General features: G+C 43.3%; 2 protein-coding genes across 4 annotated transcripts; one reads left to right on the top strand and one right to left on the bottom strand.

The window, feature by feature from the left end:
* Positions 1–6,705: 6,705 nt before the first annotated feature.
* scara3 (scavenger receptor class A, member 3) lies at positions 6,706–60,704 on the bottom strand. 3 transcript variants are annotated; one of them, XM_068018583.1, is made up of 7 exons: positions 60,649–60,704; positions 55,403–55,502; positions 39,824–39,880; positions 30,536–30,685; positions 28,677–28,775; positions 20,844–21,890; positions 6,706–9,648 (listed from the first exon to the last, which is right to left on the bottom strand). In XM_068018583.1, exons 2-7 carry the CDS (start codon positions 55,407–55,409, stop codon positions 9,245–9,247), a joined length of 1,764 nt encoding a protein of 587 aa, XP_067874684.1. In that variant the 5' UTR covers positions 55,410–55,502; positions 60,649–60,704; the 3' UTR covers positions 6,706–9,244. The 3 variants fall into 3 exon arrangements, with proteins under 3 accessions (XP_067874684.1, XP_067874675.1, XP_067874690.1); XM_068018574.1 differs by lacking the exon at positions 60,649–60,704 and adding an exon at positions 55,693–55,921; XM_068018589.1 differs by lacking the exons at positions 39,824–39,880; positions 60,649–60,704 and adding an exon at positions 55,693–55,921.
* Positions 60,705–60,871: 167 nt separating this feature from the next.
* Positions 60,872–111,901, top strand: clu (clusterin). The gene is made up of 9 exons (XM_068025737.1): positions 60,872–61,003; positions 81,861–81,981; positions 84,858–85,006; positions 90,754–90,918; positions 96,808–97,195; positions 100,652–100,780; positions 104,509–104,729; positions 106,926–107,143; positions 111,708–111,901. The coding sequence occupies exons 2-9, from the start codon at positions 81,894–81,896 to the stop codon at positions 111,715–111,717; spliced, it is 1,368 nt and encodes a 455-aa protein (XP_067881838.1). The 5' UTR covers positions 60,872–61,003; positions 81,861–81,893; the 3' UTR covers positions 111,718–111,901.
* The last annotated feature ends 13,525 nt before the right edge of the window (positions 111,902–125,426 follow it).

The raw sequence follows: 125,426 nt of genomic DNA on the forward strand, positions 1-125,426 counted from the left end.
CTCTTCCGGCATTGGACCCGTTGACGCTGGATGGCCCCATGGCTACTCAAACCCTCTGCCATCTCCAGCCAGGCTGCCTTGTTCAGGCGGGAGGGCCTCTTCTTACCATCACTGGTAAAAAGGACCTCCCGCCTTGTCCGCACAGCCCAGAGGAGAGTGACCAGGGAGGCTTCGCTGAACATATGAACATAAGAATTAGGAGCAGGAGTAGGCCACACGGCTCCTCGACCATGCTACGCCATTCAATAAGTTCATGGCTGAACTGATTACTCCACATTAGCACCTACCCCCAATAACCTTTCACCCCTTTGTTTATCAAGAATCTGTATACCTCTGTCTTAAACATATTCAGACTCTGCTTCCACCTCCTTTTGAGGAAGAGAGTTCTAAAGACGAGGCTTCAGGGTGATTTGGACAAGTTGAGTGAGTGGGCTAATGCATGGCAGATGCAGTATAATGTGGATAAATGTGAGGTTATCCACTTTGGTAGCAAAAACAGGAAGGCAGATTATTACCTGAACAGCAATAAACTGAGAGAGGGGAATATGCAACGAGACCTGGGTGTTCTCGTACACCAGTCGTTGAAGGTAAACATGCAGGTGCAACAGGCGGTATAAAAGGCAAATGGTATGTTGGTCTTCATAGCGAGAGGATTCGAGTACAGGAGCAGGGATATCTTGCTGCAATTATACAGGGCCTTGGTGAGGCCACACCTGGAAAATTGTGTGCAGTTTTAATCTCCCGATCTGAGGAAGGATGTTCTTACTATAGAGGGAGTGCAGCAAAGGTTTACCAGACTGATTCCTGGATGGCAGGAGTGACGTATGAGGAGGAATTGAGTCAGTTAGGATTATATTTGCTGGCATTCAGAAGAGTGAGGGGGGATCTCATAGAAACCTATAAAGTTCTAACAAGACTTGACAGGGTAGATGCAGGAAGGATGTTCCCGATGGTGGGGGAGTCCAGAACCAGGGGTCATAGTCTAAGGATACGGGGTAAACCTTTCAGGACTGAGATGAGGAGAAATTTCTTCACCCAGAGAGTGGTGAGCCTGTGGAATTCGCTACCACAGAAAGCAGTTGAGGCCAAAACATTGTATGTTTTCAAGAAGGAGTTAGATATAGCTCTCGGGTCTAAAGGGATCAAAGGGTATGGGGAGAAAGCGGGAACAGGTTACTGAGTTGGATGATCAGCCATGATCACAATGAATGGCGGAGCAGGCTCGAAGGGCCGAATGGCCTACTCCTGCTCCTATTTTCTATGTTTCGATGGCTCATGACTCTCTGAGAGAATACATTTCTCCTCATCTCTGTCTTAAATGGGCAACCCCTTACTTTTAAACAGTGACCCCTGGTTCTAGATTCTCCCACAAGGGGAAACATCCTTTCCACATCCACCCTGTCAAGACCCCTCAGGATTTTATATGTTTCAATCAAGTAGCCTCCTAATTCCAGCAGATACAAGCCTAGCCTGTCCAATTTTTCCTCACAAGATAGCCCACCCATTCTAGGAATCAGTCTAGTAAACCTTCTCTGAACTACTTTCAACGCATTTACATCCTTCATTAAATTAGGAGACCAGTACTGTACATAGTACTCCAGATGTGGTCTCACTAATGCCCTGTATAGCTGAAGCATTATCTCTGCAATAAACGATAACATTCTTTTAGCTTTCCTAATTACAAGCTGTACCTGCATACTAACCTTTTGCGATTCATGCACTAGGACAGCCAGATCACTCTGCATCTCAGAGTTCCGCAATCTCTCAGCATTTAGATAATATGTTTCTTTGTTATTCTTCCTGCCAAAATGGACAACTTCGCATTTTCCCACATTATACTCCAACTGCCAGATGGTCGCCCACTCACTTAAGCTATCTAGCTCCCTTTTTAGCCTCCTTATGTCCTCTTCACAACTTACTTTCCTACCAATCTTTGTGTCATCAGCAAATTTAGCAACCACCTTCGGTCCCTTCATCTAAGTCATTTATATAAATTGTAAAAAGTTGAGGCCCCAGCACAGATCTCTGTGGCACACCACTCATTTCATCTTGCCTACCAGAAAATGACCCATTTATGCCTACTCTCGGTTTCCTGTTAGCTAGCCAATCTTCTATCCATGCCAATATGATACCCCCTATACCATCAGCTTTTATTTTTTGCAATAACCTTTGATGCGGCACCTTATCAAATGCCTTCTGGAAATCTAAGTACAATACATCCACTGGTTCTCCTTCATCCACAGCACATGTAACTCCCTCAAAGAACTCCAATAAATTGGTTAAACATGATTTCCCTTTCACAAAACCATGTTGACTCTGCCTGATTACCTTCAATTTTTCTAAGTGCTGTGCTATAATGTCTTTAATAATAGCTTCTAACATTTTTCTGAAGACAGATATTAAGCTAACTGGCCTGTAGTTTCCTGCTTTCTGTCTCCCTCCCTTTTTGAATAAAGGAGTTACATTCACTATTTTCCAATCCAGCGAAACCTTCCCCAAATCTAGGGAATTTTGGAAAATTAAAACAAACACATCAACTATCTCACTCACCACTTCTTTTAAGACCCTAGGATGAAGTCCATCAGGACCCGTGGACTTGTCAGCCCGCAGCTCCAACAATTTGTTCAGCACCACTTCCCTGGTGATTGTCATTTTCTTGAGCTCGTCCTTCCCTTTCATTCCCTGACTTACAGCTAATGCTGGGATGTTACTTGTATCCTCCATAGTGAAGACTAATACAAAATACCTGTTCAATTCATCTGCCATCTCCTTTTTATCCATTATTAATTCCCCAGACTCACTTTCTATAGGACCAATATTTACTTTGTAAACTCTTTTTTCTTTTTAAAATATCGATAGAAACTCTTACTATCTGTCTTTATATCTCTAGCTAGCTTTCTCTTGTACCCTAATTTTACCTTCCTTATCAATCTTTCAATCTTTGCTGTTTTTTATATTCTGTCCAATCTTCTGACCTGCCTAACATCTTTGTGCAATTGTAGGCTTTTTCTTTCAGTTTGATACTATCTTTAATTGTTTTAGTTAACCACGGATGGCAGGTTCCCCCCTTGGAATTTTTCTTTTTCATTGAAATGTATCTATTCTGTGTATTCTGAAATATCCCCTTAAATGTCTGCCACTGCATCTCTATTGACCTGTCCCTTAACCTAATTTGCCAGTTCACTTTAGCTAGCTCTGCTTTCATGCCCTGATAATTGCCCCTATTTAAGTTTAAAATACCGGTCTCGGATCCACTCTTCTCTCCCTCAAACTGAATGTAAAATTCAATCATATTATGATTGCTACTGCCTAGGGGTGCCTTAATTATGAGGTCATTAATTAATCCTATCTTGTTGCACAATACCAGGTTTAGTATAGCCTGCTCTCTGGTTGGCTCCAGAATGTATGTTCCAAGAAATTATCCCAAAAACATTCTATGTACTCCTCATCTAGGCTACCTCTGCCCATCTGATTTTTCTAGTCTATATGTAGGTTAAAATCCCCCATGATTATCACTATTCCTTTCTGACAAGCTGCCATTATTTCTTCCTTTATACCCCAACCTACAGTGTGGTTAAAATTAGGTGGCCTGTACACCACTCCCACAAGTGACTTCTTGCCTTTATGATTTCTCATCTCTAACCAAACTGCTTCTACATCCTGGTTTCCTGAACTTAGGTCAACCCTCTCTATTATGCGAATACCATCGTTAATTAACAGAGCCACCCCTCCACCTTTTCCTAGCTTCCTGTCCTCCCTAAATGCCATGTACCTTTCAATATTCAGGTCCCAATGCATGTCATCCTGCAGCCATGTCTCTGTAATGGCTATCAGATTGTACTTATTTATTTCTCTTTGCAGTCTCAGTTCATCTGTTTTGTTTCAAATGCTACGTGCATTCAGATAGAGAACCTTTCATTTTGTCCTTTTATTATTTTTGTAACGTCTAGCCTTGACTGCTGACTTACTCTTGGATTTGTACTCTCTATCCCTTCCTATCACGGTCTGTTTATGATTTCCCATATTAATACCTTTCTCTCTTGCTTGTCTGTACTCTTTGATTTACCACACCTTCCCAAATTTGATGCTTTGCGCCCATTATTTAGTTTAAAACCATCTCTACTTCCCTAATTATGTGGCTCACAGGAACATCAGACCCAGCATGGTTCAGGTGTAGACCATCCCAATGGTACAGCCCCATTTTCTCCAGTACGGGTGCCAGTGTCCCACGAACCAGAACCCACTTCTACCACACCAGTCTTTGAGCTATGCATTCACTTCTCTAATCTTATTTGCCGTATGCCAATTTGCACATTGCTCAGGTAATAATAGAGATTATTACCTTTGAGGTTCTGCTTCTTAATTTAGTGCCTAATTCCTCATACTGACTATGCAGAACCTCTTTCCTTGTCCTGCATTTGTCATTGGTACCTACATGACCACGATGACTGGATCATCCCCCTCCCACTGTAAGTTCCTCTCCAGCCCAAACCCTGACACCGGGCAGGCAACACAGCCGTCTGGACTCTCGCTGTTTGCTGCAGGGAACAGTGTCAATCTCCCTAACTATACTGTCCCCTACTACCACAGTGGCGCAGTGGTTAGCACTGCAGTCTCACAGTTCCAAGAACCCAGGTTCGATTCTGGGTACTGCCTGTGCGGAGTTTGCAAGTTCTCCCTGTGACCGCGTGGGTTTTCGCCAGGAGCTCTGGTTGCCTCCCACAGCCAAAGACTTGCAGGCTGATAGGTAAATTGGCCATTGTAAATTGCCCCTAGTGTAGGTAGATGATATGGGATTACTGCAGGGTTAGTATAAATGGGTGGTTGTTGGTCGGCACAGACTCGGTGAGCCGAAGGGCCTGTTTCAGTGCTGCATCTCTAAAAAAAAGAGGGTGGCACAGTGGTTAGCACCACAGCCTCACAGCTCCAGCGACCCGGGTTCAATTCTGGGTACTGCCTGTGTGGAGTTTGCAAGTTCTCCCTGTGTCTGCGTGGGTTTCCTCCGGGTGCTCCGGTTTCCTCCCACAGCCAAAAGACTTGCAGGTTGATAGGTAAATTGGCCACTATAAATTTCCCCTAGTATAGGCAGGTGGTAGGAGAATATAGGGACAGATGAGGATGTGATAGGAATATGGGATTAGTGTAGGATTAGTATAAATGGATGGTTAATGGTCGGCACAGACTCGGTGGGCCGAAGGGCCTGTTTAAGTGCTGCATCTCTAAATAAAAAAATAAAAATACATTCCTTTTTTTGTCCCTCCACTTGAATGGCTTCCTGTACCATGGTGCCATGGTCAGGTTGCTCATCCACCCTACAGCCCCCACTCTCATCCAAACAAGCTGAAAGAACCTCAAACCTGTTGAACAATCGCAAAGGCTAAGGCTCCTGCACTCCTACCCTCTGGGTCCCCTTACCTGCCTCAGCTGCAGCCACACTCTCCTGTGCCTGAGCAATGACCAAATCAGAAGACCCTATCTTTTTGCACTGAAGCCTCTCCCCGCTCTCCGCACTCTTTTTGAAGCGAACTGTGGGGCCACCCTCGAGTATCCCTCTGACATCCTCGACTTCTGTTGTGGTCCTTTAGATGCAAAGGTGACTCCACTGTGTAACTGCTCTGACTTCTGGCTGCAAGGTCTTGCACATGTTTGAAAACCAGTACAGGACCAGTGAAGAAATCTGTGCTGTTCTCATGGTTTTTCTACTATTACACATCGACACATATTCACAAATACTTTGCTTCTGCAGCAGCTGATCATAGTCATTGGTGTAATATTTCTAGTTGGCATTGTAGCTAGCATATGAACATATTTTCCTATTTTTTTTAACAAAGATTTAAATGCGGTTACATGTATTTTCACATAACAGATAGCAGAGAAATGAATACAGATTCCAAATGCATATTAGTCTGCAGCTTTTCACAGTCAGATGATTAGAAGCCCATAGTATGTAAATATTCTTCAATTATGGTTTTATTTCTGTTGTGCATTTACCTTTCATGTTACATATAAGTTTCACGTCCTGGAATGTGCAAAATTAAGATTATTCATCCAGGTGCAGCACACCTACAAGAAGCAATGTAACACTTGAGTGGAAGAAGATCACAACTTCACAGGACACTGGGACACAGCAGGGTAAGTATGTGACAGCAAAGCAGAAAGTGCTCAGCAGGTCCAGCAGCACCCGTGGAGAGAAAGGCAGGGCACTTTCAAGTCTGTGAACTTGGTCACAGACCAGAAAGTTAACTCTGCCTCTCTCTCCACAGATTCTGCCTGACCTGCTGAGTTTCTCCAGCACTTTCTGCTTTGCTGCCAGACTGACAGCAGCCCCACTCTTCAACAGTGAGGTCTTTCTTTGACGGCTATCAGGAAGCAGGTGCTGGGGTGCTTTAAATAGGGCCCCAGCACCTGCTGCACAGCTGTCAAAAGTTTCCTCACTGCGCCGAATGTCCCGCCTCTCCCCACGTAATATTCGGGGGGGGGGGGGGGGGGGGGCGGTGGCACGTCGCAGTGATACTAATGAGCCCCGCGCATAATATCGCAGGGGCTCGGCGGCGGCCGCTGAATGCAGGCACACCACCGAGCTCAAAGTGCGCCGCCGCAGAGCGCAACACGTGGATAAAATTCAGGCCATTATCTTCTAGATTGATGAAATATTTGACAGTTGTATAGAATTGTGTTCTAAATTTATTAAGCCAGGACCTCAGATGCCTGGTTATATTTCAAAGTTACAATGCTTACATAGGTTGGATGACATTTATAATAGCATGCAAACCAGCTGCAGTTTTAACATAAGTAACAAAAAAAATCAGGAAACCAGTTCATTTTCCTCATTTATAATAAAACAATACTCCATTTTGTTAAAAATATTTCAGATTGTAATATTCAGATATTAAAAATAGTTTAAACCTTAAAATTGCTTTATGTATCATAGATTTTACTGAAAGGAGCAAAAAATACTAAGTACCTGCCCTGGATAAAAATCCTTAAATATGAACATGCGCGGTTTTGGTAGAGTTCATTTGAATACAGGATACGATATGTTAAGAGCATTATAATGCAAAAAAGAAATTAATCAGCTAATTAACTGACACACTAGCAACCAATAATGTATATTACATTTGACATAAAATGTACCTTTGTGGTGAAAGATGACTATTTCTCAGCCTGCAATTTCACATATACCTTATAGTTACAACACTAAACTGGACAGAAGTTAATTAAAATGTAATTCTCATCATATTGCATATTTGTAAAAAGGTCCATCACAGTTATTATCTTTTTATGTTTCAAAAGAAAATGAGAATTTAATGAATGTATGCAAATTAATAATGTTTCACTTGTTCTTTGGTCCTTACTATCACTTGAAATGTTATAAATGTGAAGATTAACTATGAGAGATTTCTTAGGTATCACTTTCTTACGTTTCTGCTTGAATATCTGGAAATTTCAACAAATAAGGAAACAAATGTTGATATCTATTCTGAATGCATCAAGTCTTTTAAGTTAATGCAAAACCTTTTTTCCTAATAAGCTGGTATGATGTCAGTTTTAGGGCCTTTATGATTGCTCTGTACATGAAGACATCATAATATATTCATCTCTGATTTATATTTTCTTTTCTTGCTTGAGGTCTGGGAGTTGGATTTTTACACTCCTGGGCAAATCCTGGCTGTTACCAAAGTCAAAATCCTGTGAAATTTTAACTTCATTTTGCTATAACAAATAGCAACATGACTTCCATCAGTATTAATTACAGAAACACACAGAGGGCTACAGTCGCAGAAAATGTTTGATTTCTCAATAGAAACATAATATATTTATATAAGTATAGCTTGATATCAGGCAGTAAACAGTTTTACTTCTCACAGCCCTGTTGTCACCAGGTTGAGGTATAGTGGAGGCCTGTACTCCAATCTGCGCAGCTTATTCAGTTGGTGTACTAATAAGAGTACATCCATGGAGAAAATAACACTTTATATATATGGTGAGTCCTGCCCAACCAGAGTTGTTTTAGATAGACAGACCACTCAGCAGCATAGGTATCAAAGCTGTGAAGAACACCAGCAAGTTTCGTGAACTTTGGCGTATATTCACAAAGCTTTGACTCTTTAATTTTCCTATAAATTTTATAATTAATGGTTGGGCTTTTTTTTTCAGCAGAAACTTCAGAGCAAGCCATTCACCCAAAAAAGTGTAGAAAAGCTAATTTTAAGGAATTTGCAAACACTTTGTAAGTAAGAAAATTAATAGGTTCAAAAGTAGCTGAAAGTAAAATAAACAAATGTTTAAATTGTTATGGCCTTTTGGCAAAAAATCAAGTTGTTTATGGCTTTACCTCAAAGTTTAAAATCTTGCACTTTAGTCAGTGTTTAGAGTTGAATAAACCAGTGAATAATGAATGATCTTTAAATGATGTGATCTTGATCATATTGTCATATTGACAAAAATGGGATATAAATTCATTGGTAATAGTTTCTAGCACAGAGGCAGCTTACTTTTTGGTGTCAGTCAACCAGTGACCACTGATCCAGAGTGAAGCAGGCTCAGCTCTTGTACCACTCTGTGATACTGAATTCAGCAGAAGGGGGCTGAAACAGGCATGAAGCCCCTCACTTACATTATATCTGTTTTAGGTTGCCTGTTTTAGGGATGCCTGAAAAGTCGCAAAACCCAATATCCAGTCGAATGTCTTTCAGGCGCCTCTGTATGCAAGACGCCAATCCTTGAAATTGGTATTGTTGCACCTGTTTTATGTCCTCTTCTCCTGAAGGCAGTGACACACAGTGGGGTGCAGCTCTATGGATCTCACAACCCTCGGATACCTCACCCAAGTGCCCTTTCTTCACATCATATCTCATTTTTGAAAAATTAGAAGACTGTTAAAACAGAACATTGGGATGCTGAGACATTTGGTTGTGAACTTGATGGGTCAAACTGCAGGAACAATTAGCCTTTTACTAGTCAACAGATATTACATTTGAGCACTGTCATAGCAGTTACTATGCATGCCACATTTCATCAATGATTATTTAAACTTGGTGGTAACTAATTGCATGTGATCAGGGTATCACCTGACAATGATGGTGACTATATCAGTTTGAATGAAACTATTTCACGATTTCCTCAGAAAGTTAAACACAAATCACTTCTGATTAAAAATGAAATATGGCAGATTTTCCTTGTGATACCACGAGAAATAATTACATAATAAAAATTTAAACAGGTAAAAAAAAAGTGCTTTGGTTCATGGGCCTGGTGGTCCTTGAGATCCTGGGGGGCCCGTTTTCCCCATTTCTCCCTTAGGTCCCTGTGGGCCTGGAATTCCAGGATCTCCTTTAATTCCTGATTGTCCTTTGGGCCCAGGTGGTCCTGGCTTTCCTTGTGGTCCTTTGTCGCCCTTAGTGCCAACTTCTCCTCGCAAACCATACCTCCCTAAATTACCTTTATTTCCTTTAGAACCAGGTCCCCCTACTGGACCCTTTGAACCTTTTTCTCCACGAGCACCAGGAGGTCCATTCAAACCTCGTGCACCAGATTTTCCTGCGGGTCCTGGATCACCTGTGTCACCCCTTAATCCAACAGGTCCAATACTTCCTTTTATCCCGGCTTCTCCTTTGTTTCCTTTTGGTCCTGGCAGACCTGGCAAACCTATAGTAAAAAATGACAATTATGAATAGATTTTAGTAACTTAAATCTGAAAGGTTAATCATTTTGACAAAATGACTCCATGCGTATCTCCATAGTTGCTGCAGCTTTATATTGATTCATATTTAAGCCAATATAAAAGTGAAGTACAGTGCTTCATTTCTTCCTTGCTCATGATTTAGTGGCCAGAATTTTACCAGCCCCTTGGCAACGGGCTGGGAGGTGGGAAGGCTGGCAAAATGGCACAGAAAGGTGTAGGTAAGTTGGGGGGGGGGGGGTGGTGGAGAACATGCCCAATGTCTTCCCACCGGAATGCCATTTTGCCAGCAGCGGGAAAGCTGGTAGACGTGCCACCCACTAGGAGCCAAATTGAGCCACTTAAGTAGCCAATTAAGGGCCTCCTCCCACCTCTGCAGGTATTTTGCCAGTGTCGGGGGGCCCTCTGCTGTGTGGGAAGACCATCCAGTGAAACATGGCGACCTTCCAGCAGGTTCCAGAGGAGTGGCCCTCCTTTTTGGGCACTCCATGACCCACAGTGGGGCCCCCAGCTTGGCCCCGGTAATGGCCACCCCTGCCCACACCCAATCCCCTGGGCCTGCCTGCTTGGCACCAGCATCTCCAGACCCCACTTACCACTCTTTGAGGGTGCACGGCCATCGATGTGCCCTCATCCTGCAGGTGTAGTCTCAGCACTGGCCACTACTAGTTGTGGCGCTGCTGAGGTTGCTGGTCCTCTGACTGGGCCGACAGCTGTTGCGAGTGGGGCAGCCTTTCCTAATGGGAATGGTAGCCCTGGCGGTGGCCACTTATTTGTGCCCATAATTATTCTGAAAATGCCCATAATTATTCTGAAAAGAGAAACCCCCAATTTTGTGTAATTGTTATCAAGTGGATTTTGTCACACTGACTGATCATTCTACAAGGCTGGGAACTTGACTCTTGCAAATCTATATATACATAATTGGAATATTTTCTATAAACTTATTATTTCAGGTATATAGGATCTAGCTTTGAAATTCCATAGAAGTTTTACTATTCTGCCCTCACCAATAACTTGAAACCCTGTGGAAATTCAGGGCCTCTATTTATATTGATAATTGGTCAGGTTACCTACAAATCATTTTTCACCCAACAAAATTGGTTTGTGGGTGATATCATTATATGCAGACGAGTCATATTATCATACACAGGTGACTCCAGTGCTTTTGCATTTTATGGTTGCTGCAACAAAAGAACTTATATTTAAAATAAGTACCTTTCACATCATCAAGACATCCCAAAGAGTTTTGCAGTGAATGAATTACTGTTTGAACTGTTGTTGCTTTGGCAAATTGCACTCAGCCAGGTCCTACAAACAGCAATTGAGGTAACTGGCCAGATAATCTGTTTTGTGGTATTCTGTGAGGGAGGAATGTTGGCCAGAAGTCAGAAGTCCCTGTTATTTTTTAAACAGTGCCATGGGATATTCTATGTTCACTTGAACAAGCAGAGGGAACTTCGGGTTAACATCTCATCTGAAAAACAGCATCTCTGACAATGCAGCAGTCCTACAATACTGAGGTGTCAGCCTAGGTCATGTGCTCAAGTCCTGAAGTGGAGCCTCAATCCATAATCTCACAGACTGCTTCTGTCATGGGTAGTGTTTAATCTGAATGCAAAACAGTAAACATCATCCCTATCTGAAAGAAGAGATTAAATCAGATGCTATAACTACACTATTAATCATTTGGATGGTTATTGAAATCTTAAAGAATAAAAAGTTTCTGCAACATCTCAGTTCTAATAACCAGACATCTGGTCATCGATTTGGCTTCAGAGCAACTCAAGTCTCAACCCAAATGTCTCGAAATTGAATAAATTTATAGCAATAGCTTTTCATAATTCTAAAGCCTTTAATAGGTCATGACATCATCCTTTCACTGAGAAGCTAGTGTTTTGTGGCTGTTACAGCCAGCTGCTGTATTGGATTAATGGCTTCCTTACAGAATAATGTTAAGAAATCAATAGCCTTTTGCAATACCTTTTAAGTAAGTTTAATAACACACAGTTCACAATCTTCACAATCTATAATGATCTTCTCATTATATAAGTATAACTAATTTGCACTGTAATGACTGCAGCATTTTGTTCAAGTACTTCTTAAATTAGCAAATGGCTATAGTTCAAAATAATTTAGACTCAGTTTACAGTAATTTCAAGGTTTGCTTGAGGTTCTTGTCTCCTTTTCCGTAATGTAGTCGGTCATTTCCCTTTGCCTTCCTAAACAAATAGTAGATTTTGGCATTGCTGGCAGTGAGTCAGAGGGTTTGTGATCATATAACAATAGGGATGCTTACGGCATGTAGGGAATAACATTTGGGCCACTAATTTGCAATAGCGAAGTCCTATTAGGAATCCTGGATTAGATTAGATTAGATTAGAGATACAGCACTGAAACAGGCCCTTCGGCCCACCGAGTCTGTGCCGAACATCAGCCACCCATTTATACTAATCCTACACTAATCCCATATTCCTACCAAACATCCCCACCTGTTCCTATATTTCCCTACCACCTACCTATACTAGTGACAATTTATAATGGCCAATTTACCTATCAACCTGCCAGTCTTTTGGCTTGTGGGAGGAAACCGGAGCACCCGGAGAAAACCCACGCAGACACAGGGAGAACTTGCAAACTCCACACAGGCAGTACCAGGAATCGAACCCGGGTCCCTGGAGCTGTGAGGCTGCGGTGCTAACCACTGCGCCACTGTGCCGCCCGATAGCACCTGGAGTTAGCACAAATCCTTGTCTCTGCACCTGGGATGTGCCAACGCCACATGCCTATGGGAGTGGAATTTCAGCCACATTTGAATAATTTTTACAACTTTAAAAAACTTTGTGCGCAAGCTCCCAGTGCCATTTGATCAGGCCAGCTGGTTTTGGCTGCACTGAGCCTAGAAGGCCTCAGGCCTCCATAGGCTGAAGCACATTGGGTGGCTCCCATTGTATTATCACTACTTCAGCACTAGGCTGATACTACAGTCAGTACAATGGTTATTCTTGAACTTGCCCATATATTTTCTAAGTGCTTTTGCACAGAAAACTTAATACTTGCTAAAGCCTACAGGAGTAAAGAAAGGGGTAAGTAAAAAAGGAAATGAGGAAAGCAAAGAGAGGACATGAAAAAATATTGGCAGATAAAATCAAGGAAAACCCAAAGATCTTTTATCAGTACATTAAGAGCAACAGGATAACTAAGGAATTGGGTGCGCCTATCAGAGATGTACAAGATTACGTATGCATGGATGCAGAAGATGTGGGCAGGGTTCTTAATGAGTACTTTGTTTCAGTCTTCGCAAAGGAGAGGGATGACGCAGATATTGTAGTTAAAGAGGAGTGTGAAATATTAGATACGATAAGCATAATGAGAGACGACGTACTAGAGGGTCTGACATCCTTGAAAGTGGATAAATCACCAACGTCAGATGGATTGTAACCCAGGCTGTTAAAGGAAGCCAGGGAGAAAACAGCAGATGCTCTGAGGATCATTTTCAAATCCTCAATAGATACAGGTAAGGCACCAGAAGATTGGAGGTTTGCAAACGTTGTACCATTGTTTTAAAAGGGTGCGAGGGATAGACCAAAAAATTATAGGCCGGTAAGTCTGACCTCGGTGGTGGGCAAATTATGATTTTGATTTTTTTGATTTAGAGTTTATTATTAGAATTATGAGGGAAATGGTAAACTGTCACTTAGAAAGACACGGACTAATCAGGGATAGTCAGCATGGATTTGTTAAGGGAAGGTCTTACCAACTTAATTGAATTTTTTGAGGCAGTAACAAGGAGGATTGATGAGGGTAATGCAGTGGATGTTGTCTACATGGATTTGAGTAAGGCATTTGACAAGGTCCCACATGGCAGACTGGTCAGAAAAGAAAAAGCCCATGGGATACAGGGGAATGTGGTGAGTTGGATCCAAAATTGGCTCAGTGACAGGAAACACAGGGTAATGGTCGAGGGATGTTTTTGTGAATGGAAAGTGGTTTCCAGTGGCGTTCCACATGGCTCACTGTTGGGTCCCCTTGCTGTTTGTGGTATATATTAATGATTTGGACTTAAATGTAGGAGGCATGATTGGGAAATTTGCAGATGACGCAAACTATTGGCTGTGTTGTTGATAGTGCAGAGGATAGCTATAGACTCCATGATGATATCAATGGTTTGGTTGAGTGGGCAGAAAAGCGACAAATGGAATTCAATGCGGAGAATTGTGAGGTAATGAATTTGGGGACGGCAAACAAAGCAAGGGAATACACCATAAAAGGGAGGATATTGAGGGGGATAAAAGGAGTGAGAGACCTTGGAGTGCATGTCCACAGGTCCATGAAGGTGGCAGAACGGGTAAATAAAGTGGTGAAGAAAGCATATGGAATGCTTTCCTTTACTGGCCAAGGTATAGAATCCAAAACCAGTGATGTAATGCTCGAACTGTATAAAACGCTGGTTAGGCCACAGCTGGAGTATTGCGTACAGTTCTGGTCACCACATTACAGGAAGTACATAATTGCTCTGCAGAGTACAGAGGAGATTTACAAGAATGTTCTTGGACTGCATGGATTGCAGCTGTTCAAGAAGGCAGCTCACCACCACATTCTCAAGGGCAATTAGGGATGGGCAATAAATGCTGGCCTAACCAACAACGCCCATATCACTGAATCACAGAATCATTTCAGTGCAGAAAGAGGCCATTCTGCCCATCATGTCCCAACCAGCTCTCTGAAAGAGCAACTCCCTCAGTTCCATTCCCCTGCCTTCTTCTCATAACCCTGAACATTCTTCCTTTTCATATAATTGTCTAATTCCCTTTTGAATGCTTCAATTGAACCTGCCTCCACCACGTTCTCAGGCAGTGCATTCCAGACCTTAAACACTTACTGCGTGAAATTTTTTTTCCTCATGTCACTTTTGATTCTCTTACCAAATACTTTAAATCTGTGCCCTCTCGTTCTTGATCCTTTCACAAGCAGTAACAATTTCTCTCTATCTACTCTGTCCAGACCCCTCATGATTTTGAATACTTCTATCAAATTAGCTCTCAGCCTTCTTTTCTCCAAGGAGAACAGTCCTAACTTCTCTAATCTATCTTCATAACTGAAATTCCTCACCCCGGAACCATTCTCGTGAATCTTTTCTGTACTCTCTCCAATGCCCTCATGTCATATCCCATAAACAAATAAAAAAAATGTTGCCAGGGCTTGAAAATTGTACCTATGAGGAAAGATATGATAGGCTAGGGTTCTTTTCCTCAGAATAGAGGAGGCTGACGGGTGACTTAATTGAGGTATACAAAATTATGAGGGGCCTAGATAGAGTAGACAGGAAGGACCTGTTTCCCTTAGCAGAGAGGTCAATTACCATGGGGCACAGATTTAAGGTAGAAGGATTAGAGGGGACATAAGGAGAAACCTTTTCATCCGGAAGGTGGGTGTCAGGAATACACTGCCCGGATTGGTGGTGGAGACAGAAACCCTCAACTCATCTAAAAGGTACCTGGACATGCACCTGAAGTGCTGTAACCTGCACAGCTACGGATCTGGTTCTGGAAGGTGGTATTAGTTTGGGTGGCTAGTTTTTTCAGCCAGCGCAGACTCAATGGGTTGAATGGCCTCTTTCTGAGCCATAACTTTTCTATGGTTCTATGAAATTTCTTATTAGCCACTCATCTAAAAAGTGCAACAGCCTCTACAGGAGATCTGAGACCTGTGTGAACATAAAATGCAACTGTGTGTCTCCTTAACTATGTCTGAACCAGGAAGTATCAGTTAAAATAGTGAATTCAGTGACAAATCAGGTCCAGAAAGTGAAATAAAGAGAGGGGAAAAAAGATAGAACTAAGACAGAGATAAGAGACAGAAATGTTTTTAATATATATTTTAAAATCTCCCACAATAATTAAAATTTGAAGGAATGAGGAATGAGACATGTAAAAGTTATTTTTCATTGCCATAGAGTTTGTTTTGCAGTAATTAAGATCTATCTCATCATTAAAAGGGTACTTAGGCTAGAATGGACAAACGTAACTTGTTTTTCTGGTGAGTTTACTTTGTATATAACAGGTTAAGTACAGCAACCACACTGTTCTATGTATTTCAATGCTATGTCTCTCAGCGAGATTTCAGTATCGCACAGCTTCTGGAGGAACAGGGCATCTCGGACAGCAACTTCCTGCTTTCCGTGTTTAGCTGTGCATGTGAAGTCACTGGAAGTTGCTGTTCAATTTACTGTTTACCAACAGTGAGCACTGTCAGCCTCGCTGTTATTTCTACCTCAAAATCCAGCCCAAAGTCTTTCAGCTTCATGAGTTTATCCGTCGTGGTGTAGCTCATGGAATCCTGCAAATTGGAGATCTTGGGCATGATTTTGGTTATGATGGAGGCCCTGCCCACCGGCTGAAAAGTCGGGCGGGCCCGCCTCCACCAGACCTGGAAGCCACGCAGCAATTTAAAAGTGTTTAATTGGCCTCGGTCAGGACTTTCGCCCCTCTGAGGCAGGAAGTTCCACCTCCAAGAGCTGCCAGCCAATCAGAGGACCAGCAACTCTTCAGTCTTAGCAGCGCCACTGGGAGCGGTGGCCACTGCTGGGACTGCACCCAGCCAGAACCAGCAACATGGAGCAGATCCCAGAATGGAGGCCTGTGTGTGGGGCCTTGCTGGGGACAATCAGCTGGGCCCTGGTGAGGTGGGTGGGGGGGTGGTGGGTCGATCGAGAGGGCAGGTGGAGATGGTCCAGTGGGGGCGACTTGTGCTGCTGGGGGTTCCCTCCGTGGGACACAAAGTGCCCGATCAGGATGGCCCCCCCCCCCCACCCCCATCAGCCCAGACCCCAGAATGGAGGCCTGTGTGTGGGGCCTTGCTGGGGACAATCAGCTGGGCCCTGGTGAGGTGGGTGGGGGGGTGGTGGGTCGATCGAGAGGGCAGGTGGAGATGGTCCAGTAGGGGCGACTTGTGCTGCTGAGGGTTCCCTCCGTGGGACACAAAGTGCCCGATCAGGATGGCCCCCCCCCCACCCCCATCAGCCCACAAGATATTACTGGGTGGCTTCCTCAGCTGGCAAAGTGCCCGGCCACGTAATTGGCCACATTAATTGGCAATTTAAAGGCTTCAATTGGCCTGGGGCAGGCGGGCTGTTTTCCATCTCCCCTGCCACTGGTAAAATGGGTGGCACAGTGGTTAGCACTGCAGCCTCACAGCTCCAGCAACCCGGGTTCAGTGCTGGGTACTGCCTGTGCAGAATTTGCAAGTTCTCCCTGTGACTGCGTGGGTTTCCGCCGGGTGCTCCAGTTTCCTCCCACAGCCAAAGACTTGCAGGTTGATAGGTAAATTGGCCACTGTAAATTACCCCTAGTATAGGTAGGTGGTAGGAGAATGGTGGGGGTGTGGTAGGGAATATGGGATTAATGTAGGATTAGTATAAATGGGTGGTTGTTGCTTGGCACAGACTTGGTGGGCCGAAGGGCCTGTTTCAGTGCTGCATCTCTTAAAAAAAATAGCAGCAGGGGCAGACAGGTGACAGGAACGGCACCCACTGCCTCCCACCCGATTTTGTGACCCCCCTCCCACCCCCCTACCTGCAGCCCACTCCCAGAAGGGGCATAAAATTCCGGCCCTTGTTTCTGGGAGGAAGAAAAGGAGGAGGAGGAACAACAACAACTTGGCTCATGTTTAAATTAAACTGGGGAACTGCATTCACAATCCAGCTTGAAACCCAAGTTCTTTTTAAGTTATGTTCCCAATTCAAAAGAACTATATGAATCAGATATTTCAAAATGAAGTGATCCACGCTAATATAATGCAATGTAAGAGCTAACTGCTGAAGTAGAACTTTGTAAATTACAGTAGTGCTAAGCGCCTGCTAAGCCTTTCTGAGATGTCCTTGACCACAGAGTTTGCTCAGGTGATGACGCCTTGAAATCTTCAGTCACACCCCAGATCAAAGAAAGGTTATTAGCTCCCACAGAGAAACTGACATAAGTCTGGTATTTTGAAATTAAGTGGAGGAGCAAGAGAACAGAATCTATTTTAAATTTAGTTTGCAAACATCTTTTATAATTACACACAAACTTAAAAAGGACAAAATTCTCATAGGGATATCAATGGATGAGGTGGAGTAATGAATCTGCACCCTTCATTTGTTTGAATTTTTTTTTTTAATTACTGATTTCTGTGTGGTCCTAAATATAATAATTCTTACTCCCACTTATGCTTCAAGTGTAGTGCATGTGCCTATCTGTGTGTTGCGATGCCCCTGCTGGTCAGCTTCAATTGTCTGACTTCTATTTCCTTTGTACTGTGTATTCTTTGCTTAATCTTGCACATTGCCTAAAGAGCAGATCGCCTTGCTCTTCACTGACCCCAGCAGTGGACAAGAGCAGTATCAGTCTCGCCTCTGAGTCAGAAGGTTGTAGTTTCAACCCCATTGGAGAGACTTGGGCACATAATCTAGACTGACGTTTCTGTGCCGTACTGAGGGAGTACTGTCTTTCAGATGAGATGTTAAACTGAAGCCTCGTCTGCCCGCTAAGTTGGACATAAAAAATACCATAATACTATTCAAAGGATAGCAGGGAAGGTCCATTGGTGGCCCAGTACAACTTTTATCCCTCAACCAACATCAATAAAACACATGATCTGGTCATTTGTTGTTTTAAGGGACCTTTCTGCGTGCTATATTTCCCACATTACAACAATGCCTACACTTCAAAAGTACCTAATTGGCTGTAAAACACTTTGACATGTCCTGAGGTCACGAAAGGCACTTAATAAATATGTCTTTCTTTATCCAAAGTGCTTCTCCTGTCCAGCTCCAGGATCACCGTAAATTCCTGCTCCAGACTATTTACATGAATCACGCCATCTCTGATGCAGGCTGAATCCATCTAAGGTCACTCCCATAAAATTTCAGTGCTATAATTATTTTCAGCTGCCTTAAGGGTAGGGAGGGTGGCAACTGAGGGATTTAAAAAAATTTTCCCCCTTGATGTCACTGGTTGCAGCCAATTGCCAATGCTGCTCCCTCCTGCTCCCGCTACCCTCCCTCCCTCACCTATCACCACCACCACCACCACCACCACCAAACCTCGTGGGCACCCAAGATGTTCCCACGTGTGACCCCACTCTGATGACGATTATATTAGGTTATCAATGCCTGTTCCACTGAATGCATACCAGTGGAGCAAAGACAAGAATTTTTGTCCCTGATGTGGCTGTGATAATAAGAGTCTAAACTGTTACAACAATAGTGGATTTGGTGCAGTACCATTGAAGTTGGCAGTTGCTTAATCTGCTGCTTGCTTCAAAATAAAGTTCCATTATTTGACTTAATGTTTCAAAGGCATGACCTTCATATAGATTAGGGTTCCCTTCTGAAACTTCATAAATAACACTATTGTAAAGTTTGCAGTAGCCTTGTGCTTTGCTAGTATCTTGGACTCTATCAGCTAACTTGTTTAAAAGTCGGAATCTGTTGTTCAGAAATTCCTGTTGACAGTACTCCTCATTTCCTTTACTTGCTTTGTGTGCTCTTCATGTATAGACTTCCAACAGATTAATTGTGAAAAGAGTGGTACAATTGCACAGATGCTGCCAGACCTGCTGAGTGGTTCCAGCATTTCTTGTTTTTATATTGGTACAATTCTAAATGTGCACTGACAATATTGTGGAGTATTTTGCTCAAACCTATGTAAATATATAGACATATTAAAAGGACAGCCATGGGAATCTGTATTTGGGAAGTCAGTATTCAAAGATTTTTTTTTGAATTACATTGACATCATGCACCACGTAGGGATAAAGATAAACAAGCTGGTTGTAAGCACATTTGACAGAAATTATAATCCATTAATGAGGAAGAGATCTGCACTTAGTGGCGATCTGCTATTTGCAGACTTGCAAGTATACAAGTTTGTATATTGCTAAATTATCAACTGAAAAATGAAAAATTATAAGCATGTTCTTTCCAATAATTTTTGTTATGTACATCCGCACAGCTACTCATAAATTAAGGATACCAAGTGTTAAAAACAGATACATAGTAGAGCAATGAATGTAAATAGATGTGTTATAAATCTGTGACACAGACTGGAGAAATTAGGTTTGTAAATATCTGTTAAAGATTTATTTTAGCACTGCAATGCAAGTAAAATGAATATCATAAATCAGTACTGCAATACCTTCTAAATATAAACTTTAACCTTGGCATTTAAAGTGCGTGAGGGTGTATTTAGGTGGTATGAACAATATTTCAGAAATATTCCTGTGATATGTTTGATTATTTATAAGCCAAAATGAGGGAAAGGGGAGGTATGGGCAGACCATCTCTTGTGTAAGCAAACCTACCTCCCATCCCACTTTCATCCTCTTCTTCCTCCTCCTCCAAACAGCACAAAAAGTGTAATACAACCACAGCAACAACAACAACAATCATTTATATGGCATTTGTAACACAGTTGAATGTCTAACGGCACTTCACAGGATGTCTTAAATGAGAGAGAGAATGTGGGAGAGAGAGAAAACGAGGGGTGTAGAGAAGCAGGGAGGTTTAGGGAGGGAATTCCAGAGCTTAAGTAGCTGAAGGCACAACCACCAATGGTGAAGTGATTAAAATCTGGAATGTGCAAGAGGCCAGACTACGCAGAATTTTGATCATCAATATATCTTGGGGCAATAAGGGTCAACATTCCTCCAAAAATTAAAACGCAAAAGATTCAACTCTCACAAGCTCATCTTTCAAGTCTACTTTCACATAATTTCTGAATCAGCATTGACTTACATTAGATATTGACTGTCTGTCAACCCAGAACATAACTGACCCTGATCACCCATGTTATATGGTCAATTTGAGTGCATAGCACATTCCTGTGAAAAGATTGGGAACTTGTTCCTGCAATGATTTCTATCTTGTTACCATGGCCTATGGATGAAGCTTTCACATAGTTTGTATGAGAGCATTTAAGGCCAGCCTGCAAGGCCATCAGAAGATGATATTCAATGCACAAGCGGGAAGAAATCTAATGAGTGCAACTGCTACTCAATTTCTGGCCCCCAATTACCCATTCCACTCTGGCATCACCAGCTATAATGACTGGAAACATAACCTAACAATCACAATGCATTATTCTGATATTTCTATAAAATAAAGAAAATAAAAGTTGCTCACCTCTTAAAATTGTAAAGTTTTTGATTGCCTCTCCATGTTGTGCATCAATAATTTTCATTTCTTCCATTATAATGGCAAGTTTGCTTATTTCTCCATTCAGTGTTGTAGTTAAGAGATTGTAACGTTGCCTTAACATATCAGTGGTGCTCTGAATAATGCTCAGAGAATTGTTGAGATAATAAAGTTCTTCTGAATGTGATCCAAGCCCACTTGAACAAGATGTCCTCACATCGCTGATATATTTTATCATACTGTGCACATGGTTGTTTGTGGCATTGATGTTGGCCAGTATGGTGTTAATTTCAGTTTCATGAGAAACCATTCGCCCCATGATGGTTTCAAACCTTTCAGCCGTCCTATTTTCATAATATTTTGCATGATAAAGAATGTCCTGAATATTTTCTTCATGGTCGTCAAGGAAGATGGATATATTTTCGAACTGCTCATGCACAGCCAGTAGTTGCAAGCTTAAGTCATGCATGATCTCAGCATTCTGAGAGACACTCTGGAGAGTAGTGGCCAGAGTACTCTGAATACCCTTCACCACGTCATTCATCTTGCTCACTGAAGCCCTTAAAACTCCAAACACTTTTGTAGAGTTCTGCCAGTCTGTCACTATCTTCTGTAATATTAAAGTTTCCTCATCAGTTTTTCTTTGAATTTCTTCAAGCCATAAAGTATTCTGATTGGTGGTGAAGTTAATGTGTTGTACACTAATCCTTATTTTGTACTGGTCCTGGGCCAGTCTCCTCATAAACCCATCGTGTTCCTTTACAAGTGCTTGCAAGCCATTTACTTGCATTGAAACACTTTCCACCGTTCGGTTGATCTGTTCAATGGACATTGAATAATGGGTAATCTCCTTATTGATTTTTCTGTTGTCAGATGAAAGTGTTAGATGATTTTGGACTGTCTCATCCAGCTTAGGCTCTTGTGCTAAAAGTAGCTGCTGAATCTGTTCAAACTCTTTCTGCAAGTCAATGATCTCTTGCACAAACTGGGAAACTTCATGGCATGAAGAGCAATTTTTGCTTATGGATTTTTGATCTGAGGGAGTGGGGAAGGATGAGGATAAAAAAAATTATTTTGGTTTACTCTGTTCTCTTTGTGTTTCCTTTATTGAATTTGTCCTTCTGGTTGCCTGCTTCCCATAATGCTTGTAATGCATAAGATTATTTGTGTCCTCATAGAAAAGTAAAGATGAAATCAAAATCTTACAAATACCTAAAGACTCTTATGATGAAGTCACTTTATAATGAAATAAAAGTGTCTGCCACTTCCAGGGACCTGAAAATTGGTGGTAGGTACAAAAATAGTAAATATATAAATATACAAATTCTTGTCCTGATACTAACTAAAAGACCTGCATTTATATAGCACCTTTCAAGACCACCAGATATCCCACAGTACTTTACAGCCAATGAAGTACTTCTGAAGTGTGGTCGCTTTTGTAATGTAGGAACCACAGCACACAGCAAGCTCCCACAAACAACAATGTTATAACGACTAGATAATAACCTGCTGTCGTTATGTTGATTGAGAGAAAATAATGGCCAGAACACCAGGGATGACACCCTGCTTCTCTTTGAAATAGTGCCACAGGATCTTTTATGTTCACCTGACAGAGTGGGCAGAACGTCAGTTCAACATCTCATCTGAAAGACATTACCTCCAACAGTGCAGCACTTCCTCAGTACTGCAATGGAACAACAACCTACATTATTCCACTCAAGTGCTAGAGTGGGACTTGAATCCACAATCTTCTGGCTCAGAGGCAAAAGTGCTGCTAACTGAGCCACAGCTGACACATTCTGCTAGCATTGGAGTTGTTGATTGTCATTGGATTAGTACTCCAGCTGCCTGAACGATTGATTCAACAAATGTGAATTCAAATTCCACCACAGCAGTTTAAGAATTTGAAAAACAGCCATCAGTTAAAGTGACCATGAATATGTCGGATTGTGTGAAAGCCCAATTGGTTTTCATTTCAGGAAGGAAATCTACTGTACTTATCCGGTCTGTGGTTCCACTCCCACAACAATGTGGCTGAACAAGCCACTGAGTTATATCAAAACTGCTACCAGCAGTTCAAGAAGGTGACCCATCACCACCTTGTTAGGGCAACCAGAGATCGGAACACAAGATCAGATAACAAAAAAATTCTGATAAGCTATCAGGGGATCACTAACCAACGTGTCTTCATACATTTCACCTTCTCTCCTATCTTCTTCAATGTGATGGAATACGCTGTGGGTCTAGATCCTCAGATTCTCAAATATTTGTGTCTTTGAGTTGCCATATTGAGGCATCTGTCCATGCAATTGTAGGGCAGAACTTAATGCAGCTGTTTAAGGCAGGCATGGTGGCGTAGGGGGACAGGGAATCGTATCAGAGTCGTCCACCCGGAAATCCAATGTCATGACATCAATTCTGTATTTTGTCAGCAGTGGAAAAGCACCATAGCAGCATTGATGCCCTGATGCGATGGGAAGCAGTTTTAAATTGCTGAACTGCTCTTTTAAATGCCTCTTGATTTTGTGAATGACGAGCAGTACTCACGTGACTTTGGGCTCATGACCGTTACAACTTGGCAGCACTGAGGAAAGAGGCCACAACGGGCAGCAGTCCTGAGTTTTGATGCATAGGGGAAGAGGGGGGGGTTCAGAGGCCATTGTCGGACTGTGTCACTATGGGCTCTGCAAGTGGGTGTGGGGTCTTGGATTCTCTGAAAGGGTGTTCGGGGTCTCTGCAATGATTCACTGTAGGTGTGTGGGGGGTGGGGGGGGGGTGTATTGGGATACCAAACAGCTATGTGATATGGTTGTTTGGTTACACTGCTGGAACAGAGGGTGGGCCATTAGCAAGGTTGGGCTCTGAGGTCCATCAGGGACTCCGAGGAGACAATTGTCAAAAGCTCAGTTGCCAAGGCAGGGTCGTCTCTGCATCGACAGTGATCTGCAAGCCCACTGGTCACCTGGCATAGTTCAATACTCCAGTTGAGGCTGAACCAGTGTTTTATAAAGATTCACCATAACTTCCTTGCCTCCACTTACAAAGCTGAGGATCTTGTTTGCCTTATTAACTGCTTTCTCAACCTGCCTGCCACCTTTAAACGATTTGTGCACATTTCCCCACAGGTCCCTCTGCTCCTGCACCTCCTTTAGAATTGTATTCTTTATTTCATATTGCCTGTCCTCATTCTACCTACCAAAATGTATCACTTTATACTTTAAGCATTAAATTTCATCTGCCACATGTCTGCCCATTCCACCAACCTGTCTATGCCTTCTTGAAGTTGATAACATCTTCCTCACAGTTCACAATACTTCCAAGTTTTATGTCATCCACAAATTTTGAAATTGTGCCCTGTGCACCCAAGTCTAGGTCATGAATCTCTATCAAAAAAAGTATTGGTCCTAACCGATCCCTGGGGAACACCACTATATATTCTGTCCTGCAGTCCGAGAAACAGCCGTTCACCACTACTCTCTGTTTCCTGTCAATCAGTCAACTTCGTATCCATACTGCCACTGTTCCTTTTATTCCATAGGTTTCAACTCTGCTGATTAGCCTGTTATGTGGCACTTTATTAAGTGCCTTTTGGAAGTCCAGGTACAGCACATCAACTGCATTACCCTCATCAATCCTGTCTGCGATCTCATCAAAGAAAACAATCAAATTAGTTAAACATGATTTGCCCTTAACAAATCTGTGCTGGCTTTCCTTAATTAATCCACATTTGTCCAAGTGACTATTAATTTTGTTCCGGATTATCGTTTCTAAAAGCTTTCCCATCAGCGAGGTTAAACTGATTGGTCTGTAGTTGCTGGGTTTATCCTTCCACACTTTTTTGAACAAGGGTGTAACATTGCAATTCTCCAGTCCTCTGGCAACACACCTGTATCCAAGGAAGACTGGAAGATTTTGGCCAGTTCCTCTGTAATTTCCACCCTTACTTTTCCTCGGTATCCCTGAATGCATCTAATCCAGTCCTGGTGGCTTATCAACTTTAAGTACAGCCACCCTTTCCTCTTCATCAATACCTCCTCTTCATCAATTTTTAGCCCATCCAATATCTCAACTACCTCTTCTTTCACCATAATTTAGGCAGTATCTTCTTCATTGTAAAGACAGATGCAAAGTCTCATTTAGTACCTCAGCCAAGCCCTCTGCCTCCATGCATAGATCCCCTTTTGATCCCTAATCAGCCCCAGTCCTCCTTTTACCATCCTTTTACTATTTATATGCCTACAGAAGTCTTGTGGATTCCCTTTTATGTTGGCTGCCAGTCTCTTCTCATACCCTTTTTGCTTCTCTTATTTCTCTTTTCATTTCCCCTCTAAACGTTTTATATTTAGCCTCATTCTCACTTGCATTATCAATCTGATACTGTTATGCTTTTTCTGCTTCACATTTCTCTTTCATCATCCAGGGAGCTCTGCATTTGTTTCTCCTATCTTTCCCCATCGTGGGAATGTACTTCAACTGTACCTGAACAATTTCTTCTTTTAAAGGCAGCCCATTGTACAATTACGGTTTTGCCTGCCAATCCTTGATTCCAATTTACCTGGGCCAGATCTGTTCTCACCCCATTGAAATTGGCCCTCCCTCAATTGAATATTTTTACTCTGGATTACTCCTTGTTCTTTTCCATAGCTAATATAACCCTTATGATACTATGATCACTGTCTGCTAAATGTTCCCGTACTGACACTTGATCAAAAGCAAAAAATAAAATGTCATTGATATGCCTATATTATATGGTATTTGTACATGGCTTGCTTTTTTTAACATAGTTACAGATCTGAGAAATGTCCTTGGAGAAATATTTTAGCATAAAGCTGTTTAATCAGACTCATTAAAATCAGTCAATACAAAAGCAAAATACCGTAGATGTTGGAAATCTGAAATAAAAACAGATAATACTGTAAATACTCAGCAGATTAGAAAGCATCTGTAGAGAGAGAAACAGAGTCAACAGGCAGAATTTTCTCAGGTCTTTGGAGGCAGGTCTGGGGGCGAGCAAGGTGTGGGAGTGTGGAAGTCCCAGAAATAGACACCAGATCCTGCACTTTCCGGCTTTCCCCGGCGTGGGATTGAAGGTGAGCAGGGAATCATCTTGGATCTGTCGGGTAAGTAATTAAGAGATTAAAAGGTTGAGGTTGTTAAGGAGGCAATTAAGAGCTGTTTTAACCCGGATTTCCCAGCCAAGTGATCTGTGTACTGACCTGTCAGTAACTCGCCAGAGTAATCGAGGCGAGTGCACAGCGGGAACACCTACTTCAGCGAAACTGACAAACTGGGAAAGCTTTGATCACTTACACGAAAGAACTCCAGCCATGGCCATTGAGAGTCTACTGGTCAAAGCACTTCTCTCAGAGTGCTTTCACTGCTCGACTGGTGATTGCCAATTTCTTAGAAGGCACTTCAGCTATCTAGCACTTTACTCACCTTCAGCTGCACTTCCCTGCTGCCAGCCTTCAACATTTGCAGCTCCACCTTCCAAGCTTGCTGAGGGTCAAGAGCAGAGGCCACACCACCAACAACCTCTCCAGCAGCAGCAGGAGCATTACCAGCAGCAGTACCAGCTGTCTTCTCCTCAGCCAAATGCCCTTCAACAGGGCAGATGGGATAGACAGCGAGATCCCACTGGAAGGCGAGACCCCCAGCTGTGAGGTCCCTGGAAAGAATGGAATGAGTGGAGCTGCAAAGTGTGTTGACCTGAGGTGTGCTGTGCAGGAGAATGCTGAGAAAGTCAGACCATGGGGCTTGTCATCTGAAAGTGTTACTCCATCATGATCAATGGATGTTTTTGCAAATGGAAAGTGGTTTCCAGTGGCGTTCCACAGGGTTCACTGTTGGGTCCCTTGCTGTTTGTGGTATATATTAATTATTTGAACTTAAATGTGGGAGGCATGGTTGGAAAATTTGCTGATGACACAAATATTGGCCATGTAGTTGATAGTGAAGAGGATAGCTATAGACTCCAGAATGATATCAATGGTTTGGTTCAGTTGGCGGAGAAGTGGCAAATGGAATTCAATCCGGAGAAGTGTGACGTAATGCATTTGGGGAGGGCAAACAAAGCAAGGAAATACACCATAAAAGGGATGATATTGAGAGGGATAGAAGAAATGAGAGACCTTGGCGTGCATGTCCACAGGTCCCTGAAGGTGGCAGGACAGATATATAGAGTGGTGAAGAAGGCATATGGAATGCTTTCCTTTATTGGCCGAGGTATAGAATACAAAACCAGTGATGAAATGCTGCAGCTGTCTAAAACATTGGTTAGGCCACAGCTGGAGTATTGAGTACAGTTCTGGTCATCACATTACAAGAAGTACATAATTGCTCTGGAGAGAGTACAGAGGAGATTTACAAGAATGTTGCCAGGGCTTGAAAGATGCAACTGTGAAGAAAGATTGGATTGACTAGGGTTCTTTTCCTTAGAACAGAGGAGGCTGAGGGGTGATTTATTTGAGGCGTACAAAATTATGAGAGGCCTAGATAGAGTAGAAATGAGGGAACTGTTTCCCCTAGCAGAGAGGTCAATTACCGGGGGCACAGATTTAAGGTGAGTGGCAGAAGGATTAGAGAGGACATGAGGACCAACCTTTTCACCCAGAGGGTGGTGGGTCTCTGGAATTCACTGCCTGGATCAGTGGTGGAGGCAGAAACCCTGAACTCTTTTAAAAGGTACCTGGACATATGCCTGAAGTGCTGTAACCTGCAAAGCTACAGACCAGGTGCTGGAAGGTGGGATTAGATTGGGTGGCTAATTTATTTGGTCGGTGCAGGCACGATGGGTTGAATGGCTTCCTTCTGTGCCGTAACTTTTCTACGATTCTATGATTCATTCACTGTCATGTCATCCTGAGGTCCTGGATCCTCTTGGTGCACTGACTCCACGTTGGAGGGAGCACACTCCTGTTGCTGACTTCCTCGGGCATTTCCCTCCATGCCTGCTTGGTTGGACAGGTGCCCTCTTATTCCTGTCATTGGGAGAGTTGGATTCCAGACTGGAAAATGGTTCCAGCAAGGACTAAGGTGAAAAGATTGTGCCCAATGTTTTAGGTCAATGACCTTTTGCCAGAATTGGAAAAACTTAAGAGATATACCAGATGTTAAGCAAGTACAGAGGCAGAGAAAGAGAGGAGGGGAGGAAAGAAAAAATGGGATGGTTTGTGATACGGTGGAAGGCAGGAGAGATTAAATGACAAAAGGAATGATGGTGCAAGGCAAAAGGAAATCATTTAGATGTTTTTCACTGGTATTTCAATTCTCCCCCACCATTTAGTTGACATTATGATTGCAGACACTAATTTCCTCAAAGTCTGCAATTTTAGTTAGGCTGAAGGGTTGATTTGTGACATCACAGCAACTATCAGAATGTTTCTTGTCTCCTGATGCCAACATAGCCACTTGTTATCTCAATCTCACACAGTGGTAATTTTAATATGACTACAGATCCTCTTTGGTCCATTGCATCTTTATCTGTGATTCTTGTCAGACCTGCTGCTCCATATCTCTCTGAACTTTCATACTTTCATTCATGATCTCTGAGGCTGTGAAACATTGACCAAGCTGGGTTTCAATAATTTTCTCTGTTTTTCTTGTGCTCCAGTAAGAGAAGGAAAGTGAATATTATTAGGAAGCAGGATTATTCCAGCACCCACTCAGTAAGTGAAAGCATCCTTAGAACTATCTAATCAACTAAGGACTTAACAGCTTTTGTCTTTATTTTCCTATGGGACATGTCTAGTGACAACTCCTATTGTGACAAACTGGAAATCAGGAGTAAGCCTGCTGCAGAATATAAACAGCATTACTCACCTAGATCTTTAATGTTCATCTGAACAGAGCTAATCTTTGTTTCATAGAATGATTGGGCCACGTTGATATCTTCAGTTATGGAGTCAACCTTTCTGAACACTGTAATAATGCAAGATTCAGTTACTAGTCCAACAGTCACACACAAAATGAAGAACTCAGTATTTAATTGGTTAATAATGCTCAGTGATCAGTTGTGTTTATGGTTGAATTATAATGGTTTAAACAAAAAGATATTCCAGTCCCCTTCTCAGTAGGTGAAGGAACCATGAGGGGTAGTGCTGAGGCACACCAGTCAAGATGGTCCAAAGCTGAATTAAGTTATCTCAGCCATACAGACAGTGATCACAATTTCCCCAGACTGGGAAAGGGAACAGATCAGCTTATGTACTGATATTAGAGATCTGTACAGAGTAATAAACTGAATGAAGTTCCTTTTTCTGGTTATTATATGGCTCAATAATAGTTAAATGGACCTGCATCTCTAGCATAGTCAACAATATTTAAAATAGGAACAAGTAACTGTGCCCAAAGATTACAGACCTATTTCAAAATTCAGATCCTCATTACTTCATGGCACATTAGAAGGGTTATGTTGTTATGTTATGTGACCTTGTTAATTGTGCCAAATGGGAGTTAATTTTTTTTATTCGTTCATGGGATGTGAGCAAGGCCAGTATTTATTGCCCATCTCTAATTGCTGTAAAGAAGATGGTGGTGAGCCGCCTTCTTTAACTGCTACAGTACATGTGGGGTAGATACACCCACAGTGCAGTTAGGGAGGGAGTTCCAGGATTTTGATCCAGCGACAGTGAAGGAACTGCGATATAGTTCCAGGTCAGAGTGTTGTGGAAGGGAATTAACAAAATATCTGGCTTCTATTTGCCACTGTAAATGGTGTGACTTTACAAATTCCACTCTTCAGAATCTCAACTTCACACATGCACAATTTACAAATGTTTTCCCCAAAACTTCTCCCATCAACTGAGAACTGATGAAAGCAGGACTGCTCTTGGTTCAGGGTAGCATGGAGATGATCAAGCTCAGGCTACCAGTGTAAGTTTTTCTTTTTAGCAACTTTCACCTTTCTGGCACAACTGCTCCATGCTGTAAATGGGTGTTGTAGTTTTAGAATTCTATTTTTTCACTTTGACTTTTGTCCATCTCCTCCTGCATGGATCCAGATTGCTATGATGAGGGGATTTCATTATCTGATAATCCCTCCAATTATGAATGATGTATGGGAACAAAAGAATTTGGAATGCAAGAAAAATTATATTAAACTTGTATAGAACTTCTGCTAGACCACAATTGGACTACTGTGAACAGCTCTTTTCTCCACATTATAAAAAGGTAGAGAGGCACTCGAGAAGGTGCAAAAAAAGATTTACTAGAAAGATACCAAAACTGAGAGGTTATACCTATCAGAAAAGTTATATCTATCTAGAAAGGAGAAGACTGAAGGATGATCTGATAGACGTCTTCAAGATTATGAAAGAGTTTGATAGGATAGATGTAGAGAAATTTCCACTTGGGGGCAAGACCATAACAAAGGGCCATAAATATAAGGTAGTCACTAATAAATCCAATGGAGATTTCAGAAGAAACTTTTTTAACCCGGAGAGTGGTTAGAATGAGGAATTTGCTACCACAGGGAGTAGTTGAGGCAACTAGCATAGACACATTCAAGGGGGAGCTAGTTAAGCACATGAGGGGAAAAATAAATAGGATATGTTGATGGGGTTAAAAGAGGGGTGGAAGGAGGTTCATGTGGAGTATAAATACCATCTGTTAGGGTGAATGACTGGTTTCTGTGCTGCAAATATTTTGTTACTGAATATAAAATAACAGAACTACCTTACCTACAGACGCCAGCACAGCAACAGCTATGATGAGACAACTGAAGAATATGTACAGCACTTTCACAGCCAGACTCAATGACCACGCAGTTTGGCATCTGCAACAGGCGGGCCTTGAAGTCCTCTCTGCTTCATTTGAAAACAAAATTATGTCTGCAAGTTAAGGTGAAAAAGATTTCTATGTATTAAAATTACATCATTGTATTTATTATATGCACGATTTGTAAAAATTTGCATAAAATTGTCTACTGATTAAAACTTGAATGACCAATTATACTTCTGTTGCAAGTTGGAGAATCTTTATCTGCAAAAGTGATTTTCCAATCTCTTGTTTTGATGGAGAAGAAGCAGAGGTTTTTAATGACACAGCTGAAGAATGGATTATGTTCCATCCAGTGTTAGCATCAAGGATTCTCAAGTCAGTGTGAAGAGTCTTAGGTGAAATACATTTGCACAGTCCCAGCCCACAACTGCTGGCACAGAACAAAACTACTCCAGGTCACGTATAATATAAATTATAAATTGCACAGCCCAGCTAATCTTTCCAAACAAAGTGGTAGATTTTGAGGCAGAAATAGGGCACAGTACCATAAAAATGGTGGAAATGACTTATCATCCCATCCTGACGTTGCTGCCACAATATTCGGTTGGGTTTACCACTTGGCAGCTGGAGAACCCAACTGTATCAGGCAGTAGGCTCATTTAAAAGGCAATCAGGGCCCTATGCTGTACATATGTGCACAAATTAGCTTTGAATGTATTTAAAATGTACTTAATTGGCTGTACAATGCTTGGGGTCATCCTGAAATCATGAGAGGCACTATATAAATGCACATTCATTTTTTATTATGATATATGAACATATTGAAGTTGTTAAAACATAATAAAACAGTAGTGTTAGAATTATGCAAAGATGGCAGAAATGTGCATTGACTTAATGTTTTCTATTGCACCAACTTGAAATATTTTGAATTTAACAAGCCCATTTAGTATATAATGGTGATATTTAAGGAAGTTCTGCAAGGCAATTTTGGCTTCATAGGTATACATATTCTGACAAACATTTATATTTGCTAATATCAGAAATACTTATCCAACATTGCAGATAATGTGGGAATTCCACTAACCATCTATCTAACTGCAAAAAAGACCATAGAAAGAACATAGATGTGTGTTTACATAATGCACCAATTACTATCCCTGGAAGTATTACAAGTGCACTTCTTTTAACTCACTAGGCTGTATTTTCCCAGGGCCTGTGGAATTCCAACATTGAGACTAGATGAGGGTCTGAAGCCCTCACTTGCTGGCAGCGAGACTGGCTCAGAAATCTTCTGGGTGGTGGCCTCCTAATTGACCACCTCTGCGCTGGCTGTCCTGGTGGGTTCCCAACACTGCAGGCCCAATCAGCAGGCTGGCAACTATGGAGCCTCAGCAGCCCCAGCAGGAGAAGTGGGCACTGCTGAGGCAGGTCAGAGACCTGGCCAACACAAAAGTGCTGCACTGAAGACTCCCGAAGCTGGTAAAGACATCAGAATGGAGGGGAAACCCCTCCGCAGGATCGGACGCGACAATGATTGTGGCCTTTCACCCACACAGCTACATCACTGGGGCATGGAGCCTCTGGCTCTGCTGGTCCCCTGGCCTGCCACAGGGAGGCCACCTCCAATGAACTGGCGGCCTCCCCACGCGGTGGTGGTGGGTGGCTCTGCCAGTGAGTAAGTTCCAGTGATGCCACAAAATTGCCCCGAAATGGGGCCTTAACCATGCTAATTGGCTACCCACCTGTGTAGAGCGGGCAACCGATCCTGTTACCAGCCTGCCCCTGGGAAATTCCGCTAGAGGCTGGAATGTGTCCAAGAGCCATCTTGATGTGGCTTCCCTATATTTTCCCCATTCCCCCATCTCCAACCCCCATCTCTACAGGGCCAGGAAAATCCAGCCCAGCATCATTTTTAAACTTTTCAGCAGTATTTACTTTTATTTGCCTGTTTCCTTTGCACTTTTTCTTTATTGACACATCTAACATGGACCAAATATACACATAGCTCAGGTGATTGCACCATAACCTTTGTATAACATGTCAGTACTGGCCCATCTCCAGTTCACTCTGGCTATTTTTCCCTTCAAGAAGCTCGTAAAGATTTGCTCATTGCACTTCCTTTTCTAAAGAAAAGAACTTACATTTATACTGCACTCTCGTGTTCTGAGGATGTCCCAAAGTATTTCACAGCAATGAAGTACAGTCACTGTTATAATGTGGGGAAGCATTGCAGCCAATTTGCACATGGAAGGTCCACAATCAGCAACGAGATTATGCACTCAAGTTGTTGAGTAGGGCTTAAACCTACAACCTCCAGTCTTCGAAGTTTCCACAGTGGGATGTGAGGGGCTGCAGTGAGATGAACTCTCCCAAGGACAGGAGGAAGAGGGCAACTTCTCCAACCAAACAGGGGTGGAGGGAAGTGGCCGAGGAAGTCAGCAGCAGAGGTGTGCTCCCTCCAACCTGGAGACAGTGCATCATGAGGATCCCAGACCTCAGGTGAGCATGACAGGTGAGCGGCATAACACTTTCAGATGCCAAGCCCCACAATCTGACTTGTCCAGCATTTTCCTGCACAGCACTCCTTAGAACAATACACCTTGCAGCTCTACTCATTCCTTTCTCTCCAGGCATCTCACATCCCCATCTGAGCAGCCAACACTCACACATACCCGCAGCCTATTGCTCTCTCGCACCCATGCCTCACAGCCACCCTTCACAAATGAGGTCCTTCCCTTCTATCCATACAAGCCATTATGAACACTCACACCTCTCTGCTTTCTCTCTGTGCAGAAGAAAGAACACATCTTTGCGAGAGACAGAGACCCGGGGAAGGGGGGGGGCCTTCCAGTGACAGGCACCTTGTCAGCCATTGTTCACCTGCTCCACTGGGAAGCAGGTCTTGTTCCAGGAGGCTGCAGATATCTCCAGCAACCTGCCATGAAAGCCCCTGCCTCCTGAGGCACTGGTGCTCAGACATGTCTAGGGAGCTGATCCTCTGCCGGTAGACCCTGTGTTGGTGGTCTTGCCTCCTTCCAGCTGGATCTCGGTGTCCATCCCTGTGGAGGGGCATGGAGCTGAGGAGAAGACAGCTGGTGTTGCTGCTGGTGTTGCTCCTGCTGCTGCTGGAGCAGTTGGCGGTGGTGTGGCCTCTGTTCTTGACCCTCAGCAGAGGTGGAAAGTTGAGCTGCAGAAGCTGCTCCCATGCTGTGTTGAAAGCTGGCAACAGGGAAGGGCAGCTGAGGGTGAGCGAAGTGCTAGACAGAGTGAAGTACCTTCTGAGAAGTTGGCAATCACCTGTCAAGCAGTGAAAGCATTGTCTGAGAGAAGTGCTTGAAACAACAGTCTCTCAATGGCCATGGCTGGAGCACTTCAGTGTAACTGATCAAAAGTATCTGTCTTCCAGCTTGTCAGGTTCACTGAAGAAGCTCTCCCTGCTGTGCACTGACAGGTTGGGAAACAGGTGCCTTGGCTATTAAATCCAGAATCGAGGATTAAAACAGTACTTAATGATCTGTTTCATTAATTTAATTACGTACCCGACAGCTACATGGTGGTTCCCCATTGCTTTCAATCCAGTCTTGGTGAAGATCGGAAGAGGGCAGGATGAAGTCGGGATCCCAACCCGATGTCACTCTTAGGGGATTTAACTCCTCACACGCACCCAAACCCACCTCCCCTTGTCTTGAAAATTCCACCCCACTTTTCTATTACTTAAATGTACATTTGTCACCTTGCTTTTCTCACAAACAACATCTACAACAAATACATACTCAGTCTAAATGCTCAAGTGCTAATTTACACAATGGACAGAGGTTTACATGGACTTCAGGGACGGGGACGGAGGCAATGGGGGACATTAAATCGGGACAGGAGATGTTGGACAGGAAGTTCAACGTTGTGACATCCCACCCCAATTTCATGGCTGGCGGCAAACATGAAGGGCAGAGAGCAGACATCGACACGAAGGGCAGATAATTAAGGTAGTTAAGAGGCCTATTGAGAGTGATTTTATTCTTAGTTTTAAATTTTATTAACGGTGCTCAGGAATCATAGGACTTTAGAGCCTCACCTGGTTGAGGGAGATGACATGGAGGCGGGAGCTCATTGCTGGCAGCAAGAGGAGGCCAATGAGAGAGGCAGCATCGACTGCCAGGCAGGGTGGAGAATTGAGGGCATCAGGCATTGAGGAGTGGGGGTAAAGGTACCAACATTGGTGTCATACGGGGGGGACAACGGGCAAGTGCCACCTCGTCAGAGATGAAAATTTGAAGGGAACCAGGGGGAGGGCTGTTGGCATTAAAGGCCTTGAACTTGGGGAGAGGCCACCATCATCTAGGCTTTGGGGACCACATTGATGAGGATGTGCAGCAGAGCAGGATGGAGGTCCAGGCATCAGCAGCGGCACCACAACGACCTGTGAGCCTACAGGATGGTCAACAAAGGCCTCCAAATGGTGGAGAGGGGTGCAAAGGGGAAAGTCAACAGCCTGCCCCACACAGAAGAAGCTGCCCTCAAGAAAGGGTCTTCTGCTCACGACTGAACTACTTGCAGACGTCCAAAAGGCAGTGCCAATGAAGACTCCGCCTCTCCAAGGAGGTAGTCACTGACCTATGCGCTATGATGCAGGACGTGCTGTGCCCCAGAGGACTTGGTGGAAAGTCAATGTAGTGACGCTGAAGATCACTGTGGCACTGAATTTCTATGCCTTTGGATCATTCCAGGAATCCACTGGGGACATGTGTGGGATCTCACAGTCAGCAGCACATCGGTGCCCCTTTCAGGAGGTTGGAGATGATGTGCGCTTCCATACAGATCCCAGCTCTCAAGCTGAGCGGGCTATTGTGTTCGGGCCATCGCTGGATTCCCCCAGGTGCAGGCAGTTATGGACTACACGGGTGTTGCCATTAGGGCACCTGCACACCAGCCAATGGCCTTCATCAACAAGAAAGGCTTCCACTCCCTCAATGTACAACATGTCTGCGACCACTGTAAATGGATCTTGTAGGTCTGTGCCCATTTCCTGGGAAGTTGCCATGATGCTTATATTTTGAGGCAGTGCCAGGTGCCAGAGATTTTCCGGCCTCCTGCGTACCTTCAGGGATGGATCCTTGGAGACAAGGGCTACCCATTGAGGACATGGCTACTGACAGAGGAACCCCTGCAGACGCAGAGGAGAGTTACAACACTTGACACGGGACAACGTGAGTGACCATTGAGTAGGCCATTGGTCTACTCAAGTTGAGATTCAGGTGACTAGATCAGTCCAGTGGAGCCCTTCAGTACGCCCTGGTGAGGGTCTCATGTATCGTGGTGGTCAGCTGTGCACTGCACAACCGATCGCTACAGAGCAGGGAAGTGTTGAACAATGAGCAAAGCAAAGAGTGTGCTGCCTCTTTGGCTGAGGATGCAGAGGATGAAGCTGGCCAAGCCACGCCAGATGAAGAACCCCAGGAACAACGGGAGAGACGCCATGAGATACGTGCAAGAGAGGCTCACAATGCCCTTACAATTCGCGTTTCCTTTGATGCTTACTGCCAGCTATAGATTGAGCAATAAAGACTTATCTTTAGGCAGTCCTATTGTCACCTTCCTTCCTTCAGGAAGCATTCGATCAGCGCTCAGGTGCACTGAACTCAACTGGCAAGGCTTCAAACTTGACCCCTCACCTCAAGCCCCTTGACAGTCCTTTAAGTATGGCGCCAGCACCTACCGCCGTGTCAGCTGACACCGACATCTTTGCCTCCGCACCTCCACCGTCTATCGTACTGGACAGCCCCCGTGCCTCATTCACCTTAATTGGCCGGCCGCCGCTTGATTGTGTGCAGCCGGCTGCTCATGGTCCTGACAGAAGCCACACCTGCTTCCGGACCCACGTCAGGACCTGCAGCTTCAACATAAAATCCAGCCCAATATGTCTCCTCATGTGCATGCTCCCCAGTGGCAGGATTCCAGACACATGGAAGATTCATTTACTCCATAATGGAGCAACTTGCTGCTGTTAGCAACAATCACTGCTTAAAAGACCTGGTGTTTAGGCTCTGGGCCTTAGGTTTAAATCTGGCCTAGGCTGATAGGATGACATATAATTAGCTACTTCCTATCACTGATTGCACTGGAACAGCCCGAAAAGGAAGGAAAGATGGATTGGTGAATTACACTGGGGCAGGAAATTTTAACTTTTCTTTCTAAAGGCAGTGCATATGTTTTTTCCTTATATTTTCATGCAGACATTGGGCGATTACTTTAAAGAGAAAGTATTCCCCTTTAAAGCTTCCTTCTGTAATGAGTAGTGAACTAAACATCAATTTTGTCAAAAAAAACACACACAGCCATAAGATTATAAAAAGCAGCTGTTTTCAATCATGTTAAAATGAACCCAGGCATTGAAGTATTCCTGACTATAGTAATTAGTTTTCTGCAAAGAGCAACTTAACTCTGAAGAGCTGATATTAACGGCAGAATAACACAACCTTGCAATGAACGTCAATTTTGTTTTTAATGCAGCCACCATATTTTAAATGGTTTGTGTGAGGCAGGGTTGTCTGGAAAATAAATTTTGTAGCTTGGCAAGAACTACTATAGCTTTCACCCATTTCAGGTGCTGGGGTTTTGTCGACACTGGCTATCTCAGCCAGTTTACTGTTGTTGTTGGAACTAGGGACTGACTACTGTAAGTTATGTCTTCCATGGTCTCATGAGTCAGTAAGAGCTCTTTGAAAACTGTTCTAAAAAAAACACCAGCTTTCATCATAATTTCATAAGGCTTATGTCTGGGTTAACCATTTCCCTGCCAGAATTGGCAGACGTTTCCATTACTTTTAATGTGAACTGACACACGGAGCTGGATTTTCCCACGAACTTCGGGACCCCAACGTCAGGACCAAATGGGGAGCAGCGAGACTGGTGGCACAATCTTCCAGAAAGTGGCCTCCTATTTGGACTCCCGGTGGTACAGGCCCAGTAGGCCAGCAGCTCTGGAGCCTCAACAACCCCACTGAGAGAGGTGGGTGCTGCAGAGGCGGATGGGGGATCGCGAGTGAGGGCGCCTCAACATGGAGTTGGCCAACACAGAAGGGCTGCAATGAAGACTCTCAAAGCTGCTCGGGACATTGGGATAGATGTCACAATGCCCATCATAGGGGCATTGATCCTCTGGCTCTGAAGACCCCCTGGCCTGCTACCTAGAAGCCGCCTCAAATGAGCTGGCGGCCTCCACACACAGGTGCAGTGGGGGGGGGGTGGGGTGGGGGGCAGGCCGTTCCTCCAGTGAGAAAGTTACAGTGATGCCAACCCCTGTGAAATTCCTCCAAAGGCGGGAATGCATTGGGGAGCTGTCCCAATGTGCTTCAGCCCTATTTTCCTGCCCACCGCCACCCTCTAACCCCCTCTCTGCCTCCAAACTGGCCACCATGTGACCGGGAAAATCCAACCCCCAGTTTCAGAGTTATTGTAGATGAGCAATGTGTGGTGATAGGGTGTATGATAAGAAAGTTTGTTTTAGGGAATTGAGGCAAATAAAATTGCTTACATGAAATCTGAAGTGTAAATAATTATTATTACAAACTCATAAGGAAGACAAAACAGTTTTCAGAAAAATGATATTTATGGATGTGTGGTGGAAGTAGAACGACAGGGTCTAGTAGAAACTTCAGCACCAGGGATATGTCTCAGTGTTACGTAACTGGGTTCTGAGCTGGTTTTGATTTTTGAAGCTCTTAAATGTAACTGCTCCAAAACTGCATTTGCAGCTGTATCATGCAAGCCCTAGAAATGGCTTTGCACGATGAGCTCACAATTCTGGGGAGGGCAAATTCCGTCCCCGAGGCCATAATTTGGCCAAGGACCCGGATCTGCCATATTTCCACTCCACATAAGAACCGCCACAAATTACAGTCAATGTAGGGCAGAAGGTTTTAGACTAGTTAACTCCACAGCGAGCTTTGGGACATGGATGGTGGCATGGCTAAGCTTCTATGGGTACTGTGCCCAGTTTGCCACCTGGCAAATTCAATGGGATTTATACTGAGAGGAGATGTAGGCCCTAGGAATACTGTAAAGAAAGGTAATTAATCACAGGGGGATCAATTACCTTTAAAATCCCGCCCCATGGCTTCTTGAGGAGCCACCGAAAAGTAATGCTGCACCATATTTCTCACGCTGTTCCTGGGCTTTGGGTCCTCCTGTCAGAGTGGCAAGCTCCAACTTCCAACATCTCATGAGGCAGTCGCCTCCATTGCACCTATACAGGTGCTGGCTGCCCACACCATGGCCAGGATTTTGTGTGACCCTCTGATGCAGGGTCGGAGGTGGGGGGGGGGGGGGGGTGGGGGGGACATGGTGTATCGTGACAGGTGGTGGTGGGACAGAGGGCCCGTCGCGTCCCCGCTACCAAGCGATCTTCCCGGGGGCGGGATAGGCCGACGGAAGCCTTCCTCCCTGAGGCCTATAGAGGCCCTTAAGTGGCTTATTAATGGCCAATTAAGGGCCTCGCGATCACTGCTGAGATCTTACCTTGTAACACAAGATGACCTCCCTGTGGGCTTGTGGGGTGGGGGGGGCCTCCTTCATGGGCAATTTGAAGCCCATGGAGGACCCCCACCAGGAACGACTTTACTCCCGTGACCCCCCCTCCCCCTGGACTGCATGACCAAGCCCCCACCTCACCTCGCCAGGACCTTCCGGACTGGCCCCAGCAACCCCGCCTCACCTACTTCTGGTCCAAGGTTCCACTGCTGGGCCTGGGTCCGAGGCCTCTGTAGTACCAGCAGTAGCCACCTCTCCCGGTGGAGCTGTCTATATTGCTGAGCTGCCGGCCCTCTGATTGGCCGGCAGCTCCTGAGAGAGGGATCCCCATCTTTAAAGGGACGGGGGACCCGGCTCCTGAAAATTTAATTTAAAATGATCAGAGGATCGCTCTGGGGGTGCACGAAAAGGCAGAGGTGGGGCTCCCCCCGCCCTTTCAGCCCAGCACTGGGAGCCCACCTCCAGTACAAAATCCAGCCCCATGTATATTAATGACTCTGTCCCCGTGGTTTGGGACAGGGTCACTGGTTGGGCAAAGCAACAGATGGACGCCAAACCCAACTGCACTTCCAGCCCCTTAAAAGGGTGAGCTGAAATTCTGATGTTTTAATTTGGTCCTACTCATAAACTAACCTTAAATATGGTATTACAATATAATTCTCTGAAATAAGTGGCAATAATATATATGTACATATATAATTAAAAAACAAATTTTTACAGACCACTTTGTTCACATCTGAAGGAATGCATCTCCTCTTCTTCTCCAGAGAAGTTGTTCTCTAAAATGCAAACATATCTATTTAATTATGGAACAAAAATAAAATATTGCAGCTGCTGGAAATCTGAAATCAAACACAGAAAATGTAGAGCGAAATGGAATTAACATTTCAAGTCAATGATCTTTCATTAGAATTCTGAGCTTTTATTTTATTTCTGTTTTTATTTTAGACTTCCAGCATCCACAGTATTTTGCTTTTGTAGAGATGTAACAGGTTTAAAGCAAGTCCTGGGGCAGGGTAAGGAGGGAAGTGGGAGAACAAAAGGGAAGGTCTGTGATAGTGCAGAAGGCAGGAGAGATTAAATGAGAAAAGTAATGATGATGCAAGGCAAAAAGGGATGATAATGGTACAAGTAAAGAAACAGAGGATGTGTCCAGAGAAGCTGTAGATGGGAAAAGCAGATTCATTACCATCAGCTGCCGTCCGAAAACAAAACACATACAATAAAAGGGGCAAGATGTTATAATCTGATATTGTCTCTTGGACCATTTAATTATCATTGAATTGCTTTTGACTGATACAAAAGCAAAATACTGTGGATGCTGGAAATCTGAAATAAAAACAGAAAATGCTGGAAATACTCAGCAGGTCAGGGAGCCTCTGTGGAACGAAAAACAGAGTTAATGTTTCAGGTCTGTGGCCTTACATCAAAACTGGGAAAAGTTAGAAATGTAATAGGGTTAGAGCAGGTGAAAGGGAGGAGGGTGGGAAAAAGAACAAAAGGGAAGGTCTGTGATAAGATGCAGAGCAGCAGAGATTAAAATACAAAAAGTTTCCTGGTGCAAGGCCAAAGGGAGTGGTAATGGAACAAGTAAAGAAAGAAATGTCTGATGAGGTGTGAATGGCAGGATAGCAGCCTCCCAGACACAAAGTAAAGGAATTGAGAGAAACGAGAGAAAAAACAAAGCAGCAAAGCACAAAAAATGAGGGCAGAGGTTATGAACTAAATTGTTGAACTCAATGTTGAGTCCAGAAGGCTGTAAAGTCCCCAGTTGAAAGATGAGGTGCTGTTCTTCAAGCTTGCATTGACCTTCACTGGAACACTGTAGCAAACCAAGGACAGAAAGGTCAGAGTGGGAGCAAGGTAGAGAATTGAAATGACAAGTGACAGGAAGCTTGGGGTCATGCTTGCGGACTGAATGGACATTTTCGGCAAAATAGTCACCCAGTTTGCATTTAGTCTCCCCAGGGTAGAGGAGACCACATTGTGAGCAGCAAATACAGTATACTAAATTGAAAGAAGTACAAGTAAATTGGTGTTACTCCTGGAACGAGTGTTTGGAGCCATGGATGGTGAGAAAGGAGGCGATAAAAGGGCAGGGTGTTGCATGGGGAGGTGCCATGGGAAAGGAATGGGGTGATGGGGGTAATTGAGGAGTGGAGCAGGGTGTCATGGAGGGAACAGTCCCTTCGGAATACTGAAAGGGGAGGGGAGGGGAAGATGTGTTTGGTGGTGGCATCACGCTGGAGGTGGAGGAAATGGCAGAGTTTGATCATTTGAATACGAAGGCTGGTGAGATGGAAGGTGAGGGCAAGGGGAACCCTATCATGGTTCTGGGAGGGAGGGGAAGGAGTGAAAGCAGAAGTGCAGGAAATGGGTTGGACATGGTCGAGAGTCTTGTCAACCACGGTGGGGAATCCTTGGTTCAGGAGAAAGGAAGACGTATCAGAAGTGTTAGTATGGAAGGTTGCATTGCCTGAGCAAATGCGACGAAGACAGAGAAACTGTGAGAATGGAATAGAGTCCTTACAGGAAGTGGAGTGTTAGGAATGTAGTCAAGGTGGGAGTCAGAGGCTCATATGGAGACAAAGAAGTCAAGAAAGGGAAGGGAAGTGTTGGAGATGGACCGTGTGAAGGTGAGAGAAGGGTGGAAATTGGAAGTAAAGTCAATGAAATTTTCCAATTCAGGGCGAGAGCAGGAAACGGCAACAATACATTCATCAACGTACCGAAAAAAAGGTGAGGAAGGGGTCCTGAGTAGGACTGGAACAAAGAATGTTCCACATATCTCACAAAAAGACAGGCATAACTAGGAACCATGCGGGTACCCATAACAACACCTTTTATTTGGAGGTAGTGAGTGGGGTTGAAGGAGAAGTTGTTCAATATGAGAATAAGTTCAGCCAGGTGGAGGAGAGTGCTGGTGGACGGGGACTGGCTGGGCCTCTGTTCAAGGAAGAAGCAGAAAGCCCTCAGACTACCCTGGTGGGGCATGGAGATGTAGAGGGATTGGATGTCCATGGTGAAATGTCTTTGACTGATACCTGATGACTGTATCTGAGGCCAAAACTAAAATAGTGTATATATAAATCCCACAAGATGTCCGGATATCTTTTTTTTTTATCATCACCAGATTTCAGACCTGAACACGTTGATAAGCCTGGTCTCAGAATGAGAAGTAAAAAAGAAATACTTGCATTTATATCACACCTTTATGACCAAAGACATCCCAAAACACTTTACAGCCAATAAAGTACTTTTGAAGTGTAGTCACTGTTGTTATGTAGGAAACACAGAAGTCAATTTGTACACAGCAAGCTCCCACAAACAGAAATGTGATAATCAGCTTTTACGATGTTGATTGAGGGATAAATATTGGCCAGGATACTGGGGATAACTCTTGAAATAGTGCCATAGGACTTTTTTACATCCACCTGAGAGGGCAGAAGGTTTAACATCTCATCTGTTAACGTTGACAGTGCAACAATCCCACAGTATTACACTGGGGTGGCCTTTATTTTTATAAATGACTAGATTGGGGCTTGAACCCACAACCATCTGACTCAAGAAGGCAACTAACTGAGCCACAGCTGATACATGTAAGGAGTAAGAACTCATTTCTGGAAAAATGCGCAGTAGGTCTGGGCCTTAGGCAGCAACGGCAATAACTTCCCACTCTCCCCACCCTTACCCAACTCCTCTGCCAATGCACCATACCCACCTCTGGGTAAAACCACCACAATGTTCACCATTATGTAAGAAAACACAATCGTCATTTTGTGAATAGCAAGATTCCTTAAACAGTCGTAAGATGAATAAACCACTAATCAGTTCTTGATGATACTGGTTGAGGGAAGAATGTTTGCCACAAGATCAGGAGAACTTTCTACTCTTGTTCAGATAGTGCAAAAGGACCTGTTACATCCACCTGAACCATTGGTACAGGCAAAGGAGCCTTGGTTCAATATCCCACCCTAAGTGTGACTAAAATATTAATTGCCCCAGTTATTGAGGTTACACATTCCCCAAATAACTTCATATTACATTATTTCATAACACCAAAAAGGTGATTTTTGTAAGGCTCTACAACTGGTGCAAAGCCTCATAACAGTGATTGGGTCAGAGAGTCAGGCTTCAGTATTATAGAACCATCTCTGACCCACAAGGTATCAGATCTGTCCATAATTACCTCTGAAAAGTCACATATGGAAAAAATCCTTCAAGCAAACTATCTGTAGAAATCTCTTGTTAGGAGAGACTCTTTTAACACCCCCTCTTGCCATTTTTTGATAGGAAACAAGAAAAAGTTGCCATCTTATAAGAAATCTCTGACTGAGCTTTGCCTTCAATGTTTCTACTTCCCTCAATCACAATCCTTCTGGTCTTCCTCTACTTCACTGACACTATCAAGATCAATGTCTCTCTGACTTTACTTGACATGTTCCTGCTAAGCTCCAAATATACACGTGCTTTCTAGTACTTCCATCTTCACCATGTTGAAATGAAGACATTGAACTCTAACCCTTTCGGACTGATTCTCATCTGGATCTTCTGATTGGTGGAATGCAATGGTCCTAATCCACCTGTATTTTTGGGGTTCCAGTCATTTAAATGGCCCAGATGCTCCTCCTGTACAGATCTGCCCCTGGCAAGACCTACTATCTGGGTGTGGAAGACAGTTGTCTACCACTGCAGTAGCACCAGTGACCCCAGTGGTAAGAGCCTATTGGCTGCTGCCTAAAAACAGCAGTTTGACGGCCTCCAGCTGATTTCTGCCCAGACATCCCTGTAAAGAAGAAAAGGGACTGACATGCAAGGACTGCTGCCTGTCCTTCTCTGATTATTTGAATCACATAGGGGCTGGACACAGATCAAAATGGGAGACTGGCTGGCAAAGGAACAGGAAAATACAATGGAAGGGCCAGGATTGCACCCCGACACCTTATCTGAGTAATTGTCCCTTGTTCAATTTGTTCAAACTGTCCCAGTTGAATCCTCCTCATATAACGGGTGTATGTTGACCATGTTAATGCACTTAGAGGCATTAAAGTAGAAATTCCAGTACTAACTATAACATTAATTTTTCACACTTTCATTGCTGCTTCAGAAAATATTTCCTGTATGAGGCTGTTGAGCAACATAATAATGGAATTTTTGTATGTAATGGTTCAACTTTGCAAACTGATGATAATCAATATTCAAAAATCTTGAGCTCTATTCCCTGCCTCACATTTTGCATGTGATGCATTTAAAAGCCACATTTAAATTTGCTGTAGTAGCAATGGCTGCAAATAGTTTTGTTTCACTGACAGAAGAGCACCATATCGGAATGCCGTGGAAGAATTTTGTTTCCATTCGGGAGATCACAGGATTTAATGGGCTACACGTATATCATTTGGTACGGGAGGACCAGAAAGCAAAGTAGAAAGTAGTATGTGAAAAAGAGAGCCATAGAAGGTGTGTGTCCATGTCTCATTCTGAGCTACCTGGGATTCGCAGAGGAGCAATGCTTCGTGAGTTTACAGCTTAGCAGGAACGCAATGGCAGATACATGCCATCCTTTAAGAAAACATGCAGACACAGCCGACATACAACAGCACTATCAGTGCCAATGAAAATTACAATGGCACTGAACTTTTCTTCATTCCAGGCAACTGCTGGAGCTAGCCAGTTTACTGTACATCAATGCATCACTGAGGTCACAAATGTTTAATTTTATCATCGAAATACATGCATCCAATTCAGAGTCATACATACCACAATGCTACCTTCCCAAAAGTGCATGGAATCACTGAGGGTGCCTATGCTGCCCCTGTGTACAATGCCATTCCATGCAAAAACAGAACTGGATTTTACCCTATCAACACATAACTGGTATGCAACCATCAACATGCAGAATAATACACGTCCATTCCCATTTTTCTGGGTGTTCACACAACATTTTACTTTTAAGACAGAAGACCAACAGAAGTAAACAGATGTCCCGCTGGGCTGAACATGACTGCGAGCTGTACCCCTGTGAGTTGTACATCTCTAGTCTGCGCTCCATGCTCTCCCACAACTTCCTGTCATGGATGCATTAGATGAAGAACCCTTATCACTGGAGCTCAAGAATGCCGTAGATCACCTAGCGAAAAGAAGGACACCCAGGCAAGGATGGAATCCCAGCCGAACTACTCAAGCACAGAAAGTTCCATCTATTGCCACACCTTTATGATCTTCACCTTTTCAGCTGGAAAGTAGGCACTGTTCCACAGGAGATGCAGGATACCAAAATCATCACACTATACAAAAACAAAGGCGACAGAGGAGACTGCAACAACTACATCTCACTCCTTAGCGTTACAGGGAAGGCCTTTGGTAGGGTCATACTTAAAAGACTCCATTTACTTGGAAACTGAGTGTACCAAGAAGCACAGTTCGGTTTCCAGGCCAGAAGATCATCTACAGTGATATAATGTCATGATTGTATGTGTGGGCTTGAGTGTTAGAGAATATGTGGTACTTAGAAAGGAAACCGAAAGTAGCTTTGTGCTTTGGGGAAATCACCTGACCTGGGGGTTGTTGTAAGGTCAGATAAGCTTATGCTGCTGTAGTGAGAACAGTGAACAGAAGAATAGAGTGAAGAATAGAGTGAAACAGGGTTGTGTCCTAGCCCCCACTCTGTTTGGTACCTTCTTCTCCATGGTCCTGACCTTTGCCTTCCCTGCAGATATGGAAGGAGTCTACTTGCACACGAGGTCAGACAGCAAGCTCTACAATCTATCAAGGCTGAAAGCAAAGACAAAAACACATCACATCCTGATCAGAAAACTCCTCTATGCTGATGATTCTCCACTAGTCACACACGGAAACTCAGCTACAGAGACTCATGGACTGTCTCTCCTGTGACTTGTTCTCCTTGACTATAAGCTTCAAGAAAACTGTGGTCATGGGAAAAGGTGTTGAATCTCTGCCCCGAACACTTTAAATAACACCCCACTGGAAGTGGTTAGCAGATTCTGCTACCTTGGGTTCACAGTGAAAGACAATCTCTCCCTTGATGCAGAGCTTGATACACGCATAGGGAAAGCAGCTACCACCTTTGGTCAACTTGCGAAATGTGCATGGGATAACACCAAGCTGCCTTAGGACCAAGCTGATGGTTTATAAGGCCTGTGTTCTCAGCACCTTGCTGTATGGCTCTGAAACATGGGTGACTTACAGATACCGGTAAAAGAAGCTCAATAATTTCCATCATTGCTGTCTGCGGCGCATTATGGGTATATCCTGGCAGGGGAAAATCACAAATTGGCAGTCTTCTCAAAGGCAGTGCTCCCAAGTGTGTTGGCACTAATCAAACAGAGGCAACTTCAGTGGATCAGACATGTCCGTAGGATGGAAGATGGTCATATACCCAAGGACCTTCTGTCTGGTGAGGTAGCTGGGGCCAGACTACCAGTGGAGTGCCCAAAGCTCCGCTTCAAGGATGCTTGCAAGCATGACATGAAGGTGCTAAATGTCGACTATCGCACTTGGGAGTCACTAGCTGGCGAAAGAGGAAAATGGCAACACATCCTGTGGACTGGTGTGCGCTACCACATTGACCAGTTGCTACAGCAGCTTCAGGTGCCAACATCAAAAACAACAACTCACAGCGTCACTTAGCACCTTCACTTGCAGCACTTGTGGAAGAACAGCCTCTCAAGGATTGGCCTTCGCAGCCATCAACAAAGGTGCACCAAGAGAAGACACCCCACCTAAATGGATTGTTTGCTGCATGTCCATCATCTTTCATAGATGGAAGGATGCCAACTCAACCGGTATGTCTCCATTTTTGAAGGAAGAAGAGTTTTGGAAGGTTCCTGCATATAGATCCTGGATACCCACTGCAACTACTGCCAATAAAGTCTTTGTGCCACCCATTGTATCCATTGGAGTTTAGAAGAATGAGAGGTGATCTCATTGAAACATATAAGATTCTGAGAGCACTTGACAGGTCGATGCTGAAAGGATATTTCCCCTTGTGGAAGAGACGAGAACTAAAGGACACAGTTTATAAATAAGTGGTCTCCCATTTAAGACAGAGATGAGAATTTGTTTTCTCTCAGAGGGTTGTTAGTCTGTGGAATTCTCTTCTCCAGAGTGCAGTGGAGACAGGGTCATTGAATATTTTTAAAGCTGAGTTAGACAAATTTTTGATTGACATGGGAGTCAAAGGTTATAGTGGGTAGACAAGAAAGTAGATTTGAGGCCACAATCTGACCAAGCATGATCTAACCAAATGGCAGAGCAGGCTCAAGGGGCTGAATGATCTACTCCTGCTCCTAATTCGTATGTATGTATGTTTGTATATCCACAAGCATATTGTGTCTTCAGAACTCACGCTAGCACCAAAACTTTCATTCAGCAGATAACTGGGAATATGTAGGTGGATCAGGTGGAGCAGGGTAAGAACGTCATAACAACCCCACTGATCCAACAGACTCTTTCAAATGAAGCCTTCCGCTAAATCCCACATATGATCATTAAAACAAGGCATGATCAAAGGAGTGGCCATACCTTTAGAATAACCTTCATCTTCCTCCACTGTCCTATAATCTTACAGCCACTTAGATTGTTGGATGGAAAATCATAGTTGGTGTCGTGCAATAAGAACCCTGCAAGTGCCACTCCACACCAAAGCGAAAGAATCGGCTCGGAAACCCCCTAGTGCAAACAGTCCATAATCATTCCCTGAATGAGTTGAAACTGGCAAAAAGTGCTTGTTGGAGTTTTGTTCCCAAGGTCTCTTGCACCAATCCGAGTATTCATGAGCGATGTACTATTATGGTTTGTGTCACTGCAGATGTCACTGGTGTTGCCATGACAACACTCTTTTTGTAAGCAACAGAACCTTGCTTGATCTGAGACCCAAATACTGCAGCATGGCCAACAATCATGTGGGAATACAACTCAGAAGGTGTCTGGTCCTGTGATGTCAACAACACTTGCTCTTCATCAGCTTTGAACTGTGTCTCACCCGAATTCCCTATTCAAACTCATTAACTAAACTACCAGGATGCACATACCTGTACTGATGCTTGAAATATGTGTTGCTTGTGCTGCAGGATACTGTGATTTGTTACTATATTGGTAGGTACCAACTCCTAACTCATTGTGTTCCTCCCTTTCTGTGAAGAGGACAAATTTTCAGTTATAACTTCAATTAACCAGAATACTGCAATATTATCATTGGCTGCTGCCTTCCCTGTGTGAGCCTGCATGAAGGTCATTCAGTAGGACATTAGAGAATGTGAGCATTATGATAATCGTTAGCTTGGCTGAATTCTCGCCTTGCCTATGAGTCCTAATGTGGCATCCTTAGAGAGTAACATCCAATGACATTGAGCGAACTCCATCTTGTCCTGCTGGTTAAAGAGCAGTGTTGACAAATTATAAGGATATAATGCATTGAGAAGGTAAAAGATTATCATCTGTTGGGCAAACTGGGGAGGGGGTAGAAGATTAACATCCAGTATCAGCACCAGGATACACCTATTTTCCAGCATCAAGGAAAGATGCACTTTATATAAAAAAAGCCAGCATGTGCCACGCCACCACTGACACAAATTGGAAATCCGCCAGAGAGGAGGGTCAGGCAGGAGGAGTGGTAGCAGCTGGCTGCCAGTAACAAAATCAGGAATCCCAGCATGAGGATTCCAAAGCACCTATTGCAAGAGGATTATCCAGGCCAGAAGCTGAGTCTGGAGCCCAGATGGCACACACATCTGTGACTGGATGATTGGTATGCTTCCTCTCTCTCTGCGTAGCGTTGGCTGGTTGATCTCCTGCTGGGGCCGAGAAAACTTCTGAGGTATGACTTAGGGGAGTATAAAATAGTTGTAAAATGTAAATAAAGTACTCACTATTCTGCACGAGGCTACACCAGGATCAACATCCCCAGCACAGAGGGATGTTACTGACCAAGTCACCGCAAGTCTTCCATACCTGGTTACGTGTGTAGAGGTCTGGTGGTATCAGAAGCATGATGAAACTGTTCCTCAATTTTTTCACACATTTACCATGGGGTCCCATCAAGCATGACACACACTTTAGTTTCAAACCTCTGGAAGGTACCATATCAAATATTGCACATGCACCTTCATTGTATCAAAGCTAGATGACACATTTTCTAACAGGTGGAGATGGCAACTGAGGGACTGCTACCAGTTGCTCATGCTGTCAGGTTTCTCAATGTGATCAGCACCATGGATGCAAAGTTTGGGCCTGGTCTCCTAACAGCCATCCATTCTTCTCCCTTTACAGAAATACGTTTTCAGCTATTTGCATAATTTCTCCAAGGGTTCTGCCAGTCATAGTCATTTACAGCACAGAAGGAGGCCATTTGGTCCATTGAGCCCATGTTGGCTTTCCACAGAGCTATCCACTCAGTCCCACTCCCCTGCTTGATCCCTGTAGCCATACAGTCATCTACTGAAGTTATACCAGGAGACTGGGAGAACTCCTGTTCTCCTGAATTTCAGGACTATTGTCTAAGATTCATTCTGCAGCAAATTGTTAAACTCTTGTATGATGGAAATAGCTTTCCCTGAGGTCTAGGCACATGTGGAAAGTCTATAAATACAGACTGTGGGTCAAGTGGATGCAGACCAAACACATCAGGTGTTACGGCTCTTACATTTGCTGAGCATTTATTCTTCCTGATCTGATTAATGCAGTATGACCAGAACCCTAAAATGAATGTCCATCCTCCCCACTTTGTACAATGTAATTTAACTGCCAGCAGCAACCAAGAATAATGAAGAAAAAGCATTGGAAGAGAATAAAAATTAAAATTTGGTGTATTAATCAGCAAGGCCACCATGGGTCAAGATTTTATAGAAATTACAGGAAAAAAGTACAATCGTCACAAATGAGGGTCAAGCAGATTAGATCTGATCATTAAAATGGTCTAGGCTTTAAGATGCAAGGGTTGGCAGTGGGAGTATGGCACTCACCATGTCCCCTGCCTGCCAGATACCCACTCCGGGTTCAAGTCGGGGCTTAGATGTTGCAAAACGGGGTGCATGGAGAATGGGGCTGTAATTATGCTCCCAGCAGCAAAGCTCCAGACCACTGGCGGAACCTTCCAAAATTGGCCCTGAAAGGATGATTGGTCTAATGAATGAGCTGTCGAATTCAGCTCAATGCTTCACAATCTGAGACAGCAGAACTTTCTTATGCAAGTTTTTTTCAACCACCTTGCAAAGGCACTTTTTTGTTAAACGTAAACAAGTTTTTGTTTTCTTTGCTATTGTTATTGTTGACCAATGATCTTTGTCACCAACATTCTACCATCCCTGAGTTTGCAGACTTTAATATCCAGCCCTATGGGAAGTTTCTTGACATTATTGCACACTACGTTCACTTATAAAGCAGCGGTTTTGCCTGTTCAAAAATAGCATTGTAACACTTTTTTTCAGAAGCTTCACAAGTAAATGGGGATAGTCCACATATTTCTTATGCTAAACATTTAAGAATTTGTCACGAGTTTACAAAAGTATACGGTCAGCAGAGCCACATTCAATAGGAATATCTAGCAGGAAATTGGTCAAATGCCCCTGACAATTTTCCATCCATTTATTAGGTATCAACCTCAGCTCAGTGGTAACATGTTTGTTGTTCAATCGGGAAAGCATGGGCTCATTTCCCACGCAAGAGACTTGAGCACGTAATCTAGACTGATACTATTTTGAAATACCGAGGGACTGCTGCACTGTTGTATTTGCTGTGATTCAGACAAGACATTAAACTGAAGCTCTGTCTGCCCTCTCAGGTGGAAGTAAAAGATCCCATGGCATTATTTGAAGAAAAGCAGGGGCATTCTCCTGGTGTCCTGGCTACAGGGCGGTCATGTAACCACACCTAGAGTATTGTGTACAGTTTTGGTCTCCTTATTTAAGGAGGTATATCCTTGCATTGGAGGCAATTCACTAGGTTGATTCCTAGGATGGAGGGGTTGTCTTATGAGGAAAGGTTGAGGAAGTTGGACCTGTACTCATTGGAGAGGTCATCATATTGAAACGTTTAAGATCCTGAGGGAGCTTGACAGCATAGATGATGTTTCCCCTTTGTGGGGGAATCTAGAACTAGGAGCCACAGTTTCAGAATAAGGAGTCTCCCATTTATGAAGGAGATGGTCATTAATCTTTGGAATTCTCAACCCGAAGAGCAGTGGAGGCTGGGTCATTGAATATATTAAAGGCTGAGTTAGACAGATTTTTGATCTACAAGGGAGTCAATGGTTAAGGGAGACAGGCAGGAAAATGGAGTTAAGGCCACAATCAGATCAGCCAAAGTCTTATTGGATGAGTGAGCAGACTCAAGGGGCCGAATGGCCTACTGCTGCTCCTATTTCTTATGATCTTATGTTCTTATCCCTCAACTGTTATCACATGGCTGTTCATGGAACCTTGATGTGTGCAATTTGGCTGCTGCATTTTCTTACAATAGTGCCTGGACTGCAAAGGAATTTAAATGGCTATAAAATGTGTCAGGGCATCCTGAGGCTGTTAGAGGTACTATTTAAATGCAGTATCTTTCTTTCACAAGGACAGCAATCTCATAAAATCATCTCCCTTTCCAGATTCTTTCCCCCTGCCTGTGAGGAGGTGCCTCTACGTTACTTGCAACAGCCTGTATTGAAACGATTAAAATCAGGATCTGCCTGGGAAATCACAGTCATAGACCCAGGCCCCATCAATCCAAGATGCAGCTTACTGCAGTGTTCCAGAGAGTGGTTCTTGAGAAAATCACAGCTGGGGTTTGTGGCCCTGGACAAAAAGTTAGTGAATAACATTCCACTGGGCTGCAGAATGGATCTGAATTGCCTATTAGTTTCCAAGTACAATTAGAATTATCACTTGCACAAAGTTAGAAAACAGCATGTTTAAGGATGTAATTTTTGAGCAGTGCTGGCAGTGACAAAGCTCACCAACCAGCAGCACATATTGGAAAGTCGTAAGCTCCCTGCCATTTGCACATACTTGGAAAATTTAAGTCTTGCATTTTTCTCATTTTCCTATTATTCATTTAAAATGATCACTCTATAAGTTTTCCAGCATTTACATGTACCACACTGCCTTTAAAATAGTGCACTGGTTGGTTAAACATAGCACATACGGTTCAATCAAAATATCAGTAGAATGATTCACATTGCACATGAAATGATTCAAAGCCAGGATACAAAAAGCATTAATCTGAAATCTGGATTACATTTCCAACTCCAACAAAAATCTCCTCTGAACCAGATGTCTAGTGGTAATGTTAGCAGTGGTTTAAATTGATTGATATATGAAACTCTCTGCTCCTCCTTTCTTCATTTGTCCTTCCCCCTACTGACGGCAGTAACTATGTTAAAATGTGAAGGGATAATATTTTGCTCCCAAGCTTCCAGCTGGGAGCCATGCTTTCAGGAGTGTGAGTTAGAAAATTGAAGCTACAATGGTGCCTCCCCAACTTCGACTCATGCTCCCTTTGAGTGTGTCTTCCCTGCTGCAAACATGAGATTGCAAAGTTACTCCAATGATTGCATGGGTACTGCCAGATTTATGTTGTATATCAGCTCAGCTCTTCATACTTGAACATAGACAGTGAGTTTTGGTAAAGGCTATTTGACTAAGGGAGCATCACAACCAAGCTCACTTCAGTCCTCACCCAAATTCACAAACATGCTGTTTCTAGCAGGGATCTTGTAATTGTAGGAGCTCCTGATTTTAACCTTGCTAATGCAGCTAACAAAAGGAACTCTGCTTGTTTTCCCCCATTTGGTTGTAGTCCAAAGATTCTACAACCAAGTGTAGATCCTTCCACTTACCACCTCAGCTTTGATCACACTGTACCTGGGCTTAGTACCTTGGAATATAGGAACAGGAGTAGATCATTCAGCCCCTCATGCCTGTTCTGCCATTCAATGAGTTCATATTTGATCCGTATCCTAACTCCATCCACCCGCCTTGACACCATATCCCTTAATACCCTTGGCTAGCAGATTTAAAATGATTAATTAAGCTAGTATCTATTGCTTTCTGCGGGAGAGAGTTCCACACGTCTATCACCCTTTGCACAAAGAAGTGTTTCCTAACTTCTCTCCTGTATGACCAGGCTCTGATATTAAGGTAATGTACTTTTGTCCTAGGCTCCCCCACCAGCAGAAAAAGTCTCTCTTTATTTATCCTATCAATTCATTTCAAATTTCTAAAAGCATTAATCAAATCACCCCTTTTTTTATTTCCAAAATATACTTTATTCATAAAAATCTGTAAACAAATGTGACAAAACAGTTCTAAACAGCACCAAGTCAAAAATTACAAACAGTGCAAAGGAGGTCAGTTTCATTCAATACAATCATGAGTTGCCTCACAACCCTTCCATTTCATTTCTCGTGCCATATACATTTTACAGCAAACGAAAATTTAACCGATACAGTTCGAGGGGTTTTCCATGGATCCCGCCCCTCTGTTCAGCTTGGTGGGGGGACCTTACACAGTGGTCTTTCCCCATTGAGCCTTTGCTGCGGCTGCCCCAAGCTTTAGTGCATCCCTCAGCACGTAGTCCTGGACCTTGGAATGTGCCAGTCTGCAACATTCGGTCGTGGACAACTCTTTGCGCTGGAAGACCAGCAAGTTTCGGGCAGACCAAAAGGCGTCTTTCCCCGAATTGATAGTCCTCCAGCAGCAGTTGATGTTTATCTCGGTGTGCGTCCCTGGGAACAGCCCATAGAGCTTATGCTCGCATCCTTCCTAATAGATTCAGCAAAGGGTTCAATACAGCAAACAAACAAGACAGGGGAGAGAGGACAGCCGTGTCTGAATCCAGATTGGATCGGGAAACTTTCTGATTCCCACCCATTGATTGAGACTGCACTACTGATGTTTGTGTAGAGCAGTTTGACCCAATTGCAGATTCCCTCCCCAAACCCCATTTTTGGAAAGCACGTCCATCATGTAGGTGTGCAATATCCTGTCAAAAGCCTTCTCCTGGTCCAGGCTGATGAGGCAGGTGTCCACCCTCCTGTCCCGTACGTAGGCGATCGTATCCCTGAGTAGCGCAAGACTATCAGAGATCTTCCTGCCCGGGTACAGTACAGGTCTGATCAGGGTGAATCACCAACTCCAGAGCAGACTTGACTCAACTGGCTATGACTTTGGACAGAATCTTGGAGTCAACATTAAGCAGTGAGATGGGCCGCCAATTTCTGATTTCTGCCCTCTCCCCCTTCCGCTTGTAGATGAGGGTGATGATGCCTTTCCTCATGGATTCAATCACCCCTTAACCATCTATATTCCAGGGCATACCAGCTAGCTGCACTGCCTGAGTGCAGTGGAGGCAGATAAAATTGTGGCTTTCGAAAGGGGATTGGATAAGCACCTGAAAGGAAAAAAAAATTGCAGGGCTACAGTGAGGGAGTGGGATTAGCTGAGTTGCTCTTGCAGAGAGCCGGTACAGACACAACAGGCTGAGTGGCCTCCTTCTGCGTTGTGACCATTCTATGTTTCTATTCTATGATTCTAGTTTATGAAATCTCTCCTCATAATCCAACTCTTGGAGCCCTGGTAACATCCTGGTGAACCTGTGCTGCACTCCTTTCTAGGCCAATATATCTTTCTAAAGTGGGGTGCCCAGAACTGTAGACAGTGCTCCAGATGTGGTCTGAGCAAGGCTTTGTGTTGCTGCGGCAAAACTTCCTCCCCTATATATACTATCCCTCTAGTTATAGAGACTAACATTCCACTAGCCTTTTATTTCTTTATTTCTTATTTCTTAAAGAAGTGTTTCTTTGTTGTTAAAATGACACATTTAATTGATTAATACAATAATAATCCTTGAGGAGAATGTTCCCTCCTCAATGCTATTCACAATTATATGTACACAATGTTTTAACAAATACAAACTGATTTTTCACAAAAACTATTGCATGACAAAGAATCTGTTTCACAATATCTATGTGCTAATGTAGAAATTGTGCCTGGAAATTATTCATGAGATCCCATAGCTACAATGATGACAAAATATGTAACAATTCAAATTAATCCAATAATGATTTTCTCAAGATCCCAAGCACTGAACGAGTTAGTCTTTGTAAAACTGCTGCACTATACTGGCTATAGAACGTACATAGACACACACACTATATATAGAAATATAGAAATATATATTTTATAAGATGCCCACACTGAACAATCTTATCGAGAGAGTTTTAGAAATGGAAAAATGTGCAACAAAAAAGCTGAGCGAATAAACTTGCTAGCAAAATGAAACGGAGATAGTCAGACACTAACCTTTCATGTTCTGTAATTATATTCTATCTGCAGTATACTCCTGTTGCATCTCACCGTTAAGAAACAACTTGCTTGGAAAAGTTAACCAGACAAGAACTTCCTGTAATACATTAAAGGTTTAGAATAACGTTGCAATGAACACATAGATACAGACATACAATTTGTTGCAAAAAAACTGAACGAACAGTCTGTAACTACAGATTTAAACATGCATCGTTTTATTTGTATATATTTTAAAAGATTAAAGCCGTTTTTGAATGTTTTTTTAAAAGCACGTCATGATTACATACCTACTTGTTTTCAGCTAAGTTTCCTTCATTAAAACATGTCTGGGAAACGCAGACTGCAACTAAAAACTTCGACCAGTCCTCCTTGTTCTGGAGCCTGAATAAACATCCTCACTGAAAAAAAAGGCTGAACGTTTTTGCCCAGGCGACATGTTTCACGTTTGGAGAGCCGTGACCTCGACTCATTTCACGCAAACATTTTCAGACATGTTGTCAGTCTGCTAATTGTTAACAAATGTCTTTGAAACGGGAGGTAAAAAGCTCCCGTTACATTGACAGATGTGCAGATCAGAGCTAATAAAGTGAGAAGAGGTTAGCTAGATCTTAAAAGCAAAATACTGCGGATGCTGGAAATCTGAAATAAAAACAAGAAGTGCTGGAACCACTCAGCAGGTCTGGCAGCATCTGTGGAAAGAGAAGCAGAGTTAACGTTTCGGGTCAGTGACCCTTCTTCGGAACTTAGCTAGATCTTCCCTTTAACCTTCATTGAAAAAAGTATAACAAAGTCTGCCATAAAAATACGCACCGCAGCTGACAGGAACATATGTGAGTGTACAAAACCCATCCCTGTCAAACCAACCTAAAGACAAAAACAAATCATTTTCAATGATTAGTTCGCCCAATGCATTAAACTTTCCATAGAATGGTTACAGCACAGAAGGAGGCCATTCGGCTCATCCTGTCCGTGCCCGCTGTCCTCAAGAGCAACTCACCCAGTCCCACTCCCCAGCCTTTTCCCCATAGCCCTGCAAATGTTTTTTCTCTTCAGATAATTATCCAGTTCTTTTTTGAAGGTCTTGATTGAACCTGTCTCCACCACACTCTGAGGCAGTGCATTCCAGATCCTAATCACTCGCTGAGTAAAATGTTTTTTCCTCATGTTGCTGTTGCTTCTATTGCCAATTGCCTAAATCGGTGACTTACGGTTCTGGATTCTTCCAGCAATGGGAACAGTTTCTCCCTATCTACTCCACCCAGACCCTTCATCATTTTGAACACCTCTATCAAATTTCCTCTTAAATCTTCCCTTATCCAAGGAGAACAGACCCAACTTCTCCAACCTATCCCCATAGCTGAAGTTCCTCATCCCCATTCTCATTGAATCTTTTCTGAATCCTCTCTACTGCCATAATATCCTTCCTAAAGTGTGGTGCCCAGAACTGGACACAATACACCTTCTTCTTCTTCTTTGGCCTCCTTGTCTCGAGAGACAATGGGTCAGTGGTTTGTGAAGCAGCACCTGGAGTGGCTATAAAGGCCAATTCTAGAGTGACAGACTCTTCCACAGGCGCTGCAGATAATATTAGTTGTCGGTGCTGTTTCACAGTTGACTCTCTCCTTGCGCTTCTGTCTTTTTTCCTGCCAACTGCTAAGTCTCTTCGACTCCCCACACTTTAGCCCCGCCTTTATGGCTGTCCACCAGCTCTGGCGATCACTGGCAACTGACTCCCATGACTTGTGATCAATGTCACAGGACTTAATGTCACATTTGCAGATGTCTTTAAAGCGGAGACATGGACGGCTGGTGGGTCTGATACCAGTGACGAGCTCGCTGTACAACGCGTCCTTGGGGATCCTGCCATCTTCCATGCGGCTCACATGACCAAGCCATCTCAAGCGCCGCTGGCTCAGTAGGGTGTATATGCTGGGGATGTTGGCCGTCTCGAGGACTTCTGCGTTGGAGATACAGTCCTGCCACCTGGTGCCAAGGATTCTCCGGAGGCAGCGAAGATGGAATGAATTGAGATGTCGCTCTTGGCTGACATACGTTGTCCAGGTCTCACTGCAGGAGAGCAAGGTACTGAGGACACAGGCTTGAAACACTCGGACTTTTGTGTTCCGTGTCAGTGCGCCACTTTCCCACACTCTCTTGGCCAGTCTGGACATAGCAGGGGACACCTTTCCCATGCACTTGTTGATTTCTGCATCGAGAGACAGGTTACTGGTGATAGTTGAGCCTAGGTAGGTGAATTCTTGAACCACTTCCAGAGCGTGGTCGCCGATATTGATGGATGGAGCATTTCTGACATCCTGTCCCATGATGTTCGTTTTCTTGAGGCTGATGGTTAGGCCAAATTCATTTCAGGCAGCTGCAATCCTGTCGATGATTCTCTGCAGACACTCTTCTGTGTGGGATGTTACTGCAGCATCGTCAACAAAGAGGAGTTCCCTGATGAGGACTTTCCATACTTTGGTCTTCGCTCTAAGACAGGCAAGGTTGAACAACCTACCATCTGATCTTGTGTGGAGGAAAATTCCTTCTTCTGAATTCTTGAACACAATACACCAGTTGAAGCCAAACCAGTGTTTTATATAGGTTTATCACAAACTTCCTTGTTTTTGTACTCTATGCCCCTATTTATAAAACCCAGGATTTCTGCTTTATTAACCACTTTCTCAACCTGCCCTGCAACCTTCAATGATTTGTGCACATATACCCCAGGTCCCTCTGCTCCTGCACCCCCTTTAGAATTGTACTCTTTAATTTATATTGCTTCTCCTCATTCTTCCTACCAAAATGAATCACTTCACACTTTCCTGCATTAAATTTCATCTGCCACTTGTCTGCCCATTCCACCAGCCTGTCTATGTCCTCTTGAAGTTTATCACTAACCTCCTCACGGTTCACAATACTTCCAAGTTTTGTGCCATCTGCAAATTTTGAAATTGTACCCTGTACATCAAAGTCTAGGCCATTAATATAGATCAAGAAAAGCAGTGGTACTAACACTGAGCCCTGAGGAACCCCACTGTCTACATTCCTCCACTCTGAAAAATGTGTTCACAACTACTCTATGTTTCCTGTCACTCAGCCAATTTCATATTCATGCTTCTACTGTCCCTTTTATTCAATGGGCTCGAATTTTGTTACAACCCTGTTATGTGGCACTTTATCAAATGCCATTTTGTAAGTCCTGTACACCACATCAACCGTATTACCCTCACCAACCCTCTCTGTTACCTCATCGAAAAAACTCAATCAAGTTAGCTAAACATGATTTGGCTTTCCTTAACTAATCCACATTTGTCCACATGACTATTCATTCTGTCCCAAATTATTGGGTCCAGAAGCTTTCCCACCGCAAGGTTAAACTGACTGGTATATAGTTGCTGGGCTTATCCTTACACCCTTTTTTGAACAAGGATGTAACATTTGCAATTCTCCAGTCCTCTTGCACCACACCTGTATCTAAGCAGAATTGGAAATCTATGGCCAGTGCTTCTGCAATTTCCATCCTTACTTCCCTCTGTATCCTTGGATGCATCTCATCTGGTCCTGGTGACTTATCAACTTTAAGTACAGCCAGCCTATCTAATACCTCCTCTTCATCAATTTTTAGCCCATCCAGTGTCTCAACTGCCTCCTCTTTCACTATGACTTGGGCAGCATCTCCTCCCTTGATAAAGACAGATGCAAAGTAATCATTTAGTACCTCAGCCATGCCCTCAGCCTCCATGTGGAAATCCCCTGTTAGGTGCCTAATCAGCCCCATTCCTCCTTTTACCACACTTTTACTATTTATATGCATATAGGAGACTTTTACTTTCTCTTTTGTTTTGGCTGCAAGTCTTTCTCATACTCTGACTTTGCTTCTTTGTTTTTTCACTTCCCTTCTCAACCTTCTATATTCAGCCTGGTTCTCAATTGTATTATCCACCTGACATCTGCTCCATCTAACTCTCTATCTCTTTCATCATCGAGGGAGCTCTGGATCTGTTTGCCGTACCTTTCCCCCTCATGGGAATGTACCTTGACTGTACCCAAACTATCCCCTCTTTAAAGGCAGCCCATCGTTCAGTTACAGTTTTGCATGCCAATCTTTGATTCCAACTTACTTGGGCCAGATTGATTCTCACTCCATTGAAATTGGCCCTCACCCAATTAATTATCTTTACTCTGGATTGCTCCTTGCCCTTTCCCTTAGCTAACCTAAACCTTATGATACTATGATCACTGTCCCCTAAATGTTCCCCTATTAATACTTGATTCACTTGACCCATCTCATTCCCCAGAACCAGATCCAGCAATGCCTCCTTCCTCATTGGACTGGAAATATACTGATGTAGAAAATTCCCTTGAACACACTCTAGAAAACCTTGCCCTTCACACTATTACTATCCCAGTCTATATTCAGATAATTAAAGACCCCATTATAACTACTCTGTACTTCTTGCGCCTCTCTGTAATTTCCTTGCAAATTTGTTCCTCTACATTCTTCCCACTAGTTGGTGGCCTCTCAAATACACCCAGCAATGCAATGGTACCTCTATTGTTTCTTAGCTCTAACCAAATAGATTCTGCCCTTGACCTCTCTCGGACATTCTCTCTCTCCAGCACTGTAATGTTCTCCTTAATCAATACAGCTACCCCTCCATCTTTCCTTCTTTCCCTATCTTTCCTGAACACATTGTATCCAGGAATATTTAGTATCCAGTCCTTTTTTGAGTCAAGTCTCTGTTATCACCACATCATACCTCCACGTGGCTATCTTCGCCTGCAGCTCACCAACCTTACTTACCAGACTCCGCGCATTCACATTCATGCAAGGTAAACCTAATTTAGTATAACAATAAAAGCAAAATACTGCGGATGCTGGAAATCTGAAATAAAAACAAGAAATGCTGGAAATACTCAGCAGGTCTGGCAGCATCTGTGGAGAGAGAAGCAGTGACCCTTCTTCAGAACCTAATTTAGACTTTACTGCATTCCCTCTTACACTGACCCCGCCGAATGCCTTACTATTTCCTACTCTAGTGTTATATGTCTCTCCAAAATTCTTTATGCACCTTGGTTTTCCTTTCTAATATCACCCCCTGCTTCCCACACCCCTTACAAGTTAGTTTAAACCCTCTCCAATTGCACTAGCAAATCCAGCAACTCGTGCAGAAGAATCAGAAATGACCACGGTCAGAGTGAGCATTTCTACGAATAATTTAATCTCAGAAAAAGTCTTTTACCTGGCGTTTTCCAGTCACATATACACACGAAGACGCCAAGGGGAGAAAAACCAAAATCCTTTGCTGTTTGTTCATGGTTCCCCTGGTCGTTCCAGCAGCCGATAGCCTGGGTTGTGTTGCCCACTGCTGGATCTATACAGCATTTGCACTGATCGCCTGGATTCCAGTCATTCGGGTTTTTTTCTCGGGAGCAAGTCCATGTAGATTTTTCGAGAAAGTCCCAGAAAGCTATTCAACATTGCGTGTTGGTGACTCAACAGAAATGTAAATGTAACCTTGAGTGCGAGGATAAAAGGGCTGAAGAGCGCTGTGCGAAGCGGAGATCAGCAAGGGCAGGGAGAGACTTCTGTGCGAGGTATGGGCACAAGAAAGGGTTTGTTTTTACAATTGCTAATGGTTTGAGAGGGGCTGCTACTGGTGCTGTGTAAAAACAAAATGCTTACTTTAAACTGCAGTAAATATTTTTCATATTTAAATAATCTGATTGGGAAACTTGTTCTAGAATATAGAGTGTAAAGAGTATGTATGAACGATCAACAATATTTGTAATTACAATACTTGTAATATTTGAAAATGAAATTGAAAGCTGTAGCAACTGAACTTTAAAAATAAATAACAGTTGGTACAGGCTGATATATTTGTGGTTGATAAGCCGATTTTAATTGTGTTTTATATGTTATTTGAATAATTTAATGCAAACAACATCCTATCAAAAGTATTGTCAGAGTGAGAGCTGCATTCAACGTTTTCTGTACTCAAGTTTAGAATGTAGGGGTGAGTTGAAAAAATCTGACATTAGGTTTGTGCTTAAGAGTAACTTGAAAGTTAATATGAGCTCTCTGTAATCATTTCAGGCAAAAATGTAAAAGACATGTATTCTGATACTGTAATGATCTGGAATGGTTTTGCTTCACTGTGTTGCCGAAGGAATTCCACAGCAGTGTTGCTAATTACTGCTCATTGTGCATTATTCCACAGTCCATGCAACTGCTCCAACTTGTGTGGGGGAAATACTGTCTGGGTGAGGCCTGCGGCACACTCAGACTACATTACATTTTTGTAAAAAAAAAACACGATACAGCTTGTAGATTTATCATTTTGATCGCAGAAAACATTCTCATTTTTTTCTCTGCTGTGAATATGTTCAAAATCTGTTTACAAAATGATCCAACTCAGGTAAACCACACATTCATCCCTCCCCAAAACTGATTTTGGAGCATGAAGGCATACCCTCAATCTAGCAGGTACTTTGACCAGGTTAATTAAACTGACATATATATATATATATATATATATATGTATAAACAGGTATAATACAGATGCTGCCAAAGGAATGGGGGGAGTGGAAGGAAGAGTGGTGGTACAGTTCAAAGATAGCTAAGATCCCAAGGGGCAGTTCCCACAGATTACACCTTTTTAAGTAGCTAAGTGTCGGTGTCCTCCTACATTGTATATGCTGGATGTGCAGAACTGTTGAGCAGAGACTAGCATTCTAGCATTGCCCTTTCCTCTCTTACCAAGAAAAGACAGAAGGCGGGGGGAGAGAGTTGTGTTTGGATTACTATCGCTATTTGTTTAGTGGTTAATCCTGGAGTATTGCTTTGACCAGGAAGCAGGTTATGGTTTGCTCTCTAGCCCAGACTTGGGAGTGAGGCAAAACAGAAAAAAAATCAGTGAAATAAATAAACAAGGACTTTGTGGGTTTTAAACTCGATGTTTGTTTTTTATATTGTCATTACTAATAAAATTATGTTATTTTATTAATGTGACGAAACCATGATAATAGCACACCATCTCTTTCAGCGGCTGGTGTTCTTTGCTCGCTATCATTATAGATGGTCGAACGTGTCAGGGCCATTGCTTTCGGTATTGGCACACAGCCAGACTGCAGTTGCATGTTCCCGGCCTGCTGCAGTCTGACCGCATCTCAGGGGGAGGGCTTTAAAACAGTGAAAGACATCATGGGCTCATTTTTATTTGTCACCACTACCGATCTGAAAAGAGATGGGATCAGCTAGGTTGGAGTTGAGCTAATGCTCATATAATAATATAAATACATTTTGAAAGGTAAACTTTATTTTGTTTTTAGAGTACCCTCTGGAGGGCAAATCTGCTTCAAGCAAGTTTTTTAATTTTTTGGTTTAACCAAAGTATTCTTTATTTTATTTCATGAATGTAATCATTACAAATCTAAATAGCAAAACATATAATTAATAATAGCTGTGATCTAAATTTTTTTTTAAAAAATTCTTTAAAGAGAAAGATCCTTTGCTGTTTTACATATTGGTGTTGTATGGTTTGATCATTTTTAAAAAGATCTCTTTTTTAATTTTAAATGTTAAGATTTATGACTTTTTTAACCAAAACAATTAATTGTGATGGTGCTAAGTGCAAACTGGAATTACCTAGCTGTTTGGATATCTTTCTAAAAAATGATAGCCTCACAAAGGCACTAAGTAATTTGAGTGCTAAAATTAAAAATAATTCACACAAGTGAATAATGCAATGCTGGATTGCATCTATTTTAACGCAAGTCTTACTAGTAAGGCAGATGAATTGAGGGTATTGATTAACACATGGGAATAAGATATTATTGCGATCACAGAGACATGTTTGAGGGAAAGGCAGGACTGGCAGCTCAATATTCCAGGGTATAGAATCTTCAGTCGTGACAGGGGAGAGAGTAAAAGAGGAGGTGGCATTGCACTGTTGATCAAGGAGTCAATTACTGCGGTAAGGAGGGATGATATCTTAGAAGGTTCCTCAAATGAGGCCATATGGGTAGAACTTAAAACCAAAAAGGAGGCAATCACTTGGCTGGGAGTGTACTACAGGCCTCCAAACAGTCAGGGAGAGATAGAGGAGCAGATATGTAGGCAAATCTCAGAGGTGTAAAAATAATAGTAGGGGATTTCAACTTCCCCAAAATCAACTGGGATAGTCTTAGTGCAAAAGGCTTAAAGGGAGCGAAATTCTTAAAGTGCATACAGGAGAGCTTTTTGAGCCAGCACGTAGACAGTCCTACAAGAGAAGGGGCAGTACTGGACCTAATCCAAGGGAATGAAACCAGACAAGTGATAGAAGTGTCAGTGGGGGAGCATTTCGGGGAAAGTGACCATAACTCTGTAAGATTTAAGGTAGTTATGGAAAAGGACAAAGGGACTGGAAATAAAAGTACTGAATTGGGGGAAGGCCAATTTCAATATGATAAAACAGGATCTGGCCAAAGTGGACTAGGAGCAGCTACTGGTAGGAAAGTTTATATCAGAACAGTGGGTGTCATTCAAAAAGGAAATAGAGAGTTCAGGGGCAGCATGTTTCCCATAAAGGTGAAGGGTGGGACCAACAAGTCCAGGGAACCCTGGATGTCAAGGGATATAGAGGATTGGATAAGGAAAAAAAGGAGGCTTATGGCAGATTCAGAGAGCTGAAAACAGCGGAGGCCCTAGAGGAGTATAGAAAGTGTAGGGGGGTACTTTTAAAAAAAAAAGTAATTAGGAAAGCGAAGAGGGGACATGAAAAAACACTGGCGGGCAAGATAAAGTAAAATCCTAAGGCATTTTATAAGTATATTAAGGGCAAGAGGATAACCAGGGAAAGAGTAGGGCCCATTAGGGAACAAAGTGGCAATGTGTATGTGGAGCTGGAGTACATGGGTGAGGTTTTAAATGATTACTTTCCATCTATGTTCACTATGGAGGACGGTGTAGGTGTAGAGATCAGTGAGGGGGATCGTGATATACTTGAACAAATTAGCATTGAAAGGGAGGAAGTATTAGCTGTTCTGGCCAGCTTAAAAGTGGATAAATCCCCAGGCCCAGACGAGATGTATCCCTGGCTGTTATCTAAGGTAAGGGAGGAGATTGCAGGGGCTCTGACACAAATTTTCAAATCCTCTCTGACCACAGGAGAGGTACCGGAGGACTGGAGGACAGTGAATGTGGTACCATTATTCAAGAAGGGTAGCAGGGATAAACCAGGTAATTACAGGCCTGTGATTCTAACATCAGTGGTAGGGCAATGTTTGGAAGAAATTCTGAGGGACAGGGTTAATTTCCACTTGGAGAGGCAGGGATTAATCAGGGATAGTCAGCATGGCTTTGGCAGGGGGAGATCATGTCTAACAAACTTGATTGAATTTTTTGAGGAGGTGACTAGATGTGTAGATGAGGGTAAGACGGTTGATGTAGTCTGCATGGACTTCAGTAAGGCTTTTGATAAGGTCCTGCATGGGAGATTGGTTAAGAAGGTAAGAGCCCATGGGATCCAGGGCTATTTGGCAAATTGGATCCAAAATTGGCTCAGTGGCAGGAGGAGGAGGGTGATAATCGAGGGTTGTTTTTGTGAGTGGAAGCCTGTGACCAGTGGTCTACCGCAGGGATCAGTGCTGTGACCCTTGTTGTTAGTAATGTACATTAATGACTTATACGTGAATGTAGGAGGTATGATCAGTAAGTTTGCAGATGACACAAAAATTGGTGGTATCCTAAATAGTGAGGATGAAAGCCTTAGATTACAGGATGATAGAGATGGGCTGGTAAGATGGGCGGAGCAGTGGCAAATGGAATTTAATCTTGAGAAGTGTGAGGTGATGCATTTTGGGAGGACTGACAAGGCAAGGGAATATACAATGGATGGTAGGACCCTAGGAAGTACAGAGGATCAGAAGGACCTTGGTGTACTTGTCCATAGATCACTGTAGGCAGCAGCACAGGTAGATAAGGTGGTTAGGAGGGCATATGGGATACTTGACTTTATTAGCCGAGGCATAGAATATAAGAGCAGGGAGGTTATGATGGAGCTGAATAAAACTCTACTCGGGCCACAGCTGGAGTACTGTGTACAGTTCTGGTCACCACACTATAGGAAGGATGTGATTGCACTGGAGAGGGTGAAGAGAGATTTACCAGGATTTTTTTTTTTATTCATTCATGGGATGTGAGTGTCACTGGCTATGCCAGCATTTATTGCCCATCCCTAATTGCCCTTGAGAAGGTGGTGGTGAGCTGCTTTCTTGAACCGCTGCAGTCCATGTGAGGTAGGTACACCCACTGTGCTGTTAGGAAGGGAGTTCCAAGATTTTGACCCAGCGACAGTGAAGGAACGGCGATATAGTTCCAAGTCAGGATGGTGTGTGACTTGGACGGAAACTTGCAGGTGGTGATGTTCCCATGCATCTGCTGCTCTTGTCCTTCGCGGTGGTAGAGGTCGCGGGTTTGGAACGTGCTGTCTGAGGAGGCTTGGTGCGATGCTGCACTGCTGATGGCCCACAGCGCCTCATGGATGCCCAGTTTTGCATTGCTAGATCTGTTCGAAATCTATCCCATTTAGCACGGTGATAGTGCCACACAACACGATGGATGGTATCCTCAATGTGAAGGCGGGACTTCGTCTCCACAAGGGCTGTGCGGTGGTCACTCCTACCAATACAATCATGGACAGAAGCAACTGCGGCAGGCAGATTGGTGAGGACAAGGTCAAGTATGTTTTTCCCTCGTGTTGTTTCCCCCACCACCTGCCGCATACCCAGTCTATCAGCTATGTCCTTTAGGACCTGACCAGTTCGGTCAGTAGTGGTGCTACCGAGCCACTCTTGGTGATGGACATTGAAGTCCCCCACCCAGAGTACATTTTGTGCCCTTGCCACCCTCAGTGCTTCCTCCAAGTGGTGTTCAACATGGTGGTGTACTGAGTCATCAGCTGACGGAGGGCGGTAGGTGGTAATCAGTAGGAGGTTACCTTGCCCATGTTTGACCTGATGCCATGTGACTTCATGGGGTCCAGAGTCGATGTTGAGGACTCCCAGGGCAACTCCTCCCTACTGTAGACCACTGTGCCGCCACCTCTGCTGGGTCTGTCCTGCCGGTGGGACAGGACATACCCAGGGATAGTAATGGCAGTGTCTGGGACATTGTCTGTAAGGTATGATTCCAATGTTGCCTGGACTGGAGCATTTCAGCTATGAAGAGAGACTGGATAGGCTACTGTTGTTTTCCTTAGAGCAGAGAAGGCTGAGGGAGAACCTGATTGAGGTATACAAAATTATAAGGGGCATTGATAGGATAGATAGGAAGAAACTTTTTCCCTTAGCGGAGGGATCACTAACCAGGGAGCATAGATTTAACGTAAGGGGCAGGAGGTTTAGAGGGGATCTGAGGAAAATAAATTTCACCCAGAGGGTGGTTGGAATCTGGAACACTGCCTGAAGGGGTGGTAGAGGCAGGAACACTCACAACATTTGAGAAGTATTTAGATGAGCACTTGAAATGCCATAGCATACAAGGCTACGAGCCAAGAGCTGCAAAATGGGGTTAGAATAGATAGGTGCTTGATGGCCGTCACAGATACAATGGGCTGAAGGGCCTGTTTCTGTGCTGTATAACTCTATGACTGTAATGTTGTTACGACCAGGTGCGAAAGGTCTTGAGGTCCCTCTCAGCCTTCGCCTGGTCTTACCGTAATAGGGTTTAATTTTAAACACAGCATGTTTTTAGCTCCCCCTTGGTGAATCCTTGTTCACTTTCCAATTATAAGGCAAAGAAACCAGCACAAACAGGTTTTCTTAGGTTTAAAGACAAAAGGTTGAAATTTATTGAACTTGAACTCTAATTCGGTTAACGCCTACGGATACACGACGCGCCCACGCTAGCATGTATACGTGATATACACATGCAAATAGAGACAGAAAAAATTAACATGTTCATTTAGAGATACAGCACTGAAACAGGCCCTTCGGCCCACCAAGTCTGTGCCGACCAACAGCCACCCATTTATACTAACCCTACAGTAATCCCATATTCCCTACCGCCTACCTACACTAGGGGCAATTTACAACGGCCAATTTACCTGTCAACCTGCAAGTCTTTGGCTGTGGAAGGAAACCGGAGCACCCGGAGAAAACCCACGCGGTTACAGGGAGAACTTGCAAACTCCGCACAGGCAGTACCCAGCATTGAACCTAGGTCCCTGGAGCTGTGAGGCTGTGGTGCTAACCACTGCGCCACTGTGCCGCCCTAGAGTAGAAGAAAAATAAATTGGAAAAGTTTGAGGCAATATCTGAAGAGTTTTTGTTACAGTTCTTCGAGCTCACAGTAGGGTCCTTGATTGTAGATAGTTCTTGCTTTTCGTTGGGGCCCAGTATTCTTCTTAAACCTTGTTCCCTGTAGGAGACTTTTCTCTCTTGGGGTTTATGTGTCTTCAGTGGATTCAAAGACTTGTGAGAAAGAGATGGGAGTAGACAGGACAGATCTTCTCAATCCAGGAGCAAACAGTCTTTCTGAGTTCAGACTCTCTGTGGCCAGTTCAAAAAACCCTGGAACAGCCAGTTAGTCATGTGACCAGCTGGTCCAACCAGTCCTGGCCCTTGTGGATTGCATCACCCCAGCAGGCCCTGGAATGCGCTTCCCCACCCCCTCACTATCTGGTGATCAACATCCTTCATGTGTTGAATGTGTCAGGGAATGGCCCTTTGTCTACACAAGCACAGTCTGTTATTATGTAAATGTTTTTTCCAGCCACAGCTGATCTGCTCAACAAGTCATTTCCGCGCGCCAGCAACAGTTCAAAATCAAGGTTCATATGACAAAACCAATGTGCCTCAATCTTGGCAGGTGGGGGCCTGCATGACAATGTTTAAAAAGATTTGCAGCAGCACATTTGTCAGGCATTAGACAACTAAAATATTAGTAATAAAAGCAGAAAATGCTGGAAATACGCAGCATGTCTGGCAGCATCTGTGGAGAAAGAAACAGTTAATGTCTGTGACCTTTCATCATAACAGTTCTGAGTATTCCTAGCATTTTTTTGCTTTAACTTCAGATTTCCAGTATTTGCAGTATTTTGCTTTTATAAAATAATTCAGACATATAAATGCTTTAAGATGCAACAGATTCCGTTTCTAATGCAAAGATTATAGAATACAATGGATCCTGTTATGTATAGCTGATTGGGAAGCAACTCTCAATGCCTTTCACATGTCTTGCGTTGAATCATCAAAATCAACCATATCTGGGATTTAATAAAGATCTGTTTGTATTAGGATTTATAGCTTTGTTTGTTAAACCCATAGTGGCTCCAGGTGGTGTCGAGGATTAATTTCATAATGCACTGCACCATGGAGGGTTAGACTGGGGGTTCCCTACCCTTTTCTTCAGGGACAAATTCTTCATTTCACCCAGGTCGTCCAGGAGAGTTGCTGATGAAATGACTCGCATTTATATAGTGCCTTTCGCAAAGTGCTTTACAGCCAATCATTTTGTAGGTGTAGTCACTGTTGCATTGTACGAAACATGGTAACTAGATTGCACAGAGCAAAGTCTCACAAGTAGCAATGTGATAATAACCAAATTCTCTTTTTTTTTTTGATGATGTTGGTTGGGGGATAATCATTGGCCAGGACACTGGGGAGAAATCTCCTGCCCATCTTCAAAATAGTGAAACAGGATCTTGTATGTCCATCTGAAAAGGCAGGCTGGTCCTCAGTTTAACACTTCATCTGAAAGATGGCCCTCCTGCCAGTAGAGTACTCCCTCAGAACAGCACAAGAATATCAGCTTAGATTTTGTGCCTAAGTCTGTGGAGTGCGGCTTGAACCCACAATCTTCTGACATAGAGGTGAGAGAGTGTCATCACTGAGCCACAGCTGGCACAATGCTGGTATGTTGTTTCATTTACATTAAGGGATAGAACAGCCATGTGTGTTAGAAGAAAAATTCCACCTAATAAGAATTAGAACATTACAGCACAGTACAGGCCCTTCGGCCCTCGATGTTGCGCCGACCTGTGAAACCATCTGACCTACACTATTCCATTTTCATCCATATGTCTATCCAATGACCACTTAAATGCCCTTAAAGTTGGCGAGTCTACTACTGTTGCAGGCAGGGCGTTCCATGCCCCTACTACTCTCTGAGTAAAGAAACTACCTCTAACATCTGTCCTATATCTATCACCCCTCAACTTAAAGCTATGTCCCCTCGTGTTTGCCATCACCATCCGAGGAAAAAGACTCTAACTATCCACCCTATCTAACCCTCTGATTATCTTACATGTCTCTATTAAGTCACCTCTCCTCCTCCTCCTTTCTAACGAAAACAACCTCAAGTCCCTTAGCCTTTCCTCGTAAGACCTTCCCTCCATACCAGGCAACATCCTAGTAAATCTCCTCTGCACCCTTTCCAAAGCTTCCACATCCTTCCTATAATGCGGTGACCAGAACTGCACGCAATACTCCAGGTGCGGTCTCACCAGAGTTTTGCACAGCTGCAGCATGACCTTGTGGCTCCGAAACTCGATCCCCCTACTAATAAAAGCTAACACACCATATGCCTTCTTAACAGCCCTATTAACCTGGGTAGCAACTTTCAGGGATTTATGTACCTGGACACCAAGATCTCTCTGTTCATCTACACTACCAAGAATCTTCCCATTAGCCCAGTACTCTGCATTCCTGTTACTCCTTCCAAAGTGAATCACCTCACACTTTTCCGCATTAAACTCCATTTGCCATCTCTCAGCCCAGCTCTGCAGCCTATCTATGTCCCTCTGTACCCTACAACATCCTTCGGCACTATCCACAACTCCACCGACCTTCGTGTCATCCGCAAATTTACTAACCCACCCTTCTACCCTCTTCCAGGTCATTTATAAAAATAACAAACAGCAGTGGCCCTAAAACAGATCCTTGCGGTACACCACTAGTAACTAAACTCCAGGATGAACATTTGCCATCAACCACCACCCTCTGTCTTCTTTCAGCTAGCCAATTTCTGATCCAAAGCTCTAAATCACCTTCAACCCCATACTTCCGTATTTTCTGCAATAGCCTACCGTGGGGAATCTTATCAAACGCCTTACTGAAATCCATATACACCACATCCACTGCTTTCCCCTCATCCACCTGTTTGGTCACCTTCTCGAAAAACTCAATAAGGTTTGTGAGGCACGACCTACCCTTCACAAAACCGTGCTGACTATCGCTAATGAACTTATTCTTTTCAAGATGATTATAAATCCTGTCTCTTATAACTTTTTCCAACATTTTACCCACAACCGAAGTAAGGCTCACAGGTCTATAATTACCAAGGCTGTCTCTACTCCCTTTCTTGAACAAGGGGACAACATTTGCTATCCTCCAGTCTTCCGGCACTATTCCTGTCGACAATGATGACATAAAGATCAAGGACAAAGGCTCTGAAATCTCCTCCCTGGCTTCCCAGAGAATCCTAGGATAAATCCCATCTGGCCCAGGGGACTTATCTATTTTCACACTTTCCAAAATTGCTAACACCTCCTCCTTGTGAACCTCAATCCCATCTAGCCTAGTAGTCTGAATCTCAGTATTCTCCTCGACAACATTTTCTTTCTCTACTGTAAATACTGACGAAAAATATTCATTTAACGCTTCCCCTATCTCCTCTGATTCCACACACAACTTCCCACTACTATCCTTGATTGGCCCTAATCTAACTCTAGTCATTCTTTTATTCCTGATATACCTATAGAAAGCCTTAGGGTTTTCCTTGATCCTATCCGCCAATGACTTCTCGTGTCCTCTCCTTGCTCTTCTTAGCTCTCCCTTTAGATCCTTCCTGGCTAGCTTGTAACTCTCAAGCGCCCTAACTGAGCCTTCACGTCTCATCCTGACATAAGCCGCCTTCTTCCTCTTGACAAGCGCTTCAACTTCTTTAGTAAGCCATGGCTCCCTCGCTCAACAACTTCCTCCCTGCCTGACAGGTACATACTTATCAAGGACACGCAGTAGCTGCTCCTTGAATAAGCTCCACATTTCGATTGTGCCCATCCCCTGCAGTTTCCTTCCCCATCCTACGCATCCTAAATCTTGCCTAATCGCATCATAATTTCCTTTCCCCCAGCTATAATTCTTGCCCTGCGGCATATACCTGTCCCTGCCCATCGCTAAGGTAAACCTAACCGAATTGTGATCACTATCACCAAAGTGCTCACCTACATCTAAATCTAACACCTGGCCGGGTTCATTACCCAGTACCAAATCCAATGTGGCATCGCCCCTGGTTGGCCTGTCTACATACTGTGTCAGAAAACCCTCCTGCACACACTGGACAAAAACTGACCCATCTAAAGTACTCGAACTATAGTATTTCCAGTCAATATTTGGAAAGTTAAAGTCCCCCATAACAACTACCCTGTTACTCTCGCCCCTGTCGAGAATCATCTTCGCTATCCTTTCCTCTACATCTCTGGAACTATTCGGAGGTCTATCGAAGACTCCCAACAGGGTGACCTCTCCTCTCCTGTTTCCAACCTCGGCCCATACTACCTCAGTAGACGAGTCCTCAAACGTCCTTTCTGCCGCTGTAATACTCTCCTTGATTAAGTTGAAGTTACATTGAGAGATGCCTGGTTAGATAAAAGATGTCCGTTCTGAGGAATGGATCATTCCTACTATCTAATTCATCCTGGGTTCCGAATAGTGTGAGATGTGTGAGGAGCTCAAATCATTTTTAAATGGGGAAGTAAAAATATACAGGAATTACTTCTGTATATTTTCAGCTGCACGGGCATTAACTTTCTGGATGAAGGTAGCTTTGGAGCACCTTTTCAAGGCAAAGTTAAGCTCTTTATTTATCCAGTACTACATTGTTGAAGGGTTGATACTGACCCTGGCTGCAAATTCAAAAATAAATTCTGCATTTCTCCACATTGACATTCTTCACAACAAGGATCAGAAAAACTAAATTAAATTAAAATCACTAAAGGAATCACATTTACCCATATAGTAAATATCTACTATCTAATCTTCCTATTAAATGTGATATTAGAGAGTGAATACTTATTGTGCCTGTGTGGCATTTCTTTATCTGTTAATATAGGCTTTAACTCTTTGAAAATGTGATAAGGTGTGCATTAAAATAGAGTTGAAAGTTTGACCATTAATAATGCCAACAGTAATATTTTGCACCCATATAAAATATGAACCAGCTTTTACTAGCAGAAGATTCAAAACATTTTACAGCAGAACACATTAATATTTCAACTTGAATCTTGCATAGGGCCAGTTTTATTGAAACAAGCACCAGAAATGTACATCAATGCTCAGAAAACCATAGAATGATGCAAGAAGCTTCCTTTTACCTGACTGGCTGTTGTGGCTACATTTCTTTGTAATTTATCAGAGACCAAGAGGTGACAAAAGATATATTGGCACTTTAGCTCCAACTCAACATGGTCAGAAGTCCAGATGGCATAAGGATAGTTCACTGTCTATTCACTTGTAAAATGGTCATAAGGAACAGGAATGGGTCATTCGGCCCCTCGAGCTTGCTCCACCATTCAATAAGATCCTGGCTGATCTGATTGTGGCCTGAACTCCACTTTCCTGCCAGTCCGCCATAATGCTTGACCATCTTGTAGATCAAAAATCTGTCTAACTCAGCCTTGAATATATTCAGTGACCTAGCTTCCACTGCTCTCCGAGGAAGAGAACTGCAAAGATTAATGAACCTCTGAGAGAAGAAATTCCTCCTCATTACCTTCTTAAATGGGAGACCCCTTATTTTTAAACTCTGTCACCTAGTTCTCGACTCCACCACAAGGGGAAACATCCTCTCAGCGTCTGCCCTGTCAAGCCCCCTCAGAATCTTATATGTTTCAATAAGGTCACCTCTCATTCTTCTAAACTGCAATGAGTATCGACCCAACTTGCTCAACCTTTCCTCATAAGACAACCCCTTAATCCAAGAAATCAACCTAGTGAACCTTTTCTGAACTGCTTTCAATGTAAGTATATCCCTCCTTAAGAAAGGAGACCAAAACTGTACACAATACTCTAGGTGCAGTCTCACCAATGATGCCCTGTACAGTTGTAGCAAGACTTCCCTACTTTTATACTCCAACCCCTTGTAATAAAGATTGTGAATGTCAAACTTTGGAATGGAAGATAGTTTCCTGAGGTAATTCACGGATAACAGAGAGTGAGCTACAGACACAGTTGCATGCACCATGCAAAACTTGGAAATACCCACCGCTGCCACCATATAATGAGTTCTTTTATGGTGTCTTGTGCAACATAAATGAGATGTGTGGAGTCCAGTTGGTTGAAGATCTCAAACAGTTTTATTTATAGCTAGACTATCATATACAGTACAGAGCTAACTATTTACAGAACCTTACTTTGGGTGTTACAGTTGCAGAGTGGCTCTGACTCACGTGACTGTATCCTGGTACTTGGCTCATTAGCATACTAAGATCTTAAAGGAATATCACTCTTAAAGGCAATCATACAACAGCTTCATTAATGTATTAGTGTTAATCATCCATTGAAGCCTGAGATAATTCACGGACAGCAGAGTGAGCCACAGACACACAGTTGCATGCACCATACAAAACTTGGAAATAGAAGAGGCAACGAGTATGGCTTCATTAATATATCTGTGTTAGTTATCCATTGAAGCCTGGGCTGTGACCTTGGGATTATTTTTGTTACATTTTTACACTTCATTTGTATTGTTACATTTCCAGAAACAATTTCAAGAAGTGGTTTTAGAAATGTTATCAATGCTATCTTAGCTTTCATATTTTTAGGTTAGTAACCTTATTAGTATCTGAAGTGTTTTAGTTCCTTTGTTTATAATTAGTTATTTTTCTTTCCCTCCTTTAGGACCTTCTGGTCCATTTAGACTATATGTTTTTTCCAAGGCATTTGCATTGCAAACCTATAAAGTGGTTCCAAGTGGGTCTCAGACTGATTAAAGTCATGCCTTCCCATTGTAGCAGTTGAGTCACTCATCACAGGAGTCACCGAGGGAGATCTGAGGATCTCCAGCTGGCAGGAAATCTGACATCTTCAAAAGAAAAATGCATTTTAGATGAATTTCTAATTTTAACTCTATAATATGAGTGATTTGAATTTACAAGAATTCTCCTTAGATTTTCTTTCCTCTTTAAGTAGTCAGTTATCTCTCATGAAGAACCAAAGCTGAGGGAGACCATTCAGTCCATCTAGCTCACCCTTCCATACAAACCTATGGTTCCCCAACCACAGATTTTAACTGGAACTTGAATGGCTCGGAGTTAGACCATTCGTTTGATGTGAGCTTCCCAAAGGGTTTCCTGTAATAGAAATGTAACCTTTGTGAAGGTTTTTCAACTGATTAGTTAATACCACTGTATTATCCTAAATAAAGTAGTCAAATCAATATATGCAGGCTGCTACAATCAATTTACTTCTACACAAATCACTATCAAAGTTCCATTTATTCCACTGGGCACATTTAAGCCACAGCATTATAAATGCTACTTCCCTTTCTCCATCCCAACTTGGAACATAAATATGCCTTGACTAAATGTGTAAGTAGCATTCATTTATTTGGCTAAGACTATTCAGAATATTTGACTAGCACATTATGTGAATTGGATCATTTATATGCATTATATTAATGGATAGCATACCCTTTGAACCCCAGACAGATGCAAGTTGGGCAAATGGCTCTTCTGTTCATCTCACCTTGGTCTGCCCTCTACTCCACTGGCACCATCTCTTTTGAGCAGCTCATCTTATTCAACCCCTCTCACCTCTCCTCTGAAGTCCTCATTCTCTACCAACTACCCAAGGCCTGCTATGTTTCTCACTGAGATGTCCTCACTCCTCTCCCTGCTCTGCTTCTGCATGAGAGATTTCTCATCTTTGGTGGGTTCAACCTCCATCTCAACTCACCTTTCCCTAACTCCTCCTGGGTTCACCCTGCTCCTGTTCTCCCATAACCACACCTTGCACATAAACTCCACTATGCATGTTCACGGTTAGCCCCTCATCTATGTCATCTAGCATGATTTCTGTATTTCCTTTGTCTGCATCACAGTTAAAACCATCTTTGGTCATTTCTTTGTCTCCCACATCACACAGATCCCCCTTCCTCCTTCCAACCCCACTTCCTTCTATGTTCACCCTTGGAAAAAAGCTCTTCTCCCAAGTCACTTACAATGACACTTTCAAACTCCTCGCAATCTTGCTTTTGGCCCTTTTGTTTTCCATGATACTACTTCAGTTATGGATCTACTCCATTACAGCCTCACCTCCGCCTTTGTTGCCCTTTTACCCAGCAAAACCTTTACTTTGTCGCACCGTAGTCGCTCCACCTGGTATGGCCCCCATCTTTGCTCCATTAAGTGGAACAGTTGCCGACTTGAAAGTATATGGTGCACAACTAGTTTAGCCATTCATCACCAGATCTGGCATGGCTGCATCAGGCATTATTGGGCCCTATTCTGCTCTGCAAGAACTGTTCACTTCTCCAAGATCATCCTGGAATGCAAAGATAATGGTACAATTTTAAAGGGGATGCAGGAAGAGACGGACCTGGGGGTTCACCTACACAAATCTTTGAAGATGGTAGGACAAGCTGATAAGGTTGTTTAAAAAAAAGTATTTAGGATCCTGGGATTTACAAATAGAGGCATACAGTACAAAAGAGGACGTAATGATGAACCTTTATAAAACACTGGTTTGGCCTCAACTGGAGTATTGTTGCAATTCTAGGCATCCCACCTTACAAAGAATGTTAAGGCCTTGGATAGAGTGCAGAGAGGATTTACTGGATGGATACCAGAGCTGAGGGACTTCAGTAATGTGGAAAGTCTAGAAAAGCTGGGGTTATTCTCCTTAAAGCAGAGAAGGAGAGAAGGTTAAGGTGAGATTTAATAGAGGTGTTCAAAATGATGAAGTGAGTAAATAGGGCATACTATTTCCACTGGTTGGGTGGTCAGTAACCAGACAATACAGATTTAAGGTAATTAGCAAAGGAACCAGAGGGGAGAGAGGCTTTTTTTTAATGCAGTGCACTGCCTGAAAGGATTTTGGATGCAGATTCAATTGTCACTTTCCAAAGGGAATATATGTTAAAAGGGAAACATTTGTGTAGCTATGGGGAAATGGCAGGGGAGTGGGTCTAATCGGGTAGTTCTTCAAAAGAGCTGGCACAAGCATGATGTGTTGAATGGTCTCTTTCTGTGCCGTATGATTCTCCACAACCAACTGTCTCTTTACATCCTTCTGCCCTCACTGCCAACAAGTGCAAGGAGCTCACTGACTTTTTTGTCTCCAAGAATGAGGCAATCCTTTCAGCTGCCACTGCATTCTCTCACTTCCCTTATTCACCAAGCCAAGATTCCTCCCTGCCCTAGTCCTAAGCTCACATCTTTCTCTAATTTATTTCCTATCTTCCCTCAAGCCCTCTGCAAGCTCATCTTGTCCATGAAACCCATCTCCTACTCTCTTGATCCTATTCCCATCAAACCGCAGACCAACTTCCCTTCCTGGCCCCCATATTAGCTGGTGTTGTAAATGATTCCCTTTCCTTAGGAACTGTCTACCTCCCTTTCAAATCTGCTATCATCACCCTCTCCTCAAAAATCCCACTCTTTGCCCTTCTGTCGTTGCAAAATACTGCACGATCTCTAACCTCGGTTTCCTCTTCAAAGTACTTTAACGTGTTGTCACCTCCCAAATTCAAGCCCAGCTGTCCCACAATTACATGTTTGAACCTCTTCAATTAAATTTCTGACCCTGATACAGCACTGAAATGGCTCTAATCAAAGTGACAAACAACATCCTATGTGACTGTGACCATGGTGCACAATTGTTCCTTATTCTCCTCAACATCTTTGTAATTTTCACAATCTTCCTCCACCTTCCTAGTTTGTAGTTTTAGTTTAGAGATACAGCACTGAAACAGACCCTTTGGCCCACCGAGTCTGTGCCGACCATCAACCACCCATTTATACTAATCCTACACTAATCCCATATTCCTACCACATCCTCACCTGTCCCTATATTTCCCTACCACCTACCTATACTAGGGACAATTTATAATGGCCAATTTACCTATCAACCTGCAAGTCTTTGGCATGTGGGAGGAAACCCACGCAGACACAGGGAGAACTTGCAAACTCCACACAGGCAGTACCCAGAATTGAACCCGGGTCGCTGGAGCTGTGAGGCTGCGGTGCTAACCACTGCGCCACTGTGCCGTTCTCTTCTCTGTTGTCCAGCTGAGTGGGTCTGTGCTCACCTTGTTCCACTCTTAAGTATCCGGTTGTAGCCAGAGAATATCCTGAAATGGCTTATCTTCTCATTCCCATACTGTTAGCCCTAGAGTGCCAATATCCTTGGCCTCTCCTATTTCACATCTACATGCTGCTTCTCAGCAATATCATCTGAAGACAAAACATTAGGTTTCACATGTACGTCGATGACAACAATCCCTACCTCGGCTAGAATTTTACCAGTCCTTTGGCGATGGGGTGGGAGTCGGGAAGGCTGGCAAAATAGCATGAAAAGGCATCAGAGGCATGCTTGATGTCTTCCTGCCACCATGCCATTTTGCCAGTGGCAGGAAAGTTGGCAGACATGCTGCCCGCTGGGAACGCAATTGAGTCACTTAAAGGACTAATGATTAAGGTGCTCTTCCAGCCTGTCTGGGCATTCTGCCAGCAGTGGTTGGGGGTGGTCCATGGTGCCGCATGGAGAACCATCCATTGCAAACTGTTGGCCTCCCAGCGGGCCTGGGGTGGAGGGGGGGGGAGGGCCTCCTTTTTTTGGGAACTTCATGGCCCATGGAGGGCCCCTCCCCAGCAGCAATGCCCACCTCCCATGGCATTGGCACTGCCTGTCCTCAGCGACACCCACCACCACCCCCTGCCCTGTCCTATCACCGGGGCCTACCTGGCCCCAGCATCCTCAGACCCTACTTATCTGTCTTCGAGGTTGCACGGTCATCAATGTGTCCTCATCTTGCTGGTGCAGCCCCAGCAATGGCTACTGCTAGCGGGGGTGCTGCTAAGGCAGCTGAGCTGCTGGCCCAGTCATTGGGCCTGCAGCTCTTGGTGGCAGGCGCCATTCTTAATAGGGACGCAACCCTGGTGACGTCCACTTAATTGGCCACTGCCAGGAATATGCCTCCCTGGCTCCCACCACTGGCCGAAGCAGGCTTGCCTCCTGCATTTGGCCCTGGTGGCAGGACTTCAGCCACTGTCATAAAATTCAGCCCCTCACAATTAACTCTCTCACTGTCTCTGTTGTTAGAATGCTTGTCTGACATCCAGCTCTAATGAGCTATATTTTCCTCCAATTAAACATTGGTTAGACCAAAGCCAGTCTCTTTGATCCCTGCCACAAACTCTGTTTCCTAGTTGCTTCAGCCAGGTGGGGAGGGGGGTCTCAGGCTCCCCATTCGCCCTTCCTCTCATTTGACCGCAATAGGGTATATTCCTTTTTAAAAATAGTGATTGTGCTTACCACCTCAGTGAGTGTTTTACCTTGTTCCTCTAATGTCATTACAAAGAACTAATCGGACAAGTTTGCTTGAGTTTAAACAAGAAAGAGGTAAGTTTATTATACTTAATACTGTAACCTGATTTAAAAATACGCTACACATTCACACACACATTCACACGAGAATCACACACACAAAAATAGATTACAGATTTGGTGGTTGGATAACATACCAGAATAACTGGAACTTAAATTCAATCTGTAAATTCAGTAGTCCTCGGCTGAGGCTGTATTCTTGAAGTCCTTGCTGGTCAAAGTGCACTTTGCTCAGTTTTCCTGAAGGCAGAATTGATAGTTGGTTCTCTTCCCCTGTTTGCTGGCTGTACCTGTCTCTAGGCTTGGAGGGTTCACAGTCGCGGCTAGTTCTTTCCTTTTTGTTTTCTGGGGGCTGGGGAGAGAGACACACGGAAGCAGCCGCCTGCTTCATTGCTGTATACTCAGTTACTGCCTGTCTGCTGTATGTGTAACAAAACTTCCAGTTTCTTCAGAGATGAGAAAGCAGTCACATGGTTCTATCAATCCCCTTTGTTTTTAAAGAAGTCCAAATCTAAAACCCAAAACTCCTCTTAGGTGGGGTTGCCACTGTTGACCCCCCCACCTCACTTATGAATGCCTCAGGATAACTTTGGCTTGCTAACGAGGATCTTCTGGTGATTCTACTCAGTTAGCCAAGGCATTGTTCTGGCTGGGCTTCTTGTTAGACGCTTTGTCTCCAGTCCAATTTCCTGGTGTTTCAAATGTAAATTGCAGTGGCCATCTTGGCTGCTAGTTTTTTAAAAAGTTAACTTGTACGATCTTTCCCATTAAAAGCTGATGAAATTAATATGGCCCATTTGGCTTATAGGGTTTTCCTGACACTCGTCATCAATTTCATCCTCCTCTCTGGTCACCGTTTCAGGCTGAACCAAATTGTTCGCAGCCTAGGTGTTCTATTTGACCCTGAGCTGAGCTTCCAACCCTGTAGGAACTGTTAGTCTTGCAATAATGTATTGGGTCTGTTTCCTCTATAAATAAAATGGTCACATTTTGTTATTTTTTTGTTATTTCATTTGAATAACCCAAAACTGACTCCTGCCTGAAGCTGTCATGAATGTTGTCAACACCATTGGGCAACAGTGGAAAGTCAAGGAAGGTCAGGCTACCACTGGGAACCCACAAAAAAAGTGAGGAAGAAAGGGCATTGGGAAGAATTGCAGTTGGAAGCGGGAGAAGAAGACCAGGGCAGGGAAAGCCATAGGTATTCTTGTAGAGCCTGGAGGAGCACTCCCTCAAGTATTCCAGATTAAAATTATCTGCCCAGCACATACTGTCTCCCTGTTTGTAAAAAAAGAACTGTCAATGTTATCAGTAAACAGGAAAAAAGATAGGAAAATGTCAAAATGATTGCAATAACAGTTCTGTCACTTGACTACATAAAATATTTACAAATTGCTACAATAGGCCTTGAGAGACTTGGCACTGCATTTCACAGGAACTTCTAGACAGAAAGTGGTGAACACATTTTGGCTACGGTTCATCATTGTTGTGTATCACAACAAATAATTTGTAAGCCACTAGTTAGAGCCATGTTGACCAGGTTGCTGAGCCCTCTAATCGACGAAGCACAATGTCCTCAGTTCCCAATTCACTGCAGTTAGAAAAACTTTTTTTCTCATCTTGGTGACATTATGTGCAGACAAAGAGTCAGCTTCCACTTAGCCAGATCTACCTCTCTACTCAATCCTTCTACTGCTTCTGTTCTGTCAGACTGCTCATCTGACATTCAGCCTTAGATGAGCCATCATTTTTTCTGAAACTTAACTGCTGCTGAAACTCTCATCAATGCTTTTGTAACCACCCGACTCAACTATTCCAAAGTTCTCCTGGTAGGTCTCCCATAAACTTGAATTCATCCACATCTCTGCTGCCTGTATCCTCACCCAGAATAAGTCCCATTTACCCATGACCCCTATGCTCGCTGACTTACATTTGCTCCCAGTCCACCAAAGCCTTGTTTTTCCAATTCTCATCCTTGTGTTCAAATTGCTCTCTGGCCTTGCCCCTCCCTATCTCTGGGGCCTCATCTAGCCCCACAATCCTGAGATTTCTGCGTGCCTCCAGCTTGGCCTCTTGTGAATCCAGCCATTTTTTCACTTCACCACTGGCGGTTGTGCGTTCATCTGTCTACCTTAAGCTCTGGAATTCCCTCCCTTAACCTCTCCACTTTAAACCCTTCCTTGAAACTGTAACCAAGCTTTGGCTTGGTGTCAATTTTTGTCTGATTTATGGTCCACTGAAACATCTTGGAATCTCAAATTGGTTCAAAGCTCTAAAGTTGGATATTCATAAAACAAGATACAAGTCAGAATATCCAAGTATAAAAAAACGCCAAAATGTTTATGTTGCAGCATGGGATCACATTAAGGAACAAGGCATCAAATCACAAAGCAGCCCACCACACCCCAACTAAATTACTAGGGATTGAATAGGTGGACCACTATTATGAAACAGCCCACACCCTCCTCACTAGAAAGGAATGCAGGAAAAACAAAAGGTACCACATTTCCTCCCTGCCATCAGCACAAGCTGTGACAGGAATCAGATTCCTCTACTTTGTATCTCTATTTCTGCAGCATAGTTTTGTTTGTTTTTAGCTCATAATGTGCAATTATTAAACTAATTGCTTGTGGTCTCATACAAATGTGAATCAGCTTCTTGTCTGCTCTGCAATCGTTATGATAAGATTTAATAACACAAAATGGTTGTTTATGTGCAAAGAGATACCACTTTTTTAAGTGGCAAGCCATTGAAGTGTGCAAAGTACATCCATTCTGCTGTCCTTTTTATCCAGTACAGTTTGGATCTCCCTTTGTTTACTACATTTTCTATTGTAATGCAGTCATCATTTGTCTCTTTTTTTCAGATAAGAGAATTTCTGAGCCCCATTGAGAGAGAAATGAAGAACATTATGTTCACCGTGTGGCTCACTCTCGTGCTTGCTGTGAGTGAAAGCTTGCAACAGGTTCCACCAGAGAAACTCAAAAGTGAGTGACATTCTTCTACACCGATTTGAATTGCTGATTGTGAACAACTTAAGTAGCTGCTAGTTTAATAAAATATTATTGTCTCCAATTGAGGTGTTGTTGATGGTGGCACAACATGTTAACTGTCACAGCAAATTTACATAGCAGATGATGTATTACACAACTTCAGTCTTCCCTTAATCTTCTTTAGTCAAAATAAAGATAAAAGGTCAAAAATTGGTAGCTCAGTCAGCAGCAGAATGATGTTGTCAATCATGTTATCATATATTTATAGAAAAGGTAAAGTACATTGAAAAATGCAATGTACTATTAGAGTTTTATTCCTTTTTAAGGCATGGGACAAATTAGTGGCTACGCCAAGTTTTTTCTTTTAGTGCACATCAAAAAGTGTATTGAGTTTAAGGTGACATTTCTCAATTCCAAATATGAAAAAATACCCTTGTATTCTTTGTAAGAGATGTCCTTTATTTCTGTTTTTGAAAAATGCAAGCTATGATTGTGTGATAACAGCCCAAGGTGATTTTCTTTCTCCCCCATGTTGAGAGTAGCCAGCATGTATTTAGTAGCCAAAATTTTCTGCCCTTGTTCCGACATTTTGTGGGCAGAACTGGGGTAGACAGGGACAGAGTGGCTCTGCTGTACCTGCTAATTTTCACACCAAGTGAATTTCCTGCCTAAAGTGACCAGTAACGTGTAATATGTCCTTTCATATATGGTGGGGGTATATCAGAATCAACTAAATGACAGGAATACATCACCTGAAGAATTTGAAACACAATTTCTTTTACAATCAGAGTAAGAATCAGATGCTGGGATATATGTAAACCGTGGCGCGGAGTCAACTCCCCCTTGGCCCCTTTATTCCCTTCACCCACTTGATCCTGGCCGTCACGTGGGACTAAGTCCTCTTAATTCAGGCTCAGGCTGGGTGTTTGGGATATCGGGGTTACAGGAGAGCCACCCTCCACCGAATCCACCGGCTACAGTTAATGGCTTAGTACAAAGAGGAGGAAACTCAGTCCTTTCTTTAACTATCAATTTACTTTATTCACGTTGTTGTACAATGTAAGAATAAGGCTTATACACTTGGTTAGACAAAAGCATGCAACTCAAACTGGGTTATACAGTTAATAACAAAGCTAGCTAGAATCAATCAGCACACCCACTAGGTTCCTCTGACCTTACCCTGACCTAGTCACAGAAAACAAAGGATAATACCCGAAAAAGGGGAGAGCCGACGCTGGCCAGGCGTTCCGATCTCTCTCTCTTTTACGTCGTTGCCGCGTTGCTCACGGAGGGTATTCCACTTCCGCGATGGTTAATCTCCGGAGTTTCTCGCTGGCTCTATGCCTGAGATTCTCCATACTTATTCTCTTTCTTATCTCTTTGAGCTGTGCTGTTTCTTTCCTGTTGGTTTAGGCCTGCTCACCTCGTTCGTATCTTCTCCTTATTGACCCAGGCCCAAAGACCCCAGTATCACACCGTGTCCAAATAAGGCTCTATTCCTGTGATCTCTCCCTTATCTGTCACATAAATTAATTAGTTCAAACTGGTTTTTACCAGCACAGGCCAGTGTCTGAGCTCAGATTACTTTAGTTCATGAACTATCCAGCAGTTTGTAACAGATTCTATACTTCTTGCAGCCCCTGGTCAACATATATTAGAAGGTCAATAGTGAGCCAAAGTAGTGTGATAATCCTGTCACTTTATAAACCATGTGTAGAATATTGTGTACAGTTCTGATTGCTGTGGTACAAAAAGGATATTGCAGCTGTCGAAAAGATACAGGTGACAGCATTCAGAATAAATGAGGGGATGGAACGATTGTATTATGAGGAGCAATTATGTTAATTGGGTAAGTTCCTACTGGAAAAGAAAAGGTTGAAAGGTGATGTGATCACTGTTTTTACGATTCTAAAGGGATTAAATAATGTCGACCATGACAAGTTATTTCACTTTGTCCAGAACAGTAGAACCTGAAGGAAAGACTTGCACTTGACAAATCTGCAGAAGCATCAGTGAGGAAATGGTGTATGTATAGAATTGGCACCTCAGGAAATGGTGGAACAGATGGTATTGATTCATTCAAATGCGAATTAGATAGGTTTCTTACAGAAAACAATATTTTAGGTTACAGTATACAAGTAAATTGAGAAATGATATATGGTGAGTGAAGCACATGTGGCAGCAATAGGTGGACCTACTGGGATTTTCCTTGCCTCATGTCTGTCTGTTGTGAACTAATTGATAGAAATTGATTGCTATGAATTAGTCAACAAATCCGTTATCATTGCGTCATGCCACGGGGTGGTAGATGGAAAACTAGATGGACGGTGTTATTTTTTTTTCAACTAGTAATTCCACATATTCATCATAAAATCAGAGTTTATCTGGTATCTCTGAATAAAAATTACTAAGCTAAGCAGAACATAAAAACTCCCAGTTTTGATCCAGATTTCTTTCGAGTTAATAAATCTTGGCTGGGGCATTTTTAGAATTTAGATTCAGACTAGAAGGGCAAATAAATGTTTCCATTCCTTAATTGCTAACTGGAAATGTTTATCTATGGATGATTTGTGTGATGTCAGGATTAAATTTGTTGTAATAGCTTTCCTGTTCATTGGCACTGACTGTGCGGATTCAAGCATGAAGCACGGCCACTTAGAAGCAAGGTACTGATAGTCACAGGTACCAATGGAACTGCATATATATCAGGGTGACTCATCGTGTTCAGCAAAGGAAGAATAAGAGGAGAAAATTAGTATATTGGGGAGAGGAAGCAAGTCATTAAAGATTGCTTGAGCAATCCCAGGCATTTCCTGCAATAAGGGGATGCCTATGTTATTTGAGGCTAACATTGTGCTATATTTTTACAGAACTGTCAACAGAGGGACAAAAATATCTAAATAAACAAATGGAAAATGCTATCAATGGAGCAAAGGTTATGAAATCTATTGCGGATAAAAGCGACCAACAACACCAGGAGTATCTACGACGTTTGGATCAAACCAGCAAGCAAAAGGAGGTTTGTGCAATATTCTACTACTCATACAAAAGTTCCGATTTTTAACTTAGCCTGCCTGGTAGGAATGGGGTAGGTTGGGGTTCAACTCCTGTTTCACACCCCATCCAATTGAGAGTAAAACCAGGCGGGGTGTAAAATGGTCATTCAGCCAGAATTGTTCCCATTCCTGCCAGGCAGGTTTGGTTAAAATTGGAGTTAAAGTTCAATCTAATCTAAGTGAAAAATGCTCTACATACACACAGTGGGCTGGATTTTGTTGAGCTCCTGACATCGGGCACCCTCCCACCACCGCTCGGTGATGGGGACCCAAAATTAAATATTTAAATAAAGTATAGGCATACATTTACATACCTTTCACAGTGATCTTCCACGCGACGACGAGCACTCACGCGCCTTCACTTTCCTGTTCAGGGAAAGCTGGCGCCACCGAGGTGGAGAAAGGGGGAACTTAGGATTTTTAGTGAAGTTGGGGGTAATGAGGTCAACTCTGCATTTCTAGTGTTGGGGTGGTGGGAAGGTGTGACCCCGGCACTTTGTGCAGTTGTGGGGGGGGAATGGTCAGATATTAAATTTAAGTGCTTGGGGTGGGGGGTTGGGGCAGTAGGGGGCGAGAACTGGGTGGCCATTTATTTTCTTTGTATTGGGGGTGGGACTACGGGCCAGAAATCAATTTACAGTGTATTGGGTGGGGGGGGGGAGGTACAGGCTTCAAATGTGCAGGTCTGGCAGCCCTTTAAAAATAGCGTCAGTGCCTGTGAAGAGGCAGCTGATGCCGTTGCCGGGTTTGCAGAGCCCACCCCTGCCACGTAATTGGGGGGTGGCAGACTGTTCTGCGTATGTAGATAAGCCGGCGCGCACTAGATTGCAGTGGCCTGACAGCGGGCCGCATGTGTGGGCCGCCATTCTTTTCACCCACTGCCACTCCCAGCAGCGGGAGAGTAAAATTCAGCCCAGAATGTGGGCATGGAGCATTTGAAACAACAGTGGAAGTATTTTGTTTTCTGCAGTAGCGTGAAATGGGCTAAAAGTGAATTGGTAACCCGTTTTTATATCCGAAGTCAATGGAAAAGAAATTTGGCGGCATGTAAAATGGGCTGCTGATTCGTTCTGATGAAAGGCCACAGACCTGAAACGTTAACTCTGTTTCTCTCCACACATGCTGCCTAACCTGCTGAGTATTTCCACCACTTTCTGTTTTTATTGCTGATTTGTAACTGTCTAGTTTGCACTGACACCAAAGACTAATTTTATCCTTATAGTTTCTTTATGTCTTCTGCAATCTAACCAACAGTGACTATCTCTTAGATGAAGGACTAAGATGGAGCCATTAAATCTATCAACATTTTTGGTCTCGCAATCTTTGACTTTAAATGGAATTCCTACATATCCTCCATTACTAAAGCTGCCTCTAAGAAGCTGAAATTCCTCTTTCATGTAAAACGTTTCTTCTCAACCACTCTGAGGGGGTAATTTTCACTTTGGGCATGCCCAGTGGGGTGTATTATGGACAGCAGATCCAAGACTCCCAGTTTTCTGCCCACATGCAAAGTGATAATGTTCCATAAACTCTATACTTTTCCCATATTTGGAGAAGCTCCTTGAGCACTTTATTTCACTCTGGAGTGGATAAAGGAAAAACTTTTCATCTGATCAGCAATCCTTTTATCACCTTCAGACTCCATTATCTCTGGATTACCACTTTTTATCATTTATCAATATTACTGTCACCAGCGCTCCTCTGAATTCCAAACTCAATTAAACTGTTCTACATGCCTTTCCTTCTCCTTATAACATCACGGTTTTGAAATTAAGCATCATTGCACAGTAACAAACTTGTAACTCATCAGGACCTCAAAATTGTGGAGATATTTTCCTATCTGTCTTTGCGTTTTCCTATAATCTTTAGGTTTTAAAAGCTTCACTATTTCCTGATATACATACTAACCCTGAAAATCCTTGCTTCGCTCCACCAACATATGTATTAAAGGCCTGCTAACCCGACCCGAACCCAACGACGTATCAGATTCAAGTCGGGTCGGGTCACTCTTCCGGATCCGGCTTTCAGGCTCTGGTCAGGTCAGGCTGGGTCCAGGTCGAGCTGGGTCTGGGTCGGACACAGTCCCACAGTATTGTCTTTTGCTCTGCTGGGAAGTTACGTTTAGTAAGTGTCAAAAGTTGAAAAGCCAGCCTGAGCTGGGAGTCTGAGACGTCAAGGAGGGAAACTCTGAGTCTGCGCAGTGAGTGACTCTTCTGTTGCTTATCTGCACAAACTGAAAAAGTGAAAAACGGATTCGGAATCGGAAGGTAGGTAAAATGAACATTCCGGTGGTCAGGTCGGGCTCGAGTCGGGTCGGGCACGGGAAAAAATGGAAGGACTCAGGCCGGGTCAGGCTCTGGTCTGATTCTGTTGAATTTGGGTCGGGTTTTTTTTTCCTGACCTGAACAGGCCTTTAATATGTATGGGCAGAGTGGGTGCTGTTGACCTTTGTTCCTGCTTCCATTGGAGTATCTGGAGTGAGTGAGATCACTGCATTTACATATGTTTGTCGGGCATCAGAACATCGTGGGTGCATCTTGGGTGCCAAATAGAGGGGAGATGTGGAAAATGCAATGCCAGATGGCCATTTGGGTCCCTTGCTTTAAAGAAGGGGACAGTCCAAGCTTCCTGCATTTCTGGGGTCTTCCAGGCTACGACTGCAGCCTGGAAACCTCAGTGCTTCCAAGCTAAACCAGATGGCAGGTTCTTTGCACCATTCAGATCTCTGGACGGAACGGAGTCATGAACCAAGGAAATTCCCAATGTGGGAAAGCTCTCCCATTTGGCTCTGCCTTCTGTCATTGGAACCATTTTTGGGACAGACAGAAGTTCCATCTACTCTTGACCCCAGCACAAATTTGCAGCCACAAGACTTCTGAGCAGAGACATGGTATTTTTGGTTTCTGCCCAGATTTCCATCCCCTTGGGCCTCTAATGCCTGACTTCTGTCTTCTATTGCAACGGTGCAGTGCCACGGGCAAACAGCAGGTGAGTGGGACTAATTGCATAGTTCTTTCAAAGAGCCATCACAGCACAAGGGAACAATGGCTTCTGTGCCTGTTCATCTCTGATTCTCTACTTTAAATGTTGCCCAAACTGATGGGAATAAATCATTCCATTTTCTCTTATTTTTTTAAAGTTCTTAATTGAAATTACTTCAGATCACTTCAACCTAATTCCTTGGAAAAATGAAAGGTCAGTAAAATGCAGCCTATAAATGAGCACAGTCTGATTTTGAAAAGCCAGAAGTATGACTCAAGTGGCAATTGAAAAAATCGTACATAGATAGCAAAGGGACACTCGTCTTAGACTGGGGCTAATGCACAGTGTATTTAAAGAACAAGAACAAAGAACAGAACAGCACAGGAACAGGCCTTTCGGCCCTCCAAGCCTGCGCCGATCTTGATGCCTGCCGTAACTAACACCTTCTGCACTTCCGGGGCCCATATCCCTCTATTCCCTTCCTATTCATATATTTGTCAAGATGTGTCTTAAATGTCGCTATCGTATCTGCTTCCACCACCTCCCCTGGCAGCAAGTTCCAGGCACTCACCACCCTCTGTGTAAAAAAAACTTGCCTTGCACATCCCCTCTAAACTTTGCCCTCGCACCTTAAACCTATGTCCCCTAGTAACTGACTCTTCCACCCTGGGAAAAACCTTCTGACTATCCACTCTGTCCATGCCGCTCATAACTTTGTAAACCTCTATCATGTCGCCCCTCCACCTCCGTCGTTCCAGTGAAAACAATCTGAGTTTTTCCAACCTCTCCTCATAGCTAATGCCCTCCAGACCAGGCAACATCCTGGTAAACCTCCTTTGTACCCTCTCCAAAGCCTCCACGTCCTTCTGGTAGTGTGGCGACCAGAATTGCACGCAATATTCTAAGTGTGGCCTAACTAAGGTTCTGTACAGCTACAACATGACTTGCCAATTTTTATACTCTATGCCCCAACCGAGGAAGGCAAGCATGCTGTATGCCTTCTTGACTACCTTATCCACCTGCGTTGCCACTTTCAGTGACCTGTGGACCTGTACGCCCAGATCTCTCTGCCTGTCAATACTCCAAAGGGTTCTGCCATTTACTGTATACCTCCCACCTGCATTAGACCTTCCAAAATGCATTACCTCACATTTGTCTGGATTAAACTCCATCTGCCATTTCTCCGCCCAAGTCTTCAACCGATCTGTATCCTGCTGTACCCTCTGACAATCCTCATCACAATCCGCAACTCCACCAACCTTTGTGTCATCCGCAAACTTACTAATCAGACCAGCGACATTTTCCTCCAAATCATTTATATATACTACAAACAGCAAAGGTCCCAGCACTGATCCCTGCGGAACACCACTAGTCACATCCCTCCATTCAGAAAAACACCCATCCACTGCTACCCTCTATCTTCTGTGATCGAGCCAGTTCTGTATCCATCTTGCCAGCTCACCTCTGATCCCATGTGACTTCACCTTTTGCACCAGTCTGCCATGCGGGACCTTGTCAAAGGCTTTACTAAAGTCCATATAGACAACATCCACCGCCCTTTCCTCATCAATCTTCTTCGTCACTTCCTCAAAAAACTCAATCAAATTAGTAAGACACGACCTCCCCTTCACAAAACCATGCTGTCTCTCGCTAATAAGTTTGTTTGTTTCCAAATGGGAGTAAATCCTGTCCCGAAGAATCCTCTCTATAGTTTCCCTACCACTGACGTAAGGCTCACCGGCCTATAATTTCCTGGATTATCCTTGCCGCCCTTCTTAAACAAAGGAACAACATTGGCTATTCTCCAGTCCTCTGAGAACTCACCTGTAGCCAATGAGGATGCAAATATTTCTGTCAAGGCCCCAGCAATTTCCTCCCTTGCCTCCCTCAGTATTCTGGGGTAGATCCCATCAGGCCCTGGGGACTTAACTACCTTAATGCTTTGCAAGACACCCAACACCTCCTTTTTGATAATGAGATGACTGAGACTATCTGCACTCCCTTCTCTAGGCTCATCATCCACCAAGTCCTTCTCCTTGGTGAATAGTTTAGTTTAGTTTAGAGATACAGCACTGAAACAGGCCCTTCAGCTCACCGAGTCTGTGCCGACCGTCAACCACCCATTTATACTAATCCTACACTAATTCCATATTCCTACCACATCGCCACCTGTCCCTATATTTCCCTACCACCTACCTATACTAGGGGCAATTGCTAATGGCCAATTTACCTATCAACCTGCAAGTCTTTTGGCTTGTGGGAGGAAACCAGAGCACCCGGAGGAAACCCACGCAGACACAGGGAGAACTTGCAAACTCCACACAGGCAGTACCCAGAATTGAACCCGGGTCGCTGGTGCTGTGAGGCTGCGGTGCTAACCACTGCGCCACTGTGCTGCCCATAAATACTGATGTAAAGTACTCATTTTAAAGGAGGAGAGATTTAGTTTGCATCTAACTTGTATAAAGTAACCTGAAAGTGTTTGATCCTTACACTGATGTAAATGTACAACATTACCTGCTGCTAACAACCCTTTCTTGGCAAAAACATCAAAATAATTAGCTACAAAAGCAAAATGCTGGAAATCTGAAATAACAACAGAAAATGCTGAAAATACTCAAGCTGCATGTGTAGAAGATAATTAAATAATTGTATTTGAGTTTAATCTTACATGAATGTTGCAATTTTAATACCACTAAATGATTGACTGTTTACAAATGTTAACCAGGAAGCTCTAGTAGCTGCTAAAGATGCACAGAGAAAGCTGACTGATGCTGAGCAATGTCAGTCAAAGGAGGCCCTCTGGGAAGAGTGCAAGCCATGCTTGAGGCAAACGTGCACACAATTCTACTCAAAGGTTTGCAGAAGAGGCTTTGGTATGGTTGAAAAGGAAGTAAGTATTATTGCAAGAAACTTTAAAGATCATTGCTACTTAACATTTTTATTGATAACACTCTTGTTAAATGCCTTGGGACATTTTGCTACATTTAAAGGTGCTATATAAATGCAAGTTGTTGTTTTGAAAGAGGTTGAAACTTAGCCGGAGGTGTGAATTCCTGATTTGTTTGTTGTCTTCCACTTCATGCCACTGTCTCCAGAGAATCTAACTTAGGGCAACAATACAGCAAATTAAAATAATATGCAAACTGAATAAAATTGACTAAAAATGAAACATGCTGAGCACATAGTAGCACTTGGTTGTGCAAAACAATGGGGGAATTTTCCTGCTCCCCACAGAATCAAACCGAAGCAATGTAATCAAAGTATGCTGCTCCTGTCCAGGTTAGGGAGCACCAGAATTTTCTGTCCTGGGCCATTAACAGTGACACTTTCAGCACGGGCCTGGATCTGACAAGACTGAGCACTGATAGAAACAGCAGGAAATTGAAGCACTGCTGGAGGCCTCTCAGGTTTGTAGCAATGTTTCAGTTCAGATAACAGGACTCTACGCTGCTGCTGGTGAAGATCAGCAGCCAAAGCCCTGATTACACCTGAACATCCGGGGAATGTTGAAACAGTGAAAAAGAAGCCTACTCTAAAGTTTCCAAGTAAATGCTCAATCTCTAATACAGATAGTCAGGGCTCTTTCTCAAGTTAATGCCTGGTAACAAAGGCATCCCTCATCACAAGCACATAAACTGAAAATAGCATGGAACATAAACTCAGTCAACAGGCTACATCAGACATCACAATGATAAAATCCTTTTATAATGAGGAATTTATCTTTTGTAATTAGAAAAAAAATGAAGTAAAGTTAATTACCATTCCAACCCTACTTCCTATTCCATTCCCAAATCCTGACAGTTCTGAAGATGCAATTTTCGGAATGCACAAAATGGTACAATGTTAGCTGTCCTCCAGTACTCTGGCACTACGCCTGTAGCCAGAGAGGATTGGAAAATGATGGTCAGAACATTTTTCTCAGAGTTCCTGTCCAAATCACTAACAATTGCCAAAGTTAAAATTTTTTGTGCTCATATCTCTAAGTTATCCACACTCTAGCATAACCACAGAGACCTCCCAAAGTGTTGTTGGGGTACACTTGTATCATGGTAATGGCACTAGCCTACAAACCCAGAGGTCATGAGTACAAATTCCACCACGTCAAGCTGCAAAATTGAATTGTTGTTGTTAAATAATTTATGACCATGAAAATTTGCCAAATTACTGTTAAAAATCCAACAGGTTCACGAATGTGTTTCAGAGAAGGGAGCTTGCCATCCCTATCCAGTCTGACTTATTTGTCACTCCAGTCCCACACCAGGGGTCTGACTCCAAGTGCTCTCTGAAATAGCCTAGAAGCTACTCTGTTATAAACAGTCACAATAAAGTACAAAAATAAGGAAAACAATTGGACATATCTATCAACTATGACCCAGCCATTGTATCAGGACAAGACTTGGGCAATCTTAGTCCAGTTGACCCTGAAAATTCTGCTTACTAACATCTGTCAGGGTTGGTGGGGGGCCAAGTTGGAAGAACTGTATGACAGATTAGTCAAGCAACAAACTGACAAAGTTGGACTTACAGAATCATATTTATTAGACAACATCTCAGTCCTGGGTATGTCTTGATCCACCGGCAGGAAAGACCCACCAGAGAGTTAGGACAAAATGATAAGAGGATGGAATTTTCTCACACACAGGGCAACAGGCTGGGAGGCAGGCGGGCAGGCAATGTGATGGGGGAGCGTGTTGGGGTGGAAGCCCGACATCTTCCCACCTTTAATGAAGATACCTGGAGGCAGCCGGGCTGCCAGCTGGAAACTGCACTTGGTGGCTGCAGGCAAGCAATTGAGCCTGTTAAGAAGCCAATTAATGGGTATTTTCTGGAGGTTTCAGATTTTTCTAGGGGTGACGTGCAGAAAGGAACCTCAGAGCCTCACCAGCAGTAAGGAGGCCGGAGCTCAGCAGCAGGTCAGTGTTGGCTGCAGTTGACAGCCATTGTCAGCAGCAGCAGCGTTGCAATACAGTGAGGGTGAGAGTGAAATAAGTGTGGGAGTGACAAGCTGGAGGCTGGACAAACTTGTTGAACACATTGGAGGTGTACAGATTAATGGGGGTAATGGGTCTTATGTCCTCCTCCAGATGCCATTGCATTACCACCACCCTTGTCTGGCCTTCCTTTCAGTCTCCTTTGCTTGTGCTGCTTTTCAACAGAGTGCCTTCCCTTCAAATATGGCGGCTGCTTCTCAGGTGCCAAGTCTACCTGCCACCCGCTCCCCATTATTGGCCGGCGTCCACACCCGCCGACTGTTAATTGGACGGCCCCAATATAATTCCCTTTCACCTTCCACTGCTTGGCTATGCCACCCGCTTTGTGTCCGACAGTTAGGACTTGCTCACTGGCAACAAAATTCTGCCCATATATTCAAGTGAAGGTGACCTTGGAAAACCTTAATATTGATGCATGGGTTCAAGTCAGACCACGTTAAGGATACCTCCTGATGATGCAGCCATAGGGTAATGCTGCTGGACAGTCAGGGACATGCCCTTATTCTAAATATTTTCAACTGCTTCGTAAGTGGGCAGTCCTCCATTATAAGGTCAGGAGTGGGACTGTTCTCAACTGATTACAAACATTCAGCTCCATTCACAGCTCCTCTAATGATGAGGTAGTCCGTGCCAGCCTGCAGTCAGACCTGGACAACACCCTGTCTACTGCATGCTGCTTCTGCTGTGTGGCATGTAAGTAGTTCTGTGTTGTAGCTTCACCAGACTGACACCTCATTTTTAGGTATGCCTGGTGTTGCTCCTGGCATGCCCTCCTGCACTCTTCATTAAACCAGGGTTGGTTCCCTGGCTTGATGGTAATGGTAGAGAGGGGGATATGCTGGGCCATGAGGTTACAGATTGTGAATGAATACAATTCTGCTGCTGCTGATGGCTCACAGTGACTCATGGATGCCCAGTTTTGAGTTGCTAAATATGTTCGAAATTTAGCACAGTGGTAATGCCACACAACAATTTGGTGGGTGCCCTCAGTGTGAAGATGGGACTTCATCTCCACAGGGACTGCACAGCGGCGCAGTTTTTAGCACCACAACCTCATAGCTCCAGTGACCTGGGTTCGGTTCTGGGTACTGCCTGTGCAGAGTTTGCAAGTTTCCCCTGTGACCGTGTGGGTTTCCTTCAGGTGCTCCAGTTTCCTCCCACATGCCAAAGACTTGCAGGTTGATAGGTAAATTGGCCATTGTAAAAATTGCCCCTAGTGTAGGTAGGTGGCAGGAGAATTGAGGGAAGGTGGGGATGTGAGGGAAAATGGGATTAATGTAGGATTCGTATAAATGGGTGGTTGATGGTCAGCACTGTTTCGGTGGGCTGAAGGGCCTCTCTATGACACTGTACGGTAGTCGTTCCTACCAATACTGGCTTGGACAGATGCATCTGTGACAGGTAGATTGGTGAGGACGAAGTCAAGTAGGTTTTTCCCTCTTGTTGGTTCCCTCACCACTTGCCACAGAGCCAGTTTGGCAGCTATGTCCTTTAGAATTCGGCCAGCTCAGTCAGTAGCATTACTACAAAGCCACTCTTGGTGATGGACATTGAAGTTGCCCCACCCAGAGTACATTTTGTACCCTTGCTACCCTCAGTGCTTCTTCCAATTGGTGTTCAACATGGAGAAGCACTGATTCATCAGCCGAAGGTGGGGTGGGGGGTGGTGGTAGGTGGTAATCAGACTTTGTGGGGTCCAGAGTCAATGTTGAGGATTCCCAGGGCAACTTCCTCCTGACATACCCAAGGATGGTGATGATGGTGTCTGGGACATTGTCTGCAAGGTATGATTCCATAACTATGACGATGTCAGGATGTTACTTGTCTAATCTATGCATCTCTTCCAATTTTGGCACAAGCTCCCAGATGTAGTTCCAGTGCCTAGGCCGATGCCGGGTGGTCCATCCAGTTTCATTTCTTTTCTAAGACTTTGTAGCAGTTTGATACAGCTGAATGGCTTGCTAGGCCATATCAGAGGGCATTTAAGAGTCAACCCACATTGCTGTGGGTCTGGAGTCTCATGTCGGCCAGACCAGGTAAGGACAGCAGATTTCCTTCCCTAAAGGACATTAGTGAACCAGATGGGTTTTTACAACTATTGATAAAGGTTTCATGATCACCACTAGACTAGCTTTTTAATTCCAGATTTATTAATTGATTTATTAATTACACCATCTGCTGTGGATTCAAACCCATGTTACCAGAGCATTAGCCTGGGGCTCTGGGTTACTAGTCAAGTGACATTACCACTACACCACCGCCTCCCTGTAAATTAATACCATATTTTTAATTCACTGAAGTATGCTTCATTGGTTTTATTTTCATGGTGATGTTAGTTGCTGTATTTACACTGCTTATTGCATTGTTGTGAAATTGGAGAATGTAGAACTTCATGAATTAGACATGCAAGAAACACTGTTCACTGGCATTCTACTGTAGACAGATTTTGATTGAAAATACAGGCTAGTAGTCTGTTGTTTTTCAATCACTAAACTGTGAATGGTGATCCAGCAAGCTACCAAAGTTTTTTTGGGACAGGGCTTCATTCCTGCTGTTCTTTCCTTATTTCCCCAGTTTTTTCTCCACTGTCTTGCAGGTTGTGCATCCTGTAATTCACTAAAATGGCCAATCTTCCTTCACATGCAAGCCTAAGCATTGGGTTTCAGCAGGCAATTTGACTGAGGAGATGCCATCATCTAACATCCACATACACAAAGACACACATATCAATTTCCTAACTGGGGATTTTGAACAGTAATTAGTAGCAAGAACCGTGCTGATTTTCTATCTTTATAAAAATGCAAGGCTTTTTTTTAGCACTTTTCACAACCACCAGGCATCTCAAAGCGTTTTACAACTAATGAAGTACTTTTGAAGTCTAGTCATTATTGTAATGTAGGAAACACATCAGCCAAGTTTCACACAGAAAACTCCCACAAAACAGCAATGTGTTAAAGACCAGATAATCTGTTTTTTGAAGAATAAATATTGGGCAGGACATCCAGGATAACTCCCCTGCTCTTCTGCGAAATAGTGCCATGGATATTTTACATTCACCCAAAGCAGGGAGATGGGGCCTTGGTATAACGTCACAGTTGAAAGATGGCACTTCTGACAGCGCAGCCTTCCCTCAATACTGCACTGGAGTGTCAGCCTTGATTTTTGTGCTCAAGCCTTGGAGTGGGACTTGAAGCCAGAATATTACAAGTCAGAGGCAAGAGTGGTACCAACTGAGCCGCAGCTGACACAGCATGTACAGTACCCTCACTGCTTTCCAAGCCAAGATCAGCTAATTTAGCACAGACCAGGGATTAGACTTTCCTGGTCTGTATGATTCAGCACCATTCTACTCTGTCCATTGGACTATTAGGACCTCATTAAGTCTGTCTTTATTTAAAATTGTTGCAATTGTAACATCTGTAATAAAGAAGTAAGATAACAGTGTGAGTAAATAATACAAAGGTTTTATGATCTTCTGTAAATAAGAATTTTCTGACACTCAAAATAATATATTTTAGTCAAATAAATTATGAGCTTCATCCATACACTGCACAATGCTAGCATATGTGTGCACATTTGTTTTGGTTGTAAGTCCTCTATGGATCTGCTGAAAACAGACAGCAGTGCTAAAATAACTAAATGTAAATGTCCTCATGCTTTCACTTAGCAGGCAAACTTATTTGAAATAAGAGGTAGGTTGGGGATTAACAAAGTCCTACTATAAATCTCCCATACAATTTGTTTACCATTGAACTTTGGAATCTAAACTACTCATTTTTTTTCAACAGGTAGAAAGGTTCTTTAATGAAACACCTCTGGTTTCTGTATGGGTCAATGGGGATAAAATCGACTCGCTGATTGAAAAGAATGAAGAACAGGGCGAGCAGTTTGAACATGTTGAAAGACAGTATGAAGACATTGATGAAATGTTCAGAGACAGCATGAGGGCCTTTGATGGAATGGATAGATTGATTGATAGTTCCTTCAACAACTTTGGAATTTTCCCGAAGCATTTCTCTTTGTTTCCAGATTCATCCTTTTCCTCCTTTAAACCTCCCATGTTTGATGGTCGTGGGATGCTTTCCTCTTTCTTTGAGATGACTCAGCGGATGTTTGACAGATTCCACAAAATTATGCATGATGCTGAATTAGATAAAGAAATGTATCTCGAGACAGGTAAGAAATATCAGGATGTGGGAGTGGCCTGCTAGATTTAATTTATCAGTTTGAGAACCATAGCTTACAACTACCTACAACAAATCTTTAGCCAACTGTCAAGTTAATGAAATTGGGCCATTCGAGAGAGTTGGAAAGTGGGACTGTGCCAAATACTTGAAGCCATAAAAGTGCCCATAAACTGTTGAATAGGGTGCATTTTCCTGGATTTGCCTGGCCGTGGTAAATATCAAAAAATGGTCCAATCGGAGCATCTGCATCAAAAGGAGAGCCTGCTGGATTTTCCTCCATTTTAAATGGCCATCCTGTTTTCCAAAGAATCCTGAGTGAGTCTCAAAAGTGGGAACTCCTGGTATAAGGAGCCTCTACCTCTTTCCATCCTTTGCTTTGTAAGGGTTGGACAGAAGTTCCACCCCATTACAAAGCAATCTGGAAATACCCACAAACAGGGTTGATGTAATGCGACTAGGGTTTTTCCTGGTTTGCCACTGAAATTAGGAGCTGAATGTAACCAGATAGAGCCCGGTACCCTCCTACAGTGGAAGTGTGTGTGAAACATCAGACATGCCGTCTTTACACTTGTTCACTTGGTCCCCTTGATGCTGCAGATAAGATACCTTTTGTCTTCTCACTGTAGATGCATGTTTTCAGTAATTTATCCACTAATGAATTTTCAAAGAGGAATTAACTACTGTGTAAACAGAACATCACTTTTGATGAAATGTTGCAGAGAGTAATAAATGCAGCCAAACCAGCTTCCCTAAGTGATACTTCCATATATTTTGCAACAAGAATGCAAATATCCACATATCACAATAAAGAGGGTTTCCACTAAACATCAGCTGAAAAGTTGCAGCAGGAAAAACCCAAAGAAATTCACTTCCTAAATGTCTGTGCCCACCGAATGAATTGTGTACCTACCTCATCAGATGAGGCTGGGATACATTTCCTGTTGAAGGTCTATTGTAAGATCGCAAGTTGTGGTGATTATAATGTAGCAACAGCCTCTCATTTATTGTGGTTTCCATGAGTTTTGACATGATTACCAATAGGGATAGAGGTTTCTAGCTATCCGCTTCTAACACACATCCCCTCTTGTGAATACACATTTTTGTTGTTTTTCCATTGGATGGAAGATAATGATTAACAAATATATTCAGTTATATCCTGGTTTAAAAGTCATACACATGTGTGGAGATTCTTGAATGCACAGCATGAACTTAGGAAAATTTTGAACAGTGAAACCAACTAATTGGTGTTTCACTTACCTCCTGACATTTTGAAATTAATTGACAATTAATTATGAGCTGGTTGCCTAAACTGTTTCCAGTTTAAGAAACAAAATGATTCTTAGAAACGGGGCCCTCAAATTCCAGCTTTCAGGAGTTTCCTAAGTGGTTTTACATGGTTTTGTATGGGACAGTCATTGCTTAAATTTGTATACTAAGCATTTAAAATAAATGGAATTTTTTTTTGAGTGAAGGCATCAATGGTGGATTTCATAGTTATTCAGTTACAGTAAGTTTGCTTGTTGATATCACTCGATAATAACACTATTGAAAAGTGGGGTCAAACCCCAGCCATTAGAAAATTAGTGCATATAAATGGGTTTGATCCTTCAAATCTTAACAAATAGTTTGCCATAGATTATTTTCCTCACTTCATTATATTAGAATTCTTTATGCTATTTAAATGTTTTTCTGTACTGTCATCAGCAGTATAGATAACAAAATAGATCTTTGTTTAGTAGCTTTCTAGAATCTGATTTGTCCATGGGGAGGTACACTGAATAGCATCAATTGTTGAATGACTTATTAAGTTACCATGTTAAACTTCAATCTTTACACTGTATTTACAGGATATTGATAGTTTGTAATGTTTAAGAAAATTAAATAGTTTTAATTCTATTTCCTACTTACCATTTCAATAATTATGAGCCAAATAGTAATTTGGAAAATTAATGCAGCTGTCACAAACAAAGCTTGATATTACAGAAGCTTTGACCATTGTTTCTGGAGTTAAATACAGAACATGTTTTTCCTCCATAAAGGACTGTGGCCATATAGTATATGAGATTGGGCCACTGTGCAAAGGATCATGTCTTGTTAATCTTATCCATCAGGTAGGAAAGTTAATGGAATCCTTAATCAAACATGTAACAGGGAAAAAAAAAGAAACTGAAAATATAACCAGGAGTAGTCAGTGCAGATTCCAAAAGGAAATGACCAATCTTATTGAATTCTTTGAGGAAGTAACAGAAAAGGTATGCAAGGGTAATGCAGGCAGACATTAAAATTTGAATTTCCAAAAAGCTTTTATAAGCTACTGCATAGTAGACTCATAGTAGCAGGGTGGATAATAAGCTGGCTATGACACCTAAAACAGAGAGTAGGGGTTAAAGGTAGTTACTCAGATTGACAAATAGAACAAGGATCGTTGCTGGGACCACTGCTATTCATCATTTACATAAACAGTTTGGACTCTGGAATCGGAAGTACAATTTCAAAATTTGTAGCTGACAGGCAAATTGGGAGTTGTAGTTAATATAGAGAGGGACTGCAACAAAATACTGGAAGACATTAATAAACTTGCAAAATGGACAGAAAATTGTCAAACAAACTACAATATTGGTACTTGTATAGTGGTGCATTTTGGCTGAAAGAATAAAGAGGCAACATACTCCTTGAAAGTAGGTGCCTAAATGGAGTAGAGGAACAGGGATCTGCGGGTACAGACACACAGATCACTAAAAATAGCAATGCATGTTAATAAGGCAATTAAAAAAGCAAACAAATCACAGGTTTGTTTCTAGTGGGATAGAATTGAAAAACAGAGGAGTTAAGATAAGCTTGTATAGCCCACACTTGGGAATACTATGAAAGGTTCTAGTCTCCATATTGCCAAAAGGATATACAGGCACTGGAGAAGGTGCAAGAAAGATTTACTAAAATGATACCAGAACTGAGAGGTGATACCTACCAGGACAGATTTAACAAGCTGTTTTCTGTAGAAAAGAGAAGTTTGAGGGGGTGACCTGATAGAGGTTTTCAAGATTATGAAAGGATTTGATGTAAACATAGAAAAGATGTTTCCTGTTGCACTTGGGACCAGAACTAGGCACCATAAACATAAGATTGTCACTAATAAATGTAGTAGGGAATTCAGGAGAAACTTATTTACCCAGAGAGTGGTTAGAATGTGAAACTTGCTAGCACAAGGAGTCGTTAAGGTGAATTCAAGGGGAAGTTAGATAAGCATATGTTGGAGAAAGTAATTGAAGCATTGTTGATGGGGTTAAATGAAGAGATGTAGGAGGAGTTTTTAGTGAAACAAACACGAGCATGAACCTGTTGGGCTGAATGACCTGTTTCTGTGCTGTAGATACATTGTAATTATCCTCATTCCATGGTACTCCGTGTTTTTTTTTTACTAATGTTTTGATTCCTCATTTAATAGACGGACAAAACATGACAAATTCAACAGAAGGACAAAATCAGTTCATCTGCCGTGAAATACGTCGGAACTCTTCTGGCTGCATGAAACTTTCAGACAAGTGTGAAAAATGCAAGGAACTTATGTCCTTAGGTAAATTAAAACATTCAAGCAATGAAATTGCGAAAAGATGAGACAAGAAACTAACAAAAATCCTTTCTGATATATAAAGGCCTGTATTTTATGTGGGAGGGGATGAGATATTTGTTTTGTTATCTTTAACAAGTTAGCAGGAATTTGAGAACAAATGGGGCTGGATTTTGTTCTCAGCCTGACGTGGTTTTCGTGGGAGTGGTGGGTTTGGAGAATTGGAACATAGGAACATAGGCAGATAGGAACAGGAGTAGGCCATTCAGCCCCTCGAGCCTGTCCCGCCATTCAATGAGATCATGGCTGATCCACGGCCTAACTCCATATACCTGCCTTTGGCCCATATCCCTTAATATCTTTGCTTAACAAAAATCTATCTCCGATTTAAAATTAACAACTGTTCTAGCTTCAACTGCTGTTTGTGGGAGCGAGTTCCAAACCTCTACCACCCTTTGCGTGAAGAAGTGCTTCCTAACATCTCTCCTGAACGGAGTGGCAGTGGCTGCCATGGAACCCAATGCCAGGATTGCTGGGCCCGATCTTCCGATCCATGGCGGGCCCTCCACGGCTCTGCGACAGGATCCTTGTTTAAATATTTAAAATACCATGTCATCCGCTGCGATTTTCCCCATCCGTTCCCTACCTTCAGCGCGACGTGCGGCACTCACGCGCCTTCATTTTCCCATCCAGGAGAAGCTGGCGCCACTGAGGAGGTGAAGGGGTCTCTGCTGCATGCTGAGTATATTTGGGGAGGGTGGGGGAGGGGAAGGGGTCAACTCTGCATTCAGAGTATAGATTGGGGAGGAAGGAGAACTCTGCATTGTTTGTAAGGATAAGTGGGGGAAGGGGCAACTGTGCAATATTTTGTGGATATGGGAGGTGGGGACAGGGTCAACTTTGCATTATTTAGTGAATGGGAGGGGAACGGGGTCAACTCTGCATTATTTTGAACTGTTTGCAGGGCTGGCAGCCTTTTCAAAATGGCGGCAGCACCTGCTCCGACATCAGTTGGCGCCGTGAACTGCATCGCCAATGCGCCTTCCGCCAGGTGACTTTGGGGTGGGGGGGCGGCGGCCTCTGTCAGTATGTTAAGTGGCAAACTGCCACGTCATCGCGGCGACACCAATCCCATATGGGGCAGTCGCCATTTTCTGCACCCGCCACCACTCCTGCCGGCGGGACAACAAAACCCAGCCCACGGTTTTTAGATAAAAACGTTGTTTTCCCTTAGCCAGTATCCAAATTAAATTCATATTGAAACACAAGAAAAATCCTTCTGCAATTCATAATACATTTGTACTCTAAACCTCTGTAGCATTCTCCCATAACTCTGGCAAGAGAATGGGGGAGACCCCATGAAATTTAAGGACCAGGGTCTCTTATATCTAGACTCAAAGAGAAAGTTTGCAGCATGTTTATATTACATTTTTGCTATTGCTTTACTTTTAATTATTTTCCAGGGTGGTCGTTTTTAAAAAAAAAACTCATCCAGCTGTTAGTCAGCAGTAGTAACCTGCCAGGACCTCACTGAAAAGCTCCTTCCTGTTTCACATAGATGATTAAGCAAACATCTGTATCATTAGGTGATAGCCTTGGCTTAGTGGTGCATTCTTGTCTTTAAGTCAGAAGGTCATGTGTGTAAGCCCCACTCTAGAGACTTGAGTGCATAATCCAGGCTGACACTTGGTTGCAGTGTGGAGTACCTCACTGTCTTTTGGATGAGATGTTAAACCAAGGTCCCGCTGGCCTTTCGGGTGGAACCCAGTTTACTGGCCACTATTTATCCCTCATGACTGTTAACATCACTAAAACAAATTATTTTGTCATTAGCTTATTACATTTTATGGAACCTTGCTGTGTCAAAATTGGCTGCCTCAGTTCCTACATTACATCAGTGCTTCTAAAGTACTTTATTTGCTTGTAAAGAACATTGGGATGTCCTAAGGTTGTGTAAGGCACTATATAAATACAAGTCCTTTCCTTTTCCCATTGAAATGCATTTGTAATACCTTAAATTAAATTCTTCTTGTGAAATACTGAGGTAGGTGGAGACGAAGGGAAAGATAATTGCTCTAACCAAAATTGTATATCTGCTAAATTATTAACAGTGCTTCATGTCTGTTTATGTCCATGTAATTGCTGTATTTTGCATCTCAAACTATTAAGCATATCCATCCATTTTAAGTTGTGGGAGGAAAGAAAATAACTTTAGAATTAAAGATCCTTGGTAAACATCAAAATCATAAAAATACCACAAAACTATATTTCAAATCTTTCACGTATCTGAGTCAGAAGCTTGAGTGTGATGTGATGTGGGGTGATAATTACATAGCACACCACGGACCTTTCCTTTTTCAGCCCAGGGGCCCATGTCTTGCAGCAAATCTTTGAACTTTGCTCTAAGGAGGAATTATTTCTAGAGCAATAGCTACAAGCCGGATAGAAATAGTGCTTAATTGCTAGTTATGCTACACTTAGCTAGTAATTATTTTAGTATTGTTTATGGACCCATTTTGTGGTGATAATACAATAGAAAAAATAACTCAAGTCTAATGTTAAATGCTACAAACAATCTATTATATAATATGATAGATGGAAAGTGCGGGGAAATGAGATTAGAGTAAATGGGCAGAACTGTCCAAGGCTCTGCAGTTGGGTCTTGTGTGCCCTGGGCGATTTATCGTAAAATCATGACTGCATTGTCCAGGATTTTCTGACCTTTATATGAATGTCCATCAAGTATCACCTTAGTGTAGTACTGTATTGTTGGAGGTACCATCTTTTGGTTGAGTTACTAAACCATCTATCTGTCTGCTCAGATGCATGTAAATGATCTCATGGCATGATTCAAAGAAGAGCAGGGGATTTAACCACTGGCCTGGCCAGCATTCATCCATCAACAAACAGATTAACTGCACCATTTTCTGATTGCGGTTTGTGGGACTATGCTGTGTGCAAATTGACTGACTGTGTTGTATTTGCCTATGTACAAGTCCAATGTTCTGACACGAAAGATGCTGTACCAAAATATTTTAAACTCGTAAATCTATTATGAACAATTCATTTCCAATCAAAGGTATAATATTCTTATATAAATGGATGGACTGGAAATAATATGTCGGAACATAAATGAAGAATGAAAACTAGAATGTTTAGAGCAACAGGGATAGTTGAAGCAAATAGCATAGATCTTTTTAAGGGGATGCTAGGTAAGCATAAAATGGAGAAGGGGATGAAGTGTTATGCAGATAGAGTTAGGTGTAATGGTTAAGAAAGAAGAAAATTAGATGAAAAGGAATAAATCAAACAACAGAAAGCAATACAAATGAATTTTTAAAAAAGTGTTAATATGAAAGAAAATTCTCCTGTGGATCTTGTTTCTCTTTGTTATAACTAAACAAAACTGCAGGGGGCAGTTCTGACCCAGCCTATTTTAAAGTACCTATAATCGGAAAGCAGGGAATTATTTAGCAAGTTGTTTGAAAGGTAATTACGGCAAGCAATGACAAGATTTTTAAAAGTTGCCTATTGTTCTAGAGGGGAATTGTTTTGTGTCAGACATATGCCCAGTAAGTTCCTTCATTCTGCTAACATCCTGCTAGTTTCCAAATTGGACATTAACAAAGTAGAATTGTGAACAGTCACCCATCTATTAATAATAAGCAGCATGATGTTGCTTTAATGATTGGTATTTTTCTATGAGTCATTTGTTTTTCTCCTCTTCATTTTAGAGTGTTTTGATATGGATCACAAACCTTTACGAAAGGCGTTTGAAGAGGCTCTCACGTTGGCAGAGCATTTTACAAAGAAATACGATAATCTAATGAGAGAATTTCAGCAGAAGATGGAAAATAATACTAAGGAGTTAGAGGCACTGAACAAACAATTTGGATGGGTGTCTAAACTGGCAAATTATACAAGGAGCCCAGATGGATCATTCCATGTTAAAGCTGTAAGTTTGAAGGACACATAAACATGACATTTTCAAAGCACAAAGGCCAGAAAAATAAGTTGTATATCAACAAAGAGCAACACGCTTAACATAAAAGTATAGTTTTACTGGTTCCCTTAAAGGAGTAGTGCAGGAGCAAAACATGGGCTGAGGAACCAAATAATCTAACTAAGAGCCATGTGGGGAAGCGCCTATGGTCCAATCATCTTCAGTTGCTTCATTAATGACCTGCTCTCCATCATATGATCAGAAGTGAAGATGTTCATTAATGATTGCACAGTGTTCCATACCATTCGTAATTCCTCAGATAATGAGGTTGTTCCTGCTTGCATACAGCAAGATCAGGGCAACATCCAGGCTTGGGCTGTTAAGTAACAAGTAACATTCATGCCACACGAGGGCCAGGCAATGATCACCTCCAACAAGAGAAAGTCTAACCACTTCTCTTTGAAATGTAATGACATTACCATTGTTGAATTTCCCCACCATCTACATCCTAGAGGAGTCATCATTAACCAGTAACTTAACTGGACCATCCACATAAATACTTCTTTGGCCTCCTTATCTCGAGAGACAATGGGTAAGCGCCTGGAGGTGGTCAGTGGTTTGTGGAGCAGCGCCTGGAGTGGCTATAAAGGCCAATTCTAGAGTGACAGACTCTTCCACAGGTGCTGCAGAAAAATTTGTTTGTCGGGGCTGTTTCACAGTTGGCTCTCCCCTTGCGCTTCTGTCTTTTTTTCCTGCCAACTGCTAAGTCTCTTCGACTCGCCACACTTTAGCCCCGCCTTTATGGCTGCCCGCCAGTTCTGGCGATTGCTGGCAACTGACTCCCATGACTTGTGATCAATGTCACAGAACTTCATGTCGCGTTTGCAGACGTCTTTAAAGCGGAGACATGGACGGCCGGTGGGTCTGATACCAGTGGCGAACTCGCTGTACAATGTGTCTTTGGGGATCCTGCCATCCTCCATGCGGCTCACATGGCCAAGCCATCTCAAGCGCCGCTGACTCAGTAATGTGTATAAGCTGGGGATGTTGGCCGCCTCGAGGAGTTCTGTGTTGGAGCAGAGTTGGTGCTGGACATAGGCCTATTCCTTTCAGCCCCTTGAGCCTGTTCCACCATTTAATTAGATCATGGCTGATCTGTATCTTAGCTCCATTTACCTGCCTTGGTTCCATATATCTTAATCCCATTAGCTAAGAAAAATAGATTAATTTCAGGTTTGAAATTTTCAATTGACTTAGCATCAACAGTTTTTTAGAGCCTAGCTCTGATTTTGAGGTTATGCACCTTTGTTTTGCACTCCCCCACCAGAGGAAATTGTTTATTTCTATCTATCCTATCAAATCCTATAGTGAAAAGCTGAGGCCCCATTGTAGATCCCTGGGGGACAGCACTACTCACACACTGCCAATTGGAGCACTTACCCATTATCCCTACACTCTGTCTCCTACCTCCTAGACAATTCTCTACCCACACCAGAATATTGCCGCCAATTACATGCTTTACCATTTATGCTAACAGTCTCTGTAGGAAACTTTATAGAATGCCTTCCTCAAGTCCATATAAATAACATCCATTGACACTCTTATCTAGCCTATTAGTGATCTCAAAAAATTAAGTTAAAATTAATTTATTTTTGGTTTTCCTCATTTCTGGTACCTTTATCCTCTTCCTCTACTTTGAAGACCTTACAAAATATTCATTTAGCAAGACTGCCATTTATTTTCAACATTGGCAGGTACAGGAGTACCTCTGTCTCAGGGGTGCAATATCAGTCCAGGCAGCACTTTGGAATTTCATGGCCTTTGCTTTTGTTGATATTTTTATGAAAAAAAATTACTTTGAGGTTTTTTTTAAAGGAAAGAAAGGGTTTAACACATTGTTGAAGTGGAGTAGATATGCAGGTTAATGAAGTTTTTTTAGCAGTTTTAATTTCACTAACCAAGTTCTTTTCTGAACTCTGCTGAAGACTTTGACTAACATGGGGGTTACATTCCCAAGCAGCTGTAGCTCTCTAGTACCTCATTCAAGTGGTCATTCTCTACAAGTGTCCTGATCATGTTTATTTTAAACATTTCACCCTGGCTTTAAAGTAAGGCTGATTGGAAAATCTAGGAATGATTCATGTATTTGTAATCTGTTAGCTTGTACATAACTGAAGTGACTTGCATTATTTTTCCTCCTCCTCCCAGATAATGTCAAAATCCGTAACCAATGACAGTCCATCCAAAGATCCTGATACCACTGTTACTGTCCAGATCTTTGATTCGCCTCCATTGACTTTCATGATCCCAGGACAGATCAATTGGGAGGATCCTGAGTTCTCAGAGATGCTGGCACAGCAAGCATTGAAGCATTACAATGAAAACAAGATGTTAGAAGGCCGACCAGATCACAAGCTGGAGACCATGTGAGTATCATTGATACTTAGAAATGGCACATGCACCTTGCATTTGAAGGAAAAATGTATTTTAGAGAGGGGTAGCTCAGCATCATTTCATGTTACGTTGCGTGACTCTGTTGTCCAGTGATAGAATATGGCTCAAGTGCTCAGTTTCATATCTGGTGGGTTTTGTATCACAGCCATGCCACAATAAACTGATACAGATTGCAGACTAGGAAAATCAGACTTGTTGATTTGGTCATACACCTCGTAGTTGTCAGTTGCAGATCAATGTTGGTGGAAACCTGGTAGAAGCTCATGTTGGCCAGCAGAAAATAAAATAACTTGCAAAGAACACTTGCTGTCATTTTGATAATCTGAGGAACTATGAGAACAGACTACTACCTCTCACACTGCAGTGCTTGAGGATTGGAGCTGACCAGACAATCCCACACTAACTGCCCTGCACTATTTCTAATATGAAATTGCTTAATTTAAACATTTGGTAGACTGTGGAGCAACATCCCATTCACTGTTTGGAAACAGAGACAATTTGATTCTTTTTCTACATCTGGGTATTCATGAATTAAATCATTATGGTACCTGGTGAGAGACTTGCTGACCTATAAAATAGAACAGTAAAAGTTCTGTATTTCAGTCTACGGTAATAGAGGGAAGTAAGGGTGGAAATTGCAGAGGCACTGGCCATCATCTTCCAATCCTCCTTAGATACTGGGGTGTTGACAAAGGACTGGAGAATTGCAAATGTTACATCCTTGTTCAAAAAAAGGTGTAAGGATAAGACCAGCAACTACCAGCCAGTCAGTTTAACCTCAGTAGTGGGAAAGCTTTTAGAAATGATAATTTTGTCCCAAATTATCAGTCATTTGGACAAATGTGGATTAATTAAGGAAAGCCAACATGGATTTGTCAAGGGCAAATCTTATTTAACTAACTTGCTTGAGTTTTTTGTTGAGGTAACAGAGAGGGTTAATGAGGGTAATACGAACATACGAACTAGGAGCAGGAGTAGACCATTTGGCCCCTCGAGCCTGCTTCGCCATTTGATAAGATCATGGCTAATCTGATTGTGACCTCAACTCCACTTTCCTGTCTGCCTCCTATAATACTTGACTCCCTTTTCAATCAAGAATCTAACGCAGCCTTGAATATATTCAGTGTCCCAGCCTCTGCTGCTCTCTGGGGAAGAGAATGCCAGAGACTAATGACTGAGAAAAGATTTCGCCTTATCTCCATCTTAAATGGAGACCCCTAATTTTTAAACTGTGTCTCCTAGTTCTAGACTCGCCCATAGGTAGAAACATCCTTCCAACATCCACCCTGTCAAGTTCCGTCAGGATCTTATGTTTCAATAAGATCACCTCTCATTCTTCTAAGCTCCAATGGGTATAGGCCCAAGCTGTTCAACCTTCCCTCATAAGATAGCCTCTTCATCTCAGGAATTAGTCAAGTGGACCTTCTCTGAACTGCTTTTAATGCAATTTTATCCTTTAAATAAGGAGAGCAAAACTATACGCAGTACTCCAGATGCGTTCTCACCAAGGCCCTGTACAGCTGTAGCAAAACTTCCCTACTTTTATATTCTATTCCCCTTGTGATGAATGACAACATTCCATTTGCCGTCCTAATCACTTGCTGTACCTGCATACTAACTTCTAGTTTCCTGTATCAGGACACCGAGATCCCTCTGTACTGCAGAGATCTGCAGTCTCTCTCCATTTAAATAATATTCTGCTTTTCTATTCTTTCTGCCAAAGTGGACAAGTTCACATTTTTCCACAAGATACTCCATCTGCCCAATTTTTTGCCACTCACTTAACCTATCTAAATCCCTTCGTCGAATTTTATGTCCTCTTAACAACTTGCGTTCCGACCTATCTTTGTGTCATCTGCAAATTTAGCTACCAGGAGTTGATGTGTTGTACATGGACTTCAAAGAGGTATTTGAAAAAGTGCCACGTAACAGGCTTGTCAGCAAAGTTAGAGCACATGGAATAAAAGGTACAGTAGCAGCGTGGAGCTATCCATAGCAGCTATCCCCAAACGACATCAAGGGATATGGGGATAGCGCGGGAAAGTGGCGTTGAGGTAAATGATCAGCCATGATCATATTGAATGGCAGAGCAGGCACGCCGGGCTGCTTACTCCTGCTCCCATGTTTCTATGATGCAAAATTGGCTGAGTGACAGGAAACCGAGAGTAATGGTGAACATTCGCTTTTCGAACTGGAGGAATGTATATAGTGGTGTTTCCCTGGAGTCAGTGTTCGGGCTCCTGCTTTTCTTGATATATATTAATAACCTAGACTTGGGTGTGTAGGGCACAATTTCAAAATTTGTGCATAACAGAAAACTTGGAAGTATTGTGAACTGTGAAGAGGATAGTGATAAACTTCAAGAGTCCATAGACAGGTTGTGGAATGAGCAGACAAGTTGCAGATGAAATTTAATGCAGAGAAATGTGAAGTGATTCACTTTGTTGGGAAGAAGGAGGAAAGGCAATATAAAAGGGTACATTTCTAAAGGAAGGCAGAAAGGACCTGGGGGTATATGTGCACAAATCATTGAAGGTGACAGGACAGGTTAAGAAAGTAGTTAATAAAGTGTATGGGATCCTGTGCTTTATAAATAGGGGCACAGAATACATAGAATATTGTGTCCAGTTCTGATCACCACACTTTCAGAAGGGTGTGAAGGCATTAGAGAGGGTGAAGAAAAGGTTCACGAGAATGATTCCAGGGATGAGGAACTTCAGTTACGTGGATAGATTGGAAAAACTCGGTCTCTTCTTTGAAGAGAGAAGATTAAGAGGAGATTTGATATAAGTGTTCAAAATCATGAGGGGTCCGGACACAGTATAGGGAGAAACTGTTCCTGATGGTGAAAGGATCCAGGACCAGAGGACACTGATTTAAAGCGATGGGATAAAGAAGCAAGGGCAACAAAGAGAAAAAACTTTTTTACGCAGCAGGTGGTTAAGATCTGGAATGCACTGCCTTCGAGTGTGGTGGAGGCAGATTCAATCGAGGCCTTCAAAAGAGAATTGGATAATTATCTGAAGACACAAAATTTGCAGGGTTAGGGGGAGAAAGGTGGGGGAGTGGGACTAGATGAGTTGCTCTTACAGAAAACCGGCACAAACACGATGGACCAAATGCCATCCTTCTGTGCTGTTTCATTCTATGGTTCAATAACTTAGAACTCATTGCTAAAGCTTATCATTCCATCAACATCGTTGGAGACGATTTTCATCTGCCAACTGCTCCATAAACTCGGGACAACTGGCATACACTTAAAAAAAAACTCTCACCCACTGGCTAACTGAGGCCCGCCCAACACAATTTCCAGCTGAATGCATGAGTGCAGCTGTGAAGCTGAAATTTAGATCTCCACACATGAAAGAAATGGATGGACAAATTGCCTGCCAAAAACAAGCAGAAGTCTTATTTCAATACTTAGATTGAGGTCTGATTTCGATTTGTAGGACTCCAATGCAATTTTCATTACCAATTGGCATAGTGTGCACTGTTAATGCTCCACTCATTGGAAATAATAGACGTTGAGTGATCTATCCATCAGTGCTTAAAGGGACCAAGTTGACCTTGTGATCCCTGACTCTCTCTGACCCTTCCCAGAATTGCTTCACCCCCCACTCTTTTTTTTTACCAACTTCCTTTCTACATAGGAGCTGCTGGAATTTGGTCCTTCTCCAGTCAGCGAGCTGCTCATAATGTGTGAGCAGCTCACCTTCATTATGGAAATGAAGCACAACCATCAGAATTGGTTAGGCCTCGACCACTTCTATCAGATGGGGAACAAGCCTCACACCACCTGCATCCTACCTGACTGAATTAGTCAGCCAAAAATTGTAACCTTTTTTGCTCTCTGCATCAATTTGCCAATCATATCCTTCTTGTTTATTGTATATTATTTGTGTTTAATTATATCAAGTGAAAGGTGTCAATTATTGTCTTACTTGAGCACATAAGAAGACCCTCACTGAAACTGAGTAGTGGTTGAGTTAGGAGATATACTGCTTGTAATGTTTCACTCTGAAAATAAATATAAGCTGAGTAAAGATTGTCACCAATGGGCTTTGTGGAGATTAACACTCCTTTGTTTCACAGCACGTACTGCTAAGCTACTGGTATGTTTACGTGACTGAATCAGAATGCACAATTGATGTATTGTATTCTATCCAAGTACACACAGGCATGCAGAGATATATTTTCCAGAGGCCCTATCTCCATAAATGGCTAGCATAACTGGGTGATGCTCAGTACCAAGCATAATTCTTAATAATTTCTTGTACTGCTGTTGCATTCATTTGTACATGTCTGATACATTTCTCCACAAAAGCCTTAACCCAACTCTGCACCTCTTTCACAAGAGGGACAGAGTGGACTTTATTTTTTCTGGTATATTCAGTGTTTGATATGATTGTTGTTGAAAATGTGACCACGTTATTTTCTCTCCTGAAATTTGGTAGAACATTTAGTTCTATTGTAGGCGACTGTTTAACAAAGTTTAAGTGGAAAATTTGTAAATAACCTTTCTTTATTATTTTACAGAGAAGCGTGAGGGAGCAAGATCTCGCTTTACCTGCTTTGAAGACTACTTCCGTAAACCTTATTACAGCGAATAAGTTTATAGCACAAAGCTACTGAAAATCTCTCTGCACTAATGAGTTGCTGGCAGACTGCACTATGCTAAAATCCGTTAACGTGAACTACTAAATAAATGCTATTGTATGCAAAAAAAACAAGTTTGGTGGCTTTCATTGATTTTTAAATGTAGCTCATTCACTTAGGGTTTGATGCTAGCTTCATGTACTCTTAGCAGGTTTCAGCTGTAGTGATCTGTAGAGAAAGAAATGCACCATTGAGATTTGCCACAGTTTCTATTGAAGCACACTGCAGGGGTACCCACCAGGGGTGAAGGGAAAGGGGTGGGATTGGAGAAGCAACTCAGACTCTTTCATGACTGCTGGAATGGTGGGTGGGGAGGTGCAGGGGAGACATTTTTTCATTTTATTGACTTAATTTAATTGAGAAAGAAGAAAGTGAGTTAGGAAAAGGTTGGGGAAGTAGCTCAGAGAAAGGGATCTCTTCCAAGTCCTGGGGAGAGATGGGAACCACTGATGCCCTGTGCTCAATTTTTAATCCTCCCCACCATCTAAACATTTGCTGAATGTGAAAAATTGTTCTTTTTATCTAAAAATATTTTATTTCACTTATTTTAGAGTTATCATCCAAACAAACATTGTTTGGCTCAAATTATTGTATTCCTCCTCCTTATGTCTCCCATAAGAGTGGAACCAGGCAAGGGCAGTCCCACTCAGCTGGTTGATGGAGGAGAGGTGTTTGGAGGAGGATGGTGTAGTTAGCCATAACAGAGATGGCAGAGTGGCCAAGAAGGGTGACGAGGGATGGTTTACCACAGTAACAGTCACATAGGTTTGTAATTTGTGACTTTGAATAAGTTTCAATTCAATGGGAGGGGTGAAAACCTGATCTGAGGTTCAAACATGGAGGTGCAGTAAGATGGACACAGATTTGGGAGACGACAACATGTTCAAGGACATTGAAGAGGAAAGGGAGGGGTACACTAGCTAAGGAGAGGAAACTGTGTACAATATCACCCAATATGGGGACCAGGAAGGGAAGATGAATGGTTAGCAGTTTAGTCAGAATGGAGTCGAGAGCAGGAGGTGCGTCTCATGGACACTCACATTACCCGTGGTTGTATGAGCATGGGTTTTAATGTCAGATTAATCCAGTATCTGACTTTAACCAGACCAAAAACAGAGTAGCATATTCCAGGGTCTTCATTGGAACTGTAGCTCCTTTCTTCTAGCATGATTACACATCAAAAATATAGATCCTGAAATTAAATTTGTACATCACTATGTATCTTCTGTATTATTTGTTCAAATGAAGACAAAGGATCACAATAAAGAATTCAAATCATTTAGCACCACATTGATTTACAAGTGTTATTGTATTTTAAATGCAACATCCTCAATGACTGAATAGTGCAACAATTGAAAATCAGGTTTATAATGAAACAAAACAATAAATAGTGGGAAATTATCAGGATATACTGTGCAAGGTACATAAAAATTAATGCCAGGAACAGAGCGAATGCACATTTTTTTGGTTCCTTCAACTCAAGTTCTTACACAACTAAAAGAAAATCAGATGGTGGCAACTCAGGTTTCCAAAAGCCTTAATGACTAATCTGAAATGGGAAAACTACATTATCATTTGACATTTACTGTAAACTCATAAGAGCAGTCCTGAGGGATGCAACAAGCAGCCACGTGGAATGACCTGAATCCTTGCATAATAAACAAGTTTAACTAACTAATCAAGTACATGTGATAGCAAAGTTAATGGGTATATATCAGACCACCTGATAAATGTTTGTGATGTAATGGTGGAGTCCAATATCTAATCAATTTTAAGTATCAACAATTCTGGAATCATTGAAGATAGAGGAAGGAGAATATTTTTAAAATTGGAACATTTTTGAGTTTGCAATATTCATTTTATCCCATTGTAGATAAATTAAAAGATGCAACAGACTTAATCCTTGAGGGGAAAAAAACTACTGAAATAACCACTTTAAAATTGAAAACAGCAAAACTATTAAAATTCATGCCATTAAAGGGTTCATTTAAGTTCCTTCAAGTCAGCCTGTTTTGGTAATTAAATTAGAAGTTGCACATTAATTGAGCCAGCTTGTAGTGGTTGCCTTGAGCAGTTGGGCTAGATTATTGAAATGACCCAGAAAGGCTGATTTCACAGTTAAGAACTCAAAACACAAAATTGTGCTCAAAAGAAGTGTCTGCTGGGCAGTTATGGGCCTGTAGCAGCTGATTTTACACCCCTTAAAGGATGGGAACTCAAGCATTGCAGACCTTCAATTTCCCAGCCAGCACCATTATGGGTATATCCTGGCAGGACAAAATCACAAATTGGCAGTCTTCTGAAAGGCAGAGCTCCCAAGTGTGTGGGGGCATTAATCAAACAGAGGCAGCTTTGGTAGATCGGACACGTCCGCAAAATGGAAGATGGTCACATACCCAAGGACCTTCTGTATGGTGAGGTAGCCGGGGGCAGAGGACCAGTGGGGCGCCCAAAGCTCCACCTCAAGGACATTTGAAAGCATGACATGAAGGCCCTAAATGTTGACTATCGCACTTGGGAGTCACTAGCTAGCAAAAGAGGAAAATGTCAACACATCCTGTGGACTGGTGTGCACTACCACGATGACCAGGAGCTTGGCAACAGGTGCCAATGTCAAAAACAACAACTCACAGTGTCACTTGGCAGCTTCACGTGTGGCACTTGTGGTAGAAACTGCCTCTCAAGGATTGGCCTTCACAGCCATAAGCAAAGGTGCACCCCACCTAAATGTATTGTTTGCTGCATGTCCATCATCTTTCGTAGATGGAAAGATGCCAACCCTACCATTCTGATATGGGAGTAACCTACGTCAAAATTAGCCCTGTTATTGATTTGACACCTTTCTAATTTTGGACCAGACAAAAGGGTTTTGTTGGTGATTGTTGGAGGGAAAGAGGGGTGGGAGGGGAGTCTAGAATGCAAACTCGTCACTGTGGAGTAAATTTTCATCTTTACCACCTTGTTGTTAAGGTACTGCTTTACACGTATGTGGTAAAACAATCACAAACCATCCAAATAAATGTGATTTTTTTTAAAAAAACATTGAGCCTTAGTATACAGATTCTTATCTTGGTAAACAATTGCAATCCTAAATATATCGAAAGCGAAATAGTGAAATTAGTTTTTAAAGTGAACAAGTAACTTTTGTGACTCATTGTTGGAGTCATCACGTATTGTATGTTCCTTAGGTAAAATAATTGGGATGTTCTCCACTCATAAACCATACTGAGCAGACTGACCACAGATTTTCTAGGTTACGTAAAGTACTTTTTTTTAATCATTCAGGGGATATGGGTGTCGCTGGCAAGGCCACCATTTAATGCCCATCCCCAATTGCCTTTGAGAAGGTGGTGGTGGTACCTTCTTGAACTGGTGCAGTCCATGTGCTGAAAGTGCTCTGACAGTGCTGCTAGGTAGGGAGTTAAAAAGAACAAAGAACAAAGAAAATTACAGCACAGGAACAGGCCCTTCGGCCCTCCAAGCCTGCGCCGATCCAGATCCTCTATCTAAACATGTCGCCTATTTTCTAAGGGTCTGTATCTCTTTGCTTCCTGCCCATTCATGTATCTGTCTAGATACATCTTAAAAGACGCTATCGTGCCCGCGTCTACCACCTCCGCTGGCAACGCATTCCAGGCACCCACCACCCTCTGCGTAAAGAACTTTCCACGCATATCCCCCCTAAACTTTTCCCCTCTCACTTTGAACTCGTGACCCCTAGTAATTGAATCCCCCACTCTGGGAAAAAGCTTCTTGCTATCCATCCTGTCTGTACCTCTCATGATTTTGTACACCTCAATCAGGTCCCCCCTCAACCTCCGTCTTTCTAATGAAAATAATCCTAATCTACTCAACCTCTCTTCATAGCTAGCGCCCTCCATACCAGGCAACATCCTGGTGAACCTCCTCTGCACCCTCTCCAAAGCATCTACATCCTTTTGGTAATGTGGCGACCAGAACTGCACGCAGTATTCAAAATGTGGCCAAACCAAAGTCCTATACAACTGTGACATGACCTGCCAACTCTTGTACTCAATACCCCGTCCGATGAAGGAAAGCATGCCTTCTTGACCACTCTATTGACCTGCGTTGCCACCTTCAGGGAACAATGGACCTGAACACCCAAATCTCTCTGTACATCAATTTTCCCCAGGGCTTTTCCATTTACTGTATAGTTCACTCTTGAATTGGATCTTCCAAAATGCATCACCTCGCATTTGCCCTGATTGAACTCCATCTGCCATTTCTCTGCCCAACTCTCCAATCTATCTATATTCTGCTGTATTCTCTGACAGTCCCCTTCACTATCTGCTACTCCACCAATCTTAGTGTCGTCTGCAAACTTGCTAATCAGACCACCTATACTTTCCTCCAGGATTTTGACCCAGCGACAGTGAAAGAACAGCGATATATTTTCAAATCAGGATGGTGTGTGACTTGGAGGGGCACTTGCAGATGGGTGTAATGCCCTTCTCCTTCTAGGTGATAGAGGGCATAGGTTGGGAAGATGCTCTCGAAGAAGCCCTGGTGAGTTGCTGCAGTGCATCTTGTAGATGGTACATATTGCAGCCATGGTGTGCTGGTGGTGGAGGGAGTGAATGTTTGGATGGGGTGCAAAACAAGTGTGCTGCTTTGTCCTGAGCTTTTTGAGTGTTGTTGGAGTTATATTCATCCAGAAAAGTGGAGAATATTGAATCACACTCCTAGCTTGTGCTTTGTAGGTAGTGGAAAGCATTTGGAGAGTCAGGAGACAAGTCACTCATTGCAGGTCCAGTTAGGTTTCTGGTCAATGGTGACCCCAGGATGTTGATGGTGGGGGATTCAATGATGCTAATAGCATTGAATGTTAAAGGGAGGTACTTAGACCCTCCCTTGTTGGAGATGGTCAATGCCTGGCACTTGTGTGGTGCAAATGTTATTTGCCACTTATCAACCTATGCCTCAATGTCATTCAGGTCTTGCTGAAGCAGGCGTGTATGGCTTCATTATCTGAGGAGTTGTGAATGGAACTGAACACTGTGCAGTCATCAGCGAACATCCCTGCTTCTGGCCTTATGATGGAGAGAAGGTCATTACTTAAGCAGCTGAAGATGGTTGGGCCTACCACACTACCCTGAGGAACTCCTGCAGTGATGTTCTGGGCTAAGGTAATTGGCCCTCAAGAACCACAGCCACACCTGTGTCCAGTGGAGAGTTTTTCCCGATTCCCATTTACTTCAATTTTACTAAGACTCCGTGAGACCAGCGGTTTTTAAAAAGAGCAGCGGCAGCGAGAAAGAAGGAGACTGAGTGAGACCAGCGGTGTTTAAAAAGAGCAGCGGCAGCGAGAAAGAAGGAGACTGTGTGAGACCAGCGGTGTTTAAAAAGAGCAGGGACAGCAGGAAAGAAGGAGACTGAGTGAGACCGGCAGTGTTTAAAAAGAGCAGCGGCAGCGGGAAAGAAGAAGACACAGTGAGACCGGCGGTGTTTAAAAAGAGCAGCGGCAGTGGGAAAGAAGGAGACTGAGTGAGACCGGCGGTGTTTAAAAAGAGCAGTGACAGCGGGAAAGAAGGAGACTGAGTGAGACTGGCGGTGTTTAAAAAGAGCAGCGACAGTGGGAAAGAAGGAGACTGAGTGAGACCGGTGGTGTTTAAAAAGAGCAGCGACAGCAGGAAAGAAGGAGACTGAGTGAGACCGGCGGTGTTTAAAAAGAGCAGCGACAGTGTGCCTGAGTTTTGAAAAAAAAAAGCCAACAGTGACATCACAGGAGAGCTGCAAGGTGATTGGTTGGTGAGTAGCAGCTGTTAGAATATCTTAAAAAAAAGGGGTAAGTTTTTTTTGTTGAAAATAAAACCTCTGGTGATAAGGTGAGTACTACAAAAAAAAATTTTTTAAGGACTTTAGATTGGAGTGAGTAGAACAAGGCCCTTAGTATAATTAGTATTTTTTAATTAAGGGACCACCAGACAGAGTAGTAGGCACAGGCAGGTAGTACAGGAGTCCCCTGTGGCCATCCCCCTCTCAAACATATATACCGCTTTGGATACTGTTGGGGGGGATGACCTCCCAGGGGAAAGCAGCAACAGCCAAGTTCGTGACACCATGGAGGGCTCTGCTGCACAGCAGGGAAGGAAAAGGGTTGGAAGAGCTATAGTGATAGGGGATTCTTTCGTAAGGGGTGCAGATAGGCGTTTCTGTGGCCACAAACGAGACTCCAGGGTGGTATGTTGCCTCCTTGCTGCTAGGGTCAAGGATGTCTTGGAGCGGCTGCAGGACATTCTGAAAGGGGAAGGTGAGCAGCCAGAGGTCGTGGTCCATATTGGTACTAACGACATAGGCAGGAAAAGAGATGAGGTTCTGCAAAGTGAATATAGGGTGTTAGGCAGAAGGTTAAAAAGCAGGACCTCTAAGGTTGTAATCTTAGGATTACTCCCTGTGCTACGTGCTAGTGAGGGTAGGAATAGGAGGATTAGGCAAATGAATGTGTGGCTGAAGAGCTGGTGCAGGCGGGAGGGCTTCAGCTACTTGGATCATTGGGATCTCTTCCGGTGCAGAGGTGACCTGTACAAGAAGGACAGGTTGCATCTAAACTGGAGGGGGACCAATATCCTTGCGGAGAGGTTTGCTAGCACTACTCGGGAGGGCTTAAACTAGTCTTGCAGGGGGGTGGGATGTAAAGTAGTAGTCTCTCCGGTGAGATAGTTGAGGCAAATGTAGAGGTTAAAGCAAGCAAGTCCAGTCGGCAGGCCAGACAGGGGCATGGCAGGGAGCGTGGAAGGTCTGGTAGACTAAACTGCATTTACTTTAATGCAAGAAGCCTTACAGGTAAGGCAGATGAACTCAGAGCATGGATCGGTACATGGGATTGTGATATTATAGCTATTACAGAAACGTGGTTGAGGGATGGGCAGGACTGGCAGCTCAATGTTCCGGGGTACAGATCTTTCCAGCGTGACAGAGGTGGAGGTAAGAGAGGAGGGGGAGTTGCAATATTGATTAGGGAGGACATCACGGCAGTACTTAGAGAGGATATCCTGGGGGGAATGTCCAGCGAGGCCATATGGGTAGAACTTAGAGATAGAGAGATACAGCACTGAAACAGGCCCTTCAGCCCACCGAGTCTGTGCCGACCATCAACCACCCATTTATACTAATCCTACACCAATCCCATATTCCTACCACATCCTCACCTGTCCCTATATTCCCCTACCACCTACCTATACTGGGGGCAATTTATAATGGCCAATTTACCTATCAACCTGCAGGTCTTTTGGCCGTGGAAGGAAACCGGAGCACCTGGAGGAAACCCACGCAGACACAGGGAGAACTTGCAAACTCCACACAGGCAGTACCCAGAATTGAACCCGGGTCGCTGGAGCTGTGAGGCTGCGGTGCTAACCACTTAAAAATAAGAAAGGGGTGATCACTTTGATGGGATTATACTATAGGCCCCCCAATAGTCAGAGGAAAGTGGAGGAGCATATATGTAGGGAAATCACAGATAGGTGTCGGAATCATAGGGTTGTAATAGCAGGTGATTTTAACTTCCCTAATATTGACTGGGACTGCCTGAGTGCTAAGGGATCAGATGGGGATGCATTTGTTAAGTGTGTCCAGGATAGCTTTCTGAAGCAGTATTTGGATGGCCCTACTAGAGAAGGGGCTACGCTCGACGTCCTCTTAGGAAATGAGGATAGGCAGGTGGTTGATGTATTAGTGGGAGAGCACTTTGGGACCAGTGACCATAACTCTATTAGCTTCAAGATAGTTATGTAAAAGGATAGGACTGGTCCTCAGGTTGAAGTCCTAAATTGGGGGAAGGCTAATTTCGATGGCATCAGACAGGAACTCTCAAAAGTTGAATGGGAGAGGCTGTTTACAAGTAAAGGGACGTCTGGCAAGTGGGAGGCTTTTAAAAGTGAGATGCGAAGAGTTCAGGGCCGGCATGTTCCTGTTAGATGGAAGGGCAAGGCTGGCAAGTTCAGGGAATCTTGGTTGACGAGGGATATTGAGGATCTGGTCAGGACAAAGAAGGAGGCATATGTCAGGTATACGCAGCTGGGATCGAGCAAGTCCCTCGAGGAGTATAGGGGATGTAGGACTACACTTAAGAAGGAAATTAGGAGGGCGAAAAAGGGCCATGAGATTTCCCTGGCAGATAAGATAAAGGAGAATCCTAAAAGATTCTATATGTATATCAAGAGTAAAAGGGTAGCTAGGGAGAGAGGATCAGGTGTGGCAATCTATGTGTGGAGCCACGGGAAATGGGCGAGGTCTTAAATGAATATTTCTCGTCCATATTTACCGTGGAGAAGGTCATGGATGCTAGTGAGTTCGAGAGAGGGAACAGTGATATCCTGGAGCATCTTCTTCTTTGGCCTCCTTATCTCGAGAGACAATGGGTAAGCGCCTGGAGGTGGTCAGTGGTGTGTGGAGCAGTGCCTGGAGTGGCTATAAAGGCCAATTCTAGAGTGACAGGCTCTTCCACAGGTGCTGCAGAAAAATTTGTTTGTCGGGGCTGTTACACAGTTGGCTCTCCCCTTGCGCTTCTGTCTTTTTTCCTGCCAACTGCTAAGTCTCTTCAACTCGCCACACTTTAGCCCCGCCTTTATGGCTGCCCGCCAGTTCTGGCGAACGCTGGCAACTGACTCCCACGACTTGTGATCAATGTCACAGGACTTCATGCCGCGTTTGCAGACGTCTTTAAAGCGGAGACATGGACGGCCGATGGGTCTGATACCAGTGGCGAACTCGCTGTACAATGTGTCTTTGGGGATCCTGCCATCTTCCATGCGGCTCACATGGCCAAGCCATCTCAAGCGCCGCTGACTCAGTAGTGTGTACAAGCTGGGGATGTTGGCCGCCTCGAGGACTTCTGTGTTGGAGATACGGTCCTGCCACCTGATGCCAAGTATTCTTCGGAGGCAGTGAAAATGGAATGAATTGAGACGTCGCTCTTGGCTGACATACGTTGTCCAGGCCTCGCTGACATGGAGCAACGTACTGAGGACACAGGCTTGATACACTCGGACTTTTGTGTTCCATGTCAGTGTGCCATTTTCCCACACTCCCTTGGCCAGTCTGGACATAGCAGTGGAAGCCTTTCCCATGCGCTTGTTGATTTCTGCATCGAGAGACAGGTTACTGGTGATAGCTGAGCCTAGGTAGGTGAACTCTTGAACCACTTCCAGAGCGTGGTCGACGATATTGATGGATGGAGCATTTCTGACGTCCTGTCCCATGATGTTCGTTTTCTTGAGGCTGATGATTAGGCAAAATTCGTTGCAGGCAGCCGCAAACCTGTCGATGAGACTCTGCAGACACTCTTCAGTGTGAGATGTTAAAGCAGCATCGTCAGCAAAGAGGAGTTCCCTGATGAGGACTTTCCGTACTTTGGACTTTGCTCTTAGACGTGCAAGGTTGAACAACCTGCCCCCTGATCTTGTGTGGAGGAAAATTCCTTCTTCTGAAGACTTCAACGCATGTGAAAGCAGCAGGGAGAAAAAAATCCCAAGAACTGTGGGTGCGAGAACACAGCCCTGTTTCACGCCACTCAGGATAGGAAAGGGGTCTGATGAGGTGCCGCTATGTTGAATTGTGCCTTTCATATTGTCATAGAATGAGGTGATGATACTTAGTAGCTTTGGTGGACATCCGATCTTTTCTAGTAGTCTGAAGAGACCACGTCTGCTGACGAGGTCAAAGGCTTTGGTGAGATCAATGAAAGCAATGTAGAGGGGCATCTGTTGTTCGCGGCATTTCTCCTGTATCTGACGAAGGGAGAACAGCATGTCAATGGTCGATCTCTCTGCATGAAAGCCACACTGTGCCTCAGGGTAGACGCACTCGGCCAGCTTCTGGAGCCTGTTTAAAGCAACTCAAGCAAAGACTTTCCCCACTATGCTGAGCAGGGAGATTCCACGGTAGTTGTTGCAGTCACCGCTGTCACCTTTGTTTTTATAGAGGGTGATGATATTGGCATTGCGCATGTCCTGAGGTACCGCTCCCTCGTCCCAGCACAGGCAAAGCAGTTCATGTAGTGCTGAGAGTATAGCAGGCTTGGCACTCTTGATTATTTCAGGGGTAATGCTGTCCTTCCCAGGAGCTTTTCCGCTGGCTAGAGAATCATTGGCATCACTGAGTTCCGATTTTGTTAGGTGTATGTCCAGCTCATCCATGACTGGTAGAGGCTGGGCTGCATTGAGGGCAGTCTCAGTGACAACATTCTCCCTGGAGTACAGTTCTAGGTAGTGCTCAACCCAGCGGTCCATTTGTTTGCGTTGGTCAGTGATTGTGTCCCGATTTAGATTTGAGGGGGGCGATCTTCTTGATGGTTGGCCCAAAAGCTCTCTTCATGCCATCATACATTCCTCTGATGTTTCCGGTGTCTGAGGCCAGCTGAATATGACTGCATAGGTGTCGCCAGTAGTCATTTGCGTAGCGCCTGGCTGTTCTTTGTGCAGTGCTTCTGGCTGCTTTAAGTGCGACGGATGTTAACTCTCTGGGGGCTTTCTTGTAGTTCAACAGTGCAATGCGCTTAGCGGCTATGACAGGTTCCAGCTCTTCAATATGAGATTGAAACCAGTCTGCATTCCTCTTCGCACGTTTGCCGTAGGTGGTCAAAGCTGACTCATAGATGGCGTCTCTGATGTGGGCCCACTTGGTCGCTGCATCCCTGTGGGAGTGTTTTGAAGGGCTGTTACAAGTGAATTTAGAAATTTTTGTAACAGCTGTGGATGAGAAATTCTGCTCGTGTTGATGCGCGGGTGGCCCTTCTGTTTGGAATGATGCAACTTCTTTGGTCTGAGTCTAACCTTGCTGCACACCAGGGAGTGGTCGGTGTCGCAGTCTGCACTGTGGAAGCTGCGTGTGATTTGAACACTGTTTAAGGAGGCTTGCCTTGTGACGATGAGGTCTAGCTGGTGCCAACGACGCGATCTTGGGTGCCTCCATGAAACCTGGTGACAGGGTTTATTGCGAAAGAACGAGTTGGTGATGCAGAGGTTATGATAGGTACACAACTCAAGCAGTCTCTGTCCATTCTCATTCATCCTTCCAATGTCATAGCGCCCAAGGCAGGAGGGCCATGAGTCATGGTCGGCCCCAACCCTGGCATTAACGTCCCCCAGCAGGAATAGGTGTTCGGTGTTGGGGATGCTACTAATGATATTATGAAGTTCCTCGTAGAACTGGTCTTTAGCTTCCGGTGGGGAGCAGAGTGTTGGAGCATAGATGCTGAGTAGGTGTACTGGACCAGAGCTGGTGAGCAGTCAGATGGACAGTATCAACATATCAACATTACAAAGGAGGAGGTGTTGGAGGTTTTGAAGCGCATTAAGGTGGATAAATCCCCAGGGCCTGAACAGGAGTATCCTAGGATGCTTTGGGAAGCAAGGGAGGAGATTGCTGGGTCCTGGCAGAGATTTTTGTATCATCGTTAGCCACGGGTGAGGTACCGGAAGACTGGAGGATAGCTAATGTTGTGCCGTTATTTAAGAAGGGCAGCAGGGATAAACCAGGGAACTACAGGCCGGCGAGCCTTACATCAGTGGTGGGAAAGTTATTGGAAGGGATTCTGAGAGACAGGATTTATATGCATCTGAAAAGGCATGGTCTGATTAGGGATAGTCAGCATGGCTTTGTGTGTGGGAAATCATGTCTCACGAATTTGATTTGAGTTTTTTGAGGAGGTGATCAAACGGATTGACGAGGGCAGAGCGATGGACGTTGTCTACATGGACTTTAGCAATGCCTTTGACATGGTCCCACATGGTAGACTGGTCCAGAAGGTTCGAACACATGGGATCTAGGGTGAGCTAGCAAATTGGATACAAAATTGGCTTGGTGATAGGAGGCAGAGGGTGGTAGTGGAGGGTTGTTTTTCAGATTGGAGGCCAGTGGCCAGTGGTGTGCCGCAGGGATCGGTGCTGGGCCCTCTGTTGTTTGTCATATATATTAATGACTTGGAATGTGAATGTAAGGGGCATGATTAGTAAGTTTGCAGATGACACCAAAATTGGTGGTATAGTGGACAGTGAAGAAGGTTGTCTAAGGTTACAACAGGATATAGATCAACTGGGAAAGTGGGCAAGGGAGTGGCAAATGGAATTTAATGCAGACAAGTGTGAAGTGATGCATTTTGGGAAGTTAAACCAGGGCAGGACATATACAGTGAATGGCAGGGCCCTGGGGAGTGTTGTTGAGTAGAGAGACCTTGGGGTGCAAGTACATAGTTCCCTGAAAGCGGCAACATAGGAAAACAGGGTGGTGAATAAGGCGTATGGCATGCTTGCCTTCATCAGCCAAGGCATTGAGTACAAGAGTTGGGACGTCATGTTACAGTTGTACATAACGTTGGTTAGGCCGCATTTGGAGTACTGTGTGCAGTTCTGGTCGCCGCACTACAGGAAAGATGTGATTAAGCTAGAGAGGGTGCAGAAAAGATTCACAAGGATGTTGCCTGGTTTGGAGAGCTTGAGTTATAGAGAGAGATTGGATAGGCTGGGTCTGTTTTCTCTGGAGCAAAGGAGGCTGAGAGGGGACATGGTAGAGGTATATAAAATTATGAGAGGCATAGATAGGGTAGATAACCAGAGTCTGTTTCCCATAGTAGGGGTGACTAAAACTAGAGGGCATAGATTTAAGGTGAGAGGGAGGAGGTTTAAAGGGGATCAAAGGGGTAAATTTTTCACACAAAGAATAGTGGCTATCTGGAATGAGCTGCCTGAGGAGGTGGTGGAGGCAGGAACAGTAGCGACATTTAAGAGGCATCTGGACAGGTACTTGAATGAGCAAGGCATAGAGGGATATGGAATTAATGCAGGCAGGATTCGTATAGATAGGCATTATGGTCGGCATGGACGTGGTGGGCCGAAGGGCCTGCTTCTATGCTGTACGACTCTATGACTCTATGAAGCCACACTTGGGCACATGCTGCCTTGATATCAAGGGCAGTCACTCTCACCTCACCTCTGGAACTCGGCTCCTTTGTCCATGGCTGTAATGAGGTCTGCAGCCACGTGGCCTTGTCGAAACCCAAACTGAGCATCGATGAGCAGTTTGGGTTATTGCTGAATAAGTGCTGCTTAATAGCATTGTAAATGACACTATCCATCACTTTGCTGATGATGGAGAGTAGATTGATGGAGCGGTAATTAACTGGATTGGAATTTCCCTCCTTTTTGTGACCAGGACAATTTTCCAGACATTGTCAGGTAGATGCCAGTGTTGTTGTGCACTAGTCTTCAGTACTACAGCTGGTATGTTGTTGAGACCCCTAGCTTTGGCTGTATCCAGTGCACTCAACTGTTTCTTGATATCACATGGAGTGAACCAAATTGGTTGCAGACTAGCATGTGTGATGCTGGTGACCTCAGGATGAGGAAGAAATGGATCTTACACTTGGCACTTCTGACTGAAGATGGTTGCAAATGCTTCAGCCTTGTCTTTTGCATTGATGTCCTGAGCTCCTCATCATTGAGGATGGGTATGTTTGTGGAGGCTTCTCCTCCCATTATTTGTTTAGTTGTCCACCATTATTCATGGTTGGATCTGGCAGGACTGCAGAGCTTTTTATCTGATCCGTTGATTGTGGGAGAACTTAGCTCTCTCTATATCATG

Source organism: Heterodontus francisci, chromosome 3, assembly GCF_036365525.1.
Source record: "Heterodontus francisci isolate sHetFra1 chromosome 3, sHetFra1.hap1, whole genome shotgun sequence".
In the NCBI taxonomy this organism is placed as follows: domain Eukaryota; kingdom Metazoa; phylum Chordata; class Chondrichthyes; order Heterodontiformes; family Heterodontidae; genus Heterodontus; species Heterodontus francisci.

Bases quoted from the DNA above. Each gene is read 5' to 3' on its own strand.
- scara3 (XM_068018583.1), bottom strand. The intron at 30,686-39,823 runs GTCTGTAAAAAT...CTTAACTTGCAG, and splicing joins CTTCAGATGTGAACAAAGTG to ACATAATTTTGTTTTCAAAT. The intron at 9,649-20,843 runs GTGAGCAACTTT...TTTTTACTATAG, and splicing joins AAACTTTACAATTTTAAGAG to GTTTGCCAGGTCTGCCAGGA.
- clu (XM_068025737.1), top strand. From the start codon at position 81,894: ATGAAGAACATTATGTTCACCGTGTGGCTCACTCTCGTGCTTGCTGTG. The intron at 81,982-84,857 runs GTGAGTGACATT...ATATTTTTACAG, and splicing joins TCCACCAGAGAAACTCAAAA to AACTGTCAACAGAGGGACAA. The intron at 100,781-104,508 runs GTAAATTAAAAC...TCTTCATTTTAG, and splicing joins CAAGGAACTTATGTCCTTAG to AGTGTTTTGATATGGATCAC.